We start from the raw sequence: 144179 nt of genomic DNA, 5'->3' as shown, positions 1-144179 counted from the left end.
GTAAATTTGGTGGAAATGATCCCCCCTTGGGATATAACAAGTCAAGATATAAATTGCCACTCAAGTAGAAAAAAATCCTCTTGACAGCCTGTCAATGATTAGACCCTAGGATATGCATAGATCTATTAACGTGTGAGATTGCAAACTGAATATCAGGCCTCGCATTGCATATATAAATAAGGCATCCAATATTTTTTTTGGCAAAGAGTGACGTCGGTAGGATCACCAACAACATGAAGACTTAACTTACCCAAGGTAGCAGCTCACAAAGTGGCAAATCAAAGTGGAACAATAGAGAACTCCTATGAGATCTCGACAACCTCAAAGCAGTTATACTTGACAATGGCAACCCAAACGACAATCAAAATCCACCGCAAGCCCACCCAAGTATTAATGAATTCCAAATAAAACACAATGTTCGGTATTCAAGCTCAGCACCCTATGGGAACATGCCATATAGCATGCAGATACACATAGTTGTGCATGGGAATGGGTGGCTACAGTTAGTTAAGTAGTTTTATACATGTAAAGGCTTTACATCCCATTAATATAGTGTGTTATTTTTGTTGGTGTTGAAGACTCTCTCTCTCTCTCTCTCTCTCTCTCTCTCTCTCTCTCTCTCTCTCTCTCCTTCTCCCCCTTTGTTTTTTGTATGCACACCCTACAACTTCCATGGATTCCTCTAGTTTGCACCCTCCATAGCTGCTTACACCTAACAATGGTATCATATCCCAGGAGGCATTCTAACATGCTCACAATAGAGCTTCTCAACGGTATTGCTAGAAGCAGCATACTTGTATGTTCTGCATGCGGATTATCAAAATTCCATCACTAGCAAGGCAACCCCAAGAGGAAATTTGGAGACATATTGAAACACTTTCAAGAATCCAATCGTCAAGGACAAGGCAAGCACTTATTATAGGGTGAGTTGTTAGCGATTTTTTGCATGCTTCTCAAAATGCCACTATAGAAGGCAACAATACTGCACTTTTTTGCTAGCATATCAAAACTCCATAATAGCTCAGGGCATTGGCAGTTCTAGATGTTGGCATTATCTCATCGAGTGTTTTGAAACACTCAAAATTAGCATTTGTGGTTGCAGTCACAAGACAAAACTGTACCACTTCTTTGGGTGAGCCTATTGACACTTTGGACAGCGTCTCAAGATGTTGCTACCATTGCCTCGCACTTGATAGTCAGTAGGGAGGAATGACACTTGGGACTTACTTTGTGCTCATCTTCATGGATGATGTCATCCTTGGAAAAGGTAGAAGTGATTCAAGGACAAGCTAGTGGATTGTGCTCATCTTCATGGATGATGTCATCCTTGGCAAAGGTAGAAGTGATAGATTCAAGGACAAGCTAGTGGATCGTGTTTAAAAATCTTATGAGATATCGTGCAAAACGGACGATACAAACATGTTTGGCATTAAGCATTAGAGAAGAAGTGTCCATGATGATTGGCAAAAACAACATGCCCTATATGTGTTGAAGGTTGTTTTGGAAATTTATTGGTTTACATACGAGCTGTGATTGAGGCACATAAAGAAGAGGAGATTTTGGAGCCATGTTGTTCTATATGAAGAAGCATCGACTATCATGCACAAAGATTTGCTTCAAAAACGTGGTATATGACTTCAAAAATTGTTGTTCCCTATTCAATGTCATAGACTTATTATGGTTTTGTATGTTGTCAACATCATTGTCCAAAGCCTTGCTTTAGCTTATCACCTGTCAATTGTTGCCATGTCCCCAAAAAATTGTATGGGTTATAGACACTGCCACATACAAAGTGGTATGACCTCCCAAAATCTGTTTGGTTCAAGTCCTTGTTGTAAACCACTTCTCATGAGGTAACTGCATGCACCTAAACCCAAGGTTTGGAAGTAAATTAAAACTTCCATATATTGGTAGCTATTTTGACCTACACCCTATGTGTTTGAGGGGGGTTATTGTGGCAGCACTAGGTTATGGGTATACCAAAACCCTTGGTTGTGAGCACACCTAAAACTCACGGTTTATGAGTGTACCACAAACTCATGGTAAAGAGTAAACCTAAAACTCTATGTAATGAGAGTGGTGAGTCTAGATTGGGCTTGAGGGGGGATTTTTGGGTCAAGCCTAGTACCTTATGGCATGGGAACATGCCCTATGGCATGCAGATACACTCATTTGTGTATGGGAAAGGGCACTGGCTATAGTCAGGTAAGTAGTCCTATATATGTAAAGGCTTTACATCAATTTAATATAGTGTGTTATTTTTGTTGGTGTCAAAGACTCTCTCTCTCTCTCTCTCTTCTACATGCCCTATAACCTCCATGGCTTCTTTTTGTTGGCATCCACCATAGACGCTTACAACTAACACACAAAACCAACCGCAACAAGTGAAGACAACTAAGCAATGAAGACCAAAACTACAGATTTGACACCAAATTCAACCATCTCCACCAACCACAACAACCACGTACAAGTGGGTACATAAGTCATCAATCACGAGTAAACTTATACCACATTTACTTCCCAGATCCATGATCAAAGAAAGAGCACAACATCTTCAAGCTCCTCGACTTAAGACAGGGTGCTGTCACTCAAAAACATTGACCATAATAACCATGATCAGGACTCTTCTTGTCTCAAGACTACCTAAGGGTTTTAAAAAAATGACACATATTCCTTGTTCACAATTCGGAGTGGATAAACCCCCACCCAAGGCTCGCGGTGCCCATACACCAAACCAGTTGCCCATACAACCAGGCGGCTCCCCTAGGATAAAAACGGTATCCTAACTTATGTAGAAATATCAAGACATAAAGTTGTCTTGATATTTCTACACAGAGTAGAAACTCATCGTTCATGGGGGTAACCGACTTATCCGTGGCTAGAAAGCCATCATTAATCATCAAAATATACCAAGGAGTCAGAGGTGTCTTGAGACAATCTTTCTTAAGGATGATCAATCATATCTTTCCTAATTCAGCAAGCTTTAATCCAAACAATTCTTTCCTAATTTACAAACAAATGCACATAGGTTTCTTGGAAGATGTCTTTTGTTTTCATCCAATTTTAATTTTCCTAATTATTTACCCCCTCTTTTACGTATGTAATCTTAATATTTAAAGAAAAACTTGAATTATTTAAAGTTAAATTATAATGAAGACCCACCTGGGATTGATTGGTCATTTGCTGCAGTGGTGGAGTCTGAACGCTTTCATCATTAGGCCTACTACTAGGCTCGGCCTTGTCGTCGTGCGTCGCTCTCGCTCTTTTAGGAATACTATCCTCATCATCAGATTGAGGTTTGGCACGGGTCCTTTTTGGTGCCATGGTTTCTTATCCTTATGAAAAAAGGACATCTATTTATTAGATAAATCATTCAAAAACTGACTTAACCTTTTTATTCAATTTAACTCCTCTTTTGAATCCAACCAAGGTTACATTTGTAGTCCTAGATTATAATTTCTTGACCTAGTAATTTCTTATCTACCTATATAGGTAAGATACTTTTTTATAGCTTCCCTAAAGTGTTTCTAAGCTCTCTTAGTTTTCTTATAAATTTCTACATCTTTTTCTAATTTTTCCATCTATTTTAAGCTTGAAATCTGCTTGATTTATGATTAATATTTATTATATTTATTTTCTCTCAAAGATTATATTTCCTCAGCTTTAAACCAATGGTTTATACTTATAATAATTTTTCTAGATACTTTTGATAGTAGATTCTATTTATCTTAATTAACCTTCAAATCAAAATAGGGTTTCTGATCAATTATAACCACTTAAACTAACTAAGTTATTATGGTATATTTATCACAAGTAGATAATGGTATCTCCTAACTTTGATAATTTTCTTGTAAATATCAAAATTAGTTATCTAATTTTCCCCTTTCATTTTCAAGTTAAATTAGTTTGTTTAGGGCAAAATAAATAGCTAGATTAACTTTTTGACATTTTTTTTTTTTGGCTTAAACGCAATGTAAGCTAACTTTATAAATAGCACATAGTTATCTAAATTGATTTACTAATTTTCCCCTTTTAATTCTAGCTAGAATTTGACTGTTTTGGCTTAGATAAAAAACTTAACTAATTTAATATTCTTAAGATAATTATCACGGCTTAATTGCAATGTCAACTAACTCTGATAGATAGCACATAATTATCTAACTTGATCTACTAATTTTTCCTTTTTAATTTTAGCTAAAATTAGTCTATTTTGGCTTAGATAAATAGCTAAACTAACTTTTGGACCTTAAGATAATTATCACGACTTAACTGCAATATAAACTAGTTTTGATAGATAGCACATAATTATGTAACTTGATTTACCAATTTCCCCTTTTTAATTTTAGTTAGAATTAGTCTATTTTGGCTTAGATAAATAGCTAAACTAATTTTTTGACCTTAAGAGAATTATCATGCCTTAACTACAATGTAAACTAACTCTAATAAATAGCACATAATTATCTAGCTTGATTCACTAATTTCTTGTTTTTAATTTGTGACTCAAAACAACTAATTTTAGCTTAATCAGATATCTAGATTAATTATTTGTTGATGAGTAATCTACCTCATATTTCTAATGAATTAATTAAGTAGGTTTTCCATCAATTTTTTGATTAAAAAACAATAATTCTTGCCTAGTTAATTACAAAAACTAATCAAAAAATTATGATATAAGTTTTCTAGCTTCTTAACAATCTAATACAACTTTGATAATTATCTTATACTAATCTAAGTTTAGTTAGTATAATTACCATTAATTTAAGACCAAAAGACTTATTTCAATCATAATATGGCTTAATAATTAGTTAGATTAATATCCCTAATCGTAATCTAAATAATCAAAAACATATTAAGAGTTAAGAGATTAATTTATAATATAAAGAAGTTTAATCTTCTTAATTAATTAGATTAATTAAGAAAATAGAGATAAATTAGCATAATGTTGCTAATTAAAAAGGGATTAGGCTAATTATCGTGGATAATCAGGTAGAGGTTTGCTCTCTAGTGATTTCAGAGTAGAGTCCTCTCTATGCGAGAGAGAAATGGCTAGGACTCCGAGTCTGAGTGAAATTGTGAAGCAAGGGGTTCTATTTATAGGTTTTTTGGCACTCACGGGCTGGAAATGTCAGTAGCTTGCATCCTAAGGCAGTCCTACAGCTCCTCTAGTGTCCCCTACTGCTTTTCCTATCCCTAGCAGGTAAGTGATGACCCCTCCCAATACCTGCCAGCTTTAAAAATTAAATCTGCTAGTTTTTGACATTTTTTTTTCTTAATTGGTAAATATATGGGAGACCTTAGTAAAAGTCTATGCTTAAATGATTACTACAACCATCCAATTTTTCTTGGCAACTCAATTTACATTGAATATTTCAGATAGACTACGTGGTCAGTTTTGGTCCGAACTTGATTCTGAAAATTTCTAGCCATGGGTGTGCTCTGCTTAAGATTCCAAAAATATCATTTTTAACTGCTTTTGAGATAGCGCTTTACCTGTTTGTATCTCCAATGCTTTTCCCTAAAGCTTTAAGTTGATTCCTCTACAGCTAGAAAGGTGGAGAGCTTACAATGTATGTGTGTTTTGAGATGAACATGTGGAAGGTAAATCCTCAATTATAGCTTGATGTAGCACAAGAAGACTTCTTAGGACATTCATCTAAGGCCCCGTATACTTTTTTTCCATAATGCATAAAATTTTAGTGTAAGCATTAGAACTATGAGCAAGAAGGTAAGACCCTATATTGAAAGAATTTTATTTGGGATGAGAATAAGAGGGAAGAGTAGTATTAAGTGACGGAGAAGCAAGTCCCAAGGAAACTACAAAGGTTTAATCGATGATTCTTCGTAACGCAATCTTGGAATTTGAAAGTAGGTACCCCTTGAGCACTCCTACCGTGCAAACGCTCTCCAGGGGATTAAGAGGGCTTATTGATCAATGATTGACAAAAATCTCTCTCTCTCTCTCTCTCTCTCTCTCTCTCTCTCTCTCTCTCTCTCGTTCTCTCTCTCTCTCTCTCTCTCTCTCTCTCGCACACATCCATGCAAGCAGTCATCGGTCAATTCCCACTGCAGCTTCACTCTTTTCTCTCTCACAGTTGCGCGCACACACACCAGCCTCCTCATAAGCAGATTACTCTCTCCCTCCCTTGCCAACTAGTGGCTGGGGCATTGTCTGTGGCACGTCTCCACCAACCAACTTTTCTCTCTCCTTATCTCCCTTACTAGAAGCTATCTACATAGCATTACCAACCCACCAATCCACCCCTCGTTTTCTCCCTCTTATTCTCACAGTAACCTACTGTTCTCCCTCTCTCTCTGTTCTTCTTGGCCACTTATGACCATGTTCGCTGGCTACACATGCAACTCTCAGTCTCTTCCTTTGATATTACTTGGAGAAGTATTTTTTAGGGTAGTTAGCCCAAAGACTATTTTTTTAGAGCTCAAAGGAGAGCTATGCCACATCAACAAAAAGGCGCAAATGGGATCGTGACTTTTCATTCTATGTCTTTCTCTCTCACCTGACGTTCATTCTCTCTCTTTCTCTATCACTCGACGTTCAATTTCAAACCTTCCTTTGCCAAGTTATTGGCTTCCATTCAAAAGAAATCTCTTATGTAGGTACAATTCTCTCTCTCTCTCTCATAGATAACCATATATTAACCTTTTATCAGTAGAGGGGAGCCTTCAGAGCAGAGCAATGGTTCTCGGACAAAGGTATGGGCTCATTTTAGGTAGAGGGTCAGGGATGGCATGTGCATTGAGCTTCACGATGACCTTCTTGAAGACTTAACTTGCTAGATGTGTGGAGGGTCTTATCACAACACAACTTTCCAGCTAGAGATGGTGGTCTTATTCTTGGTTTTTTTCTTGCTTTACTTGGGTCATTGGAGACACTAAGGCCTTCCAAGCCTCATCCTTTACAAAAATACCCCAGAGTATTGAGATTGCAAGGCAAACCATGACTCAACTCAATACTATCAAAACCTCCTTGTCAATGAGGCAAGGTAGCAGTAAGCGAAGCAGCAATCGAATATAGGCAAGATGCTAATATAGGCAAGGAAGCGCCTACATAGATTTTCACATGCATGAGAAAATTCATGATGATATTTCTAATTAGGGGTTGTTGGAAAACCATGTTATTCTTGGCAATGCATTGGTCTATATGTATGCCAAAGGTGGAAGATGCAATTACCTATGCTTTCACCTTGAAGGTATGTGTCCTTATGCTACTAAGCATGTTGTGGCAAGGAAGAACTGAGATATTTTAAGCCCAACTTGGCTCTAAGAAGGAAGCTTTGTACTACTTTTACCAGCTACTACGAACAGAAGGTCTCTCTCTAGATGCAATCACTTATGCTTCCTACTTGAAGGACAAGGCATCTCTCTAGATGCTATCACTTATGGTTTCACATTGAAGGCCTAAAGTCAAGATGTATACCAGATGGGGTGCCTTTATGAACGAGCAGAAATCTGTTGATGAGCTTTCTTTTTGTACCAAATGTGTTCTCTTGGGCACAGATTGATTCCAAGGCTTGCATTTGATCTAGGATTATTTGCTTGCAAGATTTTACCATGGGCGTGTGTAATCGACAGGATGTCCTCTATTGGAATAAACAATGATTGTGGGATTTTCCCAACAGGGGAATGACCAGTACACTCTGGGCAGATGCATTGATTGATGGATTTTCCCAATAGGGGTAGTGCCAATATGCGTCGGGTTGTTTCCGCCAGTTTGCAACTTCAAGGCATGTGCCCTTATGTTGCCCAACATGGTATGTCAAGGAAACTTCTCTAAACCAGGAAAATGACAAATATGGTGTCACTGAGTCAAAGCATGGAAAGTTCTATTGATGAGATTTCTATCCAAAATTGTATCTCTTGGAACACATTCATTGCAGGATATGTACAACACAGGTATTGCAAATAACACCAAGCTATTTTAAGCAAAGGGAAGACCTTTCTCCAAATGCAATCACCCATGCTTGCACCTTGAGAGGTATGCAGCCCTACATAGACACTCACATGCGTGAGAAAATTCATGATGAGATTGCTAATCAGGGGTTGTTGGCAAAACATGTTGTGCTTGGCAATGAGTTGGTCTATATGTATGCCAAGGGTGACAGATGCAATTACAAACGCTTACACCTTGAAGGCATGTGTCCTTATGCTACTGAGCATGTTGTGGCAAGGAAGCACAAAGATATTTTAAGCCCAACTTGTCTCTAAGAAGGAATCTCTATACTACTTTCACCAGCTGCGAACAAAAGGTCTCTCTCTAAATGTAATAGCCTATGCTTCCTACTTGAAGAACAAGACATCATAGATATTATCACCTATGGTTTGCACCTTGAAGGCCTAAGGTCGAGATGTATACTAGATGTGGTGCCTTTATGAACGTGAAGAAAGGTGTTGTGATGAGCTTTCTTTTTGTACAAAACGTGTTCTCTTGGGCACAAATTGATTGCAAGGGTTGCATTAGATCCACGATTATTTGCTTGCAAGATTTTACCATGGGCGAGTGTAATGGGCAGGATGTCCTCTATTGTATTGCACACTGATTGCGGGATTTGCCCAATAGGGGAATGACCAGCACACTCTGGGCATATGCACTAATTGCTAGATTTTCCCAATAGGGGTAGTGCCAGTAGGCGCCAGGCTATGTCAGCAGATGCACCGATTTCTTGATTTTCCCAACACAGGCAGTGCCAATATAGGCAAAATAATTCACGATGCTGATATTGTTAGTCATGGGCTGTTGAAAAAAGTGGTCATGCTTGGCAATACCTTCGTCGATATATTCGTTGATTTGTTCTTTGACTCTTGAAGTGCATTGATTGTGTGAAATGCCCAACAGAGGCAAGGCCAAGAAGCCTTTAGCCATTTTCAGTGAGTGCATAGCCCTTTTAAGATGCAATCACCTACGCTTTCATCTTCAAGGCATGCAACACTACACAAGATCTAGGCTTTGCAAAGTTAGGGAAACTCTCAGAACACAGTTCCAATAAGGCATGTGGATTTGGGAAAGAAATTCGATATTGACCAAGGAGCATCAGCTCCTAAAGGGTAAGAGAACTCAAAATTGGTCATCGCAAAGCAATCATCACGAGGGTGTAGCAGAATGAAGAGGATGAGAAGCCACCCTATTTGCTGCACTTGAGTTTGAGATATCATAAACAAATGGAGCCTAATTCCCATGATACTTACCTGACAGTACAAAATCATCCCTGTCTTGCAACACTGGTTCGCAATTTGAATCAAAATTTTTCCTTGCTCAACTCTTTCCTACTCGTTCATCAACTTGATTTCACTCCCAAGGTGCTGTAGGTGATCCATACATCTTCTGAGAAAAACCTGATCTACCAAAACTTGGAGTTGTACCTTGATTTGAAGTAAATGATGCAGTTGAAATGCTTGAGTTCCATCCCATGTCATGATGCACTGATGGCAATTTTGCTTCAAATACAGATGTAGATGAGGTTTTGTGTGCGACTCAATGCGATTTGAAGTAAATGATGCAACTAAAATGCTTGAGTTCAATCCCATGTCATGATCACCATATGGGATGATTGCAATTTTTCTTCAAATACAGATGTAGATGAGGTGATTGTATGCAACTCAATGCACGACATACGGGGTTATGATCAGCCACATGAGGTGGATGATCTACAAGAGTATAATGTGGGCCAAGTCAAGCCTGATATGCATAGTTTGGAGATGGAGTGTTTGATTGAGCTAGTGGTTGATGTACATGCCTGTGTAGAAGATCCTACTGAGATGGAGAGTGGTGTTATGTGCGGGGTTATGTCTGAGGTATCAGACTATGATAAGCCCCCTCCTATGTTTGAGCAAATACTTGGGCTTTGGAGTGTCCAAGGCTCTCCATTCAGTGGGACATGTATGCACTTTTGAGGATGAGATTTAGTGTGAGTGCCCTGATGAACAATTTCTGAGCCATGTATGCGCTATGCTCCAATTTGATGTACATCATGCGCCCGTTCAAATAATACATATGTGGTTTTGCATTTGCAATATAATGTGCTTCCCTTAAATCAATTGTGGCTGTTGCTTTGAGTATTGTGAGCTCTAGAAAAGCTTCTTGCATGTACTTCTTCATTGTTACCATCCTATACTGGGTGTATTTTCCCTTTCTTCTCTCTTGGGTTACATTGTTTGCATCTTTTATGGCGAGAGATATGGCCCCCCATATTCAGCTGGAGATTTTTGCAAATGCCATTGAGCTTGAGAATGTAGTATCTAGGACATGGGCTAGCAAAGGCCTTTCGACACATGCATTTTGAACAAAACGTTTTTAGGTGAGAGAACAAGGATAATGCTAATTCAGTTAGCTGATCATGTAAAATGGACTATTTTATTGAGCCAGTGGTTGATGTCCATGCCTCTGTAGAAGAGATTGATGAGATGGAGAGCGGTGTTATGTGTGGGGTTATGTTTAAGGTATCGAACTATGATAAGCCCCCTCCTATGGTTGAGCAGATACATGGGCTTTGGAGTGTCCAAGGCTCTCGATTCAGTGGGACATGTATGCACTTTTGAGGATGAGATTTAGTGTGAGTGCCATGATGTACAATTCGTGAGCCATGTACACGCTATTGAGGATGAGATTCAATGTCAATGCGAGGATGCACAATCTGTGGGCCATGTCCAAGGGAGCGTTGGACCAGCTAGATGGACTATTTTGAATATCTTGTTTGCTTGATGATTTTTCGAGCCAAAAAGCGCTCATTTTGATGGGTGACTAGAATATGCGGCGCCAAGGTCAGTTTTATGACCTATGTGAAATATGTTTTGGATTAGCAAAGATGATTTTAGGAACCTCGCATTGGTCGGTCATTAAAATACAAAGGATAATGGAAGGTTGCTTGGGGTATGGCCTGGAGAATCATCTTTGCAATCAACTTCAATACCTATAGATATTCCATCCACTAGTCAAGGTACAATTATTACTTCAAAAATTCACATTTTACTCAAATACTAACAAATTCAATAATATTTTAGAGCAGTTATCAACATAGTCAAATAATGCATTCTCACATTTCTCTCTCTCTCTCTCTCTCTCTCTCTCTCTCTCTCCACCCAAATGTGAATCCATTGTTTAATTTAAAATAACAATCTACATTTGAAAATATTTAAATACATTTTAAATACCTTATATATTTATACTAAAACTCATAAAACTTCATACAAAATCATTTTAATAGAGTCTAATTGTTATTTTTTCATAGAAACAAAGTCTCCTTAAAAATCAACAACTCTAGAAAATAAAAGTAAGATTTTTATTTATAAGTTACAATGCATAATAAATAAAAATATAGATATTGCACAAGCAAATAATCTAAAAAAAGGGATTTTACAACATAAAAAACAACCTACTAAATGATGATAACTGACATTAGGAGATACAAGTTGTTCAACAAAAAGTTCACGATTGAAATTATAGGTTCACAACAATAAAGGACAAAGCAAATCACTTACAAACACTTTCTATTAAGAAATTTAGATCAATTACTCCAAATGGATACAATGTTTTTTCCAAAAATCCTTCTTCTTTAAACAAATACTTGTTAAGTATGGAGATTGATTTACCCCTTGTAATTTTTTGTGTTAAAAACGCACATTTGTAAGGCCCCCATTATGAGGAGAAGTCGTCCTGCGTGAAGAAAAATAACTCGCCGGAAAATAAAATATCTCGGCGGAAGCCAAAATTTTCACGCCCCTTCGCCGGAATATTCTTTTTTGTCGAAATATTATGGCCGAACGACGGCCGAAAAGTGGTCAAAAAATGACCGGTTGGTTGGCTGGTTGGCTGATGGCCCGTAGTCAATAGCCAATGGTCGGTGGTCGGAACATATATGGCCGGTGTCCGGAGACCGAATTCAATGGTCGATGGCCACACATGGGCGGATTGGAGGGTCCGCCGACTTGGACTTAACTACACGAGGGTAGCTACACATGGTGGGAGCTCTATTAAGGGTATAATCCCTTTGTAACCTACTTCTTGTTTGAAGTACTAAAGCCATTAAGTGGCTGCTTTCCCATGGATGTAGCCCACATTGGGTGAACCACGTATATCGTGTGTACTCTCTCTCTCTCTACTCTATAATCTCTTGTGTGTGAAAATAATCTCTCTCCATTAAGTTATCTACTCAATTATCTACTTAGCTACGTCATATTTCCTAACAACTAGTATCAGAGCAAGGTTTGCTCGTAGCTAAAGTATCTCAAGGAAAGGATTCCTTGAATTGAGTGGGAGTAATGGCGGAGGAAGGGAAGCTCAAGATTGAGAAGTTCAACGGCAAAAACTACCAACATTGGAAGATGCAGATTGAAGACTATCTCTACAAGAAGGACCTCTATTTGCCACTAGGTAGTCTTGCGAAGAAGCCTGCAACAATGGCAGATGAAGCATGGATTGTCCTTGATCGAAAGGCACTGGGAACAATCCGGTTAATCTTGGCGTCAACGGTGGCCTTCAATGTTTCGGAGATGAAGACCACGGAGGACTTGATGAAGTCACTTGACGACTTCTACGAGAAACCATCGGCATCCAATAAGGTATTTCTTATGAAGCGCTTGTTCAATCTAAAGATGGCAGAGAATGGTTCAGTTGCAGAACACCTAAATGACTTTAACACAAACATAAGTCAACTTCGATCGGTGAAAATCAATTTCGATGACGATGCCGCATCAAGAAGGATTGCTGGTCCAAGAAGAAGAAGGAGTCGGAGTCTCAAGACAACTAGCCAACATCAGAGGCCAATGTGGTAGGTAAAGTGGACCAAGATGCTCTAATTCTATCATTAGACAATGTGTCTAATTCCTGGATAGTAGATTTCGGGGCTTCATTCCATGCAACACCACACAACTTCAACATTTCCAAGATTACACCAAAGGTAATTTTGGGTATGTATACTTGGGAGATGATGAATCTTGTGAAATTTTTGGCAAAGGTACAGTTTGTGTAAAAACTGCTAACGGAAATGAATGGAAGCTTAAAGATGTTATGCATGTTCTTTCTCTTCGTAAAAATTTGATCTCTACAGGACAATTGGACGATGAAGGTCACGACATTGCCTTCGGAAGCAAACGGTGGAAGATCTCAAACGGATCTTTGGTGGTTGCCAAGGGAGAAAAGGTCGGTACACTTTACTTGTGTATTGTTAGCACGCAGTCTTCAACTTGTGCAATAGCTACGGAAGTCGACAGTGCGGTGTGGCACTATAGGCTTGGGCATATGAGTGCCAAAGGAATGCAAATCCTTCAAATAAAGAAGCGCCTGCCATGTTTTAAAGAAGTGGATTTAGAGTTCTGTGAAGACTGTGTTTATAGTAAACAAAAGAGGGTAAAATTTCAAAAATCAGGAAATGGAAGAAAAAATAAAAAACTTTAGTTGGTTCATTCTGACGTTTGGGGTCTTGCAAGTACACCATCACTTGGTGGCTCATTGTATTATGTAACATTCATAGATGATGTGACTAGGAAAACATGGGTTTATGTAATGAAGAATAAATCCGATGTGTTTTCCATATTTTAAAGGTGGAAAGCCTTTGTGGAGAATGAAACAGGTACTAAGGTTAAATGCCTCAGATCTGACAATGGAGGTGAATATTGCATCCAAGTTTTTGAAAGCTTTTGTGCTAGCAATGGCATTCAGAGGCAAAGAACAACCCCAAGGACTCCCAACAAAATAACATTTCCGAAAGGATGAACAGAACAATCATGGAGCGAGTACGAAGCATGCGGCTACAGGTAGGCTTATCGCTTGAGCTTTGGGTGGAAACTGTAAGTACGTCTCTGTACTTAATCAACTGGTCACCCTCAACGGCATTGGATGGGAAAGTTCCAAAAGATGCATGGACAGGTAAACAGGTGAATTATGCATTTCTCAAAGTGTTTGGGTGTGAGGCTTTCATACACATAGATAGAAGCCTAAGATCAAAGCTAGATGCAAAGTCCAAAAAGTGTTTCTTCATTGGCTATGGAGAAGGTGACTTTGGGTATTGCCTATGGAATCCTGAAGATGGTAAAATCTTAAGGAGTAGGAATTGAATTTTTAAGGAACAAAATATATACAAAGATTACTTGGAATGAAAACAAACAAAAGAAACAGAACATGGATCTTGAGGACGGTGAAGACTTAAGGACTGCAAACGGTGACAATGTGCAACAACGTCAACTAAATGAGGAGCCTCAACCTATTCCCTGAAGGTCTACAAGAGCAAGTAGACCTCCAGAAAGGTTCATTCCTTCCTTCAACCATCTCTTGATCTCAGATTCTGGAGAGCCGGAATCATATGAAGCATCACGAATCCAAAGAAGAATGGATGAAGAGTATGCAAGTGGAGATGGACTCATTACATCGCAACCAAACATGGGAGTTGGTTGATTTTCCTAAAGGTAAGCGATCACTTCAGAACAAATGGGTGTATAAGCTGAAGGAAGAAGAAGGTGGGAAGAAAAGGTACAAGTCTAAGCTTGTGGTAAAAGGGTTTTCTCAAACGAAAGGTATTGACTTCAATGAAATATTTTCTCTTGTTGTAAAAATGAACTCAATTAGGCTTGTCTTAAGCCTTGTGGCTGCTCATGATCTAAATCTTGAGCAAAATGTGGACACACTTCACTCTATCATGATGAAAATTGAAAAATGTGGGCTCCAAAGGGGCAATGAGCAAAAAGAGTCAAAATACCTTCAAGGAGAGGACGCTTTGTTAAATGATGGGCTTTTTGGTTCATCACAAAAGAAAGCCATCTCAAAGCTTGGAGGGTGTAGGTAGAAGACGAGGGGATCCACTTGTAAAATAGGCTTGTGTGTGTTTTTCTATAATGGGATGAATCGATTGCCTCACTTTGTGAGAGACAATCCAAAACATGATGGGTGGATGGATATTGTGGAGGTCGCTCCTGTGGTTGTATGTGAAGTCCGAGAAAGTAGTACCCATGCCGCGGCAAAAGATGTCGTCCATGTTTGGCTTCTCATCTCTTACGGTGCTTGCTTTACATGGAGGCACATGCATAACTCTAGGATGGAGCTTCATCTTTGTAGATTCATATTATCCACATAGCCATTGTTTCATGTTTTAGTATCATTTTTTTATTTTTTTCTAAAATTTTAAATGTTGTTCTTTAATATTTTTCACAAGAAAAATAGAGTGAAACACCAAAATTAGAATGTTTAAGCGCTAAAGCGGAGTTCGATAATAAGCGCGTAAATATTCTCAAAAAAAATAGTGGCAATACATGCGGTAATAAGCGCGGTAATATTTTAAATAGAAAAAATTGTCCTCATTTCCCCCTCGCTCTTCTTTAGCCATCCTATTTTGGATTGAAAATAATCATCACCATAACGCAAGGTGTCTTTTCACAATTTGGAAGCTACAAAGAAGGTTAAGGACCCTGTGGTTTTTTCCTTCTAGCAGATTTTTCCAAGGCCAAGAAATATAATTTATGTTTCAAGTGCATTTTAGACAAGCACACCAAGCGTGATTGCCGATTGAACACGGGTAATAAGCAAGAAAAAGGCAAGGAAAATGATAAAGAGGCAAGCAAAAGTAAGGACAAGGCTTTACATACTATCCAATTATTGCAATTGAATCCATCTACAAAGTGTACTCCTAGAAGTCTCTCATTTGATTGAAGCACATAACACGCTTACTTGCACCTTTAATGTGGTAGAAGCCACATTAACGCTTACTTACACCTTTAATGTGGTAGAAGCCAATGGGCCCACATGAATTAGTCCATTTGCATGGCCACGTACATTAATAGGCAGAAGGTTCATATACTCATCGATAATGGGGGAGCACATAACCTTCTTAATTACACTTTGGTGAAACCCTTGAAACTTTATAAAATAAAGAGCACACACGGTTATATATTGTCTCTGATACAAGGGCGAGGAGCAGATATTTGGAACACTATGGTTAAGGATGTGCCACTCAAGGTCAAGAGTTGATATAGCTCTTGGTGTGAGTGGTTGTATAGCATAGAATATTCAGCCATGCTGGCAGGGAGAGAAGATAAAAGAAAACAAAGGAATCACATAACTTATTGATGTGCATCGAGATTCCGAAAAATCAAAACATTCACAAGAAGACATTTAGTGTCATAAAATCTAATATCTAACCAACCCAAAGGTTTTTTCATATTAAATTGATCATTTAATGTGAGAGAATAAACGGGAACAAGGGCTAGAATATAGACATGTGCTTATAGATCTATCTCAATACGGGGCCACAGTCAAAGGGTCCAAATGAGACATGGTCTGTCAAAGAGCAATGCTAGAATGGCGCTTGCAAGACCTTAGTGTTAGCTTCATTAAAGACCTCCAATGGTTAGTGTAAAAGTCCTTACACCTTAGATTAAAGTTAGGCCTATGCTTGAGGTTCTTGATGATTTAAATGTATGAGATGCTTGATAGCTAAGGTGCATGCTTAAGCTCCTTGAAAAGTCATAAAAATCCCTACAAGGAGGGGGCGAGCCCTTGAATCTAGGGGCATGAGTGAGAGAGAGCCCATACTCTTGCTAAGCTTGTACTTCCTGACTAATTAAGGTGCTTGAGAAGCATCCCATGCTTGAGGGGATGGGGGTTACGTGCTTAAGGAGTTTGAGTCAAAAAGTGCCCCACAAAGGAGGGGGCAAGCCCCAAAGCTAGGGTAATTATTTGACAAACTCCCCCACTCACCCAAAGGACACCCCTTCCTCAAGAGACACAAGGAAACATGTCAAGCTCTCCCTATCCTTAGCCACATGGGATGCTTGAATCATATTGGCTAGGCTAAAGAGGGGTCCAATAAGCATTTAGTTATTTAATTGATTGTCTAAAGAATTTTCCAAGCCCTCTCCCTTGAAGGGGAAAGGAGGACACTTGTCCAAATGCTACCATGGTTGTTTGATATGCACTATGCATGTGATTGGCTAGGATTGCAGGGGTCCAATTGAATTTTGGATTGAGCTACAAGGAGGAGTCGTCCAAGAGAAACTAGGGGTGATTGGGGGTATACTCTCTCTCTCACACACACACACACACACTCACATGCTCATTCTTGCTTGGAAAAGTGAAAGAGCTCCATCTCCTTCTCTAAGATTGTTGAGAAGTTGAGAGCCTACACCAACACTCTTGACTATGGAATGTAAATCCAACCAAGACCATGCTCCAATACTTAAGCTTGACGTCTTCTTCAGCATCATTATTATGCTATTATGATATGCTATGCAAGAAGAGTGATGATAAGTGAGGAACTATCTCTTTGTCGTATGTTACTTCTTCTTCCTCTTCCCTACCCTCATTCTCCACTAGCTCTCTCCACCTTCGAAGGTGTTTGAGTCCTTAGGACTGAGGCCGGGAATGGTTAATGCTTTGACAAAGTTTATGTTATGCTCGTGATGTATGAATCTTTCCATCTTCATTGCATCACCTAGGTCACAAGGAACACAAAGATTGTATTGTACCAAGTCTCTCTTTATGGGAGAATCTATAATACAAAAGTCTATTGGAGGGAGAACCGGCTCCACATAAATCCAGTCCTCAACTATTGTCATGTTCTCTAATTCTCTCTTGCAAAAGTATTGTTCATGCCAAGTTAATTAAGTATAATGGTTGTGTTGCTATCTCTAATTAAGTTCACCCTTTATGTTCTCAAAGTACCTGGGGGATTCACTCTATATACAAAATGGGACGCCACCTACAAAACGGACAACTTTGATAAAACCCCTATATACAAGTCATATTAGGAAATATGACCCCCCTTTCTACGCTTCTACGACAATCAATGAAGAAAACTATCATACCCCTATTTAATTGAGTAAAACTAATCAGAGAGTGTGTAGCATAGTGACTGGTAATGTACTACGGAGCCACTTTTGTTGATAACTAGATGTATCCTCAATGTGTCTTAGTTTGAATTTTAAACTATGTGCCTGATTAGTTTGCACTCTGGCTACTCATCCAATTTTGATCCATCCAAAGTTGGTGTAAATCAACCCTTGACCTCCTCCAAATCAGCCCTAATCTATGACCGGCTTGATGCAAAATTTGATGTGTGACCTGATAAAAAAACTTCCCCTAAATTCATCTAGGTTCTAGTGCACATCTGTGACCAATCTCTAAGTAATCAACCCATGTCAGATTCCCCCCCCCCTTCCCCCCCCAAATATGATATCCCCTCCCTTATTTTTAAGCTTGGGAGATAAACTATTGGGGGCTTTCCCCTAACTTATACGCTTATGTAACTTGTTAAAAAAACCCTCCCCTCCACTTACGTGGTACGATAAGTTTTCCATGGTGAATCCCTCGGGTCAAAGTAGTTTCTAAAAAATGCTCACTCTAGTTCTCTTAGTTCCGCTATTTTCAAATATCATAGGCCATCTCCATTACATTTGTATCAAAGCAATTGGTTTCTCTTTTCTTGTTTAAGAAGAGAGGTCCTTAAGTTTTCCATGACCTGTTCATTGCAATAGGGTACGTGGGATAGGGATCTATTATCTTGGTTGAAAAGGACTTAGTTTGAGGTACACCATCAAGGGAAGTATAATCTTAATAGTGGAGTCTCTCGGGGCTTGCCTTTGGCTTAACCATCATTGAGCTACTAGGAAGCTCAATAGGAACCATAATCAACTGAGCAATGTTAGACCCTCTCCACTACTCTTTGCAATCAACAGTGTCTAAGCCACGGGTGTGGCTGCTTGAGAACTAATGTTCAAAGGTAAATAAGAGTAGCGACTAAGGTTTTTGAGGGTACCAAAGCACAAAGTAATCTATACATAAGTTTAATTAGCATGGCTGACAATAACCAACATAGTAGAATGAGGAGAGGACATTAACCAACAGCTGTTCTCCTAGAGAATACAAGAGGAGAGGACATCACAAATCTTACCCTACATGGCGAAGGTCCCAAAAGCTAAAGAAATTCAAAGAGGGAGGAAAGAGTATCTCTTTTCTCACCTATGATGGCACCTTTGGTGCTACTGACAAAGTATTTGCCTTCATTTAGTAATTTGATGTGGCCTTTGGAGACGAGGGCTTTACGGAGTCCTCCAAGCTACACCATGTAGCTATGCACTTTTAGAAATCTATTTTTCAATGGTAGGGTAGCCTTTGTGGCAATGGTGAAGCCTCAAAGACATGAAGAACTCTACCAATTTCCATCATGATCGGAGCCCTGGCTTGCAAGATATGGCCAGTTGAAGTTTTTCCGGGGGGCAGGGTCTGAGCCCACTTGGCCGCATTGGAGAATGTGCAATATGGCATCTTTTGAGCATCGACAAAGTTTTGGAGCAGGGTGTACATCATTCGGAGCTAAGAGGAAGTGACTGCATGCCAAACGGAGTCCGGAGCGGAAGGATATGGAGGTCGGAAGATTGGGTGTCTTTGTCCAAAATTGATTGCAAATGGTTTGATCGTGTTTTGGCGGCCTTGGATGGTAGCCTTGGAGATCTCAAAATGGGGCAAGAGGAATATGACTTGATGATGAAAAAAATGGGATTTAGGTCAGGCTTCAAAGCCGGGGCATAGGCCTACTGGGCAGGCTCAAACAGGGTACCCAACTCAAGGAAAGAAAAAAGGGTTTTCATGTGGAATTTTTTGGAAGTTTGTGGAGTCCCAAGGGCTATGGCCTCTCACGTTGCCACATGGCGGTTAATTAAACCCATATGCGCAAGGGGAACTCCGAGGGCCGCAGTATATATAGCAAAGCGTGAGCTCTATAAGGTACACAAGAGGGGAGAGAGAGGGGAGCTCTCCTCCCATGGCTATGGCGCGCGGGCCTGGCGCTGTGCAGTGGTGGTTGGTGGCGATTTTGGCGGCGACCGACGAGGCAGGGCGGCATAGGGCGCCCACGTGGTGTGGCATTTCGGTGATGACATGGCAGCCCGTAAGGGGATGTGCCCGCGTCCGCTAAGGGCCAAAAATTTTGAGGAACGGGGTGTACCCCCCCCCCCCCCCCCCCCCAATAGCGACATCGCTATTGCTTAGACAGGGGAGGGGTCCTGCTGCAAAGAGGGTGATGACGGTGCTGTTAAAGGGCAAGCCAAGGATAATCAAAGGCCAAGTGGAGGAAGACCAGGCGGCCGAATCGGGTGGACAAGAGGTGTAGCATGCAAGTGTGTCCAAAAATCAAATATTCCAAGTGTTGGCAATGCAAGTAAATTCTAAATAGAGCTCCAAATGAAGTGCACGACATGGAAGCTCACCCCTTTTTTTCTTTTTTGGGTCTCCTAGACACACCCTTATAAAAGGAGGTTTATGTTCATTTTTTAGGGTCTTTGGACCAAGGTGGCTTTTTTGCCTGAGTGGGTGATTGGAATCTTGAAGCTTGTATGTTGTTAAGCTTGCCATTGAAGCTGCATACATTGGCTGTACTACTCCCTATGCAATAATACCACTCATTTGTCCCAATCTCTTGTGTTGCTTCTCCCCATCCCCTCCTTTTCTCTCGCTCTTCATGTGTTGACCATTGCTTGCAGAGGGTTTGCCTGCAGTTTGAAAGGTGCTACCAAGAGGGCACATTAGGAGCGTTTTGTGAGTCGAAAAGGGTGAGTTGAGCAGTGTGGGTGCATTTGTGCTGTGAAGTGTTTTTTGCAAGGTGTGAGGTAGTTGTTTTGTATGCTAAAGTGGAGTTGTCAATGCAAATTAGCCAAATTGAAGGTGTTATTTGAGAGGTTAGGGGTGCTGTGGAATCCCTCGGCTATAGAGAGGTAAGTATTTTGTGTGCTGGGTGTGTTCCCTATTCCCCCTCTCCAGCGTCTCTATGAGTGTCGCTATAGGCGTCTCTATGAGCGTCTCTATAGTCTTTGTTATATAGCGACGCCTATAGCGACGTCGGGATTTTTCCCATCTGAGCGTTGCACTATGAGCGTCGCTACATTGAAGGACCTCTTGTAGTGATCCTAAAGACTGTGTTCCGTACAACGTTTGGTCTTTATGAATATCTAGTCATGACTTTTGGCTTGATTAATGCTTCAACCACATTCAATGGTTTGATGGAGAAAATATTTAGACTCTACCACAAGTTCACTGAAGTGTTCTTTGATGATATCATCATGTACTCCAAGTCCTTGGAGGATCACAAGCAACATCTCCATGTCATTTTTCAAGCTTCGAGGGAGAACAATCTTTTTATCAATCAAAAGAAGAGTAAATTTTTCCTTGAAGAGATTCAATACTTAGTTCATATTATCTCTCCAGATGGTATTCATATGGATCCATCAAAGTTGGGTAATAAAAGAATGGCCTAATCTAAGGAATCTACATGAGCTAAGAAGATTCATCAGTATGTGTGCATACTATAGATGCTTCATAGCAAAATTCTCTCAAATAGCAGGACCATTGCATGAATTAACTAAAAAGAACCTTGAGTACTTATGGACTGCTAAGGAGAAAAATGCTTTCGACAAGCTCAAAGAGAAGCCTACCTCCCAACCAGTGCTTATGCTTCTAGATCTCTCAAAGACATTTGAGGTCCAATCTGATGCTTGTGGTGATTGCCTTGGCGTAATATTTCTTCAAGAAGGACATGCCATAGCATATGAGAGCCTAAGGCTCAATGCCGATGAATGGAACTTGGGCATATACGAAAAAGAGTTTTTAATTGTACTACATGCCCTAGACACATGGAAGCACTATTTATTGGTGACTCCATTTATTTTGCAAACGGACCACCAAAGTCTTAAGTACTTCATAAGTAAACCAAGCTCTCCGACAAACAAATGAGGTGGGTAGATTTTCTTTTGCAATTTTATTTTCATTTGTCTCACATTGCTGGTAAGCATAATCAAGAGGCCAATGCACTTTCATGATGCCCAAGAGTCAATGTGGTGGCTATAGCAACTCACAATGATCTATCTTCTATGATAGATGAGTATGCTACTAACCCTGACTTTAAAACATAATGCTATTCCTTGCCTTGGGAAAGAAAGAAGAACCATTCACCTTGCAGGATGGTTATCTCCTCCGTGGAAATAGGCTATGTGTTATCCACTCCCTTCATGAGAAAGTCATGTATGAATCCCATCCTCCTTCCTATGCGAGGCATAGAGGCATTCAACCTACACTTTGAGGAGCCTATTAGGGAAAATATGAACCCAAAAAGTACCCTTTAGGGTCAAAGATGATTTTGGAATATACTCTCTACACCAACGAGAATGGGCTTGTGGCCACGGTCCCACCAATTTTTAAATTTTTTGAAATGGCCATAACTTGAGCATTTTAACTTCAAATTTGCTGGACAATAGTACATTTGGAACATAGTGTCAAGCTCTTTCCATAGATATGTTACATGATATAGTTTTGAGGTGAAATCTAATTTTTTAATTACTAGAGACATACTTCTATTAGCCTACCATGAAAGTAGACAAACAAGAGTATGTTTCAAAATGTGTGGTATGCCAAAAGACCAAGTATGGTGAAGGAAAACAGCCTGGATTACTCCAGCCATTGTCAATCCCTAATTCACCATGGGAGAGTATATCCATGGATTTTATCTTTGGATTACCCAAGTCTATCCATGGAAATACGAGAATATGGACAATAGTTGACAGGTTTAGCAAGTAAGCATACTTTATTCCTGTCAAAAAGACTATTAACACTAGAATGGTAACCTAACAGGACATAAAAGTGTCCTTTCAGGGTTTTGGAAAAAAATTCCAAAACTATAGTAGATCCACTCATTTTGAAAAATCCTTTCATGAGCTTATAGTTCAATAACTACTACATATGGAAAAAATGAAAAAATTGTAATTTTTCTCATCCCTTGGTCACTACAAGCCTCGAAAGTTGATGGACCAGTGCATTTTGCCCAAAACAGCAATTTCTTACGGTTGATTGCATATAAATCAGAGTGGAGATTTTTGTAGGACATGAGATAAAATGCCCCGTTAACTTCAATGGGTTGGTGACCAAAACATATGGTTGCTTTTACCTCACTAATTTTTTTTGGGCAAAAAAAATAGGTACAAAAAAATTGCATTTTTGCCATTCTGCGGACCTATCATCAAAGTTTCTATAGTCACGCTCAATACAGATACTATATACATGTTTTCTTAGTTCCCTTTGGGCCTCTGGATTCAAAAGGAGCCATGGAGCATGTCAAAAGGATAATGAATCTCTTACAATTGGAACCTTGGGGGCAATGATAAAGTGCTAAATACAACAAACATGAAAAAACTGGGTTTAGCATTATGACCTCTAGAAACCCATAGAAACTACTCAATATCTAGCCAAGTTTGTAGTCTATGATTAGATATGGTTACTACCTACAAAATACACACAATTGGCCTAAGAAACTAGCAATATTGAGAAAGTTATACTTGCTACTCTAAAATGTATCGTATTCTTCAACAACAATAAAAAAACTCAACCATCATCATATACTATGCTATATAGCATATTAGGTCCCCCAAAACTCAAGGAAGATTAGCTTTATGTTATACATTACACTTACACAATCAAAATTGAATTTGGATATCAAGAAAGCCACCAAAAAAATCATAAAAGTGCTAATTTAGGCCAAAAAACAGGATTATGCAATTCTTGTAAATTGGTTACAACTTTCAGTTTTAACACTTAGCTCTCCCTACAAGCATCAGAACATGTTGAGAACTATGAAGGCCTACCCTCTAGCCATCTAAACCTCACAAACATGAAGTTTAGAGTGGTCTAGTTGCCAAAAATTGAAAAAAAGCCAAAAACAGGACCCGTTTTGTCACACAGTTTATGTTCAAAAATGTTGTGCAAGAGTAAGGTTAATGGTGAGATCGATACTGGAAAAAAAAATACTAAGTTTTTTTTAGCTCATAAGGCAACTTTGTGGATATATATCACCTAAAAATTCATTTTCATACTCTTCAAATAATTCAAGCAAAATGGTCACTTAACAGGACACAAAAGTGTCCAAGGACATAAAAGTGTCATGTTACCATTCTAGTGTTAAGGCACAACAAATGGTAACTCTCTTCATATCCCAAATTTTCAAACACCGTAGATTGCCAACATCCATCGTGTCAGATAGAGATCATAGAATGACCAGTAATTTTTTGAAATGTCTCTCTGAAAATGTAGGTACAAGATTGAATTTCTCTTCGATGATCATCCACAAACGGATGGCCAAAGTGAGATAGCCAATCTTACGATTCTAGATCTACTAAAGACTTATGTTACAGAAGTAGATCAACGCTTACAATAAGAGAAGTACTTACCTCTTGTAGAGTATGCATACAATAATACTGTCCATACTACTACGGAAAAGACACCTTTTGAGATCATAGAGGGAAGATCTAAAAATCCCTTGCTACTTAAAGTACATGGGAAAATCTAATGAGTATAGTCGTGACCTACAAGAATCTTTCCAAAAGATTAAGGAGGCCATATACATCTCTAAACAAAGGTAAAAAAATTTATGCTGATAAGTATAGAAGGGCTTTAACATTCAAAGAAAATGATTGAGTCTTACTCAAGTTTCCCAAGGCTCCATTAAGGCAAACGACAGGCAAAAGTCCTACGGGCCATCAAAAGTATTATGCTAAACTAGCAAAAAGATACTATGGTCCTTTTCAAATCTTGAAGCCAATCAATGAAATGGCTTATTAACTCAAGTTGCCCAACCATTGGCTCATACAAAATTCATTTCATGTGAGCCTACTTAAGCCCTACAAAGGAGAGCCACCAAGTGAACCAATTATTGAAGACCCCCAGAAATCAAAGACCAAGAAGAGGTGTTACAACCCGAAGCTATCCTTCGGCATGAAGACAAGGTACTACGACATGGTAAGACTATCCGACGGTATCTTATTATGTTCAAAAATTATCCTTTTGAAGATGCTATATGGATGCAAGGAATACACTTGTCAATGCTTACAATGCTACATTAGAGTAAGCAAATGTACATGTTTCTTTTAAGTGATCAATGTTTTTGTATTCTAAAAACTACTTCTCTTTTTTATTATGCACAAATTTAAGTAGTATGCATGCTTAGAATCCTGTTTGTGATGACGACGTCTCTCAAACACCAAGTAGAACTTGTCACTCTACTTAGGGAGAATGAAATGGACTAAAGCGCAGACATGCTTGCGGCAGCTACGTCTCTGAACCACCAAATAGATCCATCTTGAAATGATGTCGTAGGGTTAAAAGTAACCCTCTACCCACTAAGAAATATAGACTAATGACTAAGGCTTTATCTCTTCTACCTCGTAGTTGAGACGACTATGATTTCAAGAGAGAGGTAATGTCATAAAATCTAATATCTAACCAATCCAAATGATTTTCTCATATTAAATTGATCATTTAATGTGGAAGATAAATGGAAACACGGATTACAATATCACTACAATACGACGCGCAGAAATCGGTGCAAATACCGACGAAATAAAGTTAGTTTTAAAACTAAAAAACGTTGAAATAGGCCTTGAAAGAGACGCCGGTATCGTAACATCAGTATAAGTACCGGTATATTAAGCGTCGAAATAAACCATGAAATGAGCGTCAAAATATGCAATGAAATAACTGCCGGTAACACTATTGCATATTCCGACGCGGATACCGAGATCTAAACCGACGCTTATACCTACTCTGTACCAATGACCATACTTGCAAAAACAAATTGGGCAGAGAGGAGTGGGGACTGATGCTGCATGTACTGCAACAAAAAAAAACAGCCCTCTTTGCCCAAAGGAAGAGTGCACAAGCAACCGCACTCCACCTATAAGCTGATGCTAAAGAGCGAGTGTATGGCAATTAGCAAAATTGTAAGAAAACACAACCACAAAATCAAAAGCTTGATCATGGCAGCATAAAAGATTTTATAACCATAATTAAAACATGAGTTGAAAACTAAAAAATAATAAACATAACCTGTTTGCCATACCATAACCATTACCATAATTTGCTTGTCGTACCATAACCATAACAGCAATACCATCATTGCACAACCATAACCATAACCATAACCATAACCATAACCATAACCATAATCATAACCATAACCATCACATGATTTCCATACCATCATAGAAAACCATAACCTTAACTTGACTGTCAAATCTTAAACATAACATCTGTGCCATACCATAAACATAACCATAAACCATAAACATTAGCACTACAAAATTATACATATGCAAACAATCATTGAGTGAGAAGACCCTCATGGTAATGTCTCCCAGTTGACGTCCTCTCCTTCCTCTTGGAGCAGCTGGGTCAAAAGGGTCACAAGTCTATGCTTGTACCCATACTTCTCCTCTAAGTGTGTCGAAAGACGCTTCACGGCAACTTCTTGCAAAATTGTGGTTTAACCATTAGATAAATCTTCAAATAACATATATATTTTCCATAATGTAAAGCATACGTATAATACTTACAAACTCATGTCGAAGCGTATCGTAGTCTCCACTCCCAAGATGTGACGCTCCAGCAAACTCCAAACTTGCTGGCTGCATCTCTCTGCTGCTGCTGAAATCTCTGAGGATTGTCTTGTGTCTCTCGTGCAATCCCCGCCCACCCCTCTGCATCCAACCATGCCGGCTTGAGACTGCCATCATTGTACCTATCTCTCACCTCTGACCGACGGTGTGACATTGTGGACTTTTTCACACTCAAAATCCAAGGGTTCGAAACTGGATCGTACCCCTATGCCGGCATGTACTCTCTGTGAATGGCCTAGACAATGTAATTATTTCTTTCAGCATCAAGGTTATCCCAAATCTCCATCACAGAGTGACGAAACTGAATCGTATAGAGCTGTCGAATCTTCTGTCGCATGGCCTTTCCAACCGACCCTATCCCCCACAACAACCCCATCCCTGCTCTTGTACACCTTGCTAGGATCATGCTCGTGTGATCCCCAATGTGTATGTGGTGTGCCAATCGGTGAACTATCTACTGAAGAGAGTGGTGGACGCTCTCTCGATGGTGTGGACGCATCGGTAGAACCACTACCACAGCAACCACCACCACCTGTAGAATGACGCCTACCTCGTCTCGAGAATGAACCACCCGTCGGTGTAGGGAACACATGAGTCCTAGGCGTAGGGGACACACTATATTGAGGTGTAAGGACACTCGGTGTAGGGCCCGGACCACACTTGTTCCGGGTGTAGGGTCGGCCGTAGTAGGACTAGAGGGACTTGCTGCCCAAAGGTGCTGTGTCATCGCGATCTTCTTTGGTGTGAACTGAGACAAAAACGAGTCCATCTCCTCGGGTGACATGCCGGCCGGAGTGACAGAAAAACTAAAACTAGGAGAGTATGGATCATCGTCATCGGCCATGGCTAATCATATACAAACAACACCCACAAAATAGGCTAGTTTACAGAAGAAATGCTTAATCAATACAAATAACAAATCAACAAAGTTTCTACACAAATGAATGAATCTAAAGTTTATTGTAGACTAATAAAAAGAGTTTTACAAAAGATTTCCTTGCAAAAATCATTAGTTAATCTCTCATCCTCTATGAGATCTGATGCACCAAAGATGTCTATCTCAATCTGTACTTTTGCATCTTTGTCATCGAACTCTACTTCTTCGTCGCTCTCCACATCAGCTTCAGTATTTGACACCTCATCTCTAGGTTTAGACAATTGCTCACTGCTGACATCCACCTCAAAATCTAAACTTAAAGTTTCCGTCGGTCCTGTGCTTTGTTCATGAATCACCTCTTTGACCTCAACGTCCAATCCTCCACACCCATGCTTGCTACGTGGAGCAACTTAAACGATATAGAGCCAGCAGGGTTTAGATAGATCATTCTCATCATTTTCTGTCCATAGTGGATCGTGTATGAACACAACTTGTTCACAATGCTGCGGAAGTACGAATGTGTCTCGCGCATCTGTCCACACCCGCCAAGAGTTCACTTGAATCAATCCACTCTTATCTTTACGCACAGTTGCATTAGGGCCATTGGTAATAACTTTGAACCACTTGACATCAAAGATAAACATATCAAACTTTCTAAATCTAATCTTCAAGATGTCTTGGGTGTAGCCAAAGTATACAAGTTGCCTAGTCTCTGTATTCTCATCCCTGGCACTACTCCTACTTTCTTGGATGAAGCTTGCCCTAACACCACTATCGAAAGTGACCCTTTGTTCATTGATCCGTTGCACTCTGAAGTGTTTCCCATGCGACCACAAAGCTCCATATTTGTGATACTGCAGCCACAAAATTGAAACAAACTAAAAGTTATTAAAGCAATGTGATCATGTGGAACTCAAAAAGGAAGTTGTGAAATACACATGCCAATCTCAACCCCTTGACATCTCCTCTTCCTCTTCAGTAATCAACACTCCATTCCACTTTGCCTCTGAGATTGTTGCATCTAACCACCGCCCAGTTGGAAAGTCAGGCAATTTTTGTAGATGATCTAGAAAAGAAAGGTTTCTAGTCGCACAGTTGTGCTTGAATTGAAGGTGATCTGTCAAGCGTTGTTGCTTTTCCCCTTCGTACCTCTCTAGCCACTTTTGTATGATGTCTGAATTGAGAATTCAAAATCTCATAACCTTTTTCTCGCATTGTGGATGTCCATCTTCCTAACGATGCCTTGTCCCTACGGCTCGTCCCCTGTCACCTTGACCTTGACCTCAGTAGTCCACATTCGAGGTATCTCTAGATCAATTGAGACCAAAAATTCACTGATGAGGACAAAAGACTCTTGTACAAGCCATCCTTCAACCATGCTACCCTTGGGGCGAGCTCTTTGATGAACAAATCCCTTTAAAATCTTCATAAATCTCTCCTAAGAAGAACATCCACTTGCTATGGACCACCCCAACAACTGCAACTTCATCGACCACATACACAAGTACATGCATTTGGATGGTAAGAATGTTTGTTGGAAAGTACTTCTCCACCATGCACACTACTTCAATAGCATTTAAGCGTGCTGCATCAATGATGTCTTCTCTTATCTCTTTTGAATTGATCCAACGACCAACTCACTGATTTTGTAGATTGTTCTTCAGGCAAAAATCTATCATGCTCATTTGAAAATCGTCTTCTCTAGGATGAAGTTAGAGCAATATCTACTTGCGGATTTTGACCTTCAATCTCTGGACCATGAGATCGATAACTCAGGTCTTGTAGTTGCCTCATCAGAAAGAGACAGTGATTGTGTATGTGTTGGTTGTAGATTTTTTGTTTTTGAAAGATCTGATGCTTGTAATGCGCACAAGGACACTCCATCCTATCGTCCATACTTTATCTACTACCAATGATGCAAAAAATAATTAAAACACTCTAGTTGTTATAACTACACACTACTAAGTACATGACGATACATGACAACCTCACATTCTCTAGCCAGGTCCGATCCCCACACACCTCGGTCTAGAGGTGCACGGAGATTAGGACCAGAGGGTAATAATCTCGTCTTTATTGGTCAATGACTATATATTAAAGTTCTTGAAGTCTGTATGCACTTTTGAAGTCCGATTGCGTTTTGTCAACTATTTGTTGCTAGCTCTAACAACCTCACATTCTCTAGCCAGGCCTAATCCCCGCACACCTCGGTCTAGAGGTGCACGGAGATTAGGACAACAGAGTAATAATCTCATCTTTATTGGTCAATGACCATATATTAAGGTTCTTGAAGTCTGTGTGCACTTTTGAAATCCGATTGCGTTTTTTCTACTATTTGCTGCTAGCTCTAACAACCTCACATTCTCTAGACAGGCCCAATCCCCGCACACCCCGGTCTAGAGGTGCACGAAGATTAGGACCACAGGGTAATAATCTCTTCTTTATTGGTCAATGACTATATATTAATGTTCTTGAAGTTTGTGTGCACTTTTGATGTCCAATTGCGTTTTTTCTACTATTAATTTGTCGCTAACCCTAACCTAACCTATAATCTAACCTAACCTATAACATAAACCTAACCTAACTTAATGTAACTTAAATTTTAACCTAAACCTAACCTCTAACCTAACCTAACCGAAGCCCGTTTACCTTTTTAGAAGTACACGAGTCATCTTCAAAGTCCGTTTGCATTTTTTCTACTATTTATTGTCACTAGCTCTAACCTAAGCTATAATCTCACCTAACATATAACCTAAACCTAATCTAACCTAACCTAACATAAAAACCACACAATGGTGAGGCATTTGGCAAAACAGAAAAGGGCCATACAGCCATATTACCAACGGCTCGCCATTGTGTTATTTTTAGGGTCGCGAAGCGATTTTAGGGCCTAAAAACCGCTCGCAGACATATAGACAACACAATGGCGAGCCGTTGAAAATATGGCCATAGAGCTTGCCCAAAATGCATATGCCTTGTGGGCAAGCTTTATAGCTTGCCATATTGCCAAACGGATCACCATTGTGTTGTTTTTAGGACCGCGAGGCAATTTTAAAGTTTGAAAATTGATCGCAGACATAATGACCACACAATGGCTAGCCTTTTGGAAATAGGGCAAACCATAGAGCTTGCACACAATGCATATGCATTGTGGGAAAACTCTATGTGTTGTTGTATTGCCAAACAACTTGCCATTGTGTTGTTTTTAGGATTACCTAGCTATTTTAGGGCTTGAAAACCGCTTACGGACGTAAAAACAACACAATGGAAAGTTATTGGCAATACATCAAGCCATAGAGCTTGCCCTCAATGCATATTCCTTGTGGACAAGCTCTATGGCTAGTTGTATTGCCAAACGGATCGCCATTGTGTTGTTTTAGGGACACGAGACAATTTTAGCGCTTAAAAATCGCTCGCAAACATATAGACAACACAATGGAGAGCCTTTTGGCGATATGGCAAGCCATAAAGCTTTCTTACAATGCATATGCATTGTAAGCAAGATCTATGGATTTCCGTATTGCCAAAAGACTTGCCATTGTGTTGTTTTTAGGGCCGCTTAGCTATTTTAGGATTTGAAAAGCACTTACAGACATATAAAAAGCACAATGGCAAGCCATTTGGCAATACGTCAAGCCATAGAGCTTTCCCACAATGCATATGCATTGTGGGAAAGCTCTATGGCTTGCCGTATTGCCAAACGGCTCGACATTGTGTTATTTTCAAGGCCGCTTAGCTATTTTAGAACTTGAAAACCGCTCGTGGACATATAGACAACACAATGGCGAGCCGTTGGCAATACGGAAAGTCATAGAGCTTGTCCACAATGCATATGCATTGTGGGTAAGCTTTATGGCTTGCCATATTGACGAAAGGATTACCATTGTGTTGTTTTTAATATGCGTTGTGGGTAAGCTCTATGACTTGCTGTATTACCGAACGTAACTTAACCTAACCTAACCTAACGTAGCTTAACTTAACCTAACCTAACGTATAAGATAACCTAACCTAACCTAACCTAACCTAACGTAGCTTAACAAACCTAACCTAATGTATAAGATAACTTAACCTAACGTATAAGATAACCTAACCTAACATAACCTAACGTAGCTTAACTTAACATAGCTTAACAAACCTAACCTAATGTATAAGATAAATTACCTAATGTATAACCTAACCTAACATAACCTAAACTTAACTTAAAACATAAACAAAATTTCTTCAAAACAAGATTTTTTCATAAACCAAAACAAATTTTTTTCATAATTCAAAAGAAAATTTCACATCACAAACCATAATTTCTTTTAAAGCATTGAAATTTTAACACTAGGTTGGTAACCTAACAGGACATAAAAGTGTCCTTTCAGTGTTTTGAAAAAAACCTCCAAAACCATAGTAGATCCACTCATTTTGTAAAATCCTTTCATGAGGTTATAGTTCAAGGCCTACTACACATGGAAAACATAAGAAACTTGTAAAATTTCTCATCTTTTGGTCACACCAATCCTCCAAAGTTGATGGACCAGTACATTTTCATCAAAACAGTCATTTCTTACGTTTTGTTGCATAAAAATAAGATTGGGGATTTTTGCAGGACTTGAGATAAATTTCCTAGTTAACTTCAATGGGTTGGTGATCTGAACATATGATTGCTTCTCACTCATTATTTTTTGCTTTGCCAAAAGAAATAGGTACAAAAAAGTTGAATTTTTACCATTCTGCAAACCTATCGTCAAAGTTTTTATAGCCACGCTCAATACAAATAATATATGTATGTTTTCTTAGTTCCCTATTGTCCTTTAGGTTCATAAGGAGCCATGGAGCATGTCAAAAGAATAATACATCTCTTACCAAGGGGACTCCTAGGGACAAAGATGAAGTGCTAAATACAGCAAACATGAAAAAACTGGGTTCAACATTAGGAGTTGTAGAATCCCATACAAACTATTCAATATCTAGCCAAATTTGATCCTTATGATTAGATATGGTTACTACCTACAAAATGCATGTAGTTGTCACAAGAAACTAACAATATTGAAAAAGCTATACTTGATATACTAGAATGTTTCGTTTTCTTCTATAATTGAAAAAATCAACCATCGTTGTCTACTATGCAAAATAGGGTATTAGGTGCCCTGAAACTCAAGGAATATTAGCTTTATGTTACAATATGCGACATAGAAAATCAAAACTGCATTTGGATAACATGAAATACACCAAAAAAATCATAGAAGAGCTAAAATTGGCTAAAAAACTGGATTTGACAATTTATGTGATTTAGTCATAACTTACAACTTTAACATTTATTTCTCCCTAGAAGCATCACCACATGTTGAGGACTACTAAAGATAGTTCTCTATCATTATAGACCTCACAAACATGAATTCTAGAGTGGTATAGTTGCAAAAAGTTGAAAAAAGCCAAAAACAGGACCCGTTTTTTCACACAGTTTAGGTTGTGAAATGTTGTGCAAGGACAAGGTTAAAGATGGAATTGATACTCCAAAAAAATGTCGAGTTTTTTTCAGCTCATGAGACAACTTTCTAGATAGATAACACCTCAAAATCCATTTTGAAACTCTTGACATAATTCAAGGAAAATGGTCACTTAACAGGACATAAAAGTGTCCCATTACCAACCTAGTGTTAAAGCATTCAAAGTTTAAAGCATGAAATTTTCTTTTATTAATATACAAATTCATTTAAATTAATTTAATATGCATTTAGAGGTTCGAGCACTCACATTCGTCCTATTTGAGCAACAAAAGAAGTTGTAAATATCCTCGAACCTGCAAAACGCACACACAAACACAAAGTTAAACCCTAAACCCTAAATCTACAAATAAACATGAAAACAATCTCACCTTAGTGTGATGGGCTAACCCACAAGCAAGATTAGCACTTCCGACAGCTTGTTTTATACCAGATTTGTTAGAGGTGAGGAAGAAGAAAGCTTGAGAAAAGGTGCAAGAAGAAGAGAAATGCACACAAAAAGCTCGCGGTTTTGTTTTTTGCAGGTACCATCGGTACAAAAATCGGTATATGCGTCGAAAAACACGTTGGAGCGAGCGTCAAAAAGTGCATGCGCACTGACATCGGAATAGGCGCCGGAATAGGCGTCGAAAATTTGAAAATCAAATTTTTAAAAAACTTTTGCTCCCTCTATACATACCTACAGATATACCGATGCCCGCCAGTGACGCCGGTAATGTGGCAATGGGATTTAAGTGACCTCTTGTAGTGTATAAACATGTGCTTGTGGATCTATCTCAACACGGGGCCACAGTCAAAGGGTCCAAATGAGAGATGGTATGTCAAAGAGCAATGATAGAATGGAGCTTGAAAGACCTTAGGGTTAGCTTCATTAAAGACCTCCAATGGTTAGTGTAAAAGTCCTTAGACCTTAGGTTAAAGCTAGGCCTATGCTTGAGGTGCTTGATGATTAAAATGTATGAGATGCTTGATAGGTAAGGTGCATGATTAAGCTAGGCATGAGCTTGAAAAGTCAAATCACTCCCTACAAGGAGGGAGGAAGCCCTTGAAGCTAGGGGCACGAGTGAGAGAGAGCCCATACTCTTGCTAAGCTTTTATGTGTTGACTAGGGTGCTTGAGAAGCTTCCCATGCTTGGGGGGATAAGGTGCTTGAGGAGATTGAGTCCAAAAGTGCCCTACAAAGGAGGGGGCGAGCCCCAAAGATAGCATAATGATTTGACCAACCTCCCCACTCATCCAAATGACACCCCTTCCTCAAGGGGCACAAGGACACATGTCAAGCTCTCCCTATGCTTAGCCACATGGGGTGCTTGAATCCTATTGGCTAGGCTAAAGAGGGGTCCAATGAGCATTTAGTTAATTAATTGATTGTCTAAAGCATTTTCCACACCCTCTCTCTCGAAAGGGAAAGGAGGACACTTTTCCAAATGCTACCATGGTTGCTTGATATGGACTATGCATGTGATTGGCTAGGATTGAAGGGGTCCAATCAAATTTTAGATTGAGCTACAAGGAGAGGTTGACCAAGAGAAACTAGGGGTGATTGGGGGTATACTCTCTCACACACACACTCACATGCTCATTCTTGCTTGGAAAAGTGCAAGAGCTCCATCTCCTTCTCTAAGCTTGTTGAGAAGTTGAGAGCCTACCAACACTCTTGACTATGGAATGTAAATCCAACCAAGACCATGATCCAATGCTTAAGCGTGACATCTTTTTTATCATCATTATTATGCTATTATGGTATGCTATGCAAGAAGAGTGATGATAAGTGAGGAACTATCTCTTTCTTGTATGTTACTTCTTCTCCTCTTCCCTACCCTCACTCTCCACCTTCAAAGGTGTTTGAGGCCTTGGGACTTAGGCCCGAGATGGTTAATGCTTTTACAAAGTTTATGTTATGCTCTTGATGCATGCAGCTTTTCATCTTCATTGCATCACCTAGGTCACAAGGAACACAAAGATTGTATTGTACCAAGTCTCTCTTTATGGGAGAATCTATAATACAAAAGTCTATTGGAGGGAGGACCGGCTCCACATAAATCCAGTCCTCAACTATTGTCATGTTCTCTAATCCAATCCTCAATTATTGTCATGTTCTCTAATTCTCTCTCTTGCAAAAGTATTGTTTATGCCAAGTTAATCAAGTATAATGGTTGTGTTTCTACTGCTAATTAAGTTCCCCCTCTATGTTCTCAAAGTAGCCTCTAAAAAATGCTCACTCTAGTTCTTGTAATTTTAGCTATCCTCAAAGTTCATAGGCCATTTTCATTACATTCAGAGAGAGTCGAATGACACTCCTAGTCACATGGTTCTTACTGACAAGGAAAAACCCAAAGTCAATAGTGAGGCTAGTCAGTCATACAAACATAGGAACAAGCATTTGGAATCGACGATAGAACCACGTAGAGAAAAAGAGCTACAAACATTCAAAGAAACTGACAATGACTACCATGTTGAACCTAGAAGATGGGAGGTAGAGGCTGACCACCAAAACAATCCCAGATGTCAAGAGAGAGAAATAGATTACCATGGCAAAAGAGACGTCAGGAGGGGGAAGTTAATCATCATGAAAAATCTAGAAACAAGGAAAAAATACAATGATTAAGATATAGATTTTTCCACATTCAGAGGCTATAGAAGGGATGATCTAGATGTTCATATCCAAGCTTTTGAACACTATGTCGACCTCAAAGACATTGATGAAGATGAGTAGGCAAAATAATTCCCAGCTTAAACTTTGAAGGATACAACTCAAAAATGGAACTAGCATTATCGAGCATGTAGATTGATATTGTTCAACAAGCTGAAGAAAAATTTCATACTAGAGTATGGTGCGAACAGAGGAGATGAAGATATACTCTACAATCTAGACAAGATGTAGCAAGGTAAGCTACTTGTACTTAGCTATTATGTAGAGAAGATCAAAGGACTAACTAGATAGCTACATAAACCCACATGAGAGAAACACGTAAGAGCATGGTTTTTAAGTGTCTTCAAGAGAAGGAAGCTATGAGATCAGGAGGTACCAGCTCTGACCAAAAAATTTAATGATTTCATTCAAAGAGCTCTAGAATTGGAGCAATAGGTCAAGAAGTAGAAGGGCCAAAAAGGAAAATTTAATTCAAGCTCCAATGAATATTCCTTAGAAGATTTTTCATCCAACTCTGTCTTGTTTGAGTACAAGCATTTTGAAGAAATAACGTGAACAAAGAAGAAAGGATCCTAGATACAAGAAATTGAAGAGCTCCCCAGTTAGATATCTCAGGTATCTAGGACTAGACCTTCGATTGCAAAGGTAGAGACCTAGTGCATAAGGTGTTGTAGAACCACATGTGAAAAGTAAGTACAAGATAGTTACAAAGAAAGTGAAACCAATGTTTGCACCTCTTCCATAAGAAAATAATGAAATTATGCAAGAGTCATCAAAAGAATCGACACTTAGGGATCCAAAGAAGATATGCCACAAGTTAATAGAGGAAGCCTTGAACAAGCTCAAAATTGGAGAAGGGTTTTGATAGAAGCAGAGGCTAGGTGTTTTCAGTAGACTAATTCCAAGCATGGAAAATTATTTTCCTTCCGACCTAGTGAGATTGGACGTCTTGATCCACATATCATGACTCCTATGGTGATTTTTATAGCACCACACTTGCCATGGATTATAATGACAATGCCAATTCCCAAGGCACATCTAACAAAGCTCATTGATTTGCTAAATGGAAAGATTCAGATGGGGATCCTAGAGAAATATTTTGCTCCCTATTCAAATCAATGGTTTGCAATTCCAAAGAAGAATAGATTTTTGAGGTTTATTCAAGACTGGAAACCGATGAATAACATTAAAATTTAAAGTATAACGTCAGGACCACTTTTGGATGACGACGTTGAAGCTTTTGAAGGCTGGGCTATTTACTAGGATATTTCTATCCAGGGTATGATCAGTTTCAATTGGCATTGGAAAGCAAGGATCATACTATGATGACTATTCCCTTAGGGCTAGCAAGGATATGTACCTCACCTTAGGGTGCAGCTAATTCAGTTGCTCATATGATGAATGGGGGCGAATAAAGTGTTAAGGGATTTCATTCGTCAGATCACTATGCCTTTTATTGAAAACATGTCAAATAAAGGGGTGTGAAGAGAATGAAAGGGAGGAGTTAATAGATCAAAGGGGACACAAAAAGTTTGTCACCAACCATATTCTCGTCTATGATGCCATTTTATCCATAGTTGTCGAGGTAAACCTAACTCTTTCAAGGCAAAAATCTATGTTTGAAGCAAGAGAGGTCCTTATTGTGGGTCACATGTGTAGTCCTAAAGTACAAATGCTTAATCTGACAAAGATTGAAGCAATTCAAAAGATACATTAGAGAAAATTTGGACTCTCAAAGGGGCCCTATAAGGAGGCTTGACTTTGCTTCTCTTGTCCAAAGTGGGCAACCCAATGAAGTACATAAATGCTTTGTCAAAACCCTATCAACCAACATATCATTGGAAAGATCTTAGAAAGTAGCTTCTAAATTTCCAAACTCCGAAAAATTTGGAGTTGATTTGTAAAAGTTATGGCCTTCCCACTGAAGCTGAAATATGGGGAGAGATTCCTTTTATAATACGGAGTTGTCATGTCAAAAAATAGAATCTTCTAGAATATAAAGAATCTGATGGCGTGCTATATATCAATGGATAGATCTCGAAGAGTACATATTAAATCCAGAAGGTCCGACAAGTTGTGATTTCATTTGTAAAAAATTTAGCGTGCGCTCATTTTGGACAAGAAAGAGAAAGTCAAAGTCCTTATAGGGCCCATTTGAGAGTCCAAAATTTTCCTAATGGAAGAGATATACACCTCACCTAGAGAAGTTTGCATGTTTCTAGGGGCATGTGTGCTCTATCTGATATGGTTGCCACATTTTTCTCATGTTGTAGACATTATACAACTACTACGTAAGTAAAAAAGGTTTCTGTGGACAGAGAAACATACAAAATTTGTTAGATAGTTGAAAAAGATGATGTTTAGTGCTCCTATATTAAGGAAATTAAACTTTAAGTGTGGGAGACTTGTGAATGTGACAGTGGATACCAATCGTATAAGGATTGGTTGGGCGATTGGATAGGATGATAAAGAAGGAGGAGTTCTTGAATAAGGGGTAATCCAGTCAAGAGGGAGTTATATGGTGTTGCTACAATGTTAAATAATGAAAAAAAGTACTTTATTGGGTCAGTATAAGTCGTTGTAGAGACATATTGCTACAGTGATGGGGATGATTGCAAGTTGTTCCACACAAAAAATTTATATGCTTATGTGAATTTCATTTATAAGTTCTCTTAACCTAGTGTTTTGCCACATTGCATGAAGGGATAATCCGATTGCAAATATATTATCAAGAGCAAGGTATGATGATAAGGAAGAGATGGTTTCCAAAGAGGATGAAGTGGGATTATAGCACTATAAGACAACTATCCATGTATTTTCAATCTTTTTTGAGGACGAGTGTGATGGAGAATGACTTCAAATTAGGCGTTATTTGAGTACTCTTAGAAAACTAGATGACTAGAGTGACCAAGTGTAAAGAAAGATAAGGAAGAATGCCTACAATTACTTCCTTAGAGGGCATGTATGAAAGCATCTAAAATAGAGAAGAAGGGATCCACAAAGGGTTGTTTGTAGCAGAGGCACAATAGAAAATCATTGAAGAATTCCACAAGAGTCTATGGGTAGGATACAAAGGAATTTGGGTTATCATGCAAGTATCAAAGAACGATACTGGTGGAAAGGGATGTACAAAGATACAATGCAGTTTGCTGAAAGTTGTGTTAGTTATCAGTTGTAGTCAAGTATTCGACATTAAGATGGTTTAAACTCAATTTATCCATTGGCTATGCACTGCAAGTGGGTTGTGAACCTAGTGACTATGCATGTGGGATTTTGGTAGATGGGCTATATTATGCATACAAGAGAAGATAATCTGACCACCCAAGTTGAGGGAAGAGCCTTGAGAGACAAGAGGACAAGTGTAGTGTGTAAATTTGTCCTTGAAGATATGATATGCAAGTATAGATGTATTGGCTAGTTGAAGAAGGATGAAGCAAGGGAGTACTTTAATTGTCTATGGATTAAACTACCCCTAACCACAACTTACAATCCAAACGGTAATGAAAAAAGTCAGAGAGGTCATCCACCCATCATCAAAACTTTGGCTAAAGCATGCAACGACAAAATCAATGATTGGCCTAGAATATTATCATTTGCTTTATGGACAGAGTATACCACACATAGTTCAGTGATAGGGTATATCGCATCAAAGTTAATGTATGGTCAAAAACCGATTATGCCGACCAAAAAAAATAGTATTGATATTTACTAGTCTCCCTAAAATCTTTAGGGTCAACACTAGACAGATGTTGTGACGTGTTTTTATGAAATGGTGCGGGCCACCCCAAAGACTTTGAGAGATGTTTTTTTATGCTTTTAGGACCCTCGGATGTACATAAAGCATGATTGTACAAAGTGTACATTAAAGACGGTGTGTGCTAGTTGTCTCTACATTTGTGGGCCGGTTGTGCAGGTACCCTGTTTTTGTTATTTTTGTACATAGAAGTCTTGGGACTTGAAACTGTCACTTATTACTTAAAAAACATGAGAAAAATTGACTCTTGTCAAGATTTGTTTGTGAGTACTCATATGTGTTGTTGTGAAAGCGGGGAAAGGAAACGGGGTGGTGCAAAAGCTTGTCCGCAAAGGGTGGATGCTTGTGGTGGAAGCTACATGGGTTGTTGTGGGTTTGCATGAGTGATTTGGGCTTGTTGATGGTGTGTCCCTCCTCCCCATATCTCTGAGTATTTGCCTTTTGGATGGCTTGTGGTTGGTATGAACACAAGATCATGGTTTTGTATAAGTTTTTTGTGAAGTTTTGAGAATATTTTCCATGCTTTTTCTGAGCTAAGTGGGGTCCTTGTTTGGCCTTTTTTGGTGAAGTTTTTGGCTGTGAATAAAGAGATTGTATTTTGCCCTATGTGGCAAGAATCAACCGTGTGTGAGCTATTTGTTTTCTTGGGATTTTGAGGTTGATGAAAGTGGCTTGAGACTACCTTTTACCTTTGGTATTTTGTTCATAAGTCATGGTATGAGGATTGATAAAGAGGTGTGATTAGAATAGCGTACGTGTAAGAGCAAGGGATGTACCTACTTGAGGGACTAGTTGGGGTTTACCTTGTTTGTGTGTGTGAATTTGGGAAAGTTAAGGATTGTGTTTATCCCTTGATTGTGTCATCATCTCTTCCTCTTTCTTCATCTGATGATATAAGAGGTGTTATAGAGGCCTCCCTCTTTAGCTCCCACAATATAGTGAAGATATTGAGACTTTCAAAGAAAAGTTATGGGAAGCAAAGTTAAAAACAAAGAGGGTTTTGACAAGAAGCATGGAGTATGGCCTGCAAGGGAAATCAAAAAGGGACATTGGGTATTGTTCTGTAGTAGTAGTTTTGAAAACCAATATACAACTTTGGAAAAAATACTCGGGGGGTACACTATGTAATCATGCTAATGTACCAAGTGAGTTGATCAATAAGAGGAAGTTTTCAATGTATTACAAAAGGGGTTTTTATACGCCATTTTGAAAAAAAAACTAAAGTAAAGGGTCATTTTATTAATTGAAACACTTTAAAGAAGAGGTTTTTAAATTATCTCCAAACACACGTTATATAGGGGGGTTTCAAATAGTACATCCCTCAAGGAGAAATGGTGAATTGAAGGTTTGGATCGTATGTTGTAAAGCATGTCTATGACAATGCTACCTACAAACTATGCAAACTAGACCGAACATAATTGAAGGTGCCAATAACAAGCAAAAGGAATAAGCTACTTAGAAAACGTGATTCATAGATTGAGATCGAGGACTAGAGTAGGGACCAAGAACTTGGCGAGGCTGAAGAGAAGATTCGAATACAATACTAGACCGAGATGAATTATAAAATGGCACGTCCCAGAGGATGTGCATATTCAAAAATGTTGGATGTCATGCCACTTCCAACCTAGAAGGGGAAAAACGGCCGATGTCCAGGAGAAAGTGTGTCTCAACGTTGGCTAGACACTCAATCTGGGATGTGCAGATTCAAAGACATTAGTTGTGGTGCAACTTCCAACCTAGAAGCGGGAAAACGGCCGATGTCCAAGAGAAAGTGTGTCTCAACTTTGACTAGACACTTAAGACAGTTCGATTTTGCAAGAAGAAATTATCAGGGTTGACTTAAAGGGATATACGTACAATTGGGATAAAGGTTTAAATTCTTAGGGCATGGTTGTGGACACCCTATTTGGTTGTGTCCACATTGCCTACCTAAATTTGGGGTGTCCTTTTGACTATTTGAGCCTTGGTGATCAAATGGCCACTCCAAAGCTGGGCTTTGGGGCCATTGGACATTAAACATGGGTGCCCAATTGTCCCTTGCCATACATCTTGATTCAATGGATGACCAAGTCTCATCCTCCTTCCAAAGTCCATCATCAACATCACTCAGCTGGTCTCATAATGTACGTTTAAAGTAATAATGAGCGATAAATTCAATGCATGCAACTTTGGTCTCGTCCAAGAAAGCATGCTTCCCTAGAGCTTTGAACCAAATTAAGCATGCCGCCTCTTTTATGTATTACCCTTTAGATGTTGAAAAAATAGTCATGCATGGTGTTTCCAAACTTATTCGTATGTAAAATGCCAATGGTACAAAGCTTTGGCAAAGATCATTGCTATGGTAAGTGTACTATGGTAGGCCTGATTAAACCAACTAATCTGGCAAGATCTACTATCTAACCCATTGTAGAGTCTTTTTGTGTATGATTTTACAAAAAAAATTGAGAACCAAAGATACATTTAATACCATGTCTACAAAAGAGTGTGTTGGATCACTATGAAAATATCCAAGTGTTTCTCACACTGTTTTACCGCGTTATGTAGAGAGAAGGTACAAATTCAATTAGAGAAACGAGAGAGAGGAGGGCGGGGGGGAGGGAGGCGGGGGGTTTGTGTTTAAAGTATTACCATGACTTTATCCGATGTTATTACCGCTATTATTAACGTGCTCATTACCGTTGTTATATCCGGCTGCAAAATTTAGCGCCTAAACTTTCAAATTTTGGCCTAACCCCTCCCTCCCATTTGAATTTTGGTGTTTCCCTCCTCTCAGTAAAAACTAAAGAATATTGTATATAATTTTCAAATATAAAAAAGAAGAGAGAGAGAGAGAGAGAGAGAGAGGGGGGGGGGGAGAAGGAGGCGGACGATATAAGATTACACTTGGTTACAACTAAAATAATCATTGTCAATTGATTAACATAATTGAGCATATTCTCAAATTTAGAAAGAGGAAGAGGAGGGAGAGAGAGGTGAATGGTTTACATGATCAAAAAACTTCATAATTGCAAAATGTTTATGAATCATCTTCCAAAAGATCTCTACATGAAGCATCATCCAATTCTAAGCCCATGGCTCCTAAATCAATAAAAAGAGAAACGAAATTGTTGTTTGTGGATGCATTGTCAGCTTCATCATCTTCGAGTTCGTCATCCTCCATCTCATCATCTTCATCATCATGACAATCATCCTCGCTAAGACTTGCTGCCGCCGGACTTGATTCATCGACCTCCCGCTCCTTTGTTTCCACCTCATCCAAAGTCGGAGGTGGAAGAGGGTCAAAGATAGTCTCCACTTCATTAGTGAAAAAAATGGTTCTCCCCCAAGGTGTTACGGAAATTACCAACCAAAGTTTTGGTTGGTGGATTGTTGGGATATAGATGACTTATAAATTAAAAGTTCTAAGTGAATAACATTGGTATAACTAACGCTACAAGCAAATAAGAATAAAAAAGGTACATGACACTCACCTGCTCACAATTGCACGGTGAAAAACTAAATTTTCATACCTCCCTGTATGATGCACACTAGAGTCCACCATGTAGAAGCCATTCTCATGTCATCTAGACATATTTGCAAACCACTTGCACTCAAAGATGAAGGTATGAAAGGTTCTAAAATTAACCTTTAGTATCCTTCCAATAGTTTCGCAGTACCTGGCTTCATCATCGTCTATGTCAAAGTTTTCCATGATGGCACAATCCATGGTGGTTCTACGCTCGTCAATGTGACGCGTACGAAAGTGACGACCCTTTGACCACATAGAGTTAAAGGAAAGGCACTACAAAATAAAAAATATATTAATTTATCAAATACATATTAAAGATAATTTCAAGAAATAGCGAGACAATATGGTTTAGGTATATGAGTACTCTACCTTTGGTACGCAGCCTCGTGCATACTCCCATTCTTTGTTGGCGATGTCTTCTCCGCGCGCTTTTGCCTCGGTCATTCTCTCATGAATCCACTCTGCACTAATGAGATCTGGGAAACATGCAAGGTGTCTAGGCACTGGGAGTGCCCTCATTCCTCCATGTGCTTGTTTCCATGCTTCCCTCTCTTGCAAACGCCTTGCCTTTGCCACTATCTACAAGCCCACCCACTATCCACAAGCCCACCCACTTGGTCATATGCAATCTTTGTATTGAGAATACAAAAGTTATCGACCACTCGGGATAGATTCATGTCCATGTTAAGTAGTTTCCCCTTTCCACTTGTCAAGTGTGAAGTCATCCTTGTATCTTCGTCTTCTGACCACATACGAGGAATTGAAGGATCAACTTTGTGCCAAATACTCTGATATGTAAACAAATGCCTCTTGAACAATCCACCCTTCAGCCATACATGCCTCTGGTTGAGACCGTAGCCGCACAAAATCTTTGAGAGTCTTTAAAAACCTCTCTAAGAAGAACATCCATCGTGCATGCACTATTCCACATATAGCTATTTCCTCCACCATGTGAACCAAAAGGTGAATTTGACTAAGAAGGACCGATCGACGAAATACATCTTCAATGGTACACACAGTTTCTGTTGCAAGTGTTTGAGCAGCAGGGATAGCATATATTTTGATTTCCTTGGAGCTCACAAATCTGCAAGAAAACACACAAAGATACACTAAGTGATAGTTGAAATTATTGAAAAAGGTGTAGTTGAGTGGAGTCTTGTGGTGTACCTTACTAGTTCTCGTAGTTTGAAAATAGTGTCCCTGACTTTGTTATCTCGACATATATACATACTCATCGGCAGAATGAACTACAATGTAAACCAGAAAAAAGGAAAGTGAGTGATAGTCATATACACAAACTATAGATAGAATAGGGAGTATAAAGATTACCTGAAGCATCTTGTGTCAATCATGGGACTTCAACCCATACAATTGAACCCTTTCACCCTTCTTCGCTTTTGTGAAAGCTCCCTTTAGCGACCTCATGTATCATGTTGGTGTGCGAATAGAGGCAATGATACCCTTCACCTTGTCTAATTATTCTTTTGCTAGCATCCATAGTGATTTAGGAAGCACAATATTTCCATTTGGGACACGCCGTGAGTAGCAGAGGTGGAGATACATTTTAAAAGCCTCAAATCATCCCTCGCACCCGAAGAGTCCTTCTTGCCAATAATGTGGTCCCATAGTATTTGGGCTACATTCTTAAATATGCGCATGGGATTCAAGAGGTGTTGTATTTTTAAGTCCTTTCAATATGGAAGCCTTAAAAATATGAAATACCTTGACATACCTTTTGGTGGAGGACACGGAGCCAAATTGTTGTTGTGGTGTTTCTCCCAAATGGTTGCCCAATCTGTATTCGGATTGTTGTTGTGGTGCTCCTCCCAAATGGTTGCCCAATCTGTATCGTGAGCTTTAGAGGAGTCTTCCCATTTTCTAGAGCCTTGTGCTTGTTATGCCCTTGGAGTAAGAAACGATGGTTGTTTGAATAGATTACCTTGCGCAAGGAATCGGGCCTCTCCGTCACCAATGATAGTCCGCAAGTAGAACATGCATTGTGTCCCGATGTGGACAACCCTGCATACATATCATACGGTTAGAGAGATGAGTGAACTAAAGTGAGCTAAAGGGAGAGAGAGAGAGAAAGAGGGAAAGAGAGATAGAGGAAAGGGGGTTACCAAAAATCTCTCCAAACCCAGGATAGTCGTGCATAGTCCACATAAGGATTCCCCTCACTTGGACCTCTCTCCCCCCCTTTGCAAGTGAGACATCGACAACAGGAATGCCTCTCCATAACTCCTCCAACTCCTCAATGAGGGGCTCGAAGTAAATGCCAATATTTGACACTTTGTACTTCCTTGACACAATCAATGAAAGAAGTATATTGCCCTTCTTGGTTGTCTTCCATGGTGGAATATTGTAGTTGATGATCACCACAGGCCAAGTGCTCCATGAAGTAGACTTAGTGCCGAAGGGGTTGACACTATCACTTGCTAACCCAAACCTCAAGTGTCGAGGCTCCAACCCAAACTCTGGGCATTGAGTTTCGATGTGCCTCCATGCAGGTGAATCGACAGGGACATGCATCATTCCATCATTTAAGCTATGGTTTGAGTGGCAGGCGAGAAGCTCCACAATAGACCTGCTTTTAAACATATGCTGGATGCGAAGAATTAATGAAAAATGTCTCAATACCTTGTGGGGTAGGTGTATCCCGCTCACTCCTGTCTTGTATCGTGCCTCCCACACACAGGACATGAGGTAGCATGTGCCTGCTCATTGCGGTATAGCATGCAATTGTTTGACGCACGCATGGATGCGCTCATACTCCATTCCAAGTGCAGCGACATACGATCTAACTCGTCGATGATCTGGAGGCATGTGGTGATCTTCTGGCACCATTTTTCCCATCAAACTACAACAAACATGCATATCAGTATAATTCCTAGAAGATAACACCATAAAGAGAGAGGGAGAGAGTATATAAAATCCACATTCCATACTTACAGAAGTAGTGCATTGACACTTGCATTACTCCAACCGAATTTTTCTTGCAAGTCGAGTACTTCCAACGATGCTCGGAGCACCGAGTACCGTGCACCGTTGTAAAGAGCTGTTCGGACACTCGTCATCAATCTATCCTCCGTTTTGGCAACCCGTTTAGTGAAGGGCTGACAATCCTCCTCGCACACGTTGCACTCATGAGCTAGTAACTCATCACACATGTCGAACATGTGTTCATCCTCTACCTCAAAGTGCAATGAAGACGCCATAAGAGCTGCCAACGTAGAGCCAACGGGAGGATCACCATGCGGTGCACCCAAATCCCTCTGTTGCTCTTGCCTCTGCCGTTTGGCCTTGGGTGTCGATGCACCACTACCGAACACAGACCAATGGGGCACCTCCTCAAGTGATGGGTGAGTTGCGCTATCATCTCTCCGAGCGCTTTTACGAAGATTTCAAAGCCCTTCGTTCTCCACGTGCTTCAAAGAAATGCGCCTCAAGCAAGGATTGTCCTTTTACGCTAATAAACGCGATAATAGATGCGATAATACCGGCGGTAAAAATAGACGCCTAAAAAAAAAAAAAGTAGAGTATGCCATGTTTTTGCAGCATACCCTACGTTCTTGCTCTCCGCCATCACTCCCAAGCTTCCCCCCCTCCCCTCCCCTCCCCCACCCCCCATATCTCTACCCTCTCTCTCCTTCAACAAGCCTTCCCCCCCCCCCCTCGCCCTACCTCTCCCTTCCCCCTCTCTCCTTCTCCAAGCTTCTCAAGTTTCATCGAAGAGGGTTTCATCCAAGTTTTGGCAAGGGAGAGGTAGGGGGGGGGGCGAGGGGGGGAAGCTTGGGAGATAAGGAGAGAGATAGGGAGATAGGAAAGAAAAAGAGAAAGAGGGTGTTATGTCCCGCTACAGGAGAGAGGATCTAGCCCAGATGCCGTCGGGATGGGCGTCCAGTGTACGGGTGGACGTAGTGTAAACACGGCCAGTGTGGCCGGCCATTATTATAAAAGGGAGGCCAAGGTCTCATTTACAGTTATCAAACCCACTGGTAGAGTGCAAGTGGTTAGCCCGCGAGGCTAGGAGTGCGCGAGGTCACCTCGAAGAGGTGAGGCCGGGTGGTATGGGACGCTCGGTCTTACAGGTGCACGTCTACGTCCTGTAAGTGGTTAGCCCGCAACGCTAGGAGTGCGCGAGGTCACCTCAAGAGGTGAGGCCGGGTGGTATGGGACGCTCGGTCTTACAGGTGCACGTCTACGTCCTCAGACGCTGGCCCCAGCACGGGGGAGCTGCCGGATGGTGGATATGGTCGGGTGGTTCGTCCGACGCGCATTTGTAGGCGTTCCGTGTGGCCGGGAGATCCTATCTCCTCTTTCGTTTCATGGTATCAGAGCCGCCTTGGCTGCACGAAGGACTGTGTGCACACCTACAGACTGATTTAAGTCGGATAATTACCATTTCATGCAATTTTTAATGAACTAACCGTTTACTCGATTTTTTTCTTCTCATGAGCATGTTTGCAGGTGAAATTTGATGTGCTTTTTGCTGATTTTTGATAAAATTCAGCGATTCGACAGGCGAGAATGCTTAAAAATGGAGTTTTTCAATGAATTCTATTGAATTTTGACAGGAATTGGTGGATTGCCTATTAAATTGTTGGTTTTAGATAAAAACTCAGCATACTGTATCCTTTTGAATTATCTCTCTCTGTGAGTCCCTCTGTGCAAAGCAGAGAGAGAGAGAGAGAGAGAGAGAACTACCTCTCTCTGTGAGCGCCTGCAGAGGATGCGTGGAGCTTGCTTGCTTTCCAGCGTGGATTTTTTCCCAAGCGTTGGCTCTAGGGTGGAGCCTCTGGCGTGTGCTGGGTACGCATACCCACAAGCGTGGAAGGGGGCGATATTTTTTCTCCATGCGTCACTTGCAGCAGATGGGCGCTCGTTTTCTTTTCCAGCCAACGTTGGGAGTTTTTTTTACGCTGCTCGTTGAGTTTTTTTTAACGCCATATGTGAGTTGTCCTTTTAATTATCAAGTGGCCTTCTTTTTTAAAAAAATGGCCAGGACTTTTTAAAGTATAGTTTGAAACCTTTGTTTTATTAAAAACGCACTTACAGAGAGTTGTAGAGCTTACAGAAACCTCCCATTTGCTTCTCCTTCTCCTCTCCAGAGCCTACTCTCTCTCATCTGCTCGCGCTCCCGCACTCTCGCCATCACCTGCTCGCGTTCCGACGCTCACGCTAACGTGTAGAGCTCTTCAAACTTCGACTTTTCACAATCGAAAAGTGCAGAAAAGGCTTAGTTTTGCGTGAATTTTCTAGTTTTTCACGCACTTCACTATGGATTCCTCCAGCTCATATGTGCAGCGTGACGACGCGCCAGGTAATATCCAAATTCCATTCACGCATGCTCTCTACGCATGGATTACAAGCACTTTCCAGAGTTTCGACCAACGTGTTACCGCTCTGGAAAACACGAATGTTCAGATGAACCTTCGCTTGGCCTCTCTCAAAGGGGTCGTACAGGGGCTCAGTTCCCGACTTTCTACTCTCAAAAATATGGCTCAATCGACGACTGCCCGTATTTCCGAGGGCGAAACCCATCTCTAGCATTTGCGGACGCAGATTGCTGATTTTGGGCGTTCACAAGGTGGTCCCACTGCCACAATTCCGTATAAAACTACAAATTTCTCAGGTGAAGAGGAGTGTACGGAATTGGTTGTAAATAACTGGATCCACTAGTGGACCACATACTTTGATCTCCATGGGGAGCATGATGAACGGAGGATTCAGACGATTCCTCTTGATCTGTGCAGTAAGGCGCTTACCTGGTGGCGTGACATGACAGAAAATCCTACGACTGTTGGAATTAGGGTTGCAGAGAAACACACACAGCTTGGAGAAGACGAAGCAAGCTCAAGGCACACAATAGAGAGTGTGTTACATAGTGTGCAATGGAAAGATAGATAGCCCTAGAGTGATGGGCGTATATACAATGCACGGGGAAAAAAACCTCCTAAAGATGGAAAAAATGCCCCAGCGGTCCTAGTGTGTTCACACACATCACTACCACATGTATATGGTAACAAATCCCCCCTGGAGTGATGCGGTGAACGAGAGCTGGCACATGAGTAAAGGGAAGTGCCATGCCCTGAGGACAGGATCAGTCCACAAAGGGGAGTAAGACCAAAGCTTTGCGGAAAGCTTCAAGCTTCTCACGAGACAATGCCTTTGTGAAAAGATCTGCAAGGTTGTCCTGTGTTGGCACATAAGCCAAGCTGATCTCTCATGCTGAGAGCCTCTCCCTGACATAGTGGTAATGCAAGACCTCAATGTGCTTTGTGCGAGCATGAAAAACTGGGTTCCTCGCAACTACCAATGCACTCTGACTGTCAGTGTAGATAGTGTTGACAGTGTCCTGCCCAACACCCAAATCAGCCATAAGGCGTCTGAGCCATACACACTCAATCGTAGCTGTGAAGACTGCCCTGTACTCAGCCTCACAACTCGAAGTGGCCACAGTAGGTTGCTTCTTGCTCAACCATGATATACATGAACTGCCAAGCATGAAACAAAAACCACTTGTGGACACTCGCGTGTCAAAACAACCAGCCCAATCTGAGTCCGAAAAAGCATGTAAGTCTGGCGGCAATGATCCCCCCTTGGGATAAAACAAGCCAAGATGTAAAGTGCCAGTAAGGTAGCGAAAAATCCTCTTGACTGCCTGCCAATGCTTAGACCCTGGGCTATGCATAAATCTACTGACCTGTGAGACTGCAAACTGAATATCTGGCCTCGTATTGCATACATAAATGAGGCAGCCAACAGCAATTTGGTAAAGAGTGACATCAGCAGGATCACCAGCATCATGTAGACTCAACTTCAAACCTGTTTCCATGGGAGTGGCAATAGGTTTGCAATCCTCAAGTCCAAACTTACATAGCAAAGTCTCTATGTAACGTTTCTGACACAAGGCAATACCACCATCACACTGCTTAAATTGTATACCCAATTAATGATGCAACAATCCCAAATCTTTCATCTTGAAATTTGCATTCAAATCAGCCTTAAATTCAACAATATGTCTCTCATTTGGTCCAATGATCAGCAAATCATCAACATAAAGAACCACAATGAGAAGTACATCACCCTCACGCTTTACATACAACGTGCTTTCTATTGGACTGTTACGAAAGCCTTGTTTGACCAAATGAGTGTCATCTTTCTCATACCAAGCACGAGGAGATTTCTTCAACCCATACAAAGCCTTGTTACATTTGCACACTTTGTCCTCTTGTCCTTTTATGACAAAACCGCGAGGCTGCGTTACATAAACTTCCTCAAATATGTCACCATTCAAGAAAGCAGTAACAATGTCTGATTGATGAACATCCCAACCAAAATGAGCTGCCAATGCACATAGAAAATGTACAGTAGTCATACGACAAGTGGGAGCAAAAGTCTCTTCATAGTCTATGCCTTTTTGCTGTGCATAACCTTTTGGAACAAGTCGAGCCTTATGGAGATCGATCTCACCATCCGGCTTGCGTTTCAACTTGTAAACCCACTTCGTACCAATGGCCTTTTTGCCAGGAGGCAAATCACATAAAGTCCATGTGTCATTTTCTATAAGTGCATCATATTTTGATTGCATGGCAGCCATCCAATTTTCTGAATTTTGTGCTTCATCAAAAGTCAGAGGCTCCTCAACATCATGTAAGCTAGACACAGCCAAAGCATAACAATCGGATGCATAAGATGCATGGCGAGAGCCTCAACGAGTACAGATAGACAAAGGTGCATCCAATTTACTGTCACGCAAGGTGTGCACCAGCCATTTTGGCATACCTCTAGCTTGCTCATTTTCAGCCCTTTCCTCATCAAGTACATCATGTAGATCTACATTAGAAATAGGCTGATCTAGAACATTTTCAGAAACCCCCATAGGCTGTACATTTGCCTCATTGGAACTTACATTCGTATTTCCACCACTAAAAAGAGGCAACAAAGTGTCATAAATGTCCTGTGAGCTTACATTACTGTCTCTAGTACATGACAGCAAGGGCTGAACAGAATCTTCCACAAACACTACATCCCGTGAAACCAGAATACGTTTTGCTTGCGGATGATACAACCTGTGACCTTTGCTTTCAGCACTATAACCAACAAAAATACATTTGACAGCCTTATCATCCAATTTTCTGTGCTGCACTTGTGGCACCAAAGCATATGCCAAACAGCCAAAAACATGCATGTGCTCAATAGAAGGCTTTCTATCGTGCCATGCTTCATATGGAGTAATAGACTGCAAAGCTTTCGTAGGACACCTGTTAAGTACATAAGTGGCACACATGATGGACTCAAGCCAAAAAGAATGCGAAAAAGCTTGACTTTTGACCATACATCGTGCCATTTCCGTCAGTGACCTGTTTTTCCTCTCAGCAACACCATTTTGCTGGGGTGTATAAGGCACTATACATTGGTGTTTTATCCCACGACTAGCCAGAAATGCATTAAATTAATGAGACATATACTCCCCCCCCCTCGATCGGAACGGAGGGTGCCCATAGTACATTTCGAGACATTTTCAACCATAGCCAGAAATTGTTTGAAGCACATAAAAACTTCGGACTTCGCTTTAAGCGTAAATACCCATGCATGCCTGGAGTAATCATCAATGAAAGTCACGAAGTACAAGTAATTTCCCAACGACGGAGTTTGCATGGGCCCACAAACATCACTATGCACAAGCTGGAACCTGCATGTGGCCCGAACTGAACCATCCTTTGGAAATTTAGAACGCTGCATCTTACCCAAAATATAGTCTTCACAAACAAGTTTGACAACTGCGTCAAGAGGCGGCAAAGAAGCAACCATATCAGATTTCTGCAAATGAAGCAAACTGGCAAAATTCAAATGATCAAAATGTGCATGCCAAAGTTTTGTATCTGAAATAGCCCTTGAATCTACAACAGCATTTGCAAAATTTTGTCCACACTTGTCATACAAAGTGAGCTTATACAGCCCACGGCACAAAAGCCCAAATGCAACAATTTCATCACCAAAACTGAGATCATGAACTCTACATCTGTCATCCACAAATTTGACTACAAGTCTAAGTCTAGCAAGTGCGGATAGAGACAAGAGATTCTTCTTGATCCCAGGTACATAAAGTGCATCAACAAGTGTGAAGGAACTGCCATTAGCAGCAGTGAGCACAATCTTTCCCAATCCCTGAACTGGATAAGAGGCGTTGTTGGCACAAGTGACTGAATTCGCATGAGGGACAGACTCGAGAGAGGTAAACAATTCACGACGTGAGGTAATGTGCTTTGTAGCACCACTGTCAAAATACCACACATGTAAATCTGCAGCAACTGTACATCTGTCATCCACAAATTTGACTACAAGTCTAAGTCTAGCAAGTGCGGATACAGACAAGAGATTCTTCTTGATCCCAGGTACATAAAGTGCATCAACAAGTGTGAAGGAATTTCCATTAGCAGCAGTGAGCACAATCTCTCCAACTTCTTGAACTGGATAAGAGGCGTTGTTGGCACAAGTGACTGAATTCCCATGAGGGACAGACTGGAGAGAGGTAAACTATTTACGATGTGAGGTAATGTGCTTTGTAGCACCACTATCGAAATACCACACATGTGAATCTGCAGCAACTGACAAGCATGCATCATGGACAGCAGGATTGTAAGTGCACTCTGCGCTAAAAGCCCATTCTGCATCAACATTAGCATTACAGTCTCCTTTCACAGAAGACTCAACAATGGCTGCATTTGTAGTGGAACCATCATTTGCAGTGGAACCACCCTCTTTCTTCTTAGCCTCTTTGGCCTTCAACTTAGGACACGAATTGATCAAGTGATCATTGGCTTTACAATAATGGCAACGCATCTTCTTTTTGCCCTTATCACCAGAATTGCCAGACGGAGTGCTGCCAGCAGAAGCATTAGGAACAGAATTTTTGCCACTCGCAGCAGAACCATAAGAAGTGGCTGCATTATTGTTACCACCCTTTCTTTGAGAAGCAATAAAAGCCTGTTCAACTGCACGCTACCTAGTCCTATTTTTTCTAGAAAGTGACTCTTGCAACAGCAATGTGCATAATGCATCAAACTTGACAACTTCAGGAAAAGTCTGGTAGGAATCTGGTAAGGCATCAAGAACAGTCTGCACAAGGGAACTGTCTGAAATGACTTCACCTGCAGAAATAAGCTGCTCATTGAAAGTGTCCATATCATCTTCCTCATGCATAATCTTCGACTCCAGCTCTTTACGCAGCAAAGCAATTTTAGCCTCATTGTGGCTTGCATAAAGACCTGCTAAAATATCCCAAGCTTGTTTTGCAGAGTTTGCAGAACAGATGTGAGGAACAATGGTGCGCTTCACAGAAAACGCAATCAATGCATGAGCCTGCGCATCCTTAACATCCCAACGAGCTTGTTATTCCGTAGGCAAAACAACTCTAACAGCTGCAATCCTTGCAGCAAGACCTGCAACATCCTCAACATCGCCTACATCCTCAGAACCAAGACGTACATCAATGCCCTGCACAATGTTACAGACACCCTTTGACACAAGAACATGTTGCATCATATAAGCCCACATAGGGTAGTTGTCCCCATCCAACCTGTCCTCAATAGCAAACATCTTGAACACATCTGTGTTGTTGTTGTCAGCCATGGTAAATGTTGCACCTGATGTGAAAACTGCCCGAAAATAGGAGAAACGGAGCGGGAACAACCTGTGCTATATAGCACAAACCGTAGAAGACTATAAGGCACCTGTTATGCAGAAAACGTCACTGACAGAAATTCTGCACAAAATGACGAAATAGCCTGTACAGTACTGCCTGTAGTGGAAACGGAGGCCGAAATGAGCCCAAATCAAAATTCTGAGCAGACCAAGCTCTTTGAGCTCACCCAAAATATTTGTCGACCTGCGAACGCTCGCCAAAGCTCACTGAAATCGGAGAAAGTGAGCAGGCGTGTGCTGGAGCAGCTGGCGACTAAGCCCGGGAGGACGTGACCTGCTCTAATACCAATTGTTGGAGAAGACGAAGGAAGCTCAAGGCACACAATAGAGAGTGTGTTACTTAGGGTGCAATGGAAAGATAGATAGCCCTAGAGTGATGGGCGTATATACAATGCACGGGGGAAAAAACCTCCTAAAGATGGAAAAAATGCCCCGGCGGTCCTAGTGTGTTCACACACATCACTACCACATGTATATGGTAACAACGACGTGGGCTAATTTTTGTGTGAAATTCAAGAGGGATTTCACCAAAATGGACCCTTTGAAAGCCTATGCTAAACTACAGACTCTTTCGATGAAAACCCTGTCTTTTGATAAATATACGACAGCTTTCAAAGAGGCGCTCACCTTCTACAAGGTGGATTCTACGCACGCCGTGCACATGTACTTGCTGGAGTTACATGAAGATTACCGTTCGGCCTTGATCAAGGACAAAGCCCCGACTGATGTCGAGGATACACTGGCAAAGGCCAGGACGTTCCATTTAATATATGGAGCGAATTATGAGAAGAAAAGAACTGCAGACCATCAATCCGGTGAGTGTGCTTCGAGGAAGCAAACCCGATTCCAGCATAAGTCCAAATCACCGCCGAGATCTTCTCAGGAGAAGAAGAAAGCCAGGAATGCTTCAGTTTGTTGATGCAGTGAAGAAGGGAGATTGCTTTGGATGTGGCCAGACGGGTCACCAAATCAAGGATTGCCCTAAGAAGAAAAAGACGCAGAAACCGCACGACCGTCCTTCGGTTCAGATTCACGAGATCTCAGGTAACTCTGATGTTGTTCAAGTTGAAATCCATCATTTAGCGCACAGTTCATGCACTAATTGTACTTTTAGCACCAAAGTGTTTGGTAAGCACGATCTTCTCCGTTTCCCCAGGAAGATCAATGGTCACGACGTGACCGTACTCCTTGATAATGGAAGCTCACACAATTTTGTGGATACAAAATTGATGCAGAAACTGAACCCGCGGACGCAGGACAGTGACCATGAGTATTGCGTAAAGATGGCTCGTGGCATGGACACGGATGTTTGGAATCAAATGGTTCCAGACTTGTAGCTCGAGCTGGCTGATTACAAAGAGAACCTGGACTTCCACATCATGCGCCTGGATAGAGCAGATGTTATTTAAGGAATTCCATGGTTTTATGATAAACAAGACTCATTGTATATAGACTATATACATCACTCTCTTGTTTTTGTTAAGCTGAACATGCCTCATGTATCTGTGTCGCTTTGTAATCAGAAGTCTGTAAATAATGGTTTTGCAATACCAGTTGTTACTGCTTTGGAAATGTATAAAGAAATAAAGTCTTCTGATGTTGACTTTTATCAATGTGTACCATCTGCTTGGTTTGATTCATTAGTGCTTGGTACTTCTATCACTCAATTTCATAAAAATGTTTCATGTTCTTCTGTTGAACTTGGGGATTCCGACGAATCCAACCTTATCCGAGAAATCATGACTGATTTCAAGGATGTTTTACCTGATGATCTACCTCCTAGCTTGCCGCCTTTGAGAGGAGTAGATCATGGCATTGAGTTGGTGACTGGTAGTCAGCCCTTCTCAAAGCAACCCTATCGGTTTAGTAAAACCGAGAAGCACGAGATTCAGCGGGCGGCAGCTGAAGGATTATCTCGACAGGGGTTTTTTTTGCCTAGAAAATCCCCGTGGGGAGCGCCAGTGCTACTTTCTCGAAAGAAGGATAACACTATGCGCTTCTGCGTGGATTAAAAGGGGTTGAATAAACTCACTGTCAAGAACAAGTATCCGCTCCCGTGCATGAATGATCTGATAGATCGGCTCCATAGAGCGTTGTATTTTATGAAGATAGACCTGCGATCAGGCTATCATCATCCATTGGAAATCCCATATGCCAAGTGGCAGAGTATTTCCATGGACTTCATCATTGGTTTGCCTAATACTAGTCGGGGCAATGACGCTATTTGGGTTGTGGTCGATAGACTCACAAAAATGGCAAAGTTTATGTTGGGGTATAAAGCCCAATGTGGTCGCCCAGGTAAGTGGGCGGGCCGCCAGGTATGTACACATATTCTTTTGTAAAAACCTAATAACAACTCACTATGCTCTACACATTACGGTAGAGCGAGTTCACCATATCGTCGTGCTCTTCTTCTCGCACTCTCTCTCGCGTCGCACTTCCGCTCGTACTCCTTCAACTGGTATCAGAGCTCAGATCGAGGCTCGAGGCAGCACTGCAGGAGCCTAGAGTCACCAACTCAGATTGGAGTGAAATTCGACAGGCGAAGATATGGCCCCAAAATTTCGTTCTGAATTTCATTCTGAGGTCATCTCGGCCACCGTTCGGCTTCGACAAAGGTCTGCGCAGGCCATTTTCGACTACGTGGTCTCGATGGGTGCATATCCGACTTTGCAAATTTGGGGTTTTCGGCCTACGACTGCACGTGCTGAGGATATCGACACTCCCAGAGTGCTGATTTGTGGTTGTCTACACATCGAAGGACGGCTCACAGTTCTTGGAGGCGTGTCACATACGACACGGGCGCATCTACACAGACTGTAGGCGACATCCACTAGTTCATCAGGTAGCTTGTGTTTGCTGCTTGATATTCCAAATTTCATCCTGACATTGCAAGTACTTCCACATGGGATGTATTTTTAGAGATGATGTATGTCTGTTGAGGGTTTGTTGGCTGTGTATCACACAGCAAACAACTACCGCAGCGGTTACAGCATACAGTGGGAAATTTGTGGATGTATGACTTTGTGGGAAGTCTATGTATTGTCAGATTTACTGCAGCCTTTGTTGAGGGTCGAGTGAGGTTTTATTGAGCTGGGGGATTCTCGAATGTTGAGATCCTTTCGCTGATACAGGTCTTGGAGCGATCCCTCGAGCACCCTTAGATAGGCAGCTAGGATGTATTGACTGTGAGTTAGACAGTTGGGATTGCATCTTTGCTTTACTGCCGTTGAGGCATTGTTGCAGTCTATGCTTACAGGACAGTGACATGACAGTGAGAGACAGTACAGGTGCAGGACAGGTTTACCCGCAGCTTACAGTGTCAGAGAGACAGTGTTTTTTGAGCTGTTTTTTGGTCTGTTTTTAGTACACCAGAGCCATTTTACAAAGGAGACTCTGCCAAAATTTCTGCAGAATCTGAAGCTTTCTTGGTTCATTTGACAGGTTGATATTGGTTCAGAGGTCAGTTTACAGGGGAAACTCTGCCGAATTTTTCCCAGAAAAGTAAACTATTGTGAAGCGTAGCTATGGCTGGATCACAAGACACTGCTCTTTACAATATCAAGAAGGTGGATGGAACCAATTTCCCATTGTGGAAGAAGTAGATTTGGCACGTGTTGGTACAAAAGAAGTAGATAAAACCTATAAAGCTCAAGGGGATAAAACCAGAAGATATGGACGAAGATGAATGGAACAAAATGGATGAATTGGCACTTTCTACCATTATGCTGACTTTGGCAGAAAGCGTTTACTTCAATGTAGCAGACGAGATGTCGGCTTATCAAGCATGGATAAAGCTGAGTGATCTTTATGAGAAGCAGACTGCAGCTTCACAGGTATACTGGCTTAAGAAGCTTGTTGACTTGAAGATGAAAGAAGGGACCCCTATGTCCAATCATCTGAATGAATTCAACACCATCTACAGTCAGTTGTCAGCTCAAGGTGTCAAGTTTGATGAACCTGTTAGAGCTATGTTCCTGTTGATTACATTGCTGGAAAGTTGGGACACTTTTCGCACAGCTTTGAGTAATTCTGCACCTCCAGATGGTTTGAACATAGCAGGTGTAGAAGGAAGTCTGCTTACTGAAGAAACCAATAGAAAGACAATGGACAAAGGCAAAGGAACAGCCTTAGTTGTCAGGGGAAGGACCAAAGAAAAGTACAAAGGTGGAAAGAGGAATCAGTCTCGTAGCAAGTCCCGCAGTGCTAAAGGCAAGAGTGACATAGAATGCTACCATTATGGCAATAAGGGTCACATGAAAAGAGACTGAAGAGAATGGAAAGCAGAAAAAGGCAAAGAGAAAGCTGAAGACCATGGTGAGAAGAACAAGTCCTCAGTGAAGATTCAAGAAATAAATGTGACAAACACTGTTGCAGAGGATGACAGTCTAGTGTCAGGAGACATCTACTTCTTGAAGAATACAATGGACTCAGCTCTTCTTACAGCATCTGATGGAAATGCACTGAGTGACTGGATTATAGACTCAGGGGCATCACTTCATGTGTCTCCAAACAAGGAGTGGTTTACCTCTTATGTGACCACTAAAGATCATGTTCGGCTAGGCAATGGGCAGACATGTGAGATCTTAGGTGTTGGAGATGTTCAATTGAAGTTTCAGAATGGCTCTTCTTTCACGCTGAAGAATGTGAGACATGTTCCCGCAATTACAAAGAGCTTGATCAGCACAGGTTTACTTGATGATGCTGGCTACGTCACCACTTTTGGACAGAACATGTGGAAGATATCCAAGGGTTCTATGACAGTAGCACATGGAGTAAAGTCTGGAGGACTTTACATGATTTATGTATCAAATGTCTCTAAAAATGTAATCAATGTAACCGAGCAGTCGAGCGTTTCTTTGTGGCATAGCCGGTTAGGACATATGTCCAAGAAGGGAATGGAAATCTTGTCTCATTCTGGTTATTTGCCTAGCTTTTCATTTAATGATTTTGAATTCTGTGAACATTGTCTGTATGGTAAGCAAACACAGCAGCCACATAAGCATAGAAGCAGTAGAAGAGATACACAGTTGGCACTTGTTCATAGTGATTTGTGTGGACCTACGCCTAACCTATCTCTAGGGGGAGCTTCTTACTTTATGACATTTATAGATGATTACTCGAGGAAAGTATGGGTTTACTTTCTCAAGCACAAGGATGAAGCGTTTAGTGTTTTCAAAACGTTTGTGACACTTGTGGAGAATTAGAGTGGCAAGAAGCTTAAATGCTTACGCACTCACAATGGTGGAAAGTATGTTTCAAAGGCCTTTCAGGACTTTTGTGAGTCAAAAGGTATAAAACGTGAACTTACTGCTCCTTACAATCCTCCTCAAAATGGTGTTGCTGAGAGGATGAATAGGACCATACAAGAGAAGGTCAGAAGTATGTTGTCTAATGCACAACTGCCAAATGGGTTTTGGACTGAAGCTGTATCAACAGCTTTTCATCTTGTAAATAGATCTCCTAGCAAGGTTTTGCAGAAGGATTCAGTGCCAGAGATGGTATGGTCAGGCAAGGTGCCCTCATACAAGCATCTCAGAGTCTTTGGCTGTGAGGCATATACTCACGTTGCAAAGGAGTTTAGGAACAAACTTGAGCCAAAGAGTAGAAAGTGCATCTTTCTAGGCTATGGTAATTCTGGTGAGATGGGGTACAGACTTTGGGATCCCGAATCTAGAAAGGTTGTCCGTAGCAATGATGTTCACTTTAATGAATCCAAATATCATTCTAAACTAGAGAGGGTTGAGGAGATTAGAAGAGTTTTCTTCCAAGAAGATGGACCTGCACGTGCAAAACAAAATGTCAGGGCTCAAGAGAAGCAAGGACAGGATAGAGTGGAACCACAGGTTGTGGCTGAGCCTGAGCCACCTATTGTGCGTAGATCTGGACGTATCACGCGACCTCCTGATAGGTTTGTTCCATCTATGAACTATGTCATGTTGACTGATTGCAATGAGCCTTCATGTTACAAGGAAGCAGTGCAAATGAAGGACTCCAGGAATTGGAAATTGGCCATGCAATCAGAGATGACATCTCTGCATAAAAACCAGACATGGAAGCTAGTTAAATTACCACGGGGCAAAAAGGCTCTACCCTGTAAATGGGTTTACAGGTATAAGATCACCGCTCATGATAGTCAGCCAAAGTACAAAGCAAAGCTTGTTGCCAAGGGCTTTAAGCAAGAACAAGGCATTGACTTTGAGGAAGTCTTCTCTTCGGTGGTCAAGATGACTACATTGAGATGCTTTCTTGCATTGGTTGCCATATTAGATTTGGTGTTGCACCAAACGGATGTCAAGACAGCGTTCTTGCATGGTGATTTAGATGTGGAAATTTACATGCAGCAGCCAGAAGGGTTTGTTGAGAAAGGTAAGGAATATTGGGTATGCCAGTTGTTAAAGAGTCTTTATGGATTAAAACAATCACCGAGGGCATGGTACCATAAATTCCACAAGTTTATGCTTTCTCAAGGCTACAAATGTAGTGAGTTCGATCACAGTCTATATACAAACAAGGCTAAGGATGGCAGTTGGCTGATCCTTATTTTGTATGTGGATGACATGTGGATTGCTGGCAAGCACTTGGAAGAAATTTCAGCTTTGAAGTCAAAGATGGCAAAATCGTTTGACATGAAAGACATGGGTGAGGCAAGTCATATACTTGGTATGCGCATTAAGAGAGACAGATCAAAGAAGTTGATTTGGTTATCTCAAATAGAGTATATTGACAAGGTTTTGCAACGTTTCAATATGGAGAAGGGAAAGGCATTGAGTGTTCCATTGCCACCATATGTGAAACTTAGCAAACAAGATTGTCTTGTGTCTGAGGAAGAAAAGGCTGAAATGGATAAGATTCCATATGCGTTTGCAGTGGGTAGTTTGATGTATGCAATGATTGTTACTCGCCCAGACATTGCATTTGCAGTGGGAGTAGTAAGTCGATACATGTCAAACCCAGGCAAGAAACATTGGGAGGCAGTGAAAGGAATATTGAGATACCTGAAAGCTACAAAGAGTATGCGTTTATGCTATGGGATTCAGGAGCTAAGTGTAAAGGGTTTTACAGACTCAGATTATGCAGGTGACTTAGACAGCCGAAGGTCTACGTCAGGGTATGTCTTTACATTGGCTGGTGGAGCAGTATCATGGCGTTCTAGATTACAAGATTGTGTTACTCAGTCTACTACAGAGGCTGAATATGTTGCAGCATCGGAGGCATGCAAAGAATCAATTTGGCTTAATCGACTAGTAACAGATTTGGGAATCAAAGAAGAGATGCCTGTGTTATATTGTGATAGTCAAAGTGCTATACAATTGGCTCGCAATCCAGTTTATCACTCAAAGACAAAGCATGTGGATGTGAAGTATCATTTCATCAGGGAAATGCTCGAGGATAAGCAACTTCAGCTTGTCAAAGTTCACACCACAGAAAATCCTGCTGATCTACTTACAAAAGCACTTCCCTCAGAGAGATTTGCGCATTTTTGCAAGCAGTTAGGTGTAGGGTAGTACATCACTTCTCTACATCTCTTGTATATTAGCTTGTATAGTAGCTTCTCTCACACTTAAAGTACCACATTGGACTTTAAGTGGGAGGTTGTTGGGGTATAAAGCCCAATGTGGTCGCCCAGGTAAGTGGGCGGGCCACCAGGTATGTACACATATTCTTTTGTAAAAACCTAATAAGAACTCACTATGCTCTACACATTACGGTAGAGCGAGTTCACCATATCGTCGTGCTCTTCTTCTCGCAGTCTCTCTCGCGTCGCACTTCCGCTCGTACTCCTTCAGTTTATACCAACGAAGTCGACAGTAAAAAGCCATGAGTTTACGGTTTTATTTGTCGATCAGCTTTATAAGCTGTATGGTCTCCCAGAGGACATCGTCAGTGATCGAGATACTAAGTTCACTGGCCGATTTTAGCGAGATGTGTTCGCTCATCTTTAGACGAAGTTGAGTATGTCGTCTTCTGACCATCCTGAGTCCGACGGATAAACTGAGAGGATGAATCAGATCTTAGAGGACATGTTGAGAGCCTATGTCTCTCACAGGCAATCTGATTGGGAAAGGTATCTTCCACAGTTAGAGTTTTCCTATAATAGTAGCAAGCATTCCGCTACTGGATTTAGCCCATTCATGCTGATCTATGGACTCGAGCCTAAATCGCCGATTGATATTGGCTTAGAGAAAGTCAAGGACCGCCAAGCTCGTGATTTCCTGTATGACATGCAGGAAATGCTCGAATTGGCTAAGGATAGTATACGAACGGCTTGTGACCGAGTCACTACTTATGCTAATCAAAAGAGATCTCCAAGGACTCTAGATGTGGGACAATGGGTCTATCTGAAGATACCCAAGGATTCCAAGACTATGCGAACAGGAAAGCATTATAAGCTTTCAGCTAGATATTGTGGTCCGTTCTTGATCACAAAGAAAATTGGCCAAGTTGCTTACAAACTGGCTCTTCCTTCAGATGTTAGTGTACATCCAATGTTTCATGTCAGCCGCCTTAAAGTGAAATTGGGCAAAGCTGATGTTGTCATGTCTATCGAGGAAAATGTATGGCAAGATATGCAAACTGAGTACATTCCTCGAGAAACAGAAGCAGTTTTGGATCATCGTACCCGTCATTCTCGCCAAAAGGCTTATGAAGAGTACTTAATTAAATGGAAGGGTCAATCTAAAAGGTTTGCTACTTGGGAACCTGTTAGAGCTTTGAAGGCTCAGTATCCCCACTTCATTGATGAGGACATCAATGGTTTTTAAGGGGGGAAGTATGTTATGTCCCGCTCACAGGAGAGGGATCTAGCCCAGATGCCGTCGGAATAGGCGTCCAGTGTCCGGGCGGACGTAGTGTGACCACGGCCAGTGTGGCTGACCATTATTATAAAAGGGAGGCCAAGGCCTCATTTACAGTTATCGACCCCACTGGCAGAGTGCCAATGGTTAGCCCGTGAGGCTAGGAGTGCGCGAGGTCACCTCGAGGAGGTGAGGCCGGGTGGTATGGGACGCTCGGTCTTACAGGTGCACGCCTACGTCCTCGGACGGTGGCCCTAGCACGGGGGAGCTGTCGGATGGTGGCTATGGTCGGGTGGTTCGTCCGACACGCATCTATAGGCGGCCCGTGTGGCCGGGAGATCCTATCCCGTCTTTCGTTTCAGAGGGATAGATAGAGAGATCTCATATAGAAAAGAGAAAGAGAAAGAGGGATAGGAAAGAAAGAGAGAGAAAGAGATAGAGAAAGAGGGAGAGAGGGATAGAGAGAGAGAAAGAGATAGACAGATAGAGAAAGAGAAAGAGATAGAGAGAGAGGGAAAGAGGGAGAGAGATAGAGAGAGAGAGAGAGAGAGAGAGAAAGAGAAAGAGGGAGAGAAAGAGAGAGAGAGAGAGAGAGAGAGAGAGAGAGAGAGAGGAGAGAGAGAGAGAGAGAGAGAGAGAGAGAGAGAGAGAGAGAGAGAGAGAGAGAGAGGGATAGAGGGGAGAGAAAGAGAAAGAGAAAGAGAAAGAGATAGAGAGGGAGGGAGAGAGTAAATAGAGAGAGGAAAAGAGGGAGAGAGATAGAGAGAGAGAGAGAGAGTAAATAGAGAGAGGGTAAGAGGGAGAGAGAGAGAGAGAGAGAGAGAGAGAGGAGTGAGGGAGAGAGGGAGAGAGAGAGAGAGAGAGAGAGAGAGAGAGAGAGGGAATAGAGAGAGATAGGGAAAGAGAGAAAGATATGGAGACAGGGAAAGAGGGAGAGAGGAAAATTGAGCTCCAAAGGGATACCTGAGCAAATAGCACCAAGATTACCTTCAAGGCCAAGACGCTTTGTTGAACGAAGTGCTTGCTTTACATGGAGGCGCACACATGACTCTGGGATGAAGCTTTCGCTTCGTAGTTCAATTGCACGACCAAGGAGGGGAGAGCGAGAGGGATAGCGAGAGAGAGGAAAATTGGGCTCCAATGGGATACCTAAGCAAACAGCACCAAGATTACCTTCAAGGCGAGGACGCTTTGTTGAACGAAGTGCTTGCTTTACATGGAGATGCATACATGACTTTGGGTTGGAGCTTCCGCTTCGTAGTTCAATTGCCCGACCAATAAGGAGAGAGAGAGAGAGAGAGAGAGAGAGAGAGAGAGAGAGAGAGAGAGAGGGATAGGGAGAGAGAAGAAAATTGGGCTCCAAAGGGATACCTGAGCAAACAGCACGAAGATTACCTTCAAGGAGAGGACGCTTTGTTGAACGAAGTGCTTGCTTTACATAGAAGCGCAGACATGACTCTGGGATGGAGCTTCTGCTTCGTAGTTCAACTGCACGACCAAGAAGGGGAGAGCGAGAGAGATAGGGGGAGAGAGGAAAATTGGGCTCAAAGAGATACCTGAGCAAACAGCACCAAGATTACCGTCAAGGTGAGGACGCTTTGTTGAACAAAGTGCTTGCTTTACATGGAGGCGCAGACATGACTCTGGGATGGAGCTTCCGCTTTGTAGTTCAACTGCACGACCAAGAAGGGGAGAGCGAGAGGGATAGAGAGAGAGAGAGAGAGAGAGAGAGAGAGAGAGAGAGAGAGACTCAGTGAGAGAAATAGAATTACTTATTGCATTACATTAGAATTGTAATGTTACGATCAATTGATCACTTAGACGTTGAATCTAGGTGCAGCCAACACAAAACGATGGCTACATTTACAACCTTAACACATATATGTGTGTACATATATATTTGTTTAATTTATTCATGTATGTAGGCACTAAGTACGGGAGCATAGCACCCGAAGGTTAGACGCTTCCTCTTGGGTGTAGTCCTTTTTTAATCATGATGTTGCGGTCATTGATCCACTCATGCATGGATTACCGCAATGTACCTTTGGTTTTACCACGGTTGAGACTACGATGAGTGCTAAAGAGGTGCAGTTGACCTTTGGCACTACTAGCCTTTGCTTAGGTCTACTAGTATGTATATGTATCTACGTGTTTGTGTGCTAATATATATATCCTCTGGGAGAGAATTGTAATGTTACGATCAATTGATCACTTGTACATTGAATCTAGGTGCAGCCAACACAAAACGATGGCTACATTTACAACCATAACATATATATTTGTGTACATATAAATTTATTTATGCATGTATGTAGGCACTAAGAATGGGAGCATAGCATCCAAAGGTTAGACGCTTCCTCTTGGGTATAGTTATCTTTTAATCGTAGCATTGCGGTCATTGATCCACTCATGCATGAATTACCCCAATGTACCTTTGGTTTTACCACGATTGAAACTGCAATGATATCTAAAGAGGTGCAGTTGACCTTTGGCACTATTAGCCTCTACTTAGGTCTACTAGTATATATATGTATCTACGTGTTTGTGTGCTAATATGCTTGTATACGTATTTATAGATGAGTGAGTAGGGTAGAAAGCTTACTCTTATATTGCTCTTTGTAATGTAGATGTCAAACGAGAGACTAACTAGTGAGGAGCAACCAGTTGGCTCTTCTTTTGGTTGGTTCACATCTCAGGTGGGCTCCCACCCAGGGTGGACATCGCCTCCAGTGGACTCGAGTTTTGAGTCGGTGAGAACAAGAAAAGAAATAAATAATGTTTCTATGTAGTTAACCCTAAACCATGAGTGTCACGATGTTTTTTTTTATTATTTGTAGGTATGGCCATCCTACACCTATCCTTCTCAGATTCCTCCACTGGTCGTTGATCTTGACTTACAGCGGGCTATCTCTTTATGGGAGCAGTATCTCCATTCGACGAAGGATTTTTTTGACTGCTACACTCCATAGCAGCTTGCGACCTACAGTATTTCTTCGCAGACTACACCATGGGGAGTCAAGGAGGGACTCCTTACCTACAGAGCCTCACACCGACGGCACCTCCCTCTACTCTCCCTTCCTATCGTCCTACTCCCCTTGCATCGCAGGGTCCTACTCCCATGACATAACAGGGTCCTACGCCACTCCATTTCACTCCGGCTTCGCCAAAACATCGTCGACGGACTTCCTCTGGCAGTGTGCGTCGACGCTCGTCTCAGGGCAGCAAGCACCGTGAGAGAAGAAGCGGCGACGGATCTTGTGGTTTTGCATGTTCTGATAGTGGTGGGAAAACGGAGTCCCCACTTTCAAAGCGTGCCGCCCCTGACGCAGAGGACGAGGATACTAACGCACCCGTGCGGACGCTACTACAAGGTTAACTATCGCGAGGAGGTGGATTTCGACACAGCACAGAGCAGGGTATTTTAACACCATCTACAATTTCTTATATATTCAACGTATAAGAATTGTTTTATAAAATTTAGAAACCAATTGCCCGATCATGCACGGTACGTTGAGGACGCTCTGATAGCTAGATTTCCAAACGCCACCAATCAACGTTTTTCACAACAATGATTGGAGGGCTACATAAAGATATTTCTAAAAAACAAGCAGTCTAATGTGCAGCATGCAACAGCCAACCAGGTCAGAGATCCAGACAGGAGTTACCGCGGTGGCAATATGACAGACGCGGAGTGAGAGTGGACAATTTAAGAGAAGAGAGATCAAGCTGTCACTTAGTCTCGGGCTCATCATACAGACCACAACGCGAGGCTCGCGCAAAACAAACTCGTACGCACTATGGCTCAGGAGGCAAAGGATCTTGGAAGAATAAATATGTAAGATTATTTGAATTATAATGTCGATCGGTGATTATAAAGAGTGTAGTTGATAATTTGATATTGTTATTGCTAACTTACAAAAATGTCACTTTCTCTCGATCAACCAGAGAGATGGTCAAGTATCGGGAACGACATATAGAATTTGATACTTGACGATGATTGTTCGAAAACAACCACATCTCTCGCGAGTAATTCGACGCAGCGGTTGGACCACTACAAGCGGTAAGTTTAAACAAATAATTTTATATCAATTGTTTTGAGCTGTGGATAATTGTTTAATTTGGTTTGGGTTTATGTAGAGTCAAAGTGACCCAACATACGTGCCTCTGGATAACGACGAGATAGAGGAGGATTAGATAGAAAAATGTTTTGTCAAAACTTTTGTAAAGTCCCAATGTGGCACCGTGTATATACAACTATTTACTTTTTATTGTAACTTTTTAAAATAGTTGATCTTCTACATTTTTAATTGTCAAGGTAAAGTAAATTCAATTTCAGTTCTTTGATATTTTTTATCAATCTTCCAAAAAACAATTGATGTTTCATTGTTTTATGCAGGTCAAAAATAAAGGTATTCATTTGGGCCACCCAAATTTGATTGGCTCAAATGAGCACCTTTATTTTTGAATTGGCGTGTAGCGACTATAAGCGTGGTAATAACAGCAACAAAGGTCGCGGTAATAGCAGCGGGTATATTGTTGCGTCTATTACTGCGCTTATTGCTGAGAAATCACTACCGCGTTCATAGCCGCGGGTATTGTCGCCTCCACAAATTTTCCTCTCTCCTTTTTCCTTTGTTTTTCCGCGGCAATGTTAGCCGTTATAGACAACTCCTCTTATAGTGGATTCTAGTATCTGGTGCATAGATCATGTAGAAAAAAATTATTGTCTTTGAACTACATGAATATGTTATGTTTGTAAGTATAAAGAGTGACACACAAACAAAATTCATTTAACCTAGAAAAAAAATCATTCAATATGAGTGGGTAGGACAAAAACAGGCCAAAAAAAGGATACATTGATGTTATTAAAATTGTTTTAAACAATCTACATATAAAAAATGTCTTTTTCTTTCATATTTAAGTTTCCTTCATTGATAGCTTTCCCACAAAAATCCATTTGACATTGTTTAGAACATAGAAATGACCCATGATTTTTTCTAAGTTTTAGGACGTTATAATGTCCAGAGGACATTTCAGTGTCCATTTACCAACTAGTGTTAAGTGTCTAAGGATTAAACTACCCCTAACCACATCTTAAAATCCAAAGGGTAATGAAAAAATTCAAAGAGGTCATCCACCCATCATCAAAGTTTTGGCTAAAGTATGCAACGACAAAATCGATGATTGGCATAGAATACTACCATATGCTTTATGCATAGAGCATACCACACACATTTCAGTGATAGGGTATATGGCATCAAAAATCGATTATGCCACTGATTATGCTGACAAAAAAAGTAATATTGACATGTACTAGTCTCCCATAGAAGTGTTGAGACTTAAAAGCGTCACTTATTACTTAAAAAACATGAGAAAAATTGACTCTTATCAGGATTTGGTCTAGAGCACTCGTATATGTAGTTGTGGGAAGCAGGGGAAGAAAACAGGGTGGTGCAAAAGCTTGTCCGCAAAGCATGGATGCTTGTGGAGGAAGCTATGTGGGTTGTTGTGGGTTTGCAAGGGTGATTTGGGCTTGTTGATGGTGTGTCCCTCCTCCCCAAATCTTTGAGTATTTGCCTTGTGGATAGTTTATGGTTGGTATGAACCCAAGATCATGGTTTTTTATAACTTTTTTCTGAAGTTTTGAGAAAATTTTCCATTAGCTAAGTGGTATGTGGCCTTGTCTGGCCTCGTTTGGTGAAGTTTTGGTTGTGAATGCAGAGATGGTGTTTTGCCCTATGTGGCAAGAATCAATCGTGTGTGAGCTCTTTGTTTTTTTGGGATTTTGAGGTTGATGAAAGGGACGTGAGACGTCGACTACCTTTTACCTCTGGTCCTTTGTTCATAATTCATGGTATGAGAATTGATAAAGAGGTGTGATTACAATAGAGTGTGTGTAAGAGCAAGGGCTACCTGGTCGAGGGACTAGTTGGGGTTTACTTTGTTTGTGCGTGTGGATTTGGGAGAGTCGAGGATTGTGTTTATCCCTTAATTGTGTGATCTTTTCTTCCTCTTTCATCATTTGATGATATAGGAGGTGTTATAGAGGCCTCCCTCTTTATCTCCCACAACGTAGTGAAGATATTAAGGATTCTAAAGAAAAGTTATGGGAAGCAAAGTTAAAAAAACAAAGAAGGTTTTGACAAGAATCACATAGTATGGCCAAGAGAATCAAAAAGGGAGATTGGGTATTGGTCTATAGTAGTAGTTCGAGGGATACACTATGTAATCATGTTAATATACCACGTGAGTTGATCTGTAAGAGGGGTTTTTCAATGTAAACATTTTAAGAGAATCAACAGGGATACAATCACAAAAGGGGTTTTTATATGCCATTTTGAAAAAAAAAATCTAAAGTAAGGGATTGTTTTATTCATTCCAACATGTTAAAAAAGGGGTTTTCTAGTACCTCCACCCGCACATTATATAGGGGGGTTTCAAATAATGCACCCCTCGAGGAAAAATGGTGAAACGAAGGTTGGGATAGTATGTTGTAAAGCATGTATATGACAATCCTACCTACAAACTATGCAAACTAGACCGAACATAATTGAAGGTATCAATAACAAGCAAAAGAATTAAGATACTCGAGAAAAGTGATTCATACATTGAGATCAAGGACTAGAGTACGGACCAACAACTTGGCGATGATGAAGGGATTGATGAATAAGAAGATTCAAATACAATGCTAGACCGAGAAGATTATAATGTGGCACATCCCAGGGGATCTACAGATTCAAAGACTTTTGGCTGTCATGCAACTTCCGACCTAGAAGGAGGAAAACCGCCGTTGTCCAAGAGAAAGTGTATCTCAACTTTGGCTAGACACTGAAGATAGTTTGAATTTACAAGAAGAAATTAGCACCTCAGGGTTGACTTAAAGAGATGTATGTACAATTGGGATAAAGGTTAAAATTCTTAGGGCATTGTTGTGGGCACCCTATTTGGTTGTGGCCACATCACCTACCTAAACTTTATGGACTCCTTTTAACTATTTGAGCCTTGGTGATCAAATAGCCACCCAAAAGCTGGGCTTTGGAGCCAAGGACATTAGACATGGGTGCCCAATTGTCCCTTGCCATACATCTTGATTCAATGATTCAATAATGGATTACCAAGTCTCATCCTCCTTCCACAATCCATCATTAACATCGCTTAGATGGCCTCATAATATACGTTTAAAGTGATAATGAGCGATAAATTCGATGCATGCGACTTTGGTCTTGTCCAAGAAAGCATGCTTCCCTAGAGATTTAAATCAAATCTAACCTACCACCTCTTTCATGTATTACCCTTAACTTAAGACGTCGACAAAACAATCATGCATGGCATTAGGCAAATTTGGACTCACAAAGGGGCCCTTTAAGGAGTTTGACTTTACCTCTCTCTACCAAAACGAGCGCATGGATAAATTTTTGTAAATAAACTCCAAAGTTGACGGAGGTTTGACAGTTAGAATGTCCTCTTCAAGCTCTATCTACTGATATGTAGCACGTCATGAGATTCCTCATATTTTAGAAGATTCTTTTTTTATTCACTTAGATTTCGACAGAGTTGTCACATCATAGGTGAATAAAAAAAGAATCTTCTAAAATATGAAGAATCTCATAGCGTGCTATATATCAGTAGATAGAGCTTGAAAAGGACATTATAACTGTCAAACCTGCGCCAACTTTGGAGTTTATTTGCAAAAATTTATTCATGCGTCCGTTTTGGTAGAGAGAGGTAAAGTCAAACTCCTTAAAAGACCCCTTTGTGAGTCCAAATTTTGCTTAATGTGTTTCCAAACTTGTTCGTATCTGAAATGTCAATGGTACAAAGCTTTGGCGAAAATCATTGCTATGGTAAGTGTACTATGGTAGGCTTGCTTAAACCAACTAATCAGGCAAGATCTACTCTCTAATCCATTGTAGAGTCTTTTTGTGTACGATTTAACAAAAAAATTTGAGAACCAAAGATACATTGATTGAAATATGCACGATAGAGAGCAGTACTCATTAACTCTCTGTTCTAAGCTTCTCCATAATCAAAGCTTCAAATCTGGATTACAAGTCATCCCTATCGATATTAGTCTCATTCGGAATCTGCAACAATGGAGCGCAAGAGATTATCCGTACTGTACAACCAACACAACATCCAATAGAACTTAGCTAAAATGAAAAATACATGCCTCATGATGTTATACTAGGGTCTGAGCTAGCTAGTGGAGGTCATCCCTTAGAAAGCAAGCCTTGGCCTCCTTGTATAAAAGTGACTGGCCACACTGATCGGATTCACACTACGCATACTCTTTGAAGTTTGACCACATACATATATAGCAACCCAAAGGCATTGCCTCGGCACATATATATATAATACACACACACATACACATACATACATATGTATACACATTTATATAATATTCACATCTAAATAACATTCTCCATTATTGTAAGCCTCACATGCAATATAGAGAAGTACGTACCGCACATGCCATCCACAGATTGCATGTGTACTGAAACAGTAGCAATAGTGCCCATTACCACAACTCTGCATGCATTAAATCTCCATCAACCTTGTTACCAAATTTACAATATGTGATTGTGCGACGCAAGCTCATTAGGACTGATCAAACATTGCTTGCATGGCAGTCAGCCTCTCCCGTGCTAGTCCTACTCAAGCCCTGCAACTGTCAAGTCATAATATTATCTCATGCATATAGTGACGAAAAGGAATCCTGAGTAGAACCTAGCTATGTGTGGAAGAATGAGGTTCACACACAGATATTAGGGTAACTTTCTGATAACTGTCGGGTTCGACCAACCTCGTGACAATATGTACAAGAGATCAACATAGTGTGGTGATTAACACAAAACATGACTAAATGTGTTTTGAAACATGTGAGTAACATGCAAGTAAGTGTTAACCACTCATTCCTGCATACAATATAATATGGAAAGGTATATTATAATCCTACACACACAGGTGCATAAATCATACATAATTAGCTGAGGTGACAAAAGATGAGGATGCCAAACCTGAGCATGGATAGAATGAAAGCTTGTATTTTCTGTTGTCGACAGCGTGGCATTGAGCACCTGAAATTCGATGTGCTGGAGAAGGAGCATGAAGGCAGACAATAAGCCACGGCGCTTGGGGACCCTGATGGTGATGAAGGCATCCAAGTTGCAGAATTGCACGGACACGGCGGCCGACTGCATCATGGTGAGCTCATTGTGTGCAGAGAAAGGGTTGAGCTTGTGATGGTTTCCCATGTCACGGATCGTCCGACGGCTCCGCAAAACGGTTATCTGAGCTGAGCCTGTGGCTATGTACTACTGAGCGCTCTCTCTCTCTCTCTCTCTCTCTCTCTCTCTCTCTCTCTGTGTGTGTGTGTGCGTGGTCAGTTTATTAGTTGGGCAGTTTCAGAATGTTGTATTATAAATTATCTCCAGCTATGGATCAGAACGAGAGCGCCGAGCTTTGCAGATAAACGGTTATCGGCTGGGACCAGTTCACAAGTGCAGATGTAATGCGTAGGGGCTTGCCCGTGTGTGTATTTATCTGTGTGTGTATTTGTGTGAGAGAAAGAGAACGCGTGCTCGCAGCATTCAACAGAAGGGAGGAGGGCACGAGAGATGCACCTGGGTCCTGGAGCGTGTGTATTACGCCCTTGCCCCTGCTGTTGCACGGAAAAGTGGCGAGAGGGACCACCTCGCAGACCTCACAACTTTAGGTCCTTCATTCCCCGGAATCTGATCGTGCAAAAGGTAGTAGAGGACTGTAATGCCTTGACAGAGGCGGACATGAGGCAGGCCACCCTGGCCTTTATGACACATTTGTAAATTTGTAACATATTTCCAAAAGAGAGAGGGGGGGCCGCGGGGGGGCGGGGGGACACCCACCTGTGACCTGAGGGTTATAGGCCCCTACACTAGGAATGACTGCACTGTAACCTTTTCTCATAGCGGCTTCTTGTCAGCGTTGTGTCGTGCAAGCCTTTGCAATGCTCATTAAAATTTATCACGCGAGTACCTTTGCAACTATGCCAATTTTGGCACAATTACAAAAGGGATGCATAGTTCTACTAGGCCCCCATAGTTGCAAGAGCGTGATCATAAAAGATGCATAGTTGTCATTCCAAATAGATGATAACTATGCATCATGCGACCACTACCTGAGAGTGATTCCGTGTGCGTGGGGTGCATTGCCTTTCTTAACACTCCCATTTTTGGTAGAGTTGGCACTCTTACCCCGCCTTTGGAGTGCATGTTGAGCTCGGAGGGGTCACTACCAAAAGAAAATTCCTATCACGTGGGTTCAACAGAGGGATTTTTTTTCTATATTTTCACATGCAAAAGGGTGCTGGAAAAAAATGATCTTGAAAAAAATTTATAGATTAAATGAAAAGGATCCTTTTTATTAGTAAAAAATGTACAGCCAAGGGTTTTTATAAATGACCCCCCCCCCTTCCCCCCACTTGTGACTATTTGACACCCTCTAGTCAGGTGGGATCGATGATCCACGATCTCCTGATGACGTGGATAGTTCGTATAAAAAGATTCCGACCAGGTCTTCCCCGCGACTTGAACCCACCACCTCCCACGTCGGAGTGAACGACTCTCCCATTAAGCTATCACATGCCACTTGAAATGGGGGTGTAGACAGCTGAGATAGCTTCACTAAGTGGGAACGTTCTCTTATGAGACGGGCAGCGAATTAGTTAGTAATTAGTACGGTAATTACTATGGTAAACCCAAGGTGTATAAATAGGGTCCATTACATTGTAATCGGGTTGGCATTTGGGTTAGCATTTCGGCGGCATTTGTACTTGAGTTGTCAATCATTGGCAGATGTTTTTGGCTATATTCTCTCTGTAAATCATACTTACTGTAATCTTTCATCTGTAATTCCAATCACAGTAGATATTCTAGTCACACTTACTCAGTGTCCAGTACTCTGAATCTGAATCTGAATCTTATTCTCAGTACATAGTCTGATTCTCATTCTAGTAGATAAATTCCAGTTCAGTTTCTGATTCTCTGTCCAGTTGACTGTCTAAACTAACACATCATGAGTAGCCGAAATCTTCTAACACTAGAATTAGCTATCTCAAGAGATCAGCTCCAATTCCATTTTGGCGATTAGGGTGGCTCGAGCTGAAGCTCGTTGACTGAAAGACTCAGTTGGAAGTTTTCAGCAATGGCACCCAAATCCAGTCGTGGCCGGAAGTCCACCATCCGTGTTGATCCTATTACTGAGGAGTCGGGAAGAGAGTCTGACCCTAAGCAAGAGAAGGTGACTGACACTGAGGCTCAAGAGGAGCATAGCCAGGCTAATGAGACGTAGGACGCACAGCAGTCCAGTCATTCTCGACGCAGACGGGCAGAAAGGGAAGCACGGAAATCCAAGAGTTCTCGGTCCCGGTAGGGGGATGAGGGTACCAAGGGAAGTAAAGGCAGTCACCGCACTTCTAGCCGACAGGCCAAAGGGAACACTGACACAGAGATAGAGACCGAGATTGAGTGGGATGCTGACACTAACAATTACAAGAATACTTCCAAGCACCGTTCTAAATCCAGGAAGAGAAACGGCAGAATCAGTGGTAATCGGAATGATTACACAGCTTCCCTGAAAATTTCTTTTCCAATATTCAAGGGAGGTAAGAAGGATGATCCAGACGTTCACATACAGGCTTTTGTGCAGTATGCTGAACTGAAAAATATTGATGAAGATGATTGGGGGGAATACTTTCCGCAAACCTTGAAGGAGGCAGCGAGAAAGTGGTATTACCATTACCCCGCCTGTCAGCTCAGGTTTTATAACAAATTGCTTAAAGCCTTCCAACTGGAGTATTCCGACAACATAGGTGATGAAGATATCCTTTGTGAACTAGATAAGATCAAGCAGCGGAATCTATCAGTCCGAAGTTATGTGGAAAAAATCAAGGAGCTAACCAAGCAATTATAGGAACCACCATCTGAGAAGAGGTTGAGGGCATGGTTTCTGAATGGTTTCAGAAGAAAAAATCTTAGGGAGCAAGAGGTACCAGCTCCAACCAAGAAATTCAACAATTTGGTACAAAGGGCACTGAAGCTGGAACAGCATGCCAAGAAGGAAAAGAGTCACAAAAAGAGAAGATCCAGTAGCAGTAGCTCTACTACTGAAAGTTATGATTCCAGTGAGGTGTCCAGCAGCTCTGAAAGCATCTCTAATGAACGATCCAAGGAGAAGTCAAAGAAGGGATCTTGGACCAAGAAAATTGAAGAAATGGCTAGACAGATTGCCGAAATTAGCCACACCAGACAGCCAGTTCAAAAGATGGAGACGTGGTGTTTGAAATGCAAATCCAAGGACCATATCTCCAACAATTTCCCACAATGCACTTACTGTAAGGCTTTTGGTCATTTATGGAACAATTGTGGTATTAGGATTCATTACTTTAAGAAGGGCAAAGACCTGTCGGTCACGGTAGCCTATATTGAACCAGTGAAAGTAGAACCCGCCAAAGTATCTCAAGAGGAGAGACCAGGTACCAGTGGTACTGGTCAAGGACGTGGCCGATTCCAAATGGGTATGGGCCGAGGCAGAGGGCGTGGCAACTTCCAGATTTGGAGCATGAATTGCTACACTTGTGGGAAGTACGGCCATTGCGCAGCCCAATGCCCATACGCACCTACACCTACTGCTACTGAGGCTAAGGCACCAGAGCCAGTTCCAGTACCGGTAGTCACAAGAAGCAAGGGCGTAGTAATTGAATAAATTCCAGATAGTTCAGAAACACCAGTCACTACTAACAGCAGCAAGTGGGATCAACAAAGAGAAATCTAGAAGACCAAGGGTAAAGAGAAGGTGGTAGATGAATGGCAAGAGCAGAGAGAGCTAGCGGCTAAAATCATGGAGGATTTAGCCAAGAAGTTGCCAGAGCAGCCAGAAATTTCTGAAGCTCGAGTCATTCAGAAGATACAACTGATAAAGATCAGTCAATACCGGCCATACCTGAGACCATGCTCGCTGCGGTACAAGGAATAGCTTATGAACTCAGAGTTGATAAAAAGATTGGAAGCACTGTAAGAGAGGAATGGCAGTGTGAAGATACAACCAATTCTTTGAGCTCTGACAATTAGTCTGACCAAGAGGAAGAAGAAACCCAGGTTCAAATTTGTGATAGAATTCAGAAATTGACTATAGAGTTGGAGGATATCAGAAAAACCTTGCCTAAAGTGGCAAACTTCATCAGACAACGCAGAAAAGCTGAAGCGGAGGCCAGAACAGTGGACCTGACGGCCGTCCGAGATGATGAAGTTCCGCTCATTCAGGTGGACTACACGGTTAGGAAGCAATGGGAACCTCTTTCAAGTGTTATCTTGGATGGAGGAGCAAGAGTCAATATAATGGGAGTTCATCTCCAGTAGAGAATGGGTATCACGAATCTAAAGCCAGCACCATTTAAAGTGCAAATGGCAGATCAGAGAGTGGTACAAGCTATGAGCATGATTGAAAATATGCAGAAAATGTAAAGAATGAGGATGCAAGAGAGATACACGAGACAAGCACAAAGCACACACAGATGGAAAGCTTCTTCTTCTTCTTCACAGAAAAGAGAGTACAAAATGACTAAGTGCTAAAGCTGAAAAGTAGCACATATGTACATGCGGTCACTAAGTGTGAACTCGCTAGAAGCGTACTAGGCTGTCACTATAAGTGTAGTCTAGCTGTAGAATCAGTGGCAGAGATCCTCCGTGTCGGTCACTTAACGCGCCAGTGAGTAAATGCCGTAAGCGACCAAGACCCGTAGTGGATGCCAGCTCAAGGTGTAGAGCTCGACATCTCAACACTCCCCCTTGAGCTCTGCATGTCGCAGAGTCCAAGCATAGTCCGAAAACATCGAAGCTTCTCAGCTCCGAGGGCCTTGGTAAAGATATCCGCTATCTGCTCCTCTGTGCTGACGTAGACCAAGTCGATGTCGCCCGCCAACACTCGCTCTCGAACGTAGTGGTAATGAACCTCTATGTGTTTGGTCCTAGCATGGAACACTGGGTTCCTAGCCAACTGAATGCTGCTGAGGTTATCACAATGAATGACAATCTGCTGGTCCACCTGCACTCCCAAGTCCTCAAGTAATGTGCGTAGCCAAGCTACCTCACACGCCGCAACTGCTGTACCTCTGTACTCGGCCTCTGTGCTCGATAAAGCAATCGTAGGCTGCTTTTTGCTGCTCCAAGTAACAGCAGCACTCCCAAAAGAGAACATGAAGCCACTCGTAGATCTCCTATCAACAATGCTACCTGCCCAATCTGCATCTGTATACCCATACAATGCTAATGGTGCATCTGCTGCATAGAACAATGCGTAGTCAAGGGTCCCTTGCACATACCTAAGTGTGCGTCGTACTCCATCCAAATGTGGCTTCCTCGGAAGCTGCATGAACTGACTCTCTAAGCCTACTGTGTAGCTCAAGTCTGGCCTCGTGATAGTCAAGTAGATTAGACTACCCACCATCTTCCTGTACATATTGACATCCTCAACAACATCACCCTTCTCTGTACTCAGCTTTGCATTCACATCCAAGGGAATAGAAATTGGCTTACAATCAGCCATACCATACTTTGACAACATGTCCAAAGCATACTGTCTCTGTGACAGCCATACACCCTTTGGAGTCCTGATCACCTCAATGCCAAGAAAGTAGCGCAACTCGCCCAAATCTTTCATTCCAAACTCCTGTTTGAGAAGACCCTTCACATGGTCAATCTCCATAGCATTGTCACCCACAATAATAAGGTCATCTACATATATGGTAATGACCACAATCCCCACATCACTCTCACGTACATAGAGTGAATGATCATCATGAGCTCTCCTAAAACCAATGCTGACAAGATACTTGGCAATCCTGTCATACCATGCTCTAGAGCCCTGCTTCAAACCATACAAAGCTTTGAGAAGTCTGCATACATAATCTGGGTAACCTGGATCGACATAACCAGGTGGCTGATCCATATACACTTCCTCTTGCAACTCACCATTCAAGAAGGCATTCTTTACATCCATTTGACATAATCCATCCTCTAGATGCAGCCACTGCTATGACAGCTCTCACAGTCGTCATCTTTGTCACTGGAGCAAAGGTCTCCTCATAGTCTATGCCATACGTCTGTGCATAACCCTTTGCGACCAGCCTTGACTTGTGACGCTCAATGTTACCATCAGCCTTATGCTTGGTTTTATACACCCATTTACATCCAATAGCTTTCTTGCAACTTGGCAATGGCACCAACTCCCATGTGTCGTTTGCTTCCAATGCATCCATCTCTTCATTCATTGCATCATCCCAATGCACATTTCCAACTGCATCCTCAAAACATGTGGGCTCCACATCCTGTATCACCTTAGCCATGTAGGCTTGGTGATGCACTAGATACCCATCATAAGTCAATTTCTGAACTGGATTTTTGACTCTATTAGATCTGCGCGGTCCTGGGTCACTCCTTTGCCCTCTAGCATCTTCTTGTACTTTCCTTACACCAGGTGTCCTGACAGCCGGAATTCCAAATTCCTCATCAAGACTTTGTTCAGAACCATCTGAATCCATGTCTACATGTGAAAAACCTGATGATGCATCAGCCATAAAGGGAGGTTCATCAACCTTTTCCTTTCCTTTTCGTGATACATTCCATGTACCTGCTGGTGGAGTAACTTGCGTACGTAATCTACCATTCCATGGTTTCTCAACAGAGCCACGAGAAGAGGACTCTTGTGGTCCACTCAAAACCTGTGACTGTGGCCTCACATTTTGTACAACCACATCATCTTTTACATCAGCCCCAATAGTGCCATGTGCATTACTGTACCAGCTGCTCATCTCATCAAAGACTACATCTCTGCTCACTCGTAATTCTCGTGTAGTAGGATTGTAGCACCTGTACCCTTTTTGTTCAAGGGAATATCCCACAAGAATACATTTCTCTGCTTTAGGATCCAATTTCCTACGCAACTCATCTGGTACATGCACGTAAGATATGCAGCCAAACACTTTCAAGTGTGCCAAATCAGGCTTTGTACCTGTAAACTTTTCCTCAGGTGTTACATCATGCACCGCAGCTGTAGGTGTCCTGTTCATAATGTACATAGCTGTATTTACAGCTTCAGCCCAGAAATGATGAGGCATGTTCTTCTCATTCATCAATGCACGTGCAACCTCTGCAATGTGCCTGTTTTTCCTTTCTGCGACCCCATTCTGTTGTGGAGTATATCTGCATGTAAACTGCCTGCGTATACCATGCATTCGCAGAAAATCTGAAAAATCATTGGAGAAGTACTCTCCCCCTCCATCTGACCTCAATGTCTTGATTTGCATATCTGTCTCCTTCTCAATCATGACTTTGAAGTCTTGAAAGTGACCAAACACTTCACTTTTAATTTGTTACGCATGAAGTAGACCCATACTTTTCTTGTATGGTCATCAATGAAAGAGACATAATACCTGCAACCATGTATACTTGCAGTATCGGTTGGACCCCAAACATCTGTGTGCACCACCTCAAGTGGCTTTTTACATACATTGCGCTCATGTGGAAATGAGCCCTTTGACTGTTTTCTAAACTGGCATGCTGCACACACTTTATGCATACCATCCACCTTGAATTTGGGCAAACCTTTTACAATCTGTTTTGATTGCATGCTGCGCAATCTCTGCTCATTGACATGGCCAATGCGTTTGTGCCAAATGTCAACATCAGCCACAACACCTGTGCCCTGTGCAAATAATGCAGCTTTTATCTCAGGGATGTCTACATTCAGCGTAAACATTCTACCCACACATTTTCCCTCTGTGATCAGCTTACAGCCATTCTGGAAATCTTCTACATAACAGCCATTTGGATTGAAGCGAACCTGCAAACCCTGCTCAACCATTTGTCCAACAGAAACAAGATTCTTTGTAATGTTTGGGACATGAAGTACATCTGCTAAGTACTTTGATTTCCCACTCTTCGTATTTAGAGGTATGTCCCCTACATGAGCAATGGGGTGAGCTGTGTCATCTCCTGTCTGCACATAGCCTGACACATCTGGTTTGCGCATATCTCTAAACCACTCTCCACGAGACGTCATGTGATTAGAGGCACCTGAATCCACATACCAAACATCATCTTGGGTGGAATTCTCTGCAGTCATTGTATTCATTACATGCTGCATAACAAACATGCGCTCGTTTTTGCTGTCATCTGCATCTCTTCTAGTAGATGCATAGTTGCCCTGTTCTCTCTTTCCACTTGCTTTTCCCTTTGGACAGTCACGTGACATGTGACCTCTTTCACCACAAGTCCAACATTCTCTGCTATCTGGAGTATGTTGGTGCCTGCTTGATCCTGCACCACGACCTCTTTGACTCCCCCTGCCTTGAGACTGGTTTCCCCTGCCACCTGTATTGTTTTGATTTGATTGGCCTTCCAGAAATTGGCCCCTGCAACCCCTTGGGCCTCGACCACGACCTCTACCTCTACCTCTGTTGGAGTTAGAATAGAAGGCCTGTTCAGAATTATTTCTGCCATGAGAAGAAGATGTGTCAAGGTTCTTCTCCTCAAGAATAAGCATAGAAATCAAATCTTGGAACACGGGGATGTCGTCTCTTGTATTCATGGAAGACCTAAAATGTACATACTCATCTCCTAGACCATCCAAGCATGCACGGACAATGTCATCGTCTTCCACTGAGACTTTAATAGATCCAAGAGCCTCAATGATACTCTTGATCTTCAAGGCATAATCATTGATTGAGAGGTTGTTCCTCTTAACTTGATTTAGCTCCGACTTTAGTTGAAGCTTCCTGGCCTTGGTGTTCACCTCGAACACTCTGCCTAAGTTTCTCCATGCAATGGCGGGGGTTTCAGCATCTTGTAGATAGCCCATCATGCCATCTGTGATGCTCATAGAAAGCCAATACATCACTTTGCTCTGGCTTTGTTGCCAGTCCCTCAAAGCTTTCCTTTGTTCTGCTGTAGCATTTGCCTCGGGAATCTCTGGTTCCTTTTCATTGTCTCCTTCTACATAGTCCCAATAACCTTTTCCTTTTAGGAAATTTGTTATTCTGAACTTCCATGCAGGGTAGTTATTTTTCTCAAGCTTCTCAGTAACAATCTGACTAAAACCGTCAGACATCTTGAAGCACTAAGACAAAATAGCTGCAATCTGCAAAAACCTGCAAATCTTCTGAGCTTGCTATCGTGGTACCTGTAACGCTTTCTACACTCAACGAGTGTCCACAATCAAGCGTACATACAACCACTGTACTTGTACAATAAATCTCTGTATACTGCACTTTGGAGACCTGTTCAGAAACTTGTGCGAAAAACCCCTAAAAAAATTTTTGCTGCGCGAGGCGCCTTCGGCATCTGGTCGTGGATTGCGAACGAAGGGATTGTGATGCTCTTGCTCTCTTAGCCTCTCTTGCCTGCACCAGGCTCTAATACCATGTAAAGAATGAGGATGTAAGAGAGATACACGAGACAAGCACAAAGCACACAGAGATGGAAAGCTTCTTCTTCTTCTTCACAGAAAAGAGAGTACAAAATGACTAAATGCTAAAGCTGAAAAGTAGCACATATGTACATGCGGTCACTAAGTGTGAACTCACTAGAAGCGTACTAGGCTGGCACTATAAGTGTAGTCCAGCTGTAGAATCAGTGGCAGAGATCCTCCGTGTCGGTCACTTAACGCGCCAGTGAGTAAATGCCGTAAGCGGCCAAGACCCGTAGTGGATGCCAGCTCAAGGTGTAGAGCTCGACATCTCAACAAAAAAGAGTAGGCATGGAAAAATTTAAAACCAACTTCTTAGTTATGGATGTGCAAGGGGCATATGGGATGCTGCTAGGGCGCCCATGGTTGAGAACAACACATGTTGTTCATGACTATGCAAATCAAACCTTAACCATAGAAGGGGCCAGCGGCAGAATTCAGATCCAGACGAACAATACGAGGAGATGGAGAAAAGAGCTGAGGCCAAAGGAGTTATGCCAGAAGTACAGAGCCAAGAAGATCGAACGGATGTTAGCAGCCTTGAATATATTCCCTTTAGCAGAGATTGATTTGAATGCAGTTTTATTGAATAAAGAGTAGGCCAACAAGCAGAAAAAGAAATTCTCATACTAGTTTACTGAAATCAACACAGGGGAAAGAACAGTTCAGCTAACTTGGAGGTTGGTGGAATCAGCTGATACTGGTATGGTAGAGGAGCCAGTACGTTCTAAAGAACACACAGTGGATCAGAATGCTAATTCAAAACTGAATGGGCCATCCCTGGGATTATGCTGAAGATTCGACCAAACGAAAAGGAGGCGGGCCTAATTGGTTGCTTCTAGATGACCAAGAAGTAGAAGAATGGAACCTAGGATCGGAGGATAGTCCTAGGATGATCAAGGTCAACAAGCATCTCAACCCGATAATGAAGGAAAAGGCACGCAGGATGTTCGAGAACTACAAAGACGTATTTGCCTGGGAACACACAGACCTGAAGGAGGTGGATCCTGAAGTATGTCAGCACCGGATACCATTGAAGCCAGATGCTAGGCCAGTACGATTGCAAAGATACCGAATGCACCCCAACTATGCTAAGAAGGTCAAAGAGGAGATTGATAATCTTCTCAAGGTTGGGTTCATCACAGAGGTGGCCAGTAGCAATTGGCTATTTCCCATAGTCGTAGTTCCCAAGAAAAATGGGAAATTGAGAGTTTGTGTCGACTATAGGAAACTCAACGCCCAAACTATCAAAGATCCATTTCCATTGCCTTTTACTGACATGTTGCTTGATGAGATCGTTGGATATGAAATGTATAGCTTTATGGATGGTTACATTGGCTATAACCAATTACAGATCGCTCCTGAAGATAGAGCGAAGACCACTTTCATCACCGAGTGGGGAGCTTTCATGTATCTGGTGATGCCTTTCGGCCTGTGCAATGCACCAGCTACCTTTCAGCGGTGTATGATGGAAATGTTTAATGAATTCCTTCATCGGTTCCTCGCTATCTTTATGGATGACTTTACTGTATATTCAGATGAGGAACAACACCTACTATTCCTAGAAATGGTTTTCAAACGCTGTCAGAAGAAGCGGATTTGTTTGAATCCATTCAAATCCGTTTTCCTAGTCTAGAAGGGACAACTAGTGGGACATGTGGTTTCCCGAAATGGAATAGAAATGGCCAATGATAAAATTCAGTGTGTTCAGCAAGCTAAAGCACCCATAATGCTTTAGAGTTGAGCTCTTTCCTGGGTTATGTTAACTTCTATAGAAGATTTGTACATAAGTTTGCTTCTCAAGCAGTACCATTATATGAGCTTACAAAGAAGACCAGTAAGTTCAATTGGACTATTGAATGTGAGGAGAGCTTCCAAAATCTGAAAAAAGCCATTATCAGTAAACCAGTCCTTAGGCAACCAACTTGGGATGTTATTCTCCATGTACATGTAGATGCTTCGGGATTGGCAATGGGGGCAATATTGGCTCAGCCAGACGGAAGGACTGATTATCCGGTTTATTTTGCCAATCGCAGATTCAGTCAGGCTGAACAAGGATATACAACTACTAACCGAGAAGCCCTTGGAATGGTTTTCAGTGCTACAAAGTTCAGGCATTACCTGTTGGGAAAGATGTTCCATTTTTATGTGGACCATCATGCTCTTCTGTTTTTGATTAATAAAGTCATTATTCAAGGCAGGTTGATACGGTGGATGATGTTCTTAATGGAGTTTGAATTCACAATTTTTCATAAGCCTGGCAAGAATCACCGTGGAGCTAATTTTTTGTCAAGGAGTACGGAAGGTTATTCAGAATTACCCTTGCGGGATGAACCAATGGATGCTGACTTATTCCAGCTAGAGGCAGGAGAATCAGTTGATCCTGAATGGTATGATGTGTATCAATTTCTTTCTCAAGGTGCTTTTCCAGAGGACTGGAAGCAGAACCAGAAGAAAGCCTTGGTCATCAAAAGCTTGAAGTTTACTATCATCAGAGGGTCACTCTATCGATTGGGTATAGTTCGACGTTGTGTGCCTATGGAAGGAAGAATGCAAGTGATTTCAGAAGCACATAATGGTGAATCTGGTGAACATTTTTCCAATGAAGTAACCTACAAGAAGATTCTGCAAGCTGGTCTATGGTGGCAAACACTAATTGCTGATGTCACAGAAGTTTTTGTAAAACTTGTGACATATGCCAAAGAATGGGTCGACCAACAGCTGCAGATATGACTCCTTTAATGCCAGTACAACCACTGGGTGTGTTCATGAAATAGGGATTAGATTTTATGGGACCTTTTAAGAAGGTTACCCCCAAGAAGAACAAGTACATAGTAATGGCTACTTGTTATGTCACTAAGTGGATTGAAGCTAAATCTCTTCCTGACAACACAGCCATGTCAACTGCAAGGTTTCTATTCGAGAATATTTTTTGTCCATATGGATGTCCAGTAGAGATTGTGTCAGACCAAGGAACACATTTTATCAATGACACTATGGAAATTCTATTGGATATGCTTTCAGTCAAGCATCGGAAATCTACTCCTTATTATCCCAAATGCAATGAACACGCTGAAAGTAGCAACAAGACAATCAAGACTATTCTCACTAAGGTGGTGCAAAGAAACCAGACCAGTGGGATTTGAAACTCCATATTGCTCTATGGGCGTATTACAAGGTCACTACTGGGTTGACACCATTCAGAATGGTGTATGGAACTGAAGTTGTGGTTCCTATGGAGTTTGTTATCTCAAGTCTGAGAATGGCTGTGAAGTATGTCTTAGACTTCAACCACAATCTGAAAAACTGCCTAGATGAACTTATGCAGTTAGATGAACTCAGGCAAAGGGCTATGTTGGAATAATAAATTGTTCAACAAAGAAGGAAGCACTGGCATGATCGTCAAATTAAGGTTTGGGAATTTCAAAAAGGAGATTTGGTGCTTCTCTATCAGTCTAGATTGGGTCCGAAGAAGCCAAACATGAAGATTGCCTGGGCAGGACCATTTGAGGTAGACTGGGTCTTCTCCAATGGTACAGTAAGACTGAAAGATTTATATGGATTATTGTTGCCAGGAGTATATAATGGTGCAAAGATCAAACTTTACTATACAGAAGCTAGAGATTGTTACCATATACATGTGGTAGTGATGTGTATGAACACACTAGGACCACCAGGGCATTTTTTCCCTCTTTAGGAGGTTTTTTCCCCCGTGCATTGTATATACGCCCATCACTCTAGGGCTATCCATCTTTCCATTGCACACTAAGTAACACACTCTCTATTGTGTGCCTTGAGCTTCCTTCGTCTTCTCCAAGCTGTGTGCGTTTCTCTGCAACCCTAATTCCAACAATGGTATCAGAGGAGGTCACGTCCTCCCGGGCTTAGTCACCAGCTACTCCAGCACACGCCTACTCACTTTCTCCGATTTCAGTGAGCTTTGGCAAGCGTTCGCAGGTCAACAAATATTTTGGGTGATCTCGAAAAGCTCGGTTTGCTCAGAATTTTGATTTGGGCTCATTTCGGCCTCCGTTTCCACTACAGGCATTACTGCATAGGCTATTTCGTCATTTTGTACAGAATTTCTGTCACTGCCATTTTTTTCATAACAGGTGCCTTATAGTCTTCTATTGTTTGTGCTATATAGCACAGGTTGTTCCCGCTCCATTTCTCCTATTTTCGGGCAATTTTCACATCAGGTGCAGCATTTACCATGGCTGACAACAACAACACAGATGTATTCAAGATGTTTGCTGCTGAGGGCAGGTTGGATGGGGAAAACTACCCTATGTGGGCTTATATGATGCAACATGTTCTTGTGTCAAAGGGTGTCTGGAACATTGTGCAGGGCATTGATGTACGTCCTGGTTCTGAGGATGTAGGCGATGTTGAGGATGTTTCACGTCTTGTTGCAAGGATTGCAGTCGTTAGAGTTGTTTTGCCTACGGCAGAACAAGCTCGTTGGGATGTTAAGGATGCGCAAACTCATGCATTGATTGCGTTGTCTGTGAAGCGCATCATTGTTCCTCACATCCGTTCAGCAAAATCTGCAAAACAGGCTTGGGATATTCTAGCAGGTCTTTATGCAAGCCGCAATGAGGCTAAAATTGCTTTGCTGCGTAAAGAGCTGGAGTCGAAGATTATGCATGAGGAAGATGATATGGACACTTTCCTTGCTAGTGTCAAGGATATCAATGAGCAACTTATTTCTGCAGGTGAAGTTATTTCAGACAGTTCCCTTGTGCAGGTTGTTCTTGATGCCTGTGTCTAGATTCTTAGCAGACTTTTGCTAGTACTTGGAGACTTATGACCCAAGGAAATCCAGAAGTTGTCAAGTTAGATGCATTATGCACATTTTTGTTGCAAGAGTCACTTTCCAAAAAAAATAGGACTAGACAGCGTGCAATTGAACAGGCTTTTATTGCTTATCAGAGAAAGGGTGGTAACAGCAATGCAGCCACTTCTTATGGTTCTGCTGCGAGTGGCAAAAATTTTGTTCCTAATGCTTCTCTTGGCAGCAATTTGTCTGGAAATTCTGGTGATAAGGGCAAAAAGAAGATGCGTTGACATTATTGTAAAGCCAATGATCATTTGATCAAGTCGTGTCCTAAGTTGAAGGCCAAAGAGGGTAAGAAGAAACAGGGTGGTTCCACTGCAAATGCTGGTTCCACTACAAATGCAGCCATTGTTGAGTCTTCTGTGAAAGGAGACTGTGTTGCTGATGTTGATGCAGAATGGGCTTTTAGCGCAGAGTGCACTTACAATCCTGCTGTACATGATGCATGCTTGTCAGTTGCTGCAGATTTACATGTGTGGTATTTCGACAGTGGTGCTACAAAGCACATTACCTCACGTTGTGAATTTTTTACCTCTCTCGAGTCTGTCCCTCATGGGAATTCAGTCACTTGTGCCAACAATGCCTCTTATCCAGTTCAGGGAGTTGGAAAGATTGTGCTCACTGCTGCTAATGGCAGTTCCTTCACACTTGTTGATGCACTTTATGTACCTGGGATCAAGAAGAATCTCTTGTCTCTATCCGCACTTGCTAGAGTTAGACTTGCAGTCAAATTTGTGGATGACAGATGTACAGTTCATGATCTCAGTTTTGGTGATGAAATTGTTGCATCTGGGCTTTTGTGTCGTGGGCAGTATAAGCTCACTTAGTATGACAAGTGTGGACAAAATTTTGCAAATGCTGTTGCAGATTCAAGGGCTATTTCAGATGCAAAACTTTGGCATGCACGTTTTGGTCATTTGAATTTTGCGAGTTTGCTGCATTTGCAGAAATCTAATATGGTTGCTTCTTTGCCGCCTCTTGAAGCACCTGTCAAACATGTTTGTGAAGGCTGTATTTTGGGTAAGATGCAGCGTTCTAAATTTCCAAAGGATGGTTCAGTTCGGGCCACATGCAGGTTGCAGCTTGTGCATAGTGATGTTTGTGGGCCCATGCAAACTCCGTCCTTGGGAAATTACCTATACTTCGTGACTTTCATTGATGATTACTCCAGGCATGCATGGGTATTTCCGCTTAAAGCGAAGTCCGAAGTTTTTATGTGCTTCAAACAATTTTTGGCTATGGCTAAAAATGTCTCGAAACGTACTATGGGCACCCTCCGTTCCGATTGAGGGGGCGAGTATATGTCTCATGAATTTAATGCATTTCTGGCTAGTCGTGGGATAAAACACCTCAGCAAAATGGTGTTGCAGAGAGGAAAAACAGGTCACTGACGGAAATGGCATGATGTATGGTCAAAAGTCAAGCTTTGCCGCATTCTTTTTGGCTTGAGGCCATCATGTGTGCCACTTATGTACTTAACAGGTGTCCTACGAAAGCTTTGCAGTCTATTACTCCATATGAAGCATGGCATGATAGAAAGCCTTCTATTGAGCACATGCGTGTTTTTGGCTGTTTGGCATATGCTTTGGTGCCACAAGTGCAGCGCAGAAAATTGGATGATAAGGCTGTCAAATGTATTTTTGTTGGTTATAGTGACGAAAGCAAAGGTCACATGTTGTATCATCCGCAAACAAAACGTATTCTGGTTTCACGGGATGTAGTCATGTACTAGAGAGGAAAGGGCTAGAGATAGTAATGTAAGCTCACAGGACATTTATGACACTTTGTTGCCTCTTTTCAGTGGTGGAAATACGAATGTAAGTTCCAATGAGGCAAATGTACAGCCTATGGGGGTTTCTGAAAATGTTCTAGATCAGCCTATTACTGATGTAGATCTACATGATGTACTTGATGAGGAAAGGGCTGAAAATGAGCAAGCTAGAGGTATGCCAAAATGGCTGGTGCACACCTTGTGTGACAGTAAATTGGATGCACCTTTGTCTATCCGTACTCGTTCAGGCTCTCGCCATGCCTCTTATGCATCAGATTGTTATGCTTTGGCTGTGTCTAGCTTACATGATGTTGAGGAGCCTCTGACTTTTGATGAAGCACAAAATTCAGAAAATTGGATGGCTGCCATGCAATAAGAATATGATGCACTTATAGAAAATGACACATGGACTTTATGTGATTTGCCTGCTGGCAAAAAGGCCATTGGTATGAAGTGGGTTTACAAGTTGAAACGCAAGCCGGATGGTGAGATCGATCGCCATAAGGCTCGACTTGTTGCAAAAGGTTATGCACAGCAAAAAGGCATAGACTATGAAGAGACTTTTGCTCCCACTTGTCGTATGACTACTGTGTGTTTTCTATGTGCATTGGCAACTCATTTTGGTTGGGATGTACATCAATCAGACATTGTTGCTGCGTTCTTGAATGGTGACATATTTGAGGAAGTTTATGTAACGCAGCCTCGCGGTTTTGTCATAAAAGGACAAGAGGACAAAGTGTGCAGATGTAAGAAGGCTTTGTATGGGTTGAAGCAATCTCCTCGTGCTTGGTATGAGAAAGCTGACACTCATTTGGTGAAACGAGGCTTTTGTAACAGTCCAACAGAAAGCACATTGTATGTAAAGCGTGAGGGTGATGTACTTCTCATTGTGGTTCTTTATGTTGATGATTTGATGATCACTGGACCAAATGAGAGACATATTTCTGAATTTAAGGCTGATTTGAATGCTACTTTCAAGATGAAAGATTTGGGGCTGTTGCATCATTACTTGGGTATACAGTTTAAGCAGTGTGATGGTGGTATTGCCTTGTGTTAGAAAAGTTGCATAGAGACATTGCTATGTAAGTTTGGACTTGAGGATTGCAAACCTATTGCCACTCCCATGGAAACAAGTTTGAAGTTGAGTCTACATGATGCTGGCGATCCTGCTGATGTCACTCTTTATCAAACTGTTGTTGGCTGCCTCATTTATGTATGCAACACGAGGGCGGATATTGAGTTTGCAGTCTCACAGGTCAGCAGATTTATGCACAGCCCAGGGTCTAAGCATTGGCAGGCTGTTAGGAGGATTTTCCGCTACCTTAGTGGCACTTTACATCTTGGCTTGTTTTATCCCAAGGGGGGATCATTGCCGTCAGACTTACATGCTTTTTTGGACTTAAATGGGGCTGGTTGCTTTGACACGCGAGTGTCCACAAGTGGTTTTTGTTTCATGCTTGGCAGTCATGTATATCATGGTTGAGCAAGAAGCAACCTACTGTGGCCACTTCGATTTGTGAGGCTGAGTACAGGGCAGTCTTCACAGCTACGGTTGAGTGTGTATGGCTCAGACGCCTTATGGATGATTTGGGTGTTGGACAGGACACTGCCAACACTATCTGCACTGACAGTCAGAGCGCATTGGTAGTTGCGAGGAACCCAGTTTTTCATGCTCGCACAAAGCACATTGAGGTCTTGCATTACCACTATGTCAGGGAGAGGCTCTCAGCAGGAGAGATCAGCTTGTCTTATGTTCCAACACAGGACAACCTTGTAGATATTTTCACAAAGGCATTGTCTCGTGAGAAGCTTGAAGCTTTCCGCAAAGCTTAGGGCTTACTCCCCTTTGTGGACTGATCCTGTCCTCAGGGCATGGCACTTCCCTTTACTCATGTGCCAGCTCTTGTTCACTGCATCACTCCAGGGGGGAGTTGTTACCATATACATGTGGTAGTGATGTGTGTGGACACACTAGGACCTCCAAGGCATTTTTCCCTTTTTAGGAGGTTTTTTCCCCCGTGCATTGTATATACGCCCATCACTCTAGGGCTATCTATCTTTCCATTGCACACTAAGTAACACACTCTCTATTGTGTGCCTTGAGCTTCGTTCATCTTCTCCAAGCTATGTGCGTTTCTCTGGAACCCTAATTCCAACAAAGAGACTGGGCAAGAACAAGGTACTAAGGAATTGGGAACTGCAGATCAAGAGATACAAGAATTGGATATTTTTGGGCCTTTTCATGTGCAACCAGTTCCAATTTCCGAACCAGTACCAGTGGAACCAAACCAAACTGATCTTAGAATCAGTACCAGTGTGATCAAACCAGACTGGGAACCAGTCCAGTATCAGTGGGAACACACTTTTCAATTTTTAAGCGCCCAACAATCAGATGGCACGCCAGTAGTAATCATTTTAAGGATGTGTAGAAGTCTTGTACAATGCATGTCTGCCACGACAGCAGCAGCGACGCACACAAGTCTAGGAGCAGCGAGTAGTGGAGCTTTTATGGCGCGAAAACGTATAACAGTCAGGAGAGTCGGCATTTTTTCTCACAAATCCCCTGCGCATCAATTTCCTCCCGTTATTCATTCGCCATCGCCAAGCTCTGAAGTTTCTTTGCTACAGCCGCAGACCTCGTCCTCTGAGGAGACAGCTGACTATCGACTAGCTTTGCCAGCAACACCTGGGTACGGCTTTGACGCATCAAGTAAGTCTTCTTCTCCTTCGCCTGTTTCGTCATCTTCACTGTGTATGGGTAGGAAGAAGCGCTCAGACAAGATGCAGGAGTCTTTGGAGGAAACCCAAGCCATAGTTACTGCTGCAAAGGCAAGCCTTCACATCATTCCATACAGTAAGATTCAGCGCTATGTATTCACCGACCAAGCAATGGATTTGCTACAACTATGGGATCTACAAGTTGTTCTGCAAGCCACAAGAATCGCTTTCAATGCAGACATCATAAAGCAGGTTCTTGATTCTTTCGATGCTGAATATGGAAGTGACATAGTGAATAGTCAAAAGGTGTCGGCTACACCAGAAGACATAGCTTTTGCATTCTGGATGCCCAATGAGCCCAAGCCGTCTGTGGTGACCACAGAAAGGCGGGAGTCTTGAGCAGAAGGCTATTTACCGACTGATTTAGAAGGAGAATGCTGGTACTGGGACTTCTTAGACACCATCCTGGTCAAAGGGAAAATGGAAGATGGTTCAATGGAAGGATACTGGGTAGTTCCATCTTAGAATTCAGTGGCGACTTTTCTTCCTCAGCTGGAAGGTTGATATCAGTTTGTGTAGACGATGAGAGCTCTACCTTGGCCTTTTCAGCTGCCTCTCGTAATCTTTGTATGGCCACTCTATCATTGGTCAAGTCCAATCCCCAACATCAGAACCAGACGGTGGATTTTTTAGTCTCAAATCAGAATCAGAGTGGAATTTTTTTAGAAATTTTGGAATCTTGCCAAAATTCAAGAAAGGAGGGAAGGATGTAGACGGTTGAGACAGCTTCACTATGTGGGAACATTCTCTTATGAGACGGGCAGCGAATTAGTTAGTAATTACTACAGTAATTACTATGGTAAACCCAAGGTGTATAAATAGGGCCCATTACATTGTAATCGGGTTGGCATTTGGGTTAGCATTTCGGCGGCATTTGTACTTGAGTTGTCAATCATTGGCAGATGTTGTTGGTTGTATTCTCTATGTAAATCATACTTACTATAATCTTTCATCTGTAATTCCAATCACAGCAGATATTCCAGTCACACTTACTCTGTGTCCATACTCTGAATCTGAATCTGAATCTTATTCTCAGTACATAGTCTGATTCTCATTCTAGTAGATAAATTCCATTTCAGTTTCTAATTCTCTGTCCAGTTGACTGTCTAAACTAACACATCAGCAGTAGCCGAAATCTTCTAACACTGGAATTAGCTATCTCAAGAGATCAGCTCCAATTCCAAGGGGTGAGAACGTAAATGAATATGGCAAAAGTGACAGGGTGGGGATCATACAGTGTTCACTTGGAGATCACTTTGGAATGGTTTGGGTCACATGGTGATCAACTTTGAAATAGGTGGGTTCAAAAGGTGATCACATCTCAATTGGGAATCACACAGGGATCACTTGACAACACTTGTAGTTTGTCGATTAATATGTGAAGTTCCATGTTTGGACCACATGAGTCTAGTAGAATGCATATATTTATTAAAAGAAAAAGAGTAAGAGTTAAAATTGACGATTGTGGCACTCACGACTTCATAAATTACACTCTTGTCAAGAAGTTAAAAACTTTCCAATAATCCAGAATGCACCAGTATGTAGTCTCTCTCATGCGGCTGGGGAGAACATAAGAATATTTGGAATACCTTGATACCTAATTTTAAAGTAGAAATTAGAAGTTATAAGGATACCCTTGACTTCCAAATAATGAACATGGATTGTGCAAATTTGGTCTTGGGGAGAGAATGGTTATAGGGTATTGGACCTTCTTTGAAAAGGGGTTATCAACAAAACTCACTTGAATTTTAAAAGCAAGGTAAAACTTATATCATTCAAGGTGAACATGATGTGCCTATCCCTCCTTTGATATGATCTTTGGAACTTCAAAAGCTTGTAAAAAGAGAGTCTTGTGAGTTTTAGATGGCTTGATGTAAGCCTTATGAACAATCTTCTAGTGTTGTTAAAATGAACAAAGATCTTTCCTTTTTGTCTTAGTCTCATGATTGTGAGTATGAGGAAAAGTGATCATGCAGCTATTCAGTTAATAAGTCATGCTAATCCTTTGACAACCTTATGGATAGAATTTAGGAGAAGCACATTTGCACCTAGAGGTAGAAAAACAACAAAAAGAATACATTGTTAAGTGATTCATCAAGCCAAGCAACTCATTGTCACTATAAGTGAAAAAGTCAAAAACTGCTTCTATTGCCGTGAATTAACAAAGGAAAATAGAAAGAGAAAATATTGTGTGAGCGGCAATAATAGTGCCAAAGGATGTGATACTGGTCCAATCAACAACAATATATGTGGTAATAGATATGGTTGCATCTATTATCGTGTGTATTACTGCCTATATTACTATATATATTACTACTACACGGCTTTTCAAAAATGAAGATGCTCATTTGGGCCATCCAGATGGTGCAAATAAGCATCTTTATTTTTGACTTGCATAAAACATAGCAAATTTTTTTGAAAATTGTACAAAAATATAATAACAAACTTTGAAATGAACAACATACTTTAAAGTAAATGAGTTTTATGTACAAAGTTTTGTTGTGCCATATTTGCACTACTAAAGAGGACTACAAAAAAAGTATCAATTAAAGTCCTCGTCTTTCTTGTTCTTATCCAAAGCTACATAAGTTTGATCGCTCTGACTCTACAACAACCAAAACCAAATTAAATAAATCAATAACTCAAAATGATTATTACAATATTTATTAACTATACTTATCACTTGTAGAGATCCAAGTGTAGAGTCAAATTGCTCACGAGAGATATGATTGTTTTTAAACAACCATCACCAAGTATCAAATTCCATGTGATTCTCTTTATACTTGATCATTTTCTCTGATAGGATAACTCAAAGCGCTAATTTTCTAAGCTAAAAATAACAAAAAAGCTTCATAAGCTAATATATTGTTACCATATACATGTGGTAGTGATGTGTGTGAACACACTTAGGACTGTCGGGGCAATTTTTCCCTCACTACGAGGTTTTTTCCCACGTGCATTGTATATACGCCCATCACTCTAGGGCTAACTTATCTTTCCATTGCACACTAAGTAATACACTCTTTGTTGTGTGCCTTGAGCTTCCTTCATCTTCTCCAAGCTATGTGTGTTTTCTTGCAATCCTAATTCCAACAATTAGTATTGAGAGTAGGTTGCGTACTCCCATGCAGAGTCGCCAGCAGCTCCAACACACGCCTGCTCACTTTCTCCGATTTTCTGTGAGCTTTGTCGAGCATTCGCAGGTCGTCAAAGATTTTGAGCATGCTCGAAGAGCTCGGTCTACTCAAATTTTTTATTCGGGCTCATTTCGCCTCCGTTTCTACTACATGTAGTACTGCACAGGCTATTTCGTCATTTTGTGCAAAATTTTTGTCAGTGCCATTTTTTGCATAACAGGTCCCTTACAATCTTCTACGGTTTGTGTTGTAATGGAAATGGTCTTTGAACTTTGAGAATAGCGGAATTAGGAGAATTAAAGAGATCATTTTTGTGAGACTACTTTGAGAACATAGAGGGTGAACTTAATTGATGGTAGCAACATAATCATAGTACTTAATTAACTTAGCATGAACAATAATTTTGCAAGAGAGAGAGTTTAGAGAGCTTGACAACAATTGAGGACCAGATTTATGTGGAGCCGGTCCCCCCTCCAATAGGTTTTTGTATTATAGATTCTCCCATCAAGAGAGACTCGGTACAATACAATCTTTGTGTTCCTTGTGACCTAGGTGATGTAATGAAGATGGAAAGCTTCATGCATCATGAGCATAACATAGACTTTTTAAAAGGCATTAACTATCCCCAGCCTCAATCCCAAGGCCTCAAACACCTTTTAAGGTGGAGAGAGCTAGCGAGGATGAGGGTAGGAAAGAAGAAGAAGAAACATTCATAGGAGGAAGAAATAGTTCCTCACTTATCATCACTCTTCTTGCTAGTAGACATAATAGCATAGTAATGAAGATGGAGAAGATGGCAAGCTTAAGCATTGAAGCATAGCTCTTGGTTGGATTTGCATTCCATAGCCAAGAGTTTTGGTGTAGTCTTTCTACTTCTCTACTAGCTTAGAGAAGGATATGGAGCTCTTGCACTTTGCACTTCAAACCATGAGAGTGTGTGTGAGTGTGTGTATGTGGGAGAGTATACCCCCCAAGAAACCCCCCTTCTTGCTTTGGTTGACCACCCCCCCCCCCCTCTTCTAGCTCAACATGGAAGCTCATTGGACCCTTGCAAGCCTAGCCAATCACATGCAGAATGCATATCAAGCAATAAGGGTAGCCTTGGGACAAGTGTCCCCCTTTCCCCTTTGAGTGAGAGGACTTGATAAATGCAAAAACAATTAATTAAATCAACTAAATTACCATTGGAACCCTTGGGAGGCTAACCAATAGGCTTTAGGCACACCATGAGGGCAACATGGAGAGGAGATTGACAAGTGTCCGTGCTGCTTTCTTTGTACCAAGGATTCCTTGTGTGAGGGTGTATGTGTTCTCTCTCTAGCCCCTACAAAGAGGGCTCGCCCCCTCATGAGTAGGGATCATGCATTGACTTTTTTGAACCCTTCATACCCCTTCAAGCACCTTAGTCATGGAGCACCTTAGCACCTTAGTCATTAAGCACCTTAGTCAGCAAGCACGACAAGCACCTCAAGCTTGGGTTGGGTTCCCACCCCAAGCACAACCCTAGCTTACCTAAGGTCAAAGGACTTTTACACTAACCATTGGAGGTCTTTAATGAAGCTAACCCTAAGGTCTTTAAGCTCCATTAGCATTGCTCTTTGATAGACCATCTCCCATTTGGACCCATTACCTTTGGTCCTGTGTTGAGATGCACCTAAAGCACATATCTATATTCTAGCCCTTGTTCCTGTTTATTTTCCCACATTAAATGATAAGTTTAATATGAGAAAATCATTTGGGTTGGTTAGATATTAGATTTTATGACATGTTTTATATAGCACGTGTTGTTACCGCTTTGTTTCTCCTCTTTTCGGGTAGTTTACACATCAGGCAACAACGCAGATGTGTTCAAGATGTTTGCTGTTGTGAGGAAAGATTGGATGAGGACAATTATCTTATGTGGGCTTACAAGATGCAATGTGTTCTTGTGTCAAATGGTGTTTGGAATATTGTGTAGGGCATTGATGTACGTCTTGGTTCTAAGGATGTAGGCGATGTTGAGGATGTTGCAGGTCTTGCTGCAAGGATTTTTGTTTTTAGATTTGTTTTGCCTACGGCAGAACAAGCTCTTTGGGATGTAAAATATGCATAGGCTCATGCATTTATTGCATTGTATGTGAAGCGCACTATTACTCCTCACATTTGTTCAACGAAATCTGCAAAATAGGCTTGGGATATTCTGGCTGTTCTTTATGCAAGTCACAATGAGGCTAAAATTACATTGCTGCATAAAGAGCTAGAGTCGAAGATTATGCATGACAAAGATGACATGGACACGACACTTTCCTTGCTGGTGTTAAGGATATCCACGAGTAACTTATTTTTTCAAGTGAAGTCATTTCAGAGAGCTCCCTTGTGTAGATTGTTCTTGATGCCTTGCCAGATTCTCACCAAACTTTTGCTAGTACTTGGAGACTTATGACCCAACAAAATCTTGAAGTTGTCAAGTTTGATGCATTATACACATTGCTGTTGCAAGAGTCACTTTCCAAAAAAAACAGGACTAGGCAGCGTGCAGTTGAACAGGCCTTTATTGTTGCTCAAAGAAACGGTGGTACCAGCAATGCAACCACTTCTTATGGTTCTTCTGTGAGTGGAAAATCACATGTTCCTAATGCTTCTACTAACAGCAATTTTTCTGGAAATTCAGGTGATAAGGGCAAAAAGAAGATGCGTTGCCATTATTGTAAAGCTAATGATCACTTGATCAAGTAATGTTCTAAGTTGAAGGCCAAAGAGGCTAATAAGAAAGAGGGTGATTCCATTGAAAATGTTGGCTTTTAGTGCAGAGTGTACCTACAATCCTATTGTCCATGATGCATGCATGTCAGTTGCTGTAGATTCACATGTTTACTATTTTGATAGTGATGCTACAAAGCACATTACATACCTCACATCGTGATTTGTTCACCTCTCTTGAGTTTGTCCCTCATGGGAATTCAGTTACTTGTGCCAACAATGCCTATTATCCAGTCCAGGGAGTTGGAAAGATTGTGCCTGGGATCAAGAAGAATCTTTTTTTTGTATTTGCATTTCCTAGACTTGCTCGTAGTCAAATTTGTGGATGACAGATGTACAGTACATGATCTCAGTTTTGGTGATGAATTTAATGTATTTGGCATTTTATGTCGTGGGTTATATAAGCTCACTTTGTATGACAAGTGTGGACAAAATTTTGCAAATGCAATTGTGGACTCAAAGGTTATTTCAAATGCAAAACTTTGGCATTCACGTTTTGGACATCTGAATTTTGCCAGTTTGCTGTGTTCGTGTTTGCAGAAATTTGATATGGTTGCTTCTTTGCCACCTCTTGAAGCACCTATCAAACATGTTTGTGAAGATTGTATTTTGGGTAAGATGCAACGTTCAAAGTTTCCAAAGGATGGTTTAGCCTTTGGGCCACATGCAGGTTGTAGCTTGTGCATAGTGTTTGTGGACCCATGCAAACTCCGTCCTTGGGCAATTACCTTTACTTCTTCGTGACTTTCATTGATGATTACTCCAAGCATGCATGGGTGTATCCGCTTAAAGAGAAGTACAAAGTTTTTATGTGCTTCAAACAATTTCTGGCTATGGCTAAAAATGTCTCAAAATGTACTATGGGCACCCTCCGTTCCGATCGAGGGGGGGACTTTATGTCTCTTGAATTTAATACATTTCTGGCTAGTCATGGGATAAAACACCAATGTACAGTGCCTTATATGCTTCAGTAAAATGGTGTTGCTGAGAGGAAAAACGGGTCACTTACAAAAATGGCACGATGTATGTTCAAAAGTCAAGCTTTGTCACATTTGTTTTGGCTTGAAGCCATCATGTTTTCCACTTATGTACTAAACTAGTGTCCTATGAAAGCTTTGCAGTCTATTACACCATATGAAGCATGGCATGATAGAAAGCCTTTTATTGAGCACATGCATGTTTTTGGTTGTTTCGAATATTCTTTGGTGCCACAAACATAGCTCAAAAAATTGGATGATAAGGCTGTCAAATGTATTTTTGTTGATTATACTACTGAAAGCAAAGGTTGCAGGTTTGTATCATCCACAAACAAAGCGTATTCTAGTTTCACGGGATGTTGTGTTTGTGGAAGATTTTGTTCAACCCTTCCTATCATGTACTAGAGATAGTAATGTAAGCTCACATGACATTTATGACACTTTGTTGCCTCTTTTCAATGGTTGAAATTTAAAAGTAAATTCCAATGAGGCAAATGTACAGCCTATGGGGGGTTTTTGAAAATTTTACAGATCAGCCTAGTACTAATACAAATATACAATATGTACTTGATGAGGAAAGGGTTGAAATCAGCAGGCTAGAGGTATGCCAAATGACTGGTGCATACATTGCGTGACAGTAAATTGGATGCACCTTTGTCTAGTTGTACTCGTTTAGGCTCTTGCCATGCATCTTATGCATCAGATTGTTATGCTTTGGCTGTGTCTAGCTTACATGATGTTGAGGAACCTCTCTCTTTTGAAGAAACACAAAATTCAGAAAATTGGATGGCTACCATGCAATCAGAATCTGATGCACTTATAGAAAATAACACATGGACTTTATGTGATTTGCCTCCTATCAAAAAGTCCATTGGTACGAAGTGGGTTTACAAGTTAAAACGCAAGCCAAATGGCGAGATTTAAAGGCTTGACTTGTTGCAAAGGGTTATGCACATCAAAAAGGCATATATTATGAAGAAAAATTTGCTCCCACTTGTCGTATGACTACTGTGCATTGGTAGGTCATTTTGGTTGGGATGTACATCAATCAGACCTTTTGTTACTGCTTTCTTGAATGGTGACATATTTGAGGTAGTTTATGTAACACGGCCTTGCAGTTTTGTCAAGAAAGGACAGGAGGATAAGGTGTGCAAATGTAACAAAGCTTTGTATGGGTTGAAGCAATCTTTTCATGCTAGCTTGGTATGAGAAGTCTGACACTCATTTGGTCAAATGAGACTTTTGTAATAGTCCAACAGAGCACATTGTATGTAAAGCGTGAGGGTGATGTACTTCTCATTGTGGTTTTCTATGTGGATGATTTGCTGATCATTGGACCAAATGAGAGACATATTACTGAATTTAAGGCTGATTTTAATGCTACTTTCAAGATGAAAGATTTGGGGCTGTTGCATCATTACTTGGGTATACAATTTAAGCAGTGAGATGGTGGTATTTCCTTGTGTCAGAAAAGTTACAGAGACATTGTTATATGTAAGTTTAAACTTGAGAATTCCAAACCTATTGCCACTCCAATGGAAACAGGTTTGAAATTGAGTCTTCATGATGCTGGTGATCCTGCAGATGTCACTCTTTACCAAACAATTGTTGGATGCCTCATTTATGTATGCAACACGAGGTCGGATATTGAGTTTGCAGTCTCGCAAGTCAGCAAATTCATGCATAGCCTAGGGTCTAAGGATTGGTAGGTTGTCAAGAGGATTTTTCACTACTTGAGTGGCACTTTACATCTTGGCTTGTTTTATCTCAAGGGGGGGTCATTGCCGCCAGATTTGCATGATTTTTCGGACTCAGATTGGGCTGGTTGTTTGACACACAAGTGTCCACAAGTGGTTTTTGTTTCATGCTTGGCAGCTCATGCATATCATGGTTGAGCAAGGAGCAAACTAATGTGGCCACTTCTAGTTGTGAGGCTGAGTACATGGCAGTCTTCACAGCTACGGTTGAGTGTGTACGGCTCAGACGCCTTATGGCTGATTTGGGTGTTGGATAGGACACTGCCAATACTATCTACACTGACACTCAGAGCGCATTGGTAGTTGCAAGGAACTCAGTTTTTCATGATCGCACAAAGCACATTGAAGTGCATTACCACTATGTCAAGGAGAGGCTCTCAGCAAGAGAGATCATCTTGGCTTATGTGCCAACAGAGGACAACCTTGCAAATCTTTTCACAAGGGGTCTGTCTCATGAGAAGTTGGAAGCTTTCCGCAAAGCTTTGGGCTTACTCCCCTTTGTGGAGTGATCATATCCTTAGGGCATGGCACTTCCCTTTACTCTGTGTGTGAGCTCTTGTTCACCACATCACTCCAGGGGGGATTTGTTACCATATACATGTGTAGTGATGTGTGTGAACACACTTAGGACCACCGGGGCACTTTTTCCCTCACTAGGAGGTTTTTTCCCCCGTACATTGTATACATGCCCATCACTCTACGGCTAACTTATCTTTTCCATTGCACACTAAGTAATATACCCTCTGTTGTGTGCATTGAGCTTCCTTCGTCTTGTCCAAGTTGTGTGTTACATATTTATCTTTTTAGGCTGCTTTGCCTCTTGAATCATAGTGCGTGGGAGTTTGCCTAACCCTGTTAGAACTAGGGTTGCAAGGAAACACACATAGCTTGGAGAAGACAAAGGAATCTCAAGACACACAATAGAGAGTGTATTATTTAGTGTAAAATGTAAAGATAAGATAGCCCTAGAGTGATGGGCATATGTACAATGTAAAGGTAAGATAGCCCTAGAGTGATGGGTATATATACAATGTAAAGGTAAGATAGCCCTAGAGTGATGGGTATATATACTTAATCACAGATCGTCCAACCGCTCTGGAAAAACAGTTATCTAAGTTGAGCATGTGGCTATGTACTATTGAGCTCTCTCTCTCTCTCTCTCTCTCTCTCTCTCTCTCTCTCTCTCTACGTTTCTTTCTGGTTAGTTTATTAGTTGGGTAGTTTCAAAATATTGTATTATAAATTATCTCCATCTATGGATCAAAACGAGAGCGTCGAGTTTTGTAGATCTACGGTTATCGATTGGGATCAGTTTACAAGTGCAGATGTTATGCGTGAGGGTGTGCTCGTATGTGTATTTGTGTGATAGAAAGAAAACACGTGCTCATAGCATTCAACAGAAGGGAGGGCACCATCTTGGGCACGAGAGATGCACCTGTAACATGTGTATTATGCCCTTCCCCCTGCGGGCACACGAAAAAGTGGCAAGAGGGACCACCTCGCAGGATTGAGACCGACATTCTTGTGTCTATTCCCTCAATGCCACTTTTTTCTATGCCGCTTTGGATTCAAACCACTGTTTTTGATATAAAATATATGCATGTTTGGACTTTGCCCCCCCATTAGGAAAAAAATGGACTCTCCATGGGCCTTGTAAGAATCCCTAATTTAAAGGAAGCCTACCAAGATTAAGGGGGACAAAGGCTTTGAATGGGGCTATTTTGGTAGGGTCTCCTCCACCTTTGACCCCTAAAAAGGTAGGGGGAAGGGGGGGGGGGGGGGGGGCGGTAACCATTTAAAAAGTAGGGAAGGGGGGGGTAAACCATTTGAAAAGTAGGGGGGTAGGGGGTCTTCTCTCTCTACCTTTTTGGCCAACTTGTAAGTGGCCTCTTAACTCTCCCATGCCACCTAAGCAAATCCGTGGGTCAAAGAGGTCAAAAAAATGACTTTTTTCAAAAACTTTCAAAAAAACTCTATTCCCCCCTAAAAAGTACCCCCAACATATACACATAATAAAAAAATTATTTTTAAGTTAAATTACTCAAAATTCAACATTTTTTGACTCCCTCTAAACTTTTAGAAAATTCCCCCCAAAATTGAAAACTCTCTCTCCTAATCTAAGCTCCTCTCCTACACCCATCCCCCTTGCACCTGCACCTGCTGCTGCACCTACGCACCCATCTCTCCATCCTTCAAGCTCCATCTCTCCATCCTACAATGCCTCTTGACGACGTGACCAATGTCCCAGCAAGCTCTTCACGCGGTAGGTCTCCAGGGCTTTTCCTACGCCTACCTCAAGAGTATGTTCCGACAAAGAAAACATGCTTGGGTACATTACCTTCAGCCAACGAACTCCGCGCTCAAGGGGAGAAGAATCTGGATCTCTGGACAGACGTATGCTTGTATCCAAAGGATCCTTCTCTCAATGTTCATCCGTCTTTTACAAACATTCCATCACTGTTGCAATACGTTGGAAATGGAGAGCAAGGTTTGTTGGGCTACTGCAAGAGACTCAACAAACACGAGATTGCGCGGTCCGAGATCTACTTGCGTCATTGGCAGTTGCTCAATGGGAGTTTCCACAATCTTCAAGCTCAGATGCAAACAACTACTAGTGCGCTTGAGGAGGCAAAGAGCACCATCACAACCAAGGAAAATGTAATTAAAAAGCTTGAGGATACTCTTTCACACATGAAGAGTACTGCCATGGGAGGTAGGGTGAGTAAACGAGAGTTGTCCGAAATTCAGACTCTTGCACCACGTGGAGGTGCAAGAAAACGAAGGGTGACAGCTATGAGGTAACATGTTCTATCCCTCATGTTGTTTAAGTTTAATACGGCTCATCATTGTTGTTTTGGGCAATAGGAACTTCGTCCAAGAAACGTGCGGCGGCGAGAATGCGTCAGCTAGGGCTACTTTACTTCGTTCTTGTTTCAACAAAGAGGATTTTATTGGGATGCTTGATGCTCCAGAGGCAAAACACTTGAAAGACCCAATCACTAAGAGAGTTCTTGGAGATTTTTCTAATATTGTCATTGATCTAGATGTTCATGATATTTGTGATGCTGTTGGGATTAGTACCAAGGGCTATCAAGCAATACATCAAGTGTTAAAAGATGCATTAAGAAGTCGAGGAGTCATGGAAAACCTATTCCCACTTCCTCACAGAGTGCAGATTGCCAAGAAGGTGTCAAATGAAGATGTTGTTCACCGATTAGGGGACTACTTGTATATTGAAGACACGATGCCTCTTCAGCCGCTCCGTAGCAAATCACAAGGAAGGAAGGGCCGCGGGAAGGGAAGCGGTGTTGTTTCTAATAGTGTGTTGCGGACCGAAGGGTTTGCACAAAATTCAACAATATCTTTGTGGACTTGATACGATTGCAGCAGTCCATGGCTGTTTTCTATAATTTGAGTGATCCAGGTTAGTTTAGAGTTGCCTATATGCTCTATGATGTGTCATAACATGCATTCTGAGGCTTTATGTTGTTGGCAGTTCTTGAAGGCAAGCTTGTGTTCGTGCTGAAGTTGGATGAGTGTGTAATTGTTAAAGGGAGAAAGTTGGAGAGAATGAGCATCACGCTTATGAATGAAGCCCTAGCTTATGCCAAGCAATCTTGCAGTTCGAGTGAAGCGACAAAGCCCTCTTTTAGTGTGCAATCAGAGAAGGATATATGGTGGCTTGGTGCAATTGAAGTTCCGAAAGAGACACATGAAGTCCTTGCATGGATTTTTAGTAGAATCCCATGGGTTACAGAGGTCATTAAAGCTCAAATAAACGGTGAGAAGCTCATGGTTCCAGGACGTGGGGAGTTTGATGTTGAATGGCATTTAGGTGGTGATCTAAAGACCATAAAGTGCATGCTTGGATGCAAACAAGGTGCAAATTCTTTACTTCCCTGTCCATTCTGTACGAAAGGGCACAAGACAAGTCGAGCAACTCAAGTGGAAGGTCAGGACGATGATAATGATGACCATATAAATAGGGAGTGGCAAAGTTCGGTTCTTTCATGTGATATGCTGCAGGTGCCCAATAGGGATAGCAAAGATCCTGGGTGGAACCCCATAATTCCCTTCTCCCTCAACAATGTTCACTTTTGCACATTGCATGCGTTTATGCGAATATTTGATAGGATCTTAAAGCATCACATTGATTATGCTTTCACAATGAAGCCCCTTCAACGGTCAAAAGACTCCTTGCAGGGGGTGGAGACGCTCCTTGATGAGATTGGATGTCACCGATCAAGGGTGAACATTGTAGCAGAGACTTGTAGGGAGAAGACATATGAGGTGGCACAGAAGGTTTCCATGAATGGAGCCAAAGCACGTCGATTTTTCAAGAAGATGTCAAAGTCTCCAATGCAGGTATCCAAGGCAAGTGTCTATCTAGCAAGTGAGAAGCAGTGGGAGTTGTGGAAAGATTTGTGTTCATGCACGACGGACAAAGATCCCAATGTGGAGGTTGCTAACCAACACAAGCTAGTATGGTCATCTTTTCAAAAGGTTGTGCAATTGATGAATCTTTCAAGCACCACCGTTGAGCAGTGAGAGGAGTTCAAGAAGGTGCTTTATGAATTCACAAAGGCCGCTAAGGACGGATGGTCTGAAAGCAAGATTACACACTACATGGTTTGTTTTAACGGACTTAATACATATGCAATGTTTGAAAATGTAACTTTTCTATTCGCTTATCTCCTTTTTGGTTGTTTTAGCACATTCTCTATGCGCATGGTACATACTTCATGGACCGCTATGGTTCGCTTGATATATGGAGTACACAAGGCATGGAGAAGTCCCACTATCGAGCAAAAGGAGTCTACTTCAAGAATACTCGGCATGGTGGTGGTAGTTCACACTCCAACTACCTCCAAGAGATGTTTAATTGGTTTTTTAGGCACACCTTTGGGAGAACTCGTACTATTGAGAAAGCAAGAGAATCGATGTTAGCAGCACACTAAGTAAAATACTCTCTATTGTGTGTGCCTTGAGCTTCCTTCATTTTCTCCAAGTTGTGTGTGTTTTCTTGCAACCCCAATTCCAACAATTGGTACGAGAGCAAGTTACGTCCTCCCGGGCTTATTTGCCAGTAGCTCCAGCACGTGCCTGCTCACTTTCGATAATTTTAGTGAGCTTTGGCGAGCGTTTGCAGGTCGACAAAAATTTCGGGCGAGCTAGTAGAGCTCAGTCTGCTCAGACTTTTAATTTGGGATCATTTCGGCCTCCATTTCCACTACAGCCAGGTCTACACAGGCAATTTTGTCATTTTGTGCTGAATTTCTGTCATGTCAAATACTACATAACAGGTCCCATACAGTCTACTGCGGTTTGTGCTATATAGCATATGCTGGTCTCACTCAGTTTCTCCTCATTTTGGGCAGTTTTCATATCAGGTGCAGACATTTTCCATGGCTGACAACAACACAGATGTGTTCAAGATGTTTGCTCTGTTAAGGACAGGTTGGATGGAGACAAATACCCTATGTGGACTTACATGATGCAACATGATCTTCTATCAAAGGGCGTTTGGAATATTGTGCAGGGCATTGATGTACGTCCCGGTTCTGAGGACGTAGGCGATGTTGAGGATGTTGCAGGTCTTGCTACAAGAATTGTTGCTATTAAATATGTTTTTCCTACGGTAAAACAAGCTCGTTGGGATGTAAAGGATGCGCAGGCTCATGCATTGATTGGGTTTTCTATGAAGCGCACCATTACTCCTCACATTCGTTAAGCAAAATCTACAAAAACGGGCTTGGGATATTCTAGCTGGTCTTTATGCAAGCTGCAATGAGGCAAAAACTATTTTGATGCGTAAAGAGCTGGAATCGAAGATTATGCATGAGGAAGATGATATGGACACTTTCCTTGCTAGTGTCAAGGATATCAATGAGCAACTTATTTCTGTAGGTAAAGTCATTTCAAATAGTTCCCTTGTGCAGATTGTTCTTGATGCAATATGGACACTTTCCTTGCTAGTGTCAAGGATATCAATGAGCAACTTATTTCTGTAGGTAAAGTCATTTCAAATAGTTCCCTTGTGCAGATTGTTCTAGATGCCTTACCAGATTCTTACCAGACTTTTGCTAGTACTTGGACACTTATGACCCAAGGAAATCCTGAAGTTGTCAAGTTTGATGCATTGTGCACATTTTTGTTGCAAGAGTCACTTTCCAGAAAAAACAGGACTAGAAAGTGTGCAGTTGAACAGGCGTTTATTACTTCTCAAAGAAAGGGTGATAACAGCAATGCAGCCACTTCTTATGGTGCTGCTACGAGTGGAAAATCTTCTGTTTCTAATGCTTCTACTGGTAGCAATTTGTCTGGAAATTCTAGTGATAAGGGCAAAAAGAAGATGCGTTGCTATTATTGTAAAGCTAATGATCACTTGATCAAGCAGTGTCCTAAGTTGAAGGCCAAAGAGGCTAAGAAGGAAGAGGGTGGTTCCACTACAAATGCTGGTTCCACTACCAATGCAGCCATTGTTGAGTCGTCTGTGAAAGGAGACTGTGATGCTGATGTTGATGCAAAATGGGCTTTTAGTGCAGAATGCACTTACAACCCTGCTTTCCCTGATGCATGCATGTTACTTGCTGCAGATTCACATGTGTGGTATTTTGATGGTGGTGCTACAAAGCACATTACCTCACATCATGAATTGTTCACCTCTCTTGAGTTTGTCCCTCATGGGAATTCAGTCACTTGTGCCAACAATGCCTCTTATCCGGTTCAAGGAGTTGGAAAGATTTTGCTTACTGTTGCAAATGGCAGTTCTTTCACACTTGTTGATGCATTTTATGTACCTAAGATCAAGAAGAATCTTTTATCTATATCTACACTTGCTAGACTTGGACTTGTAGTCAAATTTGTGGATGAGAAATGTACAGTACATGATCTCAGTTTTAGTGATGAAATTGTTGCATCTGGAATTTTATGTCATGGGTTGTATAAGCTCACTTTGTATGACAAGTTTGGATAGAATGTTGCAAATGAAATTGTGGACTCAAAGGTTATTTCAAATCCAAGATTTTGGCATTCACGTTTTGGACATCTAAATTTTGTCAGTTTGTTGTGTTTGTGTTTGCAGAAATCTGATATGGTTTCTTCTTTTCCACCTCTTGAAGCACCTGTCAAACATGTTTGTGAAGGTTGTATTTTGGGTAAGATGTAGCGTTCAAAGTTTCCAAAGGATGGTTCAGTTAGGGCCACATGCAGGTTGCAGCTTGTGCATAGTGATGTTTGTGGGCCCATGCTAACTTCGTCCTTGGGCAATTACCTTTACTTCGTGCTTTCATTGATGATTACTCCAGGCATGCATGGGTATTTCCGCTTAAAGCAAAGTATGAAGTTTTTATGTGCTTCAAACAATTTTTGGCTATGGCTGAAAATATCTTCAAATGTACTATGGGCACCCTCCATTCCGATCGAGGGGGGGAGCATATGTCTCATGAATCTAATGCATTTTTGGCTAGTCTTGGGATAAAACACCAATGTACAGTGCCTTATACGCCTCGGAAAAATGGTGTTGCTGAGAGGAAAAACGGGTCACTTACAAAAATGGCATGATGTATGGTCAAAAGTCAAGCTTTGCCGCATTCTTTTTGTCTTGAAGCCATCATGTGTGCCACTTATGTACTTAACACGTGTCCTACAAAAGCTTTGCAGTCTATTACTCCATATGAAGCATGGCATGATAGAACGCCTTTTGTTGAGCACATGCATGTTTTTGGCTATTTGGCATATGCTTTGGTGCCACAAACACAACACAAAAAATTGGATGATAAGGCTGTCAAATGTATTTTTATTGATAATAGTGTTGAAATCAAAGGTTACAGATGGTTTCATCCACAAACAAAGCGTATTCTGGTTTCATGGGATGTAGTGTTTGTGGAAGATTCTGTTCATCCCTTCATGTACTAGAGACAGTAATGTAAGCTCACAGGACATTTATGACACTTTGTTGCCTCTTTTTGAGTGGTGGAAGTTCGAATGTAAATTCCAATGAGGCAAATGTACAACCTATGGGGGTTTCCAAAAATGTTACAGATCATCCTATTACTGATGTAGATGTGCATGATGTACTTGATGAGGAAAGGACTGAAAATGAGCAGGCTAGAGGTATGCCAAAATGGTTGGTGCATACATTGCGTGACAGTAAATTGGATGCACTTTTGTCTAGTTGTACTTGTTCAGGCTCTCACCATGCATCTTATGCATCAGATTGTTATGCTTTGGTTGTGTCTAGCTTACATGATGTTGAGGAACCTCTCTCTTTTGATGAAGCACAAAATTCAAAAATTGGATGGATGCCTTGCAATCAAAATATGATGCACTTATAGAAAATGACACATGGATTTTATTTGATTTGCCTCCTGAGTCCTAGCAAAAAGGCCATTGATACGAAGTGGGTTTACAAGTTGAAACGCAAGCCAGATGGTAAGATCGATCGCCATAAGTTTAAAGGCTTGACTTGTTGCAACGGGTTATGCACAACAAAAAGGCATAGATTATGACAAGACTTTTGCTCCCACTTGTCGTATGACTGTTGTGCATTTTCTATGTGCAATTAGTAGGTCATTTTGGTTGGGATGTACATCAGTTAGACATTGTTACTGCTTTCTTGAATGGTGACATTTTTGAGGAAGTTTATGTAACACGGCCTCATGGTTTTGTCAAGAAAGGACAAGAGGACAAAGTGTGCCGATGTAAGAAGTCTTTGTATGGGTTGAAGCAACCTCCTCGTGCTTGGTATGAGAAAGCTGACACTCATTTGGTCATCAAACGAGGCTTTTGTAACGGTCCAATAGAAAGCACATTGTATGTAAAGCGTGAGGGTGATCTACTTCTCATTGTGGTTCTTTATGTAGATGATTTGCTGATCATGGACCAAATGAGAGACATATTGCTAAAATTAAGGCTGATTTTAATGCTACTTTCAAATCAAAAATTTGGGGATGTTTCATCATTACTTGGGCATACAGTTTAAGCAGTGTGATGGTGGTATTGCCTTCTGTCAGAAAAGTTACATAGAGACATTGCTATGTAAGTTTGGACTTGAGGATGGTAACCTATTCCCACTCCCATGGAAATAGGTTTGAAATTGAGTCTTCATGATGCTGGTGATCATGCAGATGTCACTCTTTACCAAACAATTGTTGGATGCCTCATTTATGTATGCAACACGAGGCCGGATATTCAGTTTGCCATCTCACAAGTCAGCAGATTTATGCATAGCCCAGGGTTTAAGTACTGGCAGGCTGTCAAGAGGATTTTCCGCTGCCTTAGTGGCACTTTACATCTTGGCTTGTTTTATCCCGAGGGGGATCATTTCCGCAGACTTACATGCTTTTTCAAACTCAAATTGGGCTGGTTGTTTTGACATGCGAGTGTCCACAAGTGGTTTTTGTTTCATGCTTGGCAGTTCGTGTGTATCATGGTTGAGCAAGACGCAACCTACTGTGGCCACTTCTAATTATGAGGCTGAGTACAGGGCAGTCTTCACAGCTACGATTGAGTGTGTATGGCTCAGACGCCTTATGGCTGATTTGGGTGTTGGACAGGACATTGCCAAACTATCTACACTAGCAATCAGAGCGCATTGGCAGCTGCAAGGAACCCAGTTTTTCATGCTTGCACAAAGAACATTGAGGTGCATTACCACTATGTCAGGGAGAGGCTCTCAACATGAGAGATCATCTTGGCTTATGTGGCAACATAGGACAACCTTGCATATCTTTTCACAAAGGCATTGTCTCGTGTGAAGCTTGAAGCTTTGTGCAAATCTTTGGGCTTAATCCCCTTTGTGGACTGATCATGTCCTCAGGGCATGGCACTTCCCTTTACTCATGTGCCAGCTCTCGTTCACCGCATCACTCTAGGGGGGATTTGTTACCATATACATGTGGTAGTGATGTGTGTGAACACACTAGGACCACCAAGGCACGTTTTCCCTCTTTAGGAGGTTCTTTCCCCCGTGCATTGTATATATGGCCATCACTCTAGGGATATCTAACTTTCCATTGCACACTAAGTAAAATAATCTCTATTGTGTGCCTTGAGCTTCCTTCATCTTCTCCAAGATGTGTGTGTTTTCCTGCAACCTTAATTCCAACATTGCTTGCCTTTTGAGCAAGTTTTCTTCATCTGCAGTTAAGCGTGTTGTAGGTGTGAAAGGTCCGGCGTGTTCTTGTGTAACCATAAGCTCAGGGATATTTACATCTGTTGTGATTGTTTATTCAAATTTCATGAATTGTAGAGCATCTGTATCTACCATGGATATTTCTTGTTGGCCCTCCCCAAAGGTGGATGCTTGAGACTTGACTACCTCTTGAGCTTTTCTAAGCTCTTCCTTGAGATGTGTTATTTCCTTTAAGTAGCCTTTTTCTTTCTGCATATATCCAAGTGAGAGTACTCAATGTTGCATTTGCTCAAGCTTGACTTCCATTTCAAGCTCTTTTGTCTGTTGCTCTAGGGATTTCTAAGCCTCATCCATGTTTTGCAATGTGACCACGATGGGGTTGGTCCATAGCTGATTAAGTAGCTGAATTTTCTCTTGACGACATGACTCTAATTGTGCTAATTGAGCATTTTCTACATCAACGTGTACTTGCACTCTTTGAGCAAATGAACTAGTATTATGTAAAGTAGTGGTTACCTCTTTGAGGTGTTTTTCTAGTTGATGTGTTGTTGATCTTAGAGCTTCTAATTCCTCTTTAGACTTTGCTATCACTTCTGCTAATTTCTTGTTTAAAGTCTTCATTGCCTTAGTACATGCCTTGTTGAAAGATTTTGCTACTTCAAGCCGCATCGTTTTGTAAGCTTTAGCTATTGCTGGAAGTGATGAAGCTGTTGGTGTTAGGCATAGACTTTGTCTTTCATTCTATCCACAGCTTCATAGGCATATCTAGCATATTCATCTATGTCATCCAAGTCTTCGTGTTGCCTAGAAGTGCCGGCTTCATGTTGATGGGATGGTTCAGTTTGTTCTTCTGTTGGTAGCTCCTTTTTGGACATCTCTAGAAACTATGTTTGAGTTTTGAGGAACTCATCATGTTGAGTGTTGGGATCTTCTTGTTGAGATTGTTCTCTAGGCATGGTAGTGGTGTGCACTTCCTCCTGCTTCTCTTTAGGCATTCCATTGAACTTTTCTTCAAGCACTTCTTGTTGTGCTATTTCAGTAGTCTATGCCTTGGCTTGCTCCCTTTGAGCCTCTTCCTGCTTGTAGATTGAATCCAACCCAGTCAAAGCGTCATCATCCTGTTAGTACATAGGATTTTTTGAGCGGCTTTTTCTAAAATGGGCGGTGCTCTAGGTGGTACTTCTTCTTCTTCTGCACCAATTTTGCTTGCTAGCCATAGATTTTTCTCAGGGGCTTGTGGTAAATGATCATCATGGTTGATAGCATGATATGTTATCCTAGTGAGTACATATGGAGCCCCCAAAAATGATATCTTTTCCAGATTCTTTACGTGTGTGAGGGTAGTTTGAATATATTGATCATGATTCACATCTATAGACCCCTATTTCTTCCATGCTTCTGTAAAGGTTGATGCTATTGCGTGATTAGGGCAAGTGTAGAGGGGTGGCCTCTTTGTAGTAAAATGAAGTGTTGATGGTAAAGCCGTAGTGCCCACTCTATTTCCTTTTTCCTGAGATTAGCAAATGATGCTAATTTATGGGTGAATATGGTCGTAGTAGCTAACTGACGGTTCTCCCCTTGGACAGCTTTAAGGCGTCAGCTATTTATTCCTTCGTGATGTTTATGTAATGGAAATGATAAATTATTGTATTTATTGCTTAATGCAGTTGACAAGTGGCAAAGATATAGAGGCTTTATGGAATGTGCAAAGGTTACCCAATTATAATCGTTGTATTATTAAAGTGCTCTGAATGAGCTATGGCCAATTAATGTCCAGCCAAACAGTGTGTATTCATTTTTGAGCATTCAAAAATCTATAAAGTAAATACGTGCAAGAGGAAAATGCTCACTCTTGCACGGGGGGAGATTGCACCCAGTGTTCGTGTCTTTCTTCTCCCTTCTCCTCTCCTCTCTCTCGACGTGCCAATGTAGCACTCCGCTCTAGGAGGTGCGCTTGCACGTTCTCCTTTTCTCTATCTGGCTCTCTATCTCTCTCTGTTTGTCTTGAGATCGATCGCGTGCATGTGTGACGATTCAAGTATGTAGATTTATCATTTTTATGGTATATATTGTGTTATTTCAAGTATTTTGCAGGGCAGCCATGCATCTGTTTGTAGCAGTGGTATGAGAGCATGGGCTACGTTCAAACAATTGAAGGTTTCTATAATCAAAAGCTAAGTGCAATTACGCAATTTTATTTTTCTTCATCTCATTTTATTGTTTCATTACTACTTGATGAGCATGATTCCTGTAAATGTTTAAAATCTTAAGGTAATTAAGTATCATCCCTCATCAAACTATGATGAGGAAAGATAATTGAATAATATAATTAGAATTATGATTATACAGAAGGAGCTATTGTAATGGCATGATAAATTAATTTGAGGCTTTAGTTTGCTATAATAGGGGTAGATCTTTGACAGTGCGAAGAGAAGACGAGTGCATTACATCCAAGATCATTAAGACCTAGTTAACGCCCATAGAAAAGGAGTAGTAGAAGAAGAATTTAAGGCAGACTGGTGTAGGAATAAATGCAAGTTGAGACCTTGGGGAGGTGTTTGAACTTCCTTATGAGAATGATTGGGAAATTCACATGTGATCTGCTGTTGACAAGAAACTCGATTGAGCTTAGTGGGAATGACCCTCATGCAATTTTTGTAAGAATCACTATTAAGCCATGATAACATTTGATTTGAATTAAAAAAACATAGAGGGAGCAGTGACATCCAGATTCCACAGAAGGTGGCGCAAGCGAGCAAAGCTCAGAAAACTGCACCACTTTCTTCATCACTGCAACGTAGCGAGTGTCAGCATGTCGTGAAAAGCACGCAGGGTGGCTATGAGGGTCTACTCATAGGGCAACAGCCACCAACCGACAACCAACTAGCATACAATCACCAACAACCATCCACCCTCTTCCACTTGCATGTGCCACCACAGGCCCACCATCCAACCTCATCTACCATCAATGATGCCTGCATTGTTCACTATTGACAGGCGTGTGTCAACGACATGCATTATGCTTCCATTGGTGTGTACACATATGTGTATGCACATATTTTTGTATTTACGGGCTCCGCAGTGGGTTCCAAGTTGTACATTGATGATTAGATGAGCCTAGATACCTGCAACATGTTATACAATTTTTGGCCGGCCGCCCATTTTTAAAAGCCCTTGTATATAAGTCAATTCACAAGATGTGAAAGGGCATTCTTAGAGAAGAGAGTGTGAGGGAGTGTGGAGAAGAAGAAGAGGAGTGTTTATGGAGCTTGGATCTTCCACATCATATATAGTAGTCATTGGGATTAATGGAAGTTAAGTTCTCTCTACTTTCTCTTGTCTTTCAAGCTTATGTGTGTTAATGGTGTATGATTAGTGTTAATCTTCTCTTTTCTCTCAAGTTTTCCCTCTTGTTTGAGCATTCTTGTTTCACATGTGTGCTAGATTAGAGTGTGTGTGTACGTGGGATGCATACATTTCTCTCATTAGGCTTCTTTGTGTATGCTTAATGTGTGATTAGAGTGTGTGTGCTTGAGATTAGAGCAAAGGGATACACCATTGTCTGCATGATTAGAGAGTTAGAGTGTAGATTGAGATTGTATGTGCATAGATCTTGCTTCATCGTCTTTCCCTCTTCTCCTCTCTTGCTTTACCCCTCTTCCTAGAGTCCTCATTCCGTCACATTAGGTGCATCCATGCCTCCATGCACTAGCCGGGTTTCGATCCACCAGATTGACATTATGTCGGTGGATTGTGCGATGTGCTATGACCACCAACATTGGCGCCGTTGCCGGGGATCGAGCTCCTAAGCTAGAGGATCACCCATGTGCTTGTTTGAGTTTCTAATTTTCATTAGGATTAGGTATTGGTGATGGTGAATGGTTGATTTGTAATGAATTTTTTTTTTAAAAGTTGTGTGTAATTTTCATGTTTTATCTTCATTTTCACCATTGATCACTAATTTACTACTAATCCGCTAACAATTGGAGTGTTTTACATGTTTATGTGTCTAATTAGAGGCTTGTGCATCACTCTTACGGGTTGAAATTTCATCAATTTTGCATGATTTGAGTGATTAGAAAGTGTGTAATCATGCAAAATGGTAAGAAAAAATATGGTAATGGTGAGTCAATGTACATAGCATAAATAACACACGCCTAAGTATAAATATTTAAATAAATACCAAAATAATTATGAAAAATCCTTATATTTAGGCCCTATATACAATGAAATATTTACACACAAATGGGCCATAATATACTTATATTTTTTATATTTTTTATTTTTTTGGCTCAACTAGCCCAGTGACTAGCTAATTGAGGGTTTTTAAGAAGATATGGGAAAAGTCCCCTAACTCACACACGCCTATGTACAGTGAAACGGTAGGGATAACCAAAATGTTTGAGTGATTTGATAGGGTGAGGTAGCTTACTATGGCAATTATGGAAAGCTGAAAAACGGCTATCAACGTCTTATTGGTGTAGACTCGCCGATTTAGGCAACGCCGCTCACAAAATCATGCTACAATGGCTGGCCACCACTGTAACTAGAATGATTTTGTTACCTGGGTATACAAAATGAAGGATATTTGGATTTGGGTTTGCAATGGGTATATGTTGGCAAATATTTGGACTTGGATTTATGTGGATTTGGACTTGGTATATGACATTTTTCTGTCGTCACAGTATGTATGGAATTGGACTTGAGATTGACGAGAATTGATTATTCAATGATGAGTGTGACCAATCATATCCTGATTCATCAGGGTATGACATATACTGCTTATTCTAGTGGTATGGGACTATGTGGATGACGACAGGCATAAACAATGTTGTTTCATAAATTTTTCATATGCTATTTTTGACACAGATCTCTAATCATTGTTTTTGACAAGTATCGTTTGCAAATTTCTTATATTTGCAATTGAGGACAGTTGCTTTCCAACGGAGAGGTATGTAATGTAAATGATAAATTATTGTATTTATTGCTTATTGTTGCAGTTGACAAGTGGCAAAGACATAGAGGCTTTATGGAATGTACAAAGGTTACCCGATTATTATCATTGTATTATTAAAGTTCTCTCAATGAGCTATGGCCAATTAATGTCCGGCCAAACAGAGTGTATTCATTTTTTAGCATTCAAAAATCTATAAAGTAAATACATGCAAGAGGAAAATGCTCACTCTTGCACGAGGGGAGATTGCACCCAGTGTTCGTGTCTTTCTTCTCCCTTCTCCTCTCCTCTCTCTTGGCATGCCTACGTAGCACTCCACTCTAGGAGGTGCGCTTGCACGTTCTCCTTCACTCTATCTTGCCCTCTATGTTCATGTTGAGATTGATCATGTGCGTGTGTGAAAATTTAGGTATGTCGATTTATCGTTTTTATGGTATATTGTGTTATTTCGAGTATTTTGCAAGGCAGCCACACATCCGTTTGTAGAAGTTTACCTCCACTAGGGTGTCGTTCAAATTTGAAATAGTAGCTCGACCTTCTTTGTTGATGCTACAAATTAGCTCGTAAGCTCTTTGATAATCGACACCGCACGGTTCTAATTGAATGTAGTCAATGAGGGCCATCTTTTCCCACAATGACCTAACTGTCTCCTCCCTTTCTAGGTCTTTGGCTTCTCTTGGCAACATGTGTACTTATACCTTTTCTCGTTGAATACTTTTGAGAATCCCATGATAAATAGTAATGTGCTGGTGCTCTAATTGATCTTTGGCTAGCCATGTAACATTAGCCTCTTTGAGAGACTCTTCTTCTAGCTGGTATGGTGGTAGCTCTGCCATTTTTTTCTTCATGCGTTTCTTCTTTTTGGAGCTTCAAATGTAGATGAGAGAGATTTTGACAAAAAATCAGCAAAAAATTCTTGTCATACTTGTTTCACCCCTTACTAACAAGTAGAAATGCTAATGCAATAGCTGGAGTGCAAGAAACACAAATTTTAGCAAACTTTATCTTTGGCGCACTGAAGATGTAAGTATGTGCATATGATTGCAACTTGGTGCCATAGTGGATGTATAGGATGTGTGTATGTTGTAGGTGATGTGTATGAATTTGGATGTCTTTCTTAACCCTCCCTGGAGTCTTTCTCATCAGGTTATGGTAAAATGACATACCTCACCACAATGTGATATTTGCACTTCCATGAAAAATATTGACCCTTTTGGCCTCAAAGCTTAGGGGAACACTCTACAGACTATATCTAACTCACACTAACTTCCAGAGGATCAGCAACCACAAGTTGGTAGCCTAAAAAAAAACTCTACTTAGTAGAATCTATATGTGGCAAGTTGAGGGTAAAAATGGCAATATTGGGCAAAAGTTATCTTCGGCGTGCCAAAGATAAATTGTCACACATGAAGCACTTTTTTCCAATCTCCCTTTACACACCTTGCATAACCTTGGCACACTCACATCATGCATGCACATCACTATATTTCACTTTACCACCAAGAATACGCAAAAGGGTACACACAAAAGACTTGTTTCCCAAATTTTCCTCAGGGCTTAGTTAGCACCCAATAGAGGCACCCAAAAAGAAGAAAGCCAAATTATAACCAATTCCATGCAAATGTATCTTTGGCACATTGAAGATAGATCTGTGATCTATTGGACCTTTTTTCATCAAATTTTGTCCTAGATGTGTTTATATAGTTTAAATGAAGCTCTATGTCAAGTTTCATCAAGATTGACAAAGCCCAACTCCTTCAAGCAAGAAAAGCTCTAATAGCAAAAAAAGCGGACACAAAATTGCCTGTAACTCTCACCAACACCCCCAATTCTCCACAAGCCCTCTACCTGATGCCAACTATAAGTGGGTCAAAGATGGTTGCCACATGAGTCCTCTATCTTCGATGCGCTTAGATGCTGGGTCAAAATTTTGGCTTGTATTTTCACTCTGGAGATTACCACGTGTTCACCTACTAGGATGAGCCCGTGGTTCAAGTTTGGTGTGATTTGGATGCCTGGTGTGGCCGGTGTACATGTTGTTCTCCTCAAAATCTTCCTGATTGTCATGTGTTGATGTGCCCCTTCTTGTTAGAGTTAGGAACTTACCCCTCATCGCTTGAGTGCATAAAAATTGATCGACCGCGCATAGAGGCTTGCCAAAGAGTGCCAATAAATCAATAGTTAGAGCTCTTCTAGGAAAGATTACAATGCAAAAGAGGGTAGAATTGGCCTAGTGGACTGACTATACATAACTGGAATTTTCAAACACCCCCCATCCCTTACCTATACATTGAGTCAAATAACTCTCACAATGTATCCCTAGATCGAAAATTGTCCAAAACTTACACCTGACAATCTTTTTACCAAAAGTTGCCCAGAGCTTGATCAGTGTGCAGGAGTGGTCGCCGAGAAATTTGATCAGAATTGTCCCAAATTTTTTCTAGCTATCCATTGAGCTTCAAGATTTGGTATTCCAAGTCGAATCCCAATTTTGGCATTCCTTCTTATTTATTTCATTATTTTAAACTTTTATTGATCATTATTAACAAAATTGAACAAAATTATCCAAAATCAATTCAAAAAATTCCATTTCATACCCAAAAATACAAAAACATGCCTAATTATAGTGCTTGGCCATATTTTTGTGGATTGCTTCAATTTCATTACATTTTGAGACCACAAACACATAAAAAGAGTAAAATTTTATATTATTTTGGCTTTTTGGCGATATTTACACTTTATACACACACCTAGGGATTATCATATAGCATGTTTCCCGTTTTGCTTATTCATAAGGGAATTTTAGTGTTAAGTTGTAAAAACCAACATGTAACATTTAAGTGCTTCAAAACATTGCCCTTTTTCTAATCTACCGCAAATCTCTAGGTCCGCATTAAGAATGCCTACCCCTTTCCTTGCATGTGTCCTCCAGGATGACAGAATGAATATCAGGTTATGCCATGCATGGGTGAGGAAATTGTGTCTATGCATGGTCATGATTGGCCCTACCATGCTATTGAACAAGCAAGAAGTGTAAGTGCGGGGGTGGAAAGTGGGGATTGGCTCAGGTTGCTAGTCAAGGATGGGTGCTCTCAATTAGTCGAGAAACTCTCCACTCCCTCTTTTTAAAAAAAGTGAATTTAGAGACTCATTGTGCCAGAGTCAATAAGTCCGAAATATAATTGCCTCTGAAAGCTATGGGGAAAAGATATTTGGCTTTTCTCTCTTGTGGAAGATGAGAATTAGGGACGTATAAATTTTTTGTATTAGTTCATTCTTTCCTTACCAAAAAGGGCTAAGAACACTCTTCAATGGTTTGAACTCAAGGTACTTGGTGACGAGAGGCCATCCATTGGGAAATAATTCTTTTTTGACTATGTTTTATCAAGCGATTAGGGCCTAGCGACCTCTCAGGTAGCCTCCAGTTGCCAAAGGGTTATGGTAAGAGGGAAGGAACCTCACACATAGTATCAGAGCCTAGGTTAGGAAACTGGAAAAATTGTTATTGTTTGAAAATTTGGAAAATGAATTGGAGACTTAAGTTCGAGAACTTACCAGCATCGATGTTTCAGAAAGATGTTGACGCTGAGTATCGCAAGTTCAAGTCCTTTGAGATAATGTATTTTGAGGCTTGTCACTCTTCAAATTTTTCTTTTTGATACAAGATGATGAAGATTTTGATGAAGGCTTTTTCTCCTCCATCAACAAGAATCCAAAGAGGATTGGAGCTTGCATGGGATTGCTATGGTGGCATATTCTACATCAATGTGAGGAAGCTAGGATGCCTCTCCTCCGATCTAAAGAAGCTTCATAGGGGGGAAGAGCTACGAGTTATTCAGCTTTATTACTTCCTAGGTACCGTTAGAGATGACTACACTATTATCTATGAAGATGAAATTGACATGACCTTAAATGAATGGGTCTTTAATTAGGTGATGAAGGTGATCCCTGGCTACAGGATCAACATTTTTGTCCCTGATATTTTCCCTTGAAATAAGAGCCTTGTATTTTATGAAACTTGCAATGATGTGTATAAGAGCTACTGAGGAGCTACTACTCACATGAAATAGTGTATTGTAAAAACTTATCCAAAAATACCTATCAATTGTACCACTCTGTCCCTGGGAATCCGGCTTTGAGAATCATCCTTGAATCATCTAGCTTTTTGGCAAAGCTAATCTTTGTATATATTTTTCTTATGCATCAAGATTCTCAATAAGATCTCATTTTTAGTATATATCTTGTTATGAATAAAGCTATGACATCTTGAATTTAGTAAAGTTAATTGCGCACCAAATTTTGTCTTGAGATGTGGAAGTTTAAGTCACTTGATATTGCATTAAGTCTTAAGTCAAGCCATCAACAAGTGTATTATTGCGTAGGTTACACTAGCATATAGGAGAAGAAACTTCTCTTGAAACAAGCCCAACCACCCACATTCAAAGGGAGCCCATATCAAGCGTGATGTTGAAGCTTGGATTGAGGCAATGGAGGACTAATTCGAAGCTGCAGGGACACAACCTGTAAATCAAACTATGCTTGCAATGTTGTATCGTATTGGTGATGCAAAAATATGGTGGAAATAGCATTGCAAGGACTTGGGTGTTTCAGGATCTTCCTACTCTTGGAAGGATATTTAAGAAGCAGTTATAGCATGACATCTTCCACCCGCTCATCAAGATGCCAAAATGAATGAGTTTTTTGCTCTAAAATAGTTATCCTTATTGGTGGGGAGTATTACTCCAAGTTTGTAACCTTGCAAAGATATGCCCCAAAAATGTCCATTGAGCAGCAGATAGCACGGTTATGTCAAGGATTGAATCTACCTTTGGATACCCTTCTTGAAGTAATGAGACCCATATTACTCCACGATGCTCTCTTAAGGGCAACACCATTGGCTAAAGAAACGGCTAGAAATCAAGGAAGAGAAAACTTTAGAAATCAAGGGCCAGGTCCAGCAATTAGAGCCTCATACCTACTAATCAAACTTATCAACCTCACCTGTAGTAGCAGCAACTTTAGTAACTCAACCCCAGCATCCAAACATACATTGCTTTGAGTGTCATGAGCTAAGTCATTATAGAAGTTGGTGTCTTAGAAGAAACGCAGCAACAACCACAAATGCCATTCCTGTAGCACCAAATGATAGAGGTCAACCTATTCATTGTGGAGGTCTAATCCCTCCACTAATTCATCCTCCGTCTTCTTCTACTTGCTTCTTGGCTGATGCAACTCAGTTGTTTAAAGAGATCCATGAACTTCCATCATTTGACTAATAGCATTGACTATTATGTTCCACCCTATCTGGATGGTGGACACAGAGCCATCAGTTCTACTATCCCAATTTGCTTGGTCTATTTCATATGTAGGTAGTATAGTTTGGTATGGAATAGAGAGCTTTTCAAAAGTATTAATAACAATATGCCCCATCGTTTGCTTTTTTTGAATCATTTGTAATCAGTCTAGAATTGCATGTTGAATTGAGGAGCTTACTACCAAGGCTTTTGTTGGTGTATTGGCCTGAGTGCGTTCTTTTTCTTTGTCCATAGTGGTCTCTGGGGGGTGTTCTTGGCAGTTCAATGGCTTTGTCCGTCAAAGTCCCCTTGATCTAACTGGCTTCTCGCTAGGCACTCTTTAGAGTAGTAGATGATGTTACCATCTTTTGTTTGGCCTTAAATTGTGCTAACAGATTCAGCGTAGTTTTTTGTTTCTTTGCTCGTGGTTTTGATGTGGCTATCGTTTATTATTTTGAAATCCTTTTTGTTCCATATGTGCCCAAATCCAATCCACTCATTTTGTCCAAGTCTTGGGTTCCTTGCTTCTCAATGCTCTGATTGGCAATGGTTCCCTCTCCCCTGACTTTTGCCCAAGTTGTTGTTGATTCTGAATTGTTCATGTTGTGTTGTGTTGGGTGATGGGGGGCTGATTTGATCTAGAATAGTATAGCTTGATTTTGGCACCATTATAGACCACTGGCAATAGTAATCCTGATAAATCCTTAAGTTTAATTGTGCCATTTGAGAAAACCCAATCGATTCCGTATGGACCTAACCATCATATCTTTATATTAGGCTTCTTTGGCCTAGCTTTGACTGATATAATAAGATGATGCCGATGTTTTCTTCTCTGATAGATGACTTCTTGTTCTAGCATGGCTCTTTGTTTGATTTCTACAGCTTTAAAATCTCATCTAGTCTGTTTTTTAGATTTGCATTGAGTCGGAGCTTGCTAGCACGGAGATGATGAGCGATATTGAGGACAATATGCTCTAACTCTCTCTATCTTTGTATGGTTTTCTTTGAACTATTGAAAAGGATTTAAAACTCGCTCACCTTCTTGATACTCTGCATATATTCAAAAATGTAGGCCATTCTTTGTGGAGACATCTTATTGGGTTGAAGGGCACGGAAGCACCTCAAAGTAACCTAAAAAGAAAAAATTACAAACTCAACTTATAGCCCCATGTTAATGAAGAGATAGGTCAAAAATAATATGCACCTGCACTATGGGTACTTAACTTCGAAGAGATTGACACAATTAATCATAGAATATGATCTATCCCCACACCCACGGGATATGATGCCTCATTAAAGAATGTATTCATTAGATGGCATGAGTCTTCTGAGCTTAAAGACGCATGATTGGCATAATTTGATCAAGGTAACTAAATTTCTTTTTATCGTAACAAGTTGTTGTTTCAACCAAATGATACTAATTTGAATGTAAATTGATACATGTATGTTGAGTTGTGGTTACTACCTATTGTATACCGTGTGGAGCCATTTTTTGGTGATTTTGACAGGTTTTCTAGCCAATTTTGAGACTCGGATTGAAAGAGCCCTTTTTGAGACTGTGGATACTCTTGAGTCTACTTTAGCCTTTGGAGGGTCGTTTGTGTGAGATTTTCTTGAGCTGGGATGGTCTCGAATGTTAAGACACTTTTGGTGATACAAGCTGTTGGAGTATCCCTCTTTCGGTATAATGGACCATTTTTCTTTTGACACCGAGTTGGTGGTCACATGACAATTTGTTACATCATTCTTATGCCCAGTGGTTTCTTTTGTCACTTCATGCGTTGATTTTGTACTCTCGGGTTTGAGATTTTTCTCCCCATATTATAGAGGAGACTCTGTCGGATTTTTCCTGTGAGTCAACCATAAGAATTCTTGTCACATTTGAGTCCTTACCGCCAATGATCCTGTTGTATTTTGTCTTGATTTTCTACTCCCATTCTAGGGGAAACTCTGTCAAAACATTCCCACCAATTCTTGCCATAAATATTTGATCATATTCTCTTGAGTTATGGCTGCTAGTAGTGCTTCAAAAAGGAAAGACTACTACATAAAGAAGTTCAATGGCACAAATTTTACTATTTGGAAGCAACATATGCTTGATGTCTTGGTCAATAAGGGCCTAGGAGTGCCATTGAAAGAGTGTAGACAAAATGCTTACACTGATGATCAGTGGGAAGATTTGGATGCTCATGCTATGGCCACCATGAGATTACATCTTGGCAAGACCATATTCTTCACGATTATGGACAAGACTACAGCACAAAATATTTGGGACTCTCTATGCACAGCTTGGGATAGAAAAATTGCTTCCAACATAGTTTTCTTGATGAATAAACTTATGCATTTGAATATGAAAGAAGGTAGCAGTGTTAGTGCACACTTGAATGAGTTCAATAGCACATTTTCTCACTTGACATCAAAAGGGGTGAATTTGATGATGAAATGAAGGCCATTTTCTTGGTATGCTCTTTGCCTTCTTCTTGGGATACATTCAATACTACGATTAGTAACTCCACAGCAAGCGGTAAAACGAAATTCAACGATGTTACTAGTGCATTTCTCACTAAAGAGATTAGACATCAATCTCTTGATAGTGGTGGGCATGGAGATGCATATATGGCAAGTTTCCATAAGCAAGGATGTGGACGTAATCGCAGCTGCGATTGGTCATAGGATCGTAACAAATGCCATGCTCGTAGCAAGAGTTGAGGTCGTGACTTGAGAAATGTAGAATGATATCATTGCAGTAAGAAAGGCCATTTAAGGAAAGAATTTCATCTTTTGCAGTGTGAAAAGGGCAAAGCTATTGTGAAGTCTGATGTTCCAAAGAGCAGTGTAAAGATAGAGGAGATCAATGTGGTTGAATCTCCACCTCTAGAGGTGTGTAACAGTCGTCAAATGTGCTTGTTCTCACTTTCAATTTGAGTTCAAATTTGTTATTGGCTCTTGATGAGTGTTATGTGCAAAATTGAATCACTGATTCAAGTGTGCCAGTTTCCATGTTACTCCCCATAGGGAATGGTTCTCCACCTATACAATTATGCATAGCTCAGTAAAGCTTGGAGACTCCTATCAGCTTGATATATGCAATATGGGAGATGTCAAGTTATGCATGATTAATGGCACTAAATTTATTCTTTGTGGAGTCAGACATGTTCCTAAATTGACTAAGAGTTTGGTGTCAGTTGGTCAGCTTGATGCTCTAGGCTATACTATTGTTTTTTAAAATGGTTCTTGGATAATGCATAAGGAAAATTTGTTTTTCATAAAAGGTCACAAATTTGGTTCATTGTACTCATTATCTGTCTCTTTAGTCAAAGAGAGTTCTATCTATGTAGTCAAGAAGCCTTCTACTGAGTTGTGGCATAGCCGAATGAAAATTCATCAACATTTAGGCTACTTACATGTGTTAAACTATTGTGATTTCAATTTATGTGAGCATTGCATCTATGGAAAGCAAACTACGTAAACTTTCTCACCATTACATTGAAAGTTGGGAAACCCTCTAGATTTGGTTCATAGCTATTTATATGGGCCTATGCCACACAAATCTCTAGGGAGAGCACTATATATCTTGAGATTCATAGTTGACTCTACTCGAAAGGTGTGGGTCTATCTCTTGAAGGGGAAAGGTGAAGTGTTTGATACATTCCAAAAATTCTTAGCCATGATTGAGAACCAATCTGGTAGACAGTTGAAAGCTTTGTGAACTGAAAATGGTGGAGAATAGTCTCCACACAGTTCAAGAAGTTGTGTAGCAAATGAGGGATTTGGCGACAGTTTACTACACCGTACACACCTGCTCATAATGGTATGGCTAAGCGTATGAATCACACGATTCAAGAAAGAATTGCAGTCATGTTATCTATGGTGAGTTTACCTCATGAGTTTCGGGGAGAGGCTGTTATGACAGTTATACACATTCTCAATATATTTCCTAGTTTTTCATTGAATTTTAAAATTTCACAGATGTGGACTGGCCAGAAGCCAACTTATGATAGATTATGTGTATTTGGGTGTGAGGCATTCTCACATGTGCCGAAAGAGCTTAGGCAAAAGTTGGCTCCCAAATCACACAAGTGCATCTTCATTGGTTATGGTGCAGGTGGAGAGATGGGATATCGTCTCTGGAACCCAGAATATAGAATCGTTATTTGTAGCTCACAATTGATATTCAATGAGTCTAAAATGCATAGATAGCCTGTTAAAGAGGCCGAATATCGAAAGTCAGATTTTGAGGATCTAGCCTCCACAAATTTAGGAAAACCGACTCAGTCTATTGGTGATGTTCCTACCACTAGTAGTGCTCTAGAGAGAGCAAAATCCAATATTCAGGTAGTGAGGAGATCTATCTGTGTATCTCGTGCCCCTAAGAGGTTTGAGTCAGGATTGAACTATGTGTTAGTCATTGACTGTGATGAGCGCACTTGCTACAAAGGAGATATTCAAATGGAAGATAGCGTGAAATGGGAGCAAGCTATGCAATATGAGTATAACTCGATTGTGAACAATGACACATGGGACTTGGTATTGCCAGAAGGAAAGCACGCCTTACCTGGAAAATGGGTTTATGAGAAGAAGTTTACATGTGATGATCCTAAGCCTAAGTACAAGGCTAGATTGGTTGCTAAGGGATTCAAGCAGCAAAAGGAAGTTGATTTTGATGAAATCTTCTCAGCAGTGGTCAAGATGACTACATTGTGTACAATGTTTGGCATAGTATCCATAGAGGACATGGAGCTTATTCAAATGGATGTGACGACATATTTTCTTCATGGGGATCTAGAAGAGGATGTTTACATGAAGCAACATGAAGGTTTTGAATAGCCTAGAGGAGCTTGTATGCAAACTCAAGAAAGTACTTTATGGCTTAAAGCAGGATCCTAGGCAATGATATAAAAATTTTGACCCTTTTATGTGATTCCAAGGTTTTAAAAAGAGTCAAAAGGATCACTGCTTTTATACAAAGAAACTCAGTGATGGTTCTTTGGTCATTCTCACTTTATATATATATGTGGCATGCTCATTGCAAGAAAGTCCACCGAGGATATTGTCGAATTGAAGCAGATGTTGAGTAAAAACTTTTCTATGAGAGATACATCATCCAAGTCACTCTTCTCTTCTTCTTCTTCGTATGAAAATTCAATAGCAACACCAATGGCATGATCAAGAGCTTCTCTTGCAGCCACGATACCAACTTTACAACCATCACTGTAATCTATAATAAGTTTCCCAATCTTTGCCTGTGCACACATTGTTTAATAGCTTTCCAAACTCTTTCTTCTCATCTAGATCCTTGGTGTTGTCATTCTTAAGTACAACTAGAACTTTATCAGCTACCCTATGTAAAATATCTTGAGGTTGATCGCCATATTGTTAGGGAACTTCGCCCAAAGACTATTTTTTAGAAGCTCAAAGGAGAGCTATGCCACGTCAAAAAAGAGGCGCAAATGGGATTGTGACTTTTCATTCTCTCTCTTTCTCTCTCACCCGACGTTCCTTCTCTCTCTTTTTCTCTCACCCGACGTTCAATTTCGAACCTTCCTTTGCCAAGTTACTGGCTTCCCTTCATACGCGGGTACAATTCTCTCTCTCTCTCTCTCTCTCTCTCTCTCTCTCATAGATAACCATATAGTAACTTTTTATCAGTAGAGGGGAGCCTTCAGAGTAGAACAATGGTTCTCGGAGAAAGGTATGGGCTCATCTTAGGTAGAGGGTCAGGGATGGCATGTGCATTGAGCTCACGATGACCTTCTCGAAGACTTAACTTGTTGGATGTGTGGAGGGTCTTATCACAACACAACTTTCTAGCTAGAGACGATGATCTTATTCTTGGTTTTTTTCTTGCGGCACTTGGGTCATTGGAGACAAGAAGGCCTTCCAAGTCTCATCCTTTACAAAAATACCCCAGACTGTTGAGATTGCAAGGAAAACCATGACCCCGGGGAGGTCACCTAATAAAACTGTAACCTATCACGTGAGTTCAACAGAAGGGTATTTAAAGTTCTTGAAACTTACAGAAATATATATACAGAAGGGCATTATTTTTTCAAATTTGAAAAAAACTTACAGATTTTAAAAGAAAAGGCTACAATATATTCCTAACAAAATTTGCAAAAGGGGTTTTACAAACATGTCTTGAACGCACGTGATATGGTAGTTTTACACATAGTGAACCCCCCGAGACCATGACTCAGCTCAATACTGTCAAAACAATGAGGCAAGGTAGCAGTAAGCGAAGCAGCCAATCGAATATAGGCAAGATGTTAATATAGGCAAGGAAGCACCTATATAGATTTTCACATGCATGAGAAAATTCATGATGAGATTGCTAATCAGGTGTTGTTGGAAAGACATGTTATGCTTGGCAATGCGCTGGTCTATATGTATGCCAAAGGTGGCAGATGCAATTGCCTTTGCTTTCACCTTGAAGGCATATGTCCTTATGCTACTGAACATGTTGTGGCAAGGAAGCACTAAGATATTTCAAGCCCAACTTGGCTCTAAGAAGGAAGCTCTGTGCTACTTTCACCAACTGCGAACAGAAGGTCTGTCTCTCGATGCAATTGCCTATGCTTCCTACTTGAAGGACAAGGCATCTCTCTAGATGCTATCGCATATGGTTGCACCTTGAAGGCTTTAGGTGGAGATGTATACTAGATGTGGTGCCTTTATGAACGAGCAGAAAGCTGTTGATGAGCTTTCTTTTAGTACAAAATGTGTTCTCTTGGGCACAGATTGATTGCAAGGCTTGCATTTAATCCAGGATTATTTGCTTGCAAGATTTTTCCATGGGCGAGTGTAATCAATAGGATGTCCTCTATTGGAATGCATAATGATTGCGGGTTTTCCCAGTAGGGGAATGACCAGCACACTCTGGGCAGATGCATTGATTGCTGGATTTTCCCAATAGGGGTAGTGCCAATGGGTGTCGGGCTGTTTCCACTAGTTTGCAACTTCAAGGCATGTGTCCTTATGTTGCCCAACATGGTATGGCAAGGAAACTTCTCTAAACCAGAAAAATGTCAAATGTGGTGTCGCTATCAAAGCATGGAAAGTTCTATTGATGAGATTTCTATCCAAAATTGCATCTCTTGGAACACATTCATTGCAGGATATGTACAACACAGGTGTTGCAAAGAACTCCATGCTGTTTTAATTGGATGCAAAGGGAATACCTTTCTGTTGGACGGATACGCCGCGACGGACGTCAGCACAGCGAGAACTCACCTAACAAGTAATGTCAGCTAAGGATGAAGCTCGACCCACAGGCGCGTGGAAGCAAGCATAAGGTGTCAACTTACACTCGACCGACTCCTAACTAGTTCCTACAGAGGCCCCTACCAATTGTCTAAGTCACAGTCTTCAAGAGAACAAAAGAGGATGCTTCCTACAACGCTTGCTAGAGCCGAACACCTATCAAACACTTCGCAAACACCACAGAACTTGAAGGAGACCCTACGAATACCTATAGGCCACTCTCCCTAAGGTCTGTGAACCAAAGTCACGACCCAAAACACCCGGTGAAGAAACACGTAGGATGCCTGGCCGAAATCTGCAGGTCTTCGTTTCCAAAATCTGAAGCGCCTAATGTGTGGTTCTACTCAATGTGAACGTGTGGATATGCTGCAATGCAAAATCGGACAACGTATGCTCACCCAAACAACCGATGAAGCTCGTAGAAGAAGCTCCCGAAGCCGGACCGTATGCGCGCAATGTTGGTATCGGCTCGTAGCTCTAGTCGGGGGCAACACGCTACACTTCTCCGCACTCGATTCCAACCACCGTAGCACACGTAGCGTCAAGACAAAGCTCACACTCTCTCTCACGTACACAGTACGCTCACTCACAAAACTTAAACTTGTTTAAAATGACAAAAGGTCTTTCATTAAGGTCAAAAAGTGATATATATACCTTACAACTTCTCAAACCCTAAAGTTCCAAAATCATCCATCTACTCCTTCTAACTATCAAAACTGGGATACAATCTGGAAACTTCTGTAAGTCCCAATATTTACAAGGTGAAAAACCGGGTTTTCCTCAATGAATGACTAATTACAAAAAATAATAATCCGCCGAGTAGTTAGATGCCGTGGGGTGTGTCCAGCTGCTAACATCCCCCCCCTCCTTGTTCATGTCGTCCCCGACATGGCCTTGAACTTTTTGCTTCACCTTATGGTCTCCCGCATCTTTAGCAGCGATTCGTACCGTGCATGTAGATTCAGCATTGTTGGCCCAAAGATGTCTGTATGCATGGTAAAGAACCCCGTGTAGAAAGCTTCTTCAAACGCCTGGAGGTGATAAGATGGGAGAAACATGATTCTTTGATATAATGCATGTATCACCTCCTTGGAAGGTTATCCTGACATCTCATACGCACATCTGTATTTGTCCTCGAAGAAGAATATGCTGTCCGTCACCTGTCCTGGCTTGAAGGTTTCAAACACTGCTAGGATGATCCTGCAGATCTTTCTCATCATGATGCATGTAAGGTCAGGTGAGCCAGTGAACAACTTTATGATGCCCGTTAGGGTTTTCACCATGTATTGTACACTTATTCTCTCACCTGCCTTCACGCCTGGTAGCTTTGGGTAGTTCAGTCAAGTGGGTTGGCTTCTCTGTAAGATTTTGTGTGCTTTCCACGTCCTAACCCGTGGTAGAGGGCAGAAGCTGAGATTGTCCCTGATGTGTTTAGGTGCCTCTACCAAGTGTATTAGGTACTGCGGGTACTTGGTAAGCCAAGCTTTCCTCCACTTGGGCTGAGAATCTACTATCAGCCTTACTCCTTCTGGCCTGGAGGTGTCTGCTTTGTAGAGAGGGACCGTTGGTTCTTCTCTGATCCGCTGGTTTATTGTTGTCGCTTCATATTTAAGCAATGGATATGGGAGAGAGGGTTGTAGCCATTCACGCCTGAGATTGCTGGCGTCGATTTTCTGAATTGTCATTGATTTGAAAACCCTCTGTTCCCATTCCAAGGCCTCTTTGGTGCTCTTTCTGAGCTCTGCCTCTATTGCTTTTCGCAATTTTTCCTCTTCTTCTTGTGTTAGATCCTGGGGCTCTTGAGAGGAGCCTGCTATGCTTTCCTCTGGCATGGGCGTGTCCACAGGATCCGACACATTGTCGAGGTCGATCCCCTCATTGGCAGCTGGCCCTGAGCTCTCTGGTTCTGCTTGTTGTTGGCTTTTCAACTCCTCTATTTGCATGAGGAGTGTCTGCTTCTCCGCTTCTGCTTCGCCGCCCATAGTCACGAGGAGGTCATTGAGTTCAGAATTTACTTTTTCTGCCTCCTCGAGCTTTATCTTGATGCTCGTCAATTCTTCTTGTAGGGCCTTTTGGCTGTCCTCCAATCTGGTTTGCATTGCAATAGAACCTTCAGCCATGATCACCCTCTGCTTCTTCTCGAGAGTCAACTGCTTTTGGAGTTCTTGCATTTTCTCTTCATACATTTGACTCTTTGAAATAATTTGAGTTGAGCTTGTAGCTCTAACTCGCGCAGGTGATGCTCTCAGCCTCTGGATGGTTTGATCTTTGACTTTTAATTGGTCCTTGAGCTCAAGGACTTCATCCAAGCTTGCTTCTTGTTCTATTTCCGCCTTCTCTTTAGCATTCCTCAAAGCCTCTACTTCTTTTGTTTCTTCTGCTAGATGGAGTGTCAGATTATCCCTTTCTTTTTCTGCATCTCGCAATGACTTGCTGAGTTGCAGGCACTCCTCTTCAGCTGCTTGCAATTTCTTTGCCGCTGCCTCATTTGCTTCTTCCTTTGTTTGGCAGTTTTGTAGAGCAGTGGCTAGGCTGGCCTGGAGGTCAGCTTCTCTTTCTTTGTGTCCTTGGCTTTTTGCCTGCAGTAGATCTCTTTCCATTTTGGTCTTTACTTCAGTGGCTCTTAGAGTTATCAACTCTTCGTCTGATGCCACAGATTGTGCCCTTATTCCAGCTAGCATTGTCATCACCACATCCCAATCATTCGAGGGCGGGTGCAGGTCTACCGTGTTGGTAGCAATCTCCTTAAGTTCAACTAGCCGGATGCCTGGCAGCTGTTCTTCACTTCGTGTCCTTGCCAAGTCGAATGCGACTGTGGCGGCTTCTTTCTTTGAATAGCCTACAGCTAGCAGGTCCAAAAATGCATAGTATGCTTCCTCGAGCTTTTTTTGTTCAGATGCAGGCTTGGCTTCTTCTTTGTGTTCAAGTTCTGTCCTGTGCTCTTGCTCTTCATCCTGGTGTTCTTCTTGCTTGTCTCCGGCCTTCTGATCTTCTGGAGGAGGGCTGCTAGGAGGTGGTGATGGCGGTGGGCTAGGTTTAGGGCTACCTGGTAAAGCTGTAGGTTTGCCCTTGAAATCCCTATCTGCCTTCGTCTTTCTTTCTCTTTCCTTGTTTTCTTGTTCATCTAGCAATGTTTGCCGTATTTGCTCCACTTCTTCCTCGGTGAAAGGGATGTGTGGAATGTTTTCCGCCGCAGTATCAAGAATCTCGAAATTCTTGATATAGTCTTCGAAGCGGTCCCTCTGCACTCTTCTTGAGGATCCGGACATCGACTCAAGGGATGGCTTCCATAATTCGTTTAGATCTCCCTTGAGGGCTCTTTCTTCTCGGAAACTCTCCATTAGCCTCTCGAGTCTAGCCGCTTTTTGTGATCGAGTCTCTTTGGCCGGCACTTGAGCAGATTCTTTTTTGCCTTTCTTCTGCTCAGGTTGCTCCTCTTCCACTGGCTCCAGTCGTCTCTTTAACCTTGTAGCCACCCTTGGTGCTCGTTGTGGCTCGTCTTCTTTGTCTTCCTTTATCCTTAGCCAGTCATTCTGAGATGGGGGGTCAGGCCACCTTCCCTTGGCATGTAGTGCTGCATAAACTACCTTGGTTATCATCTCTCCTGGCACTATGTAGGTTGGCTTTTTGTTTCCCATCTTTACCAGGCTGTCTTGTATGTATGCCACATAATTGATTATCTTTGGGGTGCCCTTCGTCATTGCCCAAGTAAAGGTTGTGGCAATTGCACCTGGCGGCATCCTGTAATTCTGCGGCCTCTTCGTGCACATGTGGAAGTATTGGTTGTACAATTGGCTCATGATCGCCACCTTTGGGTTGGCGATGTCTTCAAAAGTGTAATTAGCCTTTTTCTCTTTGTACACCTTTACTTCATCCCTTCTCTTTGTCACACTGTCTCCCTGATTGGAGAGATCTAGTGCATGGGCGACAACCTTTTCCGTAATAATGATCTTTGTGTTCGGTCTGCCGTGCAAATCCGTCACCTTGGCCACTCCATCTTCTCTAATGATGGTCACAAACTCCCATACTCTTTTGACGTCCACCCCTGCTGGGATTGCTTCAAAATAGTTATGGAGGTCAATTTTCTCCAAGTAGCCGGCCATTTTGCTCCGGAAAAATTCATTGAGCTCCCTTGGCAGCATTGGCAGCTCTATTATATTTCCGTCATTGTCCTTGAATACTCCTTGGTAGATTTTTAGGTCGTTTGACTCTAGTAGATCTTCCTGTATCCAGGTGCTTGTAGGCTTTAATGTTCCCTGTGGAATGACAAATGGTTCCACCTCGTCCAGATAGTCTTTGATTGTCATTCTCTTCTTCTTTGCCGGCGACTTCGAGGCTGCCATAGACCCTGTTGTACTCAGCAATCCAAAGTTTAGCGTTTTTTTTTTTCATATCAGCTGCTAAACTGAGTTTTACTTATCCAAATGACTTGAAAATTGAAATCATAGCTCAAAAGGAACTTGTGAAGCTGTGCATGTGCTCACAGTGCAAATTTGACCAAAAAAATCCATCTAGACATCCTACGCGTAGGATGTTTTTTTCTTCAGAACTGGTTCATACTTGACTTGTAGGTGGTGTAAGGCTCATGGAACATGGTTATAAGCTTGGATTTGAATTTGGATGTCAAAAAGTGGATTTTTGGGCTGATTTAGGCTTTAAGTCACAATTTTGGTAGATTGTCCATCATAGGAAGCAATTGATGTCCAAATGGGTTGAAACTTGGTATATGGGCTCAATGCATCATGGTATTAGCTCCTATGATGTCATTTCTTCCACAGAAGTCTAAATCTAAGCTTAAGACATCCTACGCGTAGGATGTCTTTTTCTTCAGAACTGCATGAAACTTGATCATTGGGTTGTCCTTGACCTGTGGAACATAGCCATGTTCTTGGATTTGTATTTGGATAATATTTGATGCCTGTAGGGCTCTATGAGGTGTTCTTGGGCTCAAAAAATGTATCTTGAAGGTGTTGGGGGTCAAAAGTGATTAGAAGGGCTTCAAGCTTGACATATGGGCTCTTGTTGATGAGGTTATTACTTCTGAAATGACAAAACTTCTCCTTCATGCCCAAAAGGTCCATTAGACATCCTACGCGTAGGATGTCTTTTTCTTCATTTTTGCTCCCAGACCACACAGGAAGTTAGCTGATGTGTATGTGAATGTGTTGTGTAAATTTCATGAGATTTGGAAAAGATTTGGTAGGTTAATGGCCCTTTAGTGCCTTTATGCCCTATCTTTGCGTTTTTCCATGCATATCAGGTCCAATCTCTTCCAAAGGTGATGAAATTTGGTGTAGGGCTTGTGAATGTCATTCAGAACATGTGCATGGCAAGAACTGTTGGGTTTTGTGCCAAGAATTGCCCTTGAGACATCCTACGCGTAGGATGTCTCCTGGTGATTTTTCTCTTGTTAGTGCTCCCAATGCTTGCCCTTTGCTCCCTTAAGTCCCTTTTAAGCCTAATTTCAACAAAAAAGTCAATTGGGTGAGTAAAAACTCCCTTTGTGGACTTCAGAGCCTCTAAGCCGTTTTCTGACTTTTGGAGTGCTTTTTGGCGATGAAATTCCTCGATGTTGGTCTTCATAGCTTCCAAATCCTTTGGGGATCCTTGCCGTATGATTTTTGTCGACTTTGGCTTCGACTTTGGCTTCACCGGAGCTTCATTTGGCAATTTGTCGCTCTAGAAGCACCCGTGGAGGCGTTTACATACCTTTGATGATTTGTGGTGGTCCACAACCATAGGACTTGGTTGTTGATGGTCTAGGAAAGCCGCTCGTGAAGTTTGGTGGCAAACGGACTTGTGGTTTGACCACAAGTGCATTTTGACGCTTTGTCTGTCTGATGTCATTTCTGAGGTTTAGTGCCGCTTCGGGTCACTTTTTGGTCATGCGGGTCATATGGACTTGTCGAGCATGTCGATATGCTCCTACCCATAAATTTTGGTAGCATTTGATCGCCGTTTTGCCGATTTCCCATTTGGTGGCCTCTTGCGGGTTTCTGGGAATTAGGGTTTTTCCTGATGTTTTCCCACTGCCATTGGCTATCCAGGAAGGGTCTCCTAGACTAGGGTAAGCTGCTGATGAAGTCTTGTTGCTTTCGAGTTAGCCGTTAGGCCGCCATTTCTACTTGTAGGTCTCTACCGCTCGCTTTGTGTGTGACCTCTACGCTAGTTTTCGCGACAGAATGACAAACATGCGCGGAAAGCTCAAGGTGGTGATCCTACCTCTCATGTCTGGAGCTGGTCGGGTAGACGTGCGCGTCGTAGAAGCTGCTGGAAGGTCGATCCGCTCTAGGTGGCAGAAGCTCTCTCCACAAGGTCAATAGTGAGAATGAGCTAAAAATGGGGTGAAAATTTCTTATAATGGAGGTCCCCGAACCATTTTTTCATGACATTTGACATGTGCTCCTATCTTTCTGCAAGATGCGGTTTAGGCTCAAAAAATTCTTGATTTGGACTCCATTTGCTCTGTTTACCAAAAATTTGTCATTTCGGCCAAAACCTGGCCAAAACACACTTTTCGCTTCAGTCTCATAATTGCACCCCCACTGTATTGTAGGTTGTTCTTTAGTCACTGGTCATCCCCATATTTTTTGTTTTTCATTACGACTGTTTTTCACCTGCTTTTTGTATTTTTGAAGTTTTTCTGCCGAAAATTAGCAAAATTAAAAGGAAAATAGCAAATTAAACCCAAAAAATCCCCATGATTCATAATAGATCACAAACATCACCGCAACACATTATATACACTCTCATGCAATTTTTGTGGCCAGATTTCTCCGTTTTACCAATATTTTGCCTGAAAAATGGCTATTTCTACATATATACACACACCTAGGGGCTTAATTTGGCGTTTGGCCCCATATTCCTGTAGCTTCATGCTGTATAAGGGCATATATACTTGGGTTACTCCAGAAAATTTCGCAATCAAACGTCAACCCTGAAAATAGTCGAAAATTGTGCCCTTATTTGCTATTTCTGTTATTGGTTCCGCATTGAGAATGCCTCCCCCCCTCCTAGTCGGAGTCCTCCTGGACGACAAGGTTTCGCCTCGGAGTATGTGCCGTGCATAGGTTGAAAAAGTCGTGCTAATGCATGGCCGATTAATGTGGCCCTATTTTATGCATACTCGGTCAATGCATGGAAAAATTAATGCTGTGTAAGAGAAGGGAATAAGCAAGATGCTTATTGGAATTCGCCGTCGAGGTTTCCTGTTTTCTTGGCAAGTAGCAGCTGTAACTCTACTGCTCTTTGTTTAATGGTCTTTTTGGTCAGAGGCAACTGCGTTGCCGACACTGTTGATGGAGTCGTAGCTATTTCGGAGGATGTGTTAGCTATGGGCCATATGGCCTTGGCTTTCCATTGGTAGTGTGGTGCGGCCAACTTTGCCCCTTGTTGGTTTGTCATCGGCACCCACTTATATTTGTTTGCCCGGTTGACCTGTAGATGTCTACTTTCCATCGTTGCTTGTACCGTAGGTATTTGTTTTGTCTTTTGCTTTGGTATCCAAATGTGAGTGACATGAGGGTTTTGGCTAAGCATTTTCTTTGGAATCCATATCTGCTTGGTTACCTTGGTTTTTGGTTGCACCATCTGCTTTGTTAGAATTCGGTTGTCACATTGTGTTTTCCCCCTCATGGCGTTTCTATCCTTCCGCATCCATACTTGTTTACCTTGTTGTGGTAGTCTAGATTTTTGCAGTGTAGTCGGTGATTTTAGCTGTCTGTGATGAGCATGGTTGGCCATTAGCTGGTAGTTGGTATCAGGTTTCGTGTTGATCGTTGAGGGTATTTGCTCTTTGGTATTTTTTTCCAGTGATTGCATGGCTTGCATTTGATCCGGATGTTCCTTTTGAGCAAAAGCTACCACTTGCTGTTTGTTTTCGTGCTGGATTTTGACCGCCTATGCTTTCCAGTCTATTTGGACATTGTATGCTTTTTGCCAAGGTTGCCCTAGCAGCATTGGTTGTTGTGTGCTTTCATCTGTCACCACATAGAATTTGTGTGGGTAAATATATTGATGTAACTGTATATGCAATATAATCCACCCTAATGTTTTCAATGGATATGATGTGCTACTTTCCAGCACTTGGGGAGTAGGATGAAGTTGATCTCCGACTTGGAGCTGTTGGTATAATCCGTAAGAGATCAAATTTGCTTGAGCACCCGAATCGAGCAAGGCTGGTGATTCAACTTGATCATTGCCCACCTTGACTGTAATTATTGGCTCGACTGTGTCTTCTTCCAAGTTCATGAGTTGAATGGCATTGATTCTCAATGGTGGTTTACTTTGTTGTTGTTGTCGCAGAAGCCGTCTTTTTGCAATGCGTTCTTGTGCTTCGGTTTGAGCTTCCTCCCATACTCTCTCTTTTTCTTTCATTCTTTGCTTTCCTTGATGAATTTGTTGGAGCATCTCCTGTGTGAGTGGAAGGTGATATCTCCTTAGTCGACACCCACTAATCCAGTTTGGCATTTCTTCACCTGCTAATGTAGCAAGCTTGACGGCCCCACTTTGTGATAGATCTTGAATCACAAATGGTCCCATCCCTCGCTTTTTTAGTTTCTTGGCATGTTGCTTCAATGTATAAACAAGTACGTAATCTCCTGTTTTAAACTCTTTGGTACGCACATGTTTATCAAAAAACTCCTTTTGCCTTCTCTTTTTAGCATAGATCGAAGCGACCGCTCGTAAGCGGAGTTCATCTAGCTTTTCAAGATCATTAATTCTTGAAGAGAGATCATGCCCTGTCCATTCCAAGTTTGTTGCTACGCGTAGAGTTGGGATTAAAAACTCTATGGGTAGTATAGCATTTAGCCCAAACACCATGTTGTATGGTGTTGTTTCTATTGAGGTTTTGTAAGCTACTCTGTATGCCCATAGTGTTGAGTGTAGCTGCTGATCCCAGTCGATCCTTGAATGTGACACTATTTTAGTGAGGACCGTGCATAGTGTTTTATTTGTGGCCTCCGCTTGCCCATTGGCCTGTGGATGATATGGTGCTGATTTTCGATGTATGACCATGAAATCCTCTAGTAGATATTCAATGACTTCATTGAGGAAGTGTGTTCCACGGTCACTGACAATTTCTATCGGTAACCCGTAACGTACAAAGACATTCTCATACAAAAATTGAGCCGTGGTGCGTGCATCAGCTTTTTGTGTTGCTTTGGCTTCGACCCACTTTGTGAGATAATCCGTAGCCACAATGATATATTGGGTATGGGTGTGATATGCAGGGGGTGATATAGGTCCCACAAAATCAATTCCCCACTTTGCAAATGCCCTTGCCCCCATCATTGGCCTTAATGGCATCTCATCTCTTTTGATTGGTACCTTGGTGCGTTGACATGCATCACAACGTTTGACAAACTCTTCGGCATCCATTTGCAATGTAGGCCACCAGATTCCTGCAATTAAGACAATTTTCGCCGTCTTATCGCCCGAAAAATGGCCTCCACTTACTCCGCTATGTGCATGTTCTAGAATCAGCAGGTATTCGCTTTCACTTGCACAGATTCAAAGTTGGTTTTCCTTGCCCCGTTTATAGAGTTGATTTCCAATCAACTGAAAGTCACGAGCTTCCAGCTCTATAGCTTTCTCCCGTGCTCTTGTAGTGTTCTCAGGGAATGTCCTGGTGGTTAGAAAGTCAATGATATATTGACTCCATGCAGGTGCTATGTTCACCCGAAACAATGTTGCGTGATCCACTGGTCGCTTGGCACTACATACTGTACAATTGGTAACGTAAGAATGTGTATCGGCATACATAGTTGGCCAATAAACTCCTAATTGTTTCAGTCTTTGGTGTGTTTTCACTGTTGAACAATGAAATGCACAACCCTGGACATGAGCCTCTTCCAGGTAGCACTCGAATTCTTCCGGATTTATACATAATCGTAGGATTAGGTCAGATTTAAGATGATACAGCCGTCCTGCTATCAACTGGAAGTTTTTTGTTTGTAGAATTGTTCGCTGTTTGTTTCTACATCCTGTATTATCAAACTCACTTCCAAAGGATAGAATGCTAACTATTTCCTGAGACCATTTGGGTACCATTTCGATGTTGAAAAGATAAGCATCTGATATGTCATCATCTACCCCTTGAGGGGCTTCCCCGTTGTGTATTCTTAAAAGATGATCAGCTCGCAGATGAGTTTTTCCCTTTTTGACCACCATTGTGAAGTCAAATTCTAGCAATATAATAAACCAGCGTACGATTCTCCCTGTATTGCAAGGTTTATTTACTAGGTATAAAAGAGCTTGATGATCCGTGAAGAACACAAATTTGTTTGCAAGCAAATAATGCCGAAATTTCTTCACAGCATAAATCATTCCTAACCCTTCCCTGTCGGTGGTTGTGTAGTTATTTTCTGCACTATTTAACTGTCGGCTCGCATAGCAAACTGGAAAATCCATTGTTCCGTCTCCAGGTTGAGCTAGAATGCTACCAATGGCATATGCCAAAGCATCAATGTGCACATGGAATATCTTGTCCCAATCTGGTGCCTTTAGCACAGGTGCGGATATAAGGTTTTCTTTCGGCCTTTGGAATGAAGTCTCACACTCATTGGTCCATTCGAAATTGACTAGCAAACGATACAAAGGTTGTGCGATAACCGCATACATGTATATGAATCTTCGATAATATCCACAGTGCCCCATGAAGGATTGCACTTGTTTTGCATTAGTAGGCCTGGGTAGGTCTACAATGACTTTGACTTTGTCCAGGTCTGTGGTTATGCCGTTTCTTGAGACAATGTGCCCTAAGATTCGTCCTTACTTAACCATAAATATACACTTTTCCGGGTTTAGACAGATTCGATATGTTCTGCACTTTTCAAAGACTTTTTGCAAATGGTCAATATGTTCTTCTCGCAGAAGAGAGTGTACACATAGGTCATCCATGTAAATTTCTAAGAATATTCTTAGGTATTCCTTGAAAGCGTGAGTCATTCACCTCTGGAAAGTGGCTGGTGCATTTGTTAGGCCAAATGGCATAACTCGATATGCATAAATCTCCCATTCTGTGGCAAAAGTTGTTTTGTGTTGATCCTCCCTTGCTATTGCCAATTGGTTGTATCCTGAAAACCCATCCACAAAGGAATAAGCCCATTTCCCGGCCACTCGCTCAAGGACATGTTCTGTAATTGGCAAGGGATAATTATCCCTTACGGTTGCCGCATTCACCTTTTTGAGGTTTACGCACACTCGCAGTTTTCCATTCTTCTTGGGAACGACCACAATGGGTGAAACCCAGTCTGTATGTTCAATTTCATAGATGAACTCTGCGTCCATCAGCTTATCAATCTCTTCTTTGATTCGTTTGGCAAATGTGTCATTATATGTATAAGGACGTTGTTTGCTAGGTTTTGCATCTGATTTTAAAGGAATTGTATGTTGGCATATTAATGGATCAACTCCTTTAAGGTCTTTATAGGACCAGGCAAACACATCTTTATATTTCGTTAGAAGTTGTGTCAGCTATGCTTCCTCGTCAGGCTCTAAATCATTAGCTATATAGACCGGCTGAGGCTTTTCACCTGGTTCTGCGAGGTCTATTCTTTTTGCATTTTCAGGCCCGTCGTAAGATTCTTGGTTGGTTCTCTCCCTGATTGGTGATGTCAAGATGATTTTTCTTTCCTGGATAGTAAATTTCCTATAGTGAGGTGGTACATTCATGTTGCCCTTTTCTGACTCCCCTTTACCATCACTATCCTCTTCAGTGGTCCAGATCTCCCTCAAAGACCGTTTCAGTTCTTGGTATTTCTGTTTACGCTCTAGTTTGGTCCACTCTTGGTATTTTTTTGGTTCTTTTTTTGTTTTTTCAGATTTTTGTGATTTTGTTTGAGCCCGAGCTTTTCTTTCCCGATTCGCTTGTTCTCACATTCGTTCTTTTCGATTTTCTGAGGATTTTCCTAATATTTGATCTTTCACACAATCCTCTGCTTTTACAAGCATCAAATAGTGAGTTTTTCCTTTTATCTTGGGCATCAGGTTCTGTCTCACTTTATTTTCGGCTCTTTTCTTCCTATAGCGTTCTTGGCGTCTAGGGTGTTGATTAGCAAAATCATAAAACTTGATATTCTCTGCTTCATTCCCACGCTCACTGGAGGTGTCCGAACACTCATTATCTGCCTCATCATTTACTTCCACTTGCTCAGAAGAGTTGTAAAACTCTTCTTGTTCTAGAGGTGCTACCGTCTCTTTTTCTGGCATCACGCTTACCATGTAATAGGGTAGCACATTGTAACCATCCTTATCGCAAAATTTTGTTGTTGGACTGTCGATAATGGTACATACATCTAACGTTGCCAGTATGTGTTCCCATTCTAGAGGCTCCAAGGCATCTTCAGGGAATGGCTCCAGAATATACTCTTTGTCTTCAATTGCTCTTTCTAAGATGCAATCCTCTTTTCTTAAGCTTCCACAATGTGAAGCTCCGCACATCCATAGCTCTTTTGGTTGCCCCAACCATGCTAGTAGTTCTGATCCTGCTATTGTAGCCGAATCAAACTCTTCCACAGGTGTTTGGTTTACATCCTTGTAACTATGGTCTTTCAAGTGTATTTTAGTTGTTGTCTCGCCATGTCTGAGGTATATGTGGTCATAACCCCAATCTTGGACCATCTTCAGTTGTCGCATGAATGGTCGTCCCAAGATTATCTCATAATTGTTCTTTTTGTCGAAATCGACTATTGCAAATGTATGCTCATACTCGATCCCGCACGAAGTGACAATTACCTTTTCCAAGAGTCCGAGAGGCTTCTCCATGAAACCGTCTGCCAACTGCAGCTTCATTCGGGTAGCCCTCAGAGCTGGTTTTCCCCATTTTTTCCAGACTTCCTTCGTGGCGATAGCAACTCCCGCTCCACTGTCAAGAATAGCTTTGGAAACCACTCCTTGGAATTCTACAGGTAGCGTTGTGTTTCCGTCTTCTCCCTCACAATATTCTCCAACCTTATTCAATGGTACCGGCCTATTGTTTAGATTAGGCCTGTCCAACTCCCTGATTCCTTCTTGTAGTTTCAAGGTGGGGTTTTTTACTCCAAATTTTTCCAGGCATTTTCCTACTGTGGTCCACATGTTTGGCCTTAGCTTTAGGAGTTCTGCTAACGTGATTGTGCATGCCACCGGGGTGGCTAACAGCTCAATCAATCCTTGTGAGTCCATCACCTTGTTAGAAGAAAATCTTTGAGATGGAATTGCCCTCACTTCCGACTTAGCTTCGTATTCTCCTAGGTAAGAGGGTAAAGTTCTCAAAGAGTCTGGTTGGCTGTGTCCCGAACTAATAGATCCTTGGTCTCCCCCTTGTGAATGCACCTCAAAGTTTATTTGTGATCTTGCCTCAAATTCTTCAATAGGAGGTAGGATCACATTCTTTCCTTTTCTCGTGCTATTCATGTGGTCATTCATTCTATTAGCCTCGTTGGCCTCTCTGATTTGCTTCCACAGATCATCTAGACCATTACCGTCCTTTCCCATCTCTGCCGATATTCTAGGACGGACCCCATCACTTGCCCCTTCGATGGTATTGGGCACTATGATAGGCTCTCCTCTGGACTCATATTCATTAGTGAGTCTTTCCTTTGTTTCCTCATGTTTCTCTATTGTTGGTTGGATAGGGGTTGGAACTGGCACATCATGGCAATTTGCCGGTTTTCCCAACGGGTCTTCCATCAATGATTGAGCCGTCTCGATCATCTTTTTACACATATCCAACCTTTGTTTTTCTATTTCCGCATATGGATATGTCATCCATCTTTGCTCCTGGGTCTGGTTTTTTTTAAGTCGAGCTTCATAAGCTCTTAGAAGCGCATCCAGCTGCTCGTTTACTTTGTCTGCTAGCACAGATCCTCCTGATCCTGCACTTTTGGGCTCAGCTATTTCCTTTGGTGCTATGGCTGATGTGGTGTGTGAGCTTAGGCTGGCTAGATCTTCTAACCGCTCCAACCTGTTCTTTGTATGTTTCAACTCATCAGATAGGGCGGTTTGCTCTCGTTCTTTCCTGGCTTTCCTACGCGCCTTTCTTGCCTTCCAAGTGCTTCTCGGATTTTTCGTTTCTGAACTTTGGGCATTCGTCTTTGGTTCTTCTATTATGGGTTCATTCGTCCTTCTTTGGGCTTGGGCCCGTGTCACCGCCTGAACAGGTATGACTGTTTCACTTTCTGATACTCCACTGGAAGGTACTGTTTCCAACAGGTTCAAGGTGGTTTTTGCTCCTTTACTCGGGTTTTTAGGGCAATCGGGAATCAAATGAGTAATTCCACATTCTGGGCAATACGCATTCACTCTAATGATTTCATCATGGGGACAGTCTCTCAGCCAATGGTCTCCGCCACACTTGTAATAGGGGCCCTTGGGTTGTTGAGGTGCTCCTTGAGCTCCCCGTTGCTGGTAAGTCTGTCTCTGTCCGCCCGTGCCTCCATTGGCTATGAACAACAATGTTCGTTCATCTAAGTTATATCTTCCTTCTCCTGCGGCCTGTATAGCAATTGGAGGTCCTTGATTCCCCATCATGCTCCATGGATCTGGTGTCAAGGGTTCCTCCGGTGGATAATATAGGGTTCGCCGCATATCCATTGGGATCCTCATAGTATGCATGCATAGGCACCAAAGCCTTTTCTTCTGGTTCAGTTACCGTTGGGGTGTATCTTACACCAACTGGTTGTAATCCTGGTAGGGGTGGTTGTTGCCCCAACACCGGTTGTGGTCTCTCTACACCTACAGGTCCTGGCAAGTTGCCTGCTTGATATCTATGCATAGGTGGAACTTGAGGGGAAGCTACAAGAGCTTGGGGAGCATAAGGTCTCTCCCTCACATATCCCTTGTTATAGTAACATTCCTCGGTCCCATGGTTTGTCCATTTTTGTTCAATAGCACACCACTTGGGCGATTTAGCCTGGGGTTTGGCGTACAAGTTGATCTTTTTTAGAAATTCATCTACAAGCTGTTCTTGGTTTACCGCTATTTCTCCTTTCATTGTTGTCTTGGAGGACTTGCTCCCACTTTGCTGTGAAGATGAATCTTCATCAAGGTCCTTGAACTCCCCTTCTTTGTAAACCGCACAATTGTCCATAAGGTACAAGGCTTCGTTGGTCAACTCATTCAACGTAGTGCTCCTCTTCATATGTAAGTCTTTTTGGAGATCTGCATTCCTTAGTCCTTGGATGAATATCAGCATAGGTCTGGACTGAGTTGGCAGTTCTTCAACAGGAAAGAACTTAACATATCTCTTTAGTCTTAGGGTTGCCTTCCGTACAGATTCTCCGTCTTTTTGTTTGAATTTATGGATTTGTGAGACGGTATTATGAGCTATTCCCCTTTGAGAGAATTCCTCAATAAACTCGTCAAACACTTCCTCCATCGACTCAAAGTCTCTACGCTCTACAGAGTCAAACCAAGTTGGAGCATCATCCTCTAGGGTTAGTCCAAACCCTGCGAATTGGGTAGGAAAGTCTAACACCTCTTCAGCTCTAATCACACGTACAAAGGCTGCTACATGATCTCTTGGGTCTCTGTTTCCTGTGTATTTCCTGTTTACCCATTTTTGCACTTGAGAAGGTCTAATTCTGCGATGGTCTACAAACCTCATCATGGGATCACCCCTACCAAGTCTATACCCCTCCTCAGGCCTTCTGTAATAGGCTGGTTCCTCGCTCAACGGTGCTCCTAAGCCATAATTTCTAAAGGTTCTCGCCGGAGGTGGTCCTTCTCTTCGAACTCGTTCCATGGGTGGTCCTCCAAGTTCGGTCGACCCTTGTGTCTTTGGCTTACTCTCTGCTTGATACCTTGAATAGTGTGGTGGTTCTTGCAAATCCCTGAGCCCTCGAGCCGCTGGATAACCCTCTCGGTTTCTGTCTGGTTCCATTGTCGCACTTTGTCTAAGCCATGCCTGCAATGATGGCTGGTTTACTGGTTGGTCTTGGTTGTTGAATGTTCGCGGTCTGGGGGAATGTGATGTAGCGTCATACTCATATGAGAATGGATTTTTTGACTTGCTTGGGGTGTGGACGGCTCTCGACATTTCCTCAGGGGCATATGCTGATGCTCCTGGACCTGTTGCTCTTTCTACTTCCTCTGGGAGAATACGTTGGTATTCTCGCCCATATCTATCAACAAAAACTATGCCCTTCCCCGTAGCAGTTTCATAAGAGAATAAGTAAAGAACTTTGTCTTTGCTTAGTTCGTCTACGTATGGTTCTTTACTGCGAAAGTAAGAGACAATACCCTCGCTCTCGTGTTTGTAGATTCCCACATTCTCGTTATAAGTTGGAACCCTGATTGTTTTCTTATCGTACATGAAAATAGCTCCATGCCGATCAATGTTTGGTGGAGGCTCTTGAGTTTCTGAAATCATTTTCCCTTTAGCCACGTTGTCTCCATATCTGTTGTAATCTTCAGGGTTGCTAACTATTAAATAGTGGTTTCCCTTTTCGTCTCGAAATCTATCTCCATCATCATACACGTGGATTATCTCCAATCTTTGTGCTGGCCTCTCTTCAATACAAATACACTTGCGACCTCGACAGTCAGAATAGACTAGGGCTCCTCTTGAGTTTGTTCCCTCCAAGAAGATCACAGTAAGCCTGGAATCATTCGAAGGATTTTGGGAGGTACTTCCTCCTCGCATAGGTCCCTCATAGGCGAAACTTCCTGGCTGTTGGCTCCCCATCATGAAGAAATATTTGTCTGACGACGTGTCAGTATCACTACCTTCCTCAATAATCGGTGCTAGCGGATCTAACCTTGCCTGAGTTACACTCTCTTCAGTGGACACTACGCTAACTTGGTCACCTGCCACTTTTTGGTCTCTAACAATGTATCTTCCTGATCTTAAATTCATCAAACTTATCAATGCAACTTATCACAAGTTCAACCACTAACCTGGCAATGGATCAGTTTCTGCATAACGTCTTGCTTTGTTGCTGAATATACCTGTACACAAGAGTTTTAATTTCGGCAATTGGATCAACGCATTTATCTGCTGGAGGTGATCTTAGTAATGATTGGTATAACTGGAGAGTTAATCTCAACCACTACTGTATTCTATACACTGTTGATGTTCCTGATTAGGTTGCTAATCTGAAACAGTACCCTTCCTTGATGTTGGCCAATTTACGTGAAAAAGCTTGAATTCAGTATTTTCTTTGTCAAATGGGCAATCACGGTCCAATTTTACCTCTGAAAGAAGTTCTAGAGCCCTTAAGCCAAATAGAACCTCACTGTCTAGGCCAAGTCAAATTTTCTCTCCAGAATGCCCCAATAGACATCCTACGCATAGGATGTCTCATGCTGCATCTAGCCTGGATTTCTGCACTGTATTTTCCCCTTGTTGTGCTAAGCTTACAGCTGTTTTTACTTTTTGATTTGGACTTCTAGAAGCTGGTCAATGAGTCAGAAATCTGTTCCGACGGCCTGATGATGGTGTTGATCAGTCTAATCAACTCCAAATTGGACCAAAATTGACTAGCAGGATTGCCTTAGGCTATATAACCCCTTACAATACTCAAAGTCCAATTATGGCTTCACTTTCTTGCATTAGACATACTACGCGTAGAATGTCTTTTTCTTCAAAATGGCTTTAAACTCAAGACTTCATCTCTTATTGAGTTGCTGATCATCTTGGTATACTCAGATTTCAGTTTGGAGTCCTAAATCACTCAGTAGACATCCTACGCGTAGGATGTGTTTTTGGCCTGCTTGACCCCAGATTTGTTCCACAACGTCCCCCTGATGTCAGTATCCCAGTGGTATGCTTAGATCTCAGTTTGGATGCCAAAAGTCTCAAACTTCTGTTGTTTTTCTTCTTTCAGTCAAAAGTGCTAA

General features: G+C 41.4%; 1 protein-coding gene across 9 annotated transcripts; it reads right to left on the bottom strand.

The window, feature by feature from the left end:
- Positions 1–42155: 42155 nt before the first annotated feature.
- Positions 42156–71980, bottom strand: LOC147429646 (uncharacterized). Of its 9 annotated transcripts, none has more exons than XM_086495902.1 (7): positions 71237–71365; positions 44832–45568; positions 44444–44730; positions 44041–44354; positions 43879–43958; positions 43081–43795; positions 42156–42984 (listed from the first exon to the last, which is right to left on the bottom strand). In XM_086495902.1, exons 2-4 carry the CDS (start codon positions 45409–45411, stop codon positions 44199–44201), a joined length of 1023 nt encoding a protein of 340 aa, XP_086352028.1. In that variant the 5' UTR covers positions 45412–45568; positions 71237–71365; the 3' UTR covers positions 42156–42984; positions 43081–43795; positions 43879–43958; positions 44041–44198. The 9 variants fall into 8 exon arrangements, with proteins under 9 accessions (XP_086352028.1, XP_086352031.1, XP_086352033.1 ...); XM_086495907.1 differs by lacking the exon at positions 44832–45568 and having other exon boundaries at positions 71237–71374; XM_086495904.1 differs by lacking the exons at positions 44041–44354; positions 44444–44730; positions 44832–45568 and adding an exon at positions 71843–71980 and having other exon boundaries at positions 71237–71520.
- Between the last annotated feature and the right edge of the window lie 72199 nt (positions 71981–144179).

Source organism: Adiantum capillus-veneris, chromosome 22, assembly GCF_014529385.1.
Source record: "Adiantum capillus-veneris isolate H3 chromosome 22, ASM1452938v2, whole genome shotgun sequence".
NCBI lineage: Eukaryota > Viridiplantae > Streptophyta > Polypodiopsida > Polypodiales > Pteridaceae > Adiantum > Adiantum capillus-veneris.
Note: the sequence above shows the minus strand (reverse complement) of the source record. Positions and strands in the feature narration are given on the sequence as shown.

Coding starts and splice junctions, on each gene's coding strand:
- LOC147429646 (XM_086495902.1), bottom strand. CDS start 45,411: ATGTCCTGTGTGTGGGAGGCACGATACAAGACAGGAGTGAGCGGGATA. Junction 44,731..44,831: donor TGGGTTTGGAGAGATTTTTG/GTAACCCCCTTT, acceptor ATATGTATGCAG/GGTTGTCCACATCGGGACAC. Junction 44,355..44,443: donor TCCGTGTCCTCCACCAAAAG/GTATGTCAAGGT, acceptor CGCATATTTAAG/AATGTAGCCCAAATACTATG.